The 134,246-nt window shown below is 48.3% G+C and overlaps 1 protein-coding gene, 1 long non-coding RNA gene and 2 pseudogenes across 7 annotated transcripts; 2 read left to right on the forward strand and 2 right to left on the reverse strand.

The window, feature by feature from the left end:
* Positions 1 to 24,465: 24,465 nt before the first annotated feature.
* LOC139363675 (uncharacterized) lies at positions 24,466 to 36,897 on the forward strand. Of its 3 annotated transcripts, none has more exons than XR_011624385.1 (3): positions 24,466 to 24,583; positions 34,440 to 34,571; positions 36,396 to 36,897. It is a non-coding gene; the product is annotated as an uncharacterized lncRNA (long non-coding RNA). The 3 variants fall into 3 exon arrangements; XR_011624384.1 differs by lacking the exon at positions 24,466 to 24,583 and adding an exon at positions 25,512 to 25,997; XR_011624386.1 differs by lacking the exon at positions 24,466 to 24,583 and adding an exon at positions 26,323 to 26,784.
* Positions 36,898 to 44,898: 8,001 nt separating this feature from the next.
* On the reverse strand, positions 44,899 to 44,937 carry LOC112429114 (U7 small nuclear RNA; annotated as a pseudogene).
* A 26,415-nt stretch (positions 44,938 to 71,352) lies between these two features.
* On the reverse strand, positions 71,353 to 118,001 carry LOC105494511 (ribosomal protein S6 kinase A1). Of its 4 annotated transcripts, none has more exons than XM_011762997.3 (22): positions 117,778 to 118,001; positions 110,817 to 110,861; positions 100,737 to 100,853; positions 100,449 to 100,530; positions 95,850 to 95,930; positions 95,604 to 95,683; positions 93,634 to 93,740; positions 92,880 to 92,917; positions 92,394 to 92,536; positions 91,908 to 91,978; positions 91,512 to 91,600; positions 90,420 to 90,484; positions 90,043 to 90,145; positions 87,935 to 88,065; positions 86,008 to 86,133; positions 85,724 to 85,813; positions 85,210 to 85,368; positions 75,173 to 75,334; positions 74,859 to 74,935; positions 74,502 to 74,619; positions 73,449 to 73,586; positions 71,353 to 72,300 (listed from the first exon to the last, which is right to left on the reverse strand). In XM_011762997.3, the coding sequence occupies exons 1-22, from the start codon at positions 117,838 to 117,840 to the stop codon at positions 72,178 to 72,180; spliced, it is 2,208 nt and encodes a 735-aa protein (XP_011761299.1). In that variant the 5' UTR covers positions 117,841 to 118,001; the 3' UTR covers positions 71,353 to 72,177. The 4 variants fall into 4 exon arrangements, with proteins under 4 accessions (XP_011761299.1, XP_011761300.1, XP_011761298.1 ...); XM_011762998.3 differs by lacking the exon at positions 117,778 to 118,001 and adding an exon at positions 104,603 to 105,000 and having other exon boundaries at positions 110,817 to 110,864; XM_011762996.3 differs by lacking the exons at positions 110,817 to 110,861; positions 117,778 to 118,001 and adding an exon at positions 101,683 to 101,891.
* Positions 118,002 to 127,077: 9,076 nt separating this feature from the next.
* Positions 127,078 to 127,981, forward strand: LOC105494510 (developmental pluripotency-associated protein 2 pseudogene; annotated as a pseudogene).
* Positions 127,982 to 134,246: the final 6,265 nt, after the last annotated feature.

A 134,246-nucleotide genomic window follows, 5' to 3' on the forward strand; every position in this document is an offset into this window, starting at 1 on the left:
AGAGAGAAGAGGAAGGGGCAATGTGACCACGGAGGCAGAAACTGGAGTGACATGCCCACAAGTCAAGGGATACTGATGGTCACCAAACCTGGAAGAGTCAAAGAACATATTGTCCCTTAGAGTCTTCAAGGGGAGCGCAACCCTGCTGATACCTTGCTTTTGGACTTCTGGCCTCCAGAACTGTGAGAGAACACATTTCTGTTGTTTTAAGTCACCAAGTTTGTGGTAAGTTGATATGGCAGCTGTAGGAAGCTAATTCAGTAGGAGAATATATTTTCTTTTAAGCAATACATGCTAAAATATTTAGCATATTAAGGAAAGTGTCATGATTTCTATAACTTGCAACTTACTTTTGAAAGGCTCATTAAATAATTTGAAAAGCTATATATGTATGTGTGTGGTTTTTGTTGTTATTGTTGTTTTTTGAGACAGAGTCTCACTCTGTCGCCCTGGAGTGCAATGGTGCGATCTCGGCTCACTCCAACCTCCGCCTCCTGGGTTAAGCGATTCTCCGGCCTCAGCCTCCCGAGTAGCTGAGATTACAGGCACCTGCCACCACACCTGGCTAATTTTTTGTATTTTTAGTAGAGACGGGGTTATACCATGTTGGCCAGACTGGTCTCGAGCTCCTGACCTCAGGCAATCCACCTGCCTCGGCCTCCCAAAGTACTGGGATTACAGGCTTGGGCCACTGAGCCACCATGCCCAGCCAGTATGTGTGTGTTTTAAATATACACATATTTTACCCTATTTGCTATATATGTACACACACATTGTTAACATTAATATTTTACTTAGGTAAGTGTTAACAATTGCTAAATTTAGGTAAAGCATATATGGCATGGTCATACTATTCTTTCCATTTTTATATAGAATTGAGATTGGTAAAATAAATACAAACATAAATAACAAGTTTGGAAAAAGGATGAAAGAGGAGACCAGACGTGGTGACTCATGTCTGTAATCCCAGCACTTTGGAAGGCAGAAGCAGGAGGATCACTTGAGTCCAGGAGTTCGAGATGAGTCTGGGCAACATGGCGAAACCCTGATGCCACAAAAACACAAAAAATTAGTCGAGCGTAATGGCACATGCCTGTAGTCCCAGCTACTTGTGGGACTGAGGCAGGAGGATCACTTGAGCCCTGGAGTTCGAGGCTTCAGTGAGCTGAGATCATACCACTGCACTCCATTCTGGGTGACAGAGAAAGACCTTGTATCAAAAAAAAAAAAGGGGGGGGGGAATTTTCTAGCTTAAAAATCATACATGGGCCAGGCGTAGTGGCTCATGCCTATAAATCCCAGCACTTCGGGAGACCAAGGCGGGTGGATCACGAGGTCAGGAGTACAAGAGCAGCCTGGCCAAGATGGTGAAACCCCATCTCTACTAAAAATACAAAAAAATCAGCCGGGCGTGGTGGCAGTTGCCTGTAATCCCAGCTACTTGGGAGGCTGAGGCAGGGAATTGCTTGAACCTGGGAGATAGAGGTTGCAGTGAGCCGAGACTGTGCCACTGCACTCCAGCCTGGGTGACAGAGCGAGACTCTGTCTAAAAAAAAAAAAGAAGAAAAAGAAAAGAAAAGTAAAAGAAAAAGCATATATGACTGGCCATACTGGGGCTGTCAGCTCTTAAAGGCAGCATCCATGTTATTTCATAGAGGGACAGTTATTTCACAAAGCTTCCTGAAAATCTCAAGAACAAGACAAAACCAGCAGGATCTGCAGCCTTAATCCATCCCTGACCCAACCCACAAGATGGAAAGGGTATGAAAAGTATCTCCTAGAAATAGTAAGTGATGAAAAAAATAAGTATCAATGCTTCTGAATGGTAGAACTAAACAGGGTACTTACTTACAAACTGGGGTACTTACAAACTGGGGTAGCAAGGAGAAGGAAGAGTGGCAAGTTTAAATAAAGCCAGAAAGAACACAGAAGATAAATTTATTTCTGGTCTTCCCTTTCTTCAGATTCATGATTATTTATATCACCAATAATTCCACCTGCACATATAGGTTCCTCTACATCTTGCCTTCATGGAGCTAAATACAAAGACCATTAACTTCAATGATGCTAATATGATTAAAATATTCTGGGCAGCCAAACAGTGTGGTGGGACTTACCATCCCAGCTACTCCAGGAGGCTGAGACTGGAGGATCCCTTGAGCCCAGGAGTTCAAGATCAGCTTGGGCAACATAGCTATGAAACCCCCATCTCAAAAAAGAAAAAACAAAACAACAACAACAAAAAAAACCCAAGCTGAAATTCTCTGGGGAGGAAACACAAATTCAATGTAATAGTTGTTTTTAAGGACCAGATGTGGGGGCTCATACCTATAATCTCAGCACTTTGGGAGGCCAAGGCAAGAGGATTGCTTGAGGCCAGGAGTTTGAGATTGGCCTGGGCAACATAGTGAGACCCTGTCCCTAACAGGAAACAAAAAAACAAAGTAAGTCCAGGCGCAGTGGCTCATGCCTGTAATCCCAGCACTTTGGGAGGCCGAAGCAGGCAGATCACAAGGTCAGGAGTTCGAGACCAGCCTGGCCAACATGATGAAATCCTGTCTCCACTAAAAATACAAAAATTAGCCAGACATGGTGGCAGGCGCCTGTAATCCCAGCTACTTGGGAGGCTGAGGCAGGAGAATCGCTTGAACCCCGGAGGCAGAGGTTGCAGTGAGCTCAGCCAGTGCCATTGTACTCCAGCCTGGGAAACAGAATGAGACTCTGTCTCAAAAAAAAACAAAAACAAAAAACAAAGTAATAGTGTTTTTAAAATAATTTAAATATAATAAGCAGTAATCAGACAAAACTAATTCAAAGCCATAGTTGAACTCTTTGCTTTCAAAGTTGAAAATGAAGTGAAAGCAATTTTTTGCAAGTAAATAGGTAAAATAAATACTGTGGAAATGAGGAAAACATGGACTAATCAGTTCAATTCTGTAATGATATGTGACCACATGGCATCTGTGCAAGTGGCAAATCACAAAATAAACCAACTAAAAAACAATCTTCAAACATATTTTTGGTTTTTAGCTGCAAAGATGCTGGTCTGCATTCATGTGCATTGCTAATTTAAGAAAGAGGGCCTGGACCAGGCACGGTGGCTCATACCTGCAATCCCAGCGCTTTGGGAGGCCGAGGCTGGCAGATCACCTGAGGTCAGGAGTTCGAGACCAGCCTGACCAACATGCAGAAACCCTGTCTCTACTAAAAACACACAAAAAAATTAGACAGGCATGGTGGCACATGCCTGTAATCCCAGCTGCTCGGGAGGCTAAGGCAGAAGAATTGCTTGAACCTGGGAGATGGAGGTTGTGGTGAGCCGAGATTGTGCCATTGCACCCCAGCATGGGCAACAAGAGCGAAACTCTGTCTCAAAAAAAAAAAAAAAAAAAAAAAGAAGTCCAGGAGCGGTGGCTCACACCTGTAATCTCACCACTTTGGGAGGTTGAGGCAGGCAGATAACTTGAGGCCACGAGTTTGAGACCAGCTTGGCCAACGTGGTAAAATCCTGTCTCTACTAAAAATGCAAAAATTAGCCGGGCGTGGTGGCACATGCCTGTAATCCCAACTACTTGGGAGGCTGAGGCATGAGAATCACTTGAACCCAGGAGGCAAAGGTTGCAGTGAGCCAATATCATGCCACTGTACTCCAGCCTGGGCAACTCACCGGGACTCTGCCTCAAAAATAAATAAAAATTAAAGTGTACAACCCCGTGGTTTTGAGTATATTCACACCACTATCTAATTCCAGAACATTCTTTCACCCCCAAAGGAAACCCTCTACTCATTAGCAGTCATGCCCTAAACCCTATTCCTTTAGCCTCTGGTGATCACTAATCTACTTTGTGCATATTTTATATAAAATAAATCACGCATTTGTGGCCTGTTGTGACTGGGTTCTTTCACTTAGCATAATGTTTTCAGTTCTATGTATGTTATAGCAGGTATCAGTATTTCACTCCTTTTTATTGCTGAATAATATTCCATTTTGTGGCTATGTCACATTTTGTTTATCCTTCAGTTGATGGACACTAGAATTGTTTCCACTTTTTGGCTATTATGAATTCGATGCTATGGAGAACTGAGCGACCAAGGCTGAGAGCGAGATGTCAGTGATTGCGGGTCCCTAGGGACAGTCCCAGTCAGGCTGCTTTAACTGCATGGAGATGGGCTTTGATAATGGGTTGCACAGTGGCCATGGTGGCCAGGGTGCTCCTCAGCACCTTTTGTCTCAGGATTGGGATGCAGGATCAGGACATGATGGGTGGCATTGGGAAAACCATGATGCAGAGTAGAGGCACCTTTGATACATTCATGACAATGGGGATGGGCTAACGATGCTAACCATGGTTGCCCATGATGTCTACATCTTCCCATCAATCCCAGTCTATGTACTGTAATAAAACAAAGTCTTTGAGTTAAAAAATGGACACGCAAAAAATATTGATGCCATGAACATTCATGTACAAGTTTTTGTGTGAACGTTAATTTATACAGAAATTTTCATTAGTGTACTAATCAAGGCATTAATACAGAAGTAGTTGAATGTGGTCAGCATCATGTAGTGGATTTTTGTTGGTTTCGATCGCCCAGCAGTCTTTCTCTTTCCTCCGATTAACAGGATCCATATTCTCTTATGTGTAACCACATAAGGAAGCTGACTCCACTCCTACATCCAGGGATAACTTGGCTTAAGCCCAGCACATGCTTATCCCCGTAGACATTGACTAGATCAGTGATGAACAGGTGACCTTAATTCAGGTCAATGAGATATAAAAAGACCTTTGCTGGAGCTTCTGGAAAGGATACTTTCTTGTTATTCTGAAGGAGTTTCCTTGAGAGATATTATCTTCCTATTAGAGGTGAAGAAAACACAGATAGCCCTCCTAGAAGCTGCTGTAACCATCCTGACATAACAAAAGAACAAATTTAGGCACCGGGCTCACTCCTGTAATCCCAGCACTTTGGGCGGCCGAGGCAGGTGGACCACCTGAGGTCAAGAGTTCGAAACCAGTCTGGCCAACATGGTGAAACCTTGTCTCTACTAAAAATACAAAAATTATCTGGGTGCGGTGGTGGGCGCCTGTAATCCCAGCTACTCAGGAGGCTGAGGCAGGAGAATTGCTTGAGCGCTGAAGGCGGAGGTTGCACAGAGCTGAGATTACGCCATTGCACTCCCGCCTTAGTGACAGAGCGAGACTCTGTCTACACACACACACACACACACACACACACACACACACTTAGGGATATCAAATATTTCAGAAGGAGAAATGGAAAGAAACTAGGTCTTTGGTAGCATCATTGAACCTTAACACTGAGGACAAAGCTTTGCCTGAATTTTCAGCTGATGACTAAATTAATTGTTTTTTGTTTTGTTTTTGTTTTTTGAGACAGAGTATCACTCTGTCGCCCAGGCTGGAGTGCAGTGGCGCGATCTTAGCTTACTGCAAGCTCCGCCTCCCAGGTTCATGCCATTCTCCTGCCTCAGCCTCCCAAGTAGCTAGGACTACAGGCACCTGCCACTGCGCCTGGCTAATTTTTTGTATTTTTAGTAAAGACAGGGTTTCACTGTGTTAGCCAGGATGGTCTCAATCTCCTAACCTCATGATCCACCCGACTTGGCCTCCCAAAGTGCTGGGATTACAGGAGTGAGCCACCACGCCCAGCCTCCCTTAATTGTTTAAGATAGTTCGAGATGATTTTTCTGTTGCTTGCAATAAAAATATTACACTACAATATTAACAGAAACTAATTTTTTTTTTCTTTGAGACAGAGTCTCACTCTGTCACACAGGCTAGAGTACAGTGGCATGATTATGACTCACTGCAGCCTCAACCTCCCGGGCTCAAGCAATCCTCCCACCTCAGCCTCCCTAGTAGGTGGGACCACAGGTGCATTCCACTATGCTCAGCTTATTTTTTAATTAAATTTTTTTCTTTTGTAGAGACAAGGTTGCCCCAGCTGGTCTCAAAATCCTGGGCTCAAGAGACTCTCCCACCTTGGCCTCCCAAAGTGCTGGGATTTCAGATGTGAGCCACCATGCCTGATCAGAAACCATTATTTTTATAGCACTTTATAATGTAATTCTGAGCTATGTGAATTCACTAGTAGACACATTGGATTCTGCCTCTGGGAGTCATGAAAGGATTCATTCCGGGCATGGTGGCTCACGCCTGTAATCCTAGCACTTTGGGAGGCTGAGGTAGGCGGGTCACCTGAGGTCAGCCTGGCCAACATGGTGAAACTCAGTCTCTTCTAAAAATACAAAAAAACTAGCTGAGCGTGGTTGTGGGCGCCTGTAATCCCAGCTACTCAGGAGGCTGAAGCAGGAGAATCGCGTGAACCTGGAAGGCCGAGGTTGCAGTGAACTGAGATGGCACCACTGTACTCCAGACTGAGCAACAGAGCAAGACTCCATCTCAAAATAAATAAATAAATAAATAAAATTCATGTGAAAAGTGACATTTGAATTGCAACTTGCCACTTAGAAAGTATCTACTAAGTATAGGCCAGGCACGGTGGCTCATGCCTGTAATCCCAGCACTTTGGGAGGCTGAGATGGGCAAATCATGAGGTCAGGACCAGCCTGACCAACACGGTAAAACCCCACCTCTACTAAAAATACAAAAATTAGCTGAGCATAGTGGTGTGCACCTGTCATCCCAGCTACTCAGGAGGCTGAGGCAGGAAAATCACTTGAACCCAGGAGGCAGAGGTTGCAGTGAGCAAAGATCCCACCACTGCACTCCAGCGTGAGCGACACAGCAAGACTCCATCTCGGAAAAAAAAAAAAAAAGTATTTACTAAGTACAATAAGCTAAACAAAATTAAACAGATTTCCTTCACTGAAGAACTTCTGAGGGCCTTTATTTACTAATATGAATTATGACTATTTCCAAGAGAGGGATGTAATATACAGTGTTTACTAAATTTACTTCACCCTGAACACCTAGCATTATCTCAAGGAATATGGTTGGCTAATGAAACACTGGTATGTAGAATGCTAACAGATGGCTAGAAGGGAAGAACAAGATCATCCTGGCCAATTTATTAAGAAGTTTTTATGGCGGGGATGCGGTGGCTCACGCTTGTAATCCCAGTACTTTGGGAGGCCAAAGTGGGCAGATCACGAGGTCAGGAATTCAAGACCAACCTGGCCAACACAGTGAAACCCCATCTCTACTAAAAATACAAAAACTAGTTGGGCATGGAGGCAGGTGCCTGTAATCCCAGCTATTCAGGAAGCTGAGGCAGGAGAATCGCTTGAACCTCGGAGGTAGAGGTTGCAGTGAGCCAAGATGGTGCCACTGCACTCCAGCCTGGGCAACAGAGCTAGACTCCGTCTCAAAAAAAAAAAAAAAAAGAAGTTTTTATGAACATTCAGGCATTCGAAACAATTTTTAACAGATTGGTAAATCCTGAACAAGTAGAATGGATCTAGGTGTTTTGTTGTGATTGTTAAAAATATTTATTAAGCCAGGCACAGTGGCTCATGTCTGTAATCCCAGCGCTTTGTAAGGCTGAGGTGAGTGGATCACTTGAGCTCATGAACTGGAGACCAGCCTTGGCAATATGGTAAAACCTAGTCTCTACAAAAAATACAAAAATTAGCTAGGCGTTGGTGGCTTGCACCTGTAGTGCCAGCTACTCAGGTGGAGAATTGAGCCCAGCAAGTGGAAGTTGCAGAAAGCTGAGATAGCACCACTGCACTCCAACCTGGATGACAGAGTGAGACCCTGTCTCAGAAAAAAAAAAAAAAAAATATATATATATATATATATGTATATACACACACACTCACATACACACACACATATGTAGCCTGTAGCCTGTAGCCTGTAATCCCAGCTACTTGGGAGGCTGAGGTGGGAGAATTTCCTAAGCCCAGGAATTCTAGATCAGCTTGGGCAACATAGCAAGACTCTGTCTCAAAAATACATATATGCAATTGTTGTCCATATCCAGTTGTGGATTCTAGGCAGCTTCTTGACTGAGTCAAGTTCATCAGCTAAGCTCTTCAGTCAAGAAGAAATCGAAAAGGGTAGTCATCAACAGTGAATCACTCTTTAAAGTTTATCAGTTAGGCTCTTTTTCTGGCATCCTAGAACAAATTCAACAAATAGAAGATAACTATTCATAAAGTAAGCTAAAGTGAACATTTAAAAAATGCATTGCCCACTATATTTATAGGGAACATCTGCAAAAATAGAGTCATGAGTAATGAGCAAAAGTAATGAGATTCCTTTATATTTGATAAGGGACTTTGTAATGCATTTGTCACATCTCAGCATCACCGTGTACTATGAATGCACCCTGAAATACTACATCTTTTCAGCTCTAGATATCTAACAGGAACAACTGATAGTTGGAGAGAACTCTGCAAGTTTGTAGGTGATAAAATTAGAGAAAAAAGAGTTGTTACTTCCTCAACACAAAATCACTGAGTCTCTAAAACCCACTTACGATTACTGATGATAGCTCCATTTACTCCAGATAAAGAGGTCTCTCTTAGGCTGGGCACGGTGGTTCACACCTGTAATCTCAGCACTTTGGGAGGCTGAGACAGGTGGATCACCTGAGATCAGGAGTTCAAGACCAGCCTGGCTAACTTGGTGAAACCCCGTCTTTACTAAAAATACAAAAAATAGCCAGGCGTGGTGGCAGGTGCCTGTAATCCCAGCTACTTGGGAGGCTACGGCAGGAGAATTGCTGGAACCCGGGAGGCAGAGGTTGCAGTGAGCTGAGATTGCGCAATTGCACTCCAGCCTGGTCGACAAGAAAGAAAAAGAGGTCTTTCTTGTCTACTTCTTCCAAACCAGGTCTATGAATAACAGGGTGATTAAAGCTTGAAAAGAAAATAGACCAGAGATACTCACATACATACCTATCATCTTTTGCTCTCCAAATAAAATTGTACAACTTTGCCATAAATAGCTTTCGACAAAGGCTTAGTTTACATATAAAAAGGTGAAAGGGCCGGGCGGTGGCTCATGCCTGTAATTCCAGCACTTTTGGAGGCTGAGGCAGGAGGATCACCTGAGGTCAGGAGATAGAGACCATCCTGGCTAACACAGTGAAACTAAAAATACAAAAAATTAGCTGGGCGTGGTGGCACATGCCCGTAATCCCAGGTACTGGAAAGGCTGAGGCAGGAGAATCACTTGAACCTGGGAGGTGGAGGTTGTGGTGAGCTGAGATTGCACCACTGCCCTCCAACCTGGGCGACAGAGCAAGACTCTGTCTCAAAAAAAAAAAAAAAAAAAAAAAAAGGTTATAGGAGGAAGAAAAAGATAAAGATTAACTAATAAAAGAAACTCAAAGACTATTTCTAGAAAAGCCACATGGCAGAAGGAGGAAAATCAAAAACACTGACGTTTCTCTTTAGAAGTAAAGCCTCCCCAAACCCCAAAATAATAATAAGAGTAACAATGATAGGCCGTATGAGGTGGCTCATGCCTGTAATCCCAGCACTTTGGGAGGCTGAGGTGGGCAAATCACCTGACGTAGGGAGTTCAAGACCAGCCTGGCCAACATGGTGAGACCCCATCTCTACTATAAATACAAAAATTAGCTGGGTGTGATGGTGCATGCCTGTAATCCCAGCTACTCGGGAGGCTGAGGCAGGACAATTGCTTGAACCCTGGAGGTGAAGGTTGCAGCGAGCCAAGATCACACCATTGCACTCCAGCCTGGGCGACAGAGTGAGACTTCGTCTCAAAAAAAATAATAATAATAATATTAAAAAATGAAAGAAGTAAAGCCTCCCTTGACTTCTTACATCTATCAATCAGTACTTATCCAAACTGTTACCAGAAATGGGTCCCAATTCAGACCCCAAGAGAGGGTTTTTGGAACTCTCGAAAGAAATAATTTGAGGTGAGTCCATAGAGTGACGTGAAAGTATTATTAAGAAAGTAAAGGAATAAAAGAATGGCTACTCCATCAGCAGATGAGTAGCATGGACTGCTTGACTGAGTATACTTACAGTTATTTCTTGATTATGTACTAAACAAGGGATGGATTATTCATTCATGAGTTTTTCAGGAAAGCAGTAGAGATTTCCCAGGAACTGAGGGTCCCTCCCCTTTTAGATCATATAGGGTAACCTCCGAGTGTTGCCATGGCATTTATAAACTGTCATCGCACTGGTGGGAGTGTCTTTTAGCATGCTAGTGAATTATGATTGGCGTATAATGAGCAGTGAGAACAACCAGAAGTCACCTTCATTGCCATCTTGGTTTCTGGGGTTTTGGGGGGATTTTGTTTGAGATAGGGTCTCACTCTGTTGCCCAGGCTGGAGTGCAGTAGCACAACCACAGTACAACCACAGTTCACTGCAGCCTCAACCTCAGGTGATTCTCTCACCTCAGCCTTTTGAGTAGCTGGAATTGTAGGCGGCTGCCACTACACTTGGTTAATATATATATACATATTTTAACTTCATGTAGAGATGGGGTTTCGCCATGTTGCCCAGGCTGGTCTCAAACTCTTGGGCTCAAGCAGTCCACCTGCTTCAGCCTCCCAAAGTGCTAGGATTACAGGCATGAGCCACTACGCCTGGCCACCATCTTGGTTTTTGTGGGGTTTGGCTGGCTTCTTTACCATGTCCTATTTTATCAGCAAGCTCTTTGTGACCTGTATCTTGTGCTGACCTCCTATCTCATCCTATGACTAAGAATGCCTAGCCTCCTGGGAATGCAGCCCAGTAGGTCTCAGCCTTATTTTACTCAGCCCCTATTCAAGATAAAGTCACTCTGGTTCAAACACCTCTGACATATTTCTCCCCTCCCTTTTACAAGGGGACTCTTAATCCTAAGGGTTTCAGAGGGACAAAAATCCATCTTCCGTAACTTCTTCAGGCTAAACAGGGACAAAGATATTCCTGCCTAACTACTAGGGTCTCTCGTATTTAGGGTAGAGAGGAGCTCAGTCAGGAAGCATCAGTATAGTAAGGACCATTCCTAACTATGAATTTCGACAAAAGATGATATCTGGAAGATTAATAAGGATTCAATTTAAGAAAACATTGAGGGGGAGGAGAGGTCGGAGGAAAAAAAAGGAAAAAGAAAACCTTGAGTAAGCTTATCCTGCATTCCTACACAAAGGGTGCAACAGCAATATATTCCACGACAGTAAAGTAAAATAAGTAAAATTATCCCAAGTAAACTAAATAAGAAGGCTTTCCATTAACTGGGCAATTGTTGGAACCAAGCTAATATGGAATCACTAGCTGATTCCAGTACGTGTCCAGAATTAGAATACTGATCCAGATTTTTACACTATCCATCCCTCTTGTTTCCTCTGAGCTGCAGTCAGAGATCACTGGTTGATTGGCAGGAATAACCAGGGTTGGTATAAGTTGCGGGAAAAAAAACCCTCAAAAACAACTGGTGAGACTAGACTTTAATAACAGGTGTACCATAGTTCGTAAAATGTAATTTTTCTCTCTTCAGTCTTCATTTTTATTAAAAACAAATCATGGCCGGGCGCGGTGGCTCAAGCCTGTAATCCCAGCACTTTGGGAGGCCGAGACGGGCGGATCACGAGGTCGGGAGATCGAGACCATCCTGGTTAACACGGTGAAAACCCGTCTCTACTAAAAAATACAAAAAACTAGCCGGGCGAGGTGGCGGGCGCCTGTAGTCCCAGCTACTCGGGAGGCTGAGGCAGGAGAATGGCGTGAACCCGGGAGGCGGAGCTTGCAGTGAGCTGAGATCCGGCCACTGCACTCCAGCCTGGGTGACAGAGCGAGACTCCGTCTCAAAAAAAAAAAAAAAAAAAAAAAAAAATCATGATAGGACTAATTTGTTTGCAAAATAAGCTCTAGTCTTATTATACTTGGCCTGATTATTTGCATAAAGCACAGCAAGAATAATAATTTCCCATATAGGCTCATTTGTAAATTGGCTTTGATGGAACTTTGTTCCATGAGAAATCTCAGGTAAGACTTTTTTTTTTTTTTTTTTTTTTTGAGACAGAGTTTCACTCTTGTTGCCCAGGCTGGAGTGCAATGGTGCAACCTCGGCTCACCGAAACCTCCACCTCCTGGGTTCAAGTGATTCTCCTGCCTCAGCCTTTCAAGTAGCTAGGATTACAGGCATGTGCCACCATGCCCGGCTAATTTTTTCGTATTTTTAGTAGAAACAGGGTTTCACCATGTTAGCCAGGATGGTCTCGATCTCCCGACCTCAGGTGATCCACCTGCCTCAGCCTCCCGAAGTGCTGGGATTACAGGCATGAGCCACCATGCCTGGCAAGATAAGACTTTTTAAAGCCTTAAGCTCAGCCATGGGTTTGTGCCATCAAATACCTATATGAGTAAGGTAAATTCCTCTCCTCTTGAGGTCCCAAGATAACTTGGGATTCCTAGGCCTGTCAGAAAGTGACATTCCTTACTTACCATAGGTCAGGAACCCTGTAACGCTGTACAGGGCCTGTGTAGACAAGGTATGAGAACACTGTTTTCCCATGGGTTTTTTTTTTTTTTTTTTTTTTTTTTTGAGACAGAGTCTTTCTCTGTTGCCCAGGCTGGAGTGCAGTGGCACGATCCTGGCTCACTGCAACCTTCGTGGCCCTGGTTCAAGCAAATCTCCTCCCTTAGTCTCCTTAGTAGCTGGGATTACAGGCATGCGCCACCACACTCGGCTAATTTTTGTATTTTTAGTAGAGGCGGAGTTTCACAATGTTGGCCAGCCTGGTCTTGAACTCCTGACTTCAAGTGATCTGCTCACCTCAGCCTCCCAAAGTGTTGGGATTACAGGCGTGAGCCACCATGCCCAGGCCCCAAAGGGTTTTTATTGGCTCTATAAGTCAACTTCAGTTCTTTAAAAGAGTCTGTTTGTACCTGAAAGCATGCCATTCCAGTCAAAGCCTTGATAAAATAACCAGTATCTCCAATTGTGTTCTGTTACAATAGACAGACTCTTTTTTTCTTTTTTTTTTTTGAGACAGAGTTTTGCTGTCACCCAGGCTGGAGTGCAGTGGCGCAATCTCAGCTCACTGCAACCTTCGCCTCCCAGGTTCAAGTGATTCTCCTGCCTCAGCCTCCAGAGTAGCTGGGATTACAGGCACCTGCCACCACACCCAGCTAATTTTTGTATTTTTAGTAGAGATGGGGTTTCACCATGTTCGCGAGGCTTGTCTCTAACTCCTGACCTCAGGTGATCCACCTGCGTCAGCCTCCCAAAGTGCTGGGATTACAGGCATGAGTCACCATGCCCAGCCAACAGACAGATTCTTATTGCACTTATGCAAATAACTATATTGCCATAAGTAAGAATACTCACAGTTTCCAAAGTTTGGAGAAACCAGGTAGAAAGGAAGATGCTCCAAATTTTATTTGTAGGAGTATACTTTAAAAACAATTCAGTTGACTGAGAATAAAAGAACTGTTTTTCTTCAGAAAAATAAGATCCAAGAAGAGAAAAAAACATACAAACCTTTTAATATATGCATAGTTGGGATATCTACTTTTACTTAAGGTGACTTTTAACCAAATCTCTTATTACCAGACTGTAGCTAGGCCAAACAGCCTATATTTCTGGCTTTTGAACTTTACTAAAGGTAACCTCCCAGGTGCTGAGAGAAGAAAAACTTCAAGATGGGAAATCAGAAGTTGTATATAGAGGTGAAGGAAATCAACAAGTGGCAAAGGTCACACAAATATCAACCAGAAAGTATTCATTCTCTAGGCTGAAAATTGAACCCAGGGTGCCATTGTGAAAAGCCAAAACCTTAGCTACTAAGCTACAGCATTAGGCAGTTTCCATTGCTCTTCCCAGACAGCCTAGAGCAGTCAATTTTGAGCTTGCAAAGGCTTTTAACTACTCAAAATAATTTTTAGAGCTAACCTATGACAAAATTCCTGTCCTCTGGATGGTGCAAACCAAGAGAAAGTACCACCACATGGTTACAAGGTCGAGCTCCCAAGGACATAAAACAAGACAAGAGGGAAATTTTATCCAGTTTTTGTTTCAGGGGACTCCAACAAAGTTTGTAACTGACCAGTTTGCCAGGCTGGCTTGAATAGCGGGCTTATGAGGTCCTAAGTCCATATTCTACTCTAAGGTACTCCTTTTTATGACAGAACAATACAGAAAGACAAATTCATAGCACAAAGCACACCAGATTTGCTATAGCTTAAGACTAGCCTCATGAATCCTTTTTTTCATTAATCAAAAACTTGCAGAGGAGACAATGATTTTTACTGTTCCCACAACCAGTTTGCACAGAGAAAGAGAGGCCAGAAGTCTGACTGGTAAGAAACTCTTACCCTTTTGCCAGCACGCCAAATTTCTGGGGTTCCCTTTTCCTTTTTTTATTTTTCTTTTGTGAGATGGAGTCTCGCTCTGTCGCCCAAGCTGGAGTGCAGTGGCACAGTATTGGCTCACTGCAACCTCCACCTCCTGGGTTCAAGCAATTCTCCTGCCTCAGCCTTCCAAATAGCTGGGATTACAGGTGCATACCACCATGCCCAGCTAATTTTTGTACTTTTGTAGAGACAGGGTTTCATCATGTTGACCAGGCTGGTCTTGAACTCCTGACCTCAACTTGAACCACCACTCCCGGCCAGGTTCCCTTTTCCTGAGTGGCCCTAGCAACCCTGCTTGCTGCACCATAGCCCTGGGGGCCTAGCCACAATACAAAGGAAAATCATCGCTGGGCACAGTGGCTCACACCTATAATGCCAGCACTTTGGGAGGCCAAGGCGGGCGGATCACGAGGTCAGGAGTTCCAGACCAGCCTGGCCAACCTAGCGAAACCCCGTCTGTACTAAAAATACAAAAATTAGCCGGGCATGGTGGCACATGCCTGTAGTCCCAGCTGCTCGGGAGGCTGAGGCAGGAGAATTGCTTGAATGCGGGAGGCGGAAGTTGTGGTGAGCTCATATCGCGCCACTGCACTGCAGCCTGGGCAACAGAGTGAGCCTCTGTCTCAAAAAAAAAAAAAAAAAAAAAGAAAGAAAGAAAGAAAGAAAATCATCGTTTTCCATTTCATGGAACCATAGGCAAAAGCCTCTCAATTTTGCAAGATGCCACTCAACTAGCTGCATGGCGGAACCAAATTAACATTTCCCATTCCAGCCAAAGCAAAATACTTGTCACAAAACATAGACATTAGCCATTCCCCTTAGTGGCCAATATGTAACTGGCAAGGCTCAAACTTGCCTCCAGTTGGGCCCTGTCATCTTTGATCCACTCAGTATGGGGTGGAATGACCTCCAACCAGGAATTTCAACATGTGGTCTCTGGGCAAGAAGGAAGAACGGACAGTTGCCCTGAGTACAGAAAAGATAGGAAAGGGAAAGGAGACAGAGAGATAGAGAAGCATTGCCTGCAGTGGGGTGGGGAAGGCTAGGAGCTAGGGAGGCCAGAGAAAGACCCACCCATTGCAACCACACTGAATCAAAAGCTCAGGTGGCTGCTTGTGAGTCAGGAAGGGATTTTTTTTTTTTTTCCTAGCAGTCCCATCAGCTCTCAAGTTTCTCCCTTTGGGGAGGAAAAAGGCTTCCCATATCCCGTGATTCTATACTTGCCTAATCCTGTCACCCACAGCCATCAGCAAAGATTGCAAGGCAGATTAATCCAAAAAGAATGGTGATTAACATCCCATAGTGCCAAATACACTTTTAACCAAGAGGGACTTTACTGAGGGAGGCCTCTAACCCCATAAACCTTTGTTGTTGTTGTTTTGTTTTTTTATAAATTGAGACGAGGTCTCATTATGTTGCCCAGGCTGGTCTCAAACTCCTGAGCTCAAGTGATTCTCCTGCCTCAGCCTCCCAAAGTTCTGCGATTACAGGTGTGAGCCACCACACCTAGCCTAACACCATAAATCTTAGGAAGGACTGTAACCTTCCTAAGTTGGGAGACTGAGGTGGGAGGATCACCTGAGCCCAGGAGGTCAAGGCTACAGTGAGCCATCATCACACTGCTACACTCTAGCCTGGGCAATAGGGTGAGATTGCATCATAAATAAATAAATAGAAAATCTAAGGTCCAGGTAGAATGTGGGTGCTGAGAGGCTGGGCGAAGTGGTTCACACCTGTAATCCTAGCACTTTGGGAGGCCAAGATGGGTGGATCACGAGGTCAGGAGTTCAAGACCAGCCTGGCCAAGATGGTGAAACCTTGTCTCTACTAAAAATACAAAAATAAGCCAGGTGTGGTGGCGGGCACCTGTAATCCCAGCTACTCGGGAGGCTGAGGCAGGAGAATTGCTTGAACCTGGGAGGTGGAGGTTGCAGTAAGCCAAGATTGCGCCATTGCACTCCAGCCTGGGCCTGGGTGACAGAGCAAGACTCTATCTCAAAAAAAAAAAAAAAAAAAAAAAAAAAAGGCTCCCAGGTGGTGAACACTAATGTAAGCCAAGATGGAAATTTGGAAGAATCTGAAGCCTAGCAATAATCTCACAGTGATTGTCAGGATAGAAGAACAGCCAAGGTAGGAAAAGAAAACTGAGAAGTTGGAGAATCAAGAGCAGGTGGCTCTTGAGCCGTCTTTAAGTGCTTCTACTAATGAAGTAAGAGAAGATAAAATATGCCACTACCTCATAATATGATTACTGCCATTAGGTTGAACCATATGAAATTGTTGATATTCAGGCCGGGTGCGGTGGCTCAAGCCTGTAATCCCAGCACTTTGGGAGGCCGAGACGGGCGGATCACGAGGTCAGGAGTTCGAGACCATCCTAGCTAACACGGTGAAACCCCGTCTCTACTAAAAAATACAAAAAACTAGCTGGGCGAGGTGGCGGGCGCCTGTAGTCCCGGCTACTCGGGAGGTTGAGGCAGGAGAATGGCATAAAAACCCGGGAGGCAGAGCTTGCAGTGAGCTGAGATCCGGCCACTGCACTCCAGCCTGGGCAACACAGCGAGACTCCGTCTCAAAAAAAAAAAAAAGAAATTGTTGATATTCGATTGCTATGAAAATGACAATTTCGTATGGTCCAACTTAATATTTTACATTATCTCATTTGGAGACAAGGAGTGCTCACACTGACAACAATTAGCAATTAGCCGATTTATGTGGAAAATGATAGATTTGATATCTTAATTTTTTGACAAAGCTGATATTACTCAGTTAACCACTAAAACTATTAAGTTCTATTATTGTGATTAGATTAAACCCTTTAAGAATATAATTTTGATGCAGCCATAAAAAAGAACACGATCCTGTCTTTTGCGGTAACATGGATGGAGGTGGAGGCTATTATCCTTAGCAAACTAATGCAGGAACAGAAAACCAGACACTGCATATTCTCACTTATTAGTGGGAGCTAAATGATGAGAACTTATGAACACAAAGAAGAACACAAGAAATACTGGGGTCTATTTGAGGATGGAGGGTGAAGGGTGGGAGGAGGGAGAGGAGCAGAAAAGATAGCCATTGGGTACTGGGTTTAAGCAGAAAAGATAACTGTTGGGTACCGGTTTCATCCTGGGTGATGAAATAATCTGTGAAACAAACCCCCATGATATAAGTTTACCTATGTAACTGATACTTACATGTATCCCCAAATCTAAAATAAAAGTTTTAAAAAAAGAATATAATTCTGATATGCTATATTCTTCCTTTTTTTCAGTATATTATGCCTTAGTTTTCTACCAATTAAGGAAACTGAGCCATAGAATCACAGAAATGAAAACCATGCAATTAACTTTTTTTTTTTTTTTTTTTTGAGACGGAGTCTCGCTCTGTCGCCCAGGCTGGAGTGCAGTGGCGCAATCTCGGCTCACTGCAAGCTCCGCCTCCCGGGTTCACGCCATTCTCCTGCCTCAGCCTCCCGAGTAGCTGGGACTACAGGCGCCCGCCCCTGCGCCCGGCTAATTTTTTCTATTTTTAGTAGAGACGGGGTTTCACCATGGTCTCGATCTCCTGACCTTGTGATCCGCCCACCTCGGCCTCCCAAAGTGCTGGGATTACAGGCGTGAGCCACCACGCCCGGCTGCAATTAACTTTTTATTATTTTATTTTATTTTTATTTATTTATTTTTTTATTTTTATTATTATTTTTTTTTGAGACGGAGTCTCGCTCTGTCACCCAGGCTGGAGTGCAGTGGCCAGATCTCAGCTCACTGCAAACTCCGCCTCCCGGGTTTATGTCATTCTCCTGCCTCAGCCTCCCGAGTAGCTGGGACTACAGGCGCCCACCACCTCGCCTGACTAGTTTTTTGTATTTTTAGTAGAGATGGGGTTTCACCGTGTTAGCCAGGATGGTCTTGATCTCCTGACCTCGTGATCCACCCGCCTCGGCCTCCCAAAGTGCTAGGATTACAGGCTTGAGCCACCGCGACTGGCCTATTTTATTTTATTTTATTTATTTTTTGAAATGGAGTCTCTCTGTGTCACCCAGGCTGGAATGCAGTGGCACGATCTCGGCTCACTGAAACCTCCGCCTCCCGGGTTCAAGCAATTCTCCTGCCTCAGCCTCCTGGGTAGCTGGGACTACAGGCACACGCCACCATGCCCAGCTAAATTTTGTAATTTTAGTAGAGATGGAGTTTCATCATGTTGGCCAGGCTGGTCTCGAACGCCTGACCTCAAGTGATCCACCTGCCTTGGCCTTCCAAAGTGCTGGGATTACAGATGTGAGCCACTGCATCCGGCCAATTATATTTAGAGTAGATAATATTTATGAGACCTTGAAATGCAGTGGCTTACAGAAAGAAGTTTAAACAATAATACATCATTCTATGGGAGAGGGAGTACAAATAATTCCATATAAAAGAAACAAACCATATGCAGGAAAAGGCTGGCAATAAGAAAGACATTGAGTCTACAAAAGGAAAAGGATATTCCAAACTCCACAGCTCAAAAACTTCAACCTGATCTTTGCCTAATCATGAAGGAACTGAAAGAAGCATTTAGTTACGTTACTTTGGTTCCCTAGTAAAAGGAACTAGCTCTAAGGAACTAAAAAGCTAAAAAAGAGAAGTAAAAAGGGGTGGCTCAACTTTTGCCATCCAAACAAACACCAAAGGATTCAGTTGGTGTTGTAAAAGGAGGACTGACTTCTGGAGATCTGGGTTTTGGCCCTAACTCTGCCACTAAATTGTTGTGTGACCTTCAGCAAATCTTCGTCTTTCAAAAACTGAATTTTCCCCTCTTCAAAATGAAGATGTGGAACACATGATCTAAAACAATATAATTTCCAACTTACAGAAAAATTTCAAAAACAGTACAAGAAACTCGCAGAAGTCCTTTATCCAAATTCATAAATAAATTACATTTTGCTCCATTTGCTTTATTATTCTCTCTTTACATACATAGTTATAAATATACGCACATTTTTTCCTGAAACATTTGAGATATATTCAAGACTCATTACCCCTGAGTGTATTTCTTTTTTTTTTTTTTGGGACGGAGTCTCGCTCTGTTGCCCCAGGCTGCAGTGCAGTGGCGCAATCTTGGCTCACTGCAAACTCCACCTCCCGGGTTCACGCCATTCTCCTGCCTCAGCCTCTCGAGTAGCTGGGACTACAGGTGCCCGCCACCGCGTCCGGCTAATTTTTTGTATTTTTAGTAGAGACAGGGTTTTACCATGTTAGCCAGGATGATCTCAATCTCCTGACCTCGTGATCCACCCGCCTCGGCCTCCCAAAGTGCTGGGATTACAGGTGTTAGCCACATCGCCTGGCGGAGTGTATTTCTTAAGAACAAGGTCATTGTCTTATGTTACCACAGTATAGATACAAAAATCAGGACATTTAACATTGATGCAATACTATTATCTAATTCATAGTCCATACTAAATTTTGTTAATTGTCCTAAAAATATTATTATTTTGATAGAGACAGAGTCTTGTTTTGTTGCCCAGCTGGAATGCAATGGCTCAATCATAGTTCACTGCAACTTCAAACTCCTGGGCTCAAGCAATCCTCTTGCCTCCCAAGTAGCTAGGACTACAGGCATGTGCCACCACATCAGGCTAATTTATCAAATTTTTTGTAGAGACTAGGTCTCACTATATTGCCTAGGCTGGTCTCCAATTCCTGGCCTCAAGAGAGCCTCCTGCCTTGGCCTCCCAAAGTGCTGGGGTTATAGGCATGAGCCCTAAAAATATAATCTAAGACTATTTTTTTTCCTGGTCTGGAATCAAATCCAAGATCACATAATGCCTTTAGCTGTCATGTCTCTTTTGTCTACCTTAATGTGTACTAGGTCCTGAGTCTTTTCTTTCTGTTTTCTGACCTCGACATTTGTGAACAGTACAGGCCAGTTATTCTATAAAAGGCCCTCAATTTGGGTGGGTCTGAAATTTTCCGTGATTAGATTCAGCTTGTGCATTTTAGGCAGGGTTACCATTGAAGCAATGTTTTGTCCTCAGTGCTTCTTATTAGGAGGGACATGGAAGTCAGTTGTTCCTAATATCAGTGATGTTAGGTTTCATGACTTGGTTAAAGCAGTGGTAATGAGGTTCCTCCACTATTTTCCCTTTGTAACTATTAAGTAACTTATGGACAGATACTTTCCTATGTAAATAACCTTCTCCTTATCAAACTGTCACCCACTAGTTTTAGCATCCACGCATAAGCTTCTCACCCCATCATTCTATTTATATTTACTAGTTGTCATCCTATTGTAAGGAAAACCTTGCCCTTTCCCTACATTTACATTATTATTCACCTAGAGGCTGATGATAAAAGAAATGTCTGAATTCCATTATGATAAAGCTGACAATTGCTATCAATTTTTCCATAGGTGTTGGTCTACAATGTGATTTTCCCTCAAGAAATTAAATAGTGCCACTGTTCTCCAGTTCAGTAATACATAAACCACAGCATTTTGACTCTAAAGTCCATGGGCCACTGTTGTAGGTTATTAATCTCAATACAGTAATATACAAGAGTTCTGAATATTAACCTTAGATTTAATAAGAGGTAACACATTTTCACATGTAATTTTTTCATTTTACTTAAGAAAGACAATGTTCTTGGGGTTCTTCCAATTTAAGTTCTGAATTTAAATATTAGAAATAAAATAGGATTGAAAACCTAGTTACATTATCTTATAGCACCAACCCCATAAGAGGCATCGGCTTGCAGACCAGGATGTAACAATGAGGTTGAAGTTGCATGGAACTCTGGACACAGAGGCAGGAGCTTGGCAGAAATATTTTAAAGGAGCCAAAAGAAACTAAAGCTTATAAGGTCACATTAAAAAGGTAAATTTGAAAAATGTAGTTTAAATGCAATGCTTTCTAAATTAGTCAAAAGGTACTTAGGTTTCAGTTACATGTTCAATCACTTGACTGTAAAGTGGTTTTCTTTATTTAATTTTTTTTTTTTTTAAATGGAGTCTCGCCCTGTTGCCCAGGCTGGAGTGCAGTGAATGGCGTGATCTCGGCTCCCTGCAACCTCCATCTCCCAGGTTCAAGCAATTCTCCTGCTTAAGCCTCCGAGTAGCTAGGATTACAGGCACGCCCCACCATGCACAGTCAATTTTTTGTATTTTTAGTAGAGATGGGGTTTCACCATGCTGGCCAGGCTGGTCTCGAACTCCTGACCTCGTGATCCTCCCGCCTCGGCCTCCCAAAGTACTGGGATTACAGGAATGAGCCACCCGGCCCTTTATTTAATTTTTTGTTTGTTTGTTTTTTGTTTTTGAGACTGAGTTTTGCTCTTGTTGCCCAGGCTGGAGTGCAATGGCGCGATCTCGGCTCACTGCAACCTCTGTCTCCCAAGTTCAAGCGATTCTCCTGTCTCAGCCTCCCGAGTAACTGGGATTACAGGTATGTGCCACGACACCCAGCTAATTTTGTATTTTTAATAGGGCTAACTTTGTATTTTTAGTAGAAACGGGATTTCTCCATGTTGGTCAGGCTGGTCTTGAACTCTTGACCTCAGGTGATCCACCTGCCTCAACCTCCAAAAGTGCTCGGATTACAGGCGTGAGCCACCATGCCTGGCCTCTTTATTTAATTTTTATAGAGACAGGGTCTCATGCTGTTGCCCAGAGTGGAGTGCAGTGGTGTGATCATAGCTCACTGCAGCCTCCAACTCCTAGGTGCAAGCAATTCCCATGCCTCAGCCTCCAAAGTAGCTAGGACTATAAGCGAGCACCACCACACCCAGCTGATTTTATTTATTTTTATTTTTTGTAGAGACAGGGTCTTGCTATGTTGCCCAGGCTAATCTCAAACTCCTGGGCTCAAGTGACCACCCCCCAACCTTGGCCTCCCCAAGTGAGATTACAGGCATGAACCACTGTGCCTGGTCTGTAAAGTGGTTTTCTTTGAGGGGTGAATGGATAAGAGCTTGAGGTCTGCCAGGCACTGTGGCTTGCGCCTATCATCCCAGCACTTTGAGAGGCCAAGGCGGGTGGATCACATGAGGTCAGGAGTTCGAGACCAGTCTGACTAACATTGTGAAAACCATCTGTACTAAAAATACAAAAAAATTAGGGGGGCGTGGCGGCAGGTGCCTGTACTCCCAGCTACTTGGGAGGCCAAGGCAGGAGAATGGCATGAACCCAGGAGGCAGAGTTTGCAGTGAGCTGAGATCACGCCACTGCACTCCAGCCTGGGTGATAGAGCAAGACTCTGCCTCAAAAAAAAAACAAAAAAAAAAACCAAAAAAATAATAATAAATACAAAAAATTGGCTGGGTGCAGTGGCTCACGCCTGTAATCCTAGCACTTCGGGAGGCCAAGGCGGGCAGACCACCTCAGGTCTGGAGTTTGAGACCAGCCTGACCAACATGGAGAATCCCTGTCTCTACTAAAAATACTAAATTAGCCAATAATAGTGGCGCATGCCTGTAGTCCCAGCTACTCAGGAGGCTGAGGCAGGAGAATCGCTTGAACATGGGAGGCAGAGGTTGCAGTGAGCCGAGATCGCGCCATTGCATTCCAGCCTAGGCAACAAGAGCGAAATTCCGTCTAAAAAAAAAAAAACAAAACAAAAAAAACAAACCCAAAAATTAGCTGGGCATGGTGGGAGGTGCCTGTAATCCCAGCTGAGGCAGGAGAATCGCTTGAACCCAGGAAGAGGTTACAGTGAGCCAAGATGGCGCAATTGCACTCCAGCCTGGGCAACAAGACCAAAACTCTGTCTCAAAAAAAAAAAAAAAGGTTTGGGCCTGTCAAACCTAAATCAAAGGGTTCTGCCCCCTTCCTACTTTAGGAGGTTTGAAATCCAGTGTAAACTAGATTTTACTACTGGTCTTCCTTAAAACCCCTCATCAAATCTATATATGTAGGCAAGTGCTTAAATGCAAGACAATTTCATCCTTCCTGAATTAAAAGCTATGTATTTGAACACATATGTAAAGCTAAACAGTACATAATTCCTAAGGCTTTACCATCTTTCTTTAGTATTTTAAATCTTAGCCAGGCATGGTGGCTCATGCCTATGATCCCAGCACTTTGAAAGGCTGAGGCAGGAGGATTGCTTGAGGCCAGGGGTTGGAGATCAGCCTGGGCAACATGGCAAACCTCCCTCCAGTCTCTACAAAAAAAATTTAAAAATTAGCTGGGCATGGGTTATGATTGAGCCATTGTTCTCCAGCCTGGACAACAAAGAGAGATCCTGTCCCTAAAAAATTAAAAAAGTTTGGAGAGCTGGCCGCCCTTACACTTACATTTCTCTTTCCTATTCATTCCTACCATCTTATTTTTTAACATCAGACTGTGTCATCATTCTTCATATTCCTATTGCATCACTGCCTACTCCTGTTTCTATTTGGACGATTCTTAGCTATTTACTGTTCCCACCTCTTCATCTCATATTCAGAACCTGAGAGCAGCACTTAAGGAGAGAAAAAAGCATTTTGGAAAACTCCAATTAATATATAACTTAAATGATAAAATAATGAAATACTAAGGCTGGGCACGGTAGCTTACGCCTGTAATCCCAGCACTTTGGGAGGGCAAGGTGGGCTGATCACCTGAGGAGTTTGAGACTAGCCTGACCAAAATGACGAAACCCCATTTCTACTAAAAATACAAAAATTAGCCGGGGGTGGTGATGTACACCTGTAATCCCAGCTACTTGGGGGGCTGAGGCAGGAGAATCGCTTGAACACGGGAGGTGGAGGTTGCAGTGAGCTGAGATCACGCCACTGCACTCCAGCCTGGGTGACAGAAGGAGACTCTATCTCAAAAAAATAAAATAATAATAATGAAATACTCTAGAAAAAAACCAAAGAATTTTTACCGATATGAGCCTGTGGTGGAGAGTTTTATCTCTACTAGACTGATTACTTTAAAAAAATTTTTTTATAAATAAAACCAACCATATTAACAAAAAAGAAAAGGCATCTTTTATTTTATTTATTTATTTATTTTTGAGATGGAGTCTTGCTCTGTCACCCAGGCTGGAGTGCAGCGGCGCGATCTTTGCTCACTGCAAGCTTCGCCTCCTGGGTTCACGCCATTCTCCTGCCTCAGCCTCCTGAGTAGCTGGGACTACAGGCGCTCGCCACCACGCCTGGCTAATTTTTTTCCTGTATTTTCAGTAGAGACGGGGTTTCACCGTATTAGCCAGGATGGTCTCGATCTTCTAACCTCGTGATCCGCCCGCCTCGGCCTCCCAAAGTGCTGGGATTACAGGCGTGAGCCGCCGCACGCGGCCAGGAAAAGGTATCTTTTAAAATCAAAATGGTAGTTTGGTTTTCTTGAGGGGGACATTTCATGAAAATGTTTTCAAACCCGAAGGAACAGTGTTGAGGTGGGACAGAGAATAGGGTAATTACAAAATCTAAGAATAAGCATTACACATCGTGTTTAAAAATGACTTTACGTTTAACAAATAACCTGTGTCACGTCTAAAACCCCATACGCCAGCTAAAACCTCTCACTGGCCCTTCTTCTAACGTAAGTCATCGGTACACAGTTGATAGGGGACGTAAATTATTTCTATGGGTTTTGCTAACGGAGCTGGTGGTGTTTGGTCAGAAAGCTTGAGGGTCCCAAGAGGAAAGGTTTAGGCACTGGTTTCTTAAATTAGAGAAAGTCGAGGGTTTATCCTTCCAGCGGCAGTTACGGCGCTGGATTTCGGGAACTCGAGGAGCCTTTAGGGGTCAGCCCGTTAGAGCCGTGGACCTTCATTTCCCCATCTGTAAAATGGGGCAGCCGGCTGCTGAGGAAGGCAGGAATACAGGATCATAACCCAAAGCCCCGCCAACGTGAGAGCAGCCATCCAGTAAGGGCAAGGAGGCGGCGGGGCGGAGAGAAGCGAGAACAAGGCAGTTTGCAGGAAGTGCTTCAGGGTTGGGAGGGGAGACTGAGGGCGGAGGCGGGAATGTGAAAGCTGAGCTCTAGCTGCGGAGTTTGTACCGAAGCTCAGGAAAGGCGGGGCGAAAAAACCGGGGTGAAGGGGTTAGTCAGTGGATGGGCAAGACGGGCCGCCTCTCCCGAAAAGAGAGAGCTGGATGCGGGGAAGGCTCTGAGGTGGCAGCTGAGGAACGTGGGGGGGAAGGGGGAGGCGAAGGCGCTCAGGAAAGGGGCGGGAAGCGCGCGCCCACCGCACGCATGCGCGCGCCCAGCACCTCTAGCCCGCAGACCCGTGCTTCTGACCGCGCGCTCAGCGCCGACGGTGCGGACGCTAGAACTGCAGCAGCGCGGCCCTCCTCGCCCCGCCGGGATCCGAGAGGCCTGCAGCGCGTCCCTCGAGGTGGCGGGCGGGCTCCTGTCTCCTCGGCAGGGATTTAGGAAGCCGGGGACGGGAACACGTTGTTCTCTTTTGCTCTTTTCGTTCCCCTCCCCCACGAAGACTAGGGCAGGAGGTCCTGGGCGTGTCGGAGTGAGTCCGCTCCGGGTTTTCCCGCCCACTTCAACTCCGTGAGCCCTTCGACCGCGCGGCGCTTCACTCCACCGGGCGCGCCCGAGCCCTCCGCCGGAACTCGTTCCGCCTCCCCCACACATCCTTCTCCAGGAAGGAAAGTGGGCGCTCAGACCTCACTACCTGAGATCCTTCTGGCTGGGCTGCCACCCCTTATCTTCTCGGGATTCCAACTCCGACAGCCCCTCGCAACTAGAATTCCCTTCTAACAAGGTCGCTCTGAGGGACTACTTGATGTCTCCGTGCGCTCGGTGGTGCGGCCGCGCTCTGAGCTCTTCCTGGAAACTCCCGCCTCGGGGAGCCAGGAGAGCCGGGCCGGGGGGAGGGGTACGGAGGGGACGCACACGCCCCCTGTCCCGGGGGAGGGCTCCGCGCCCCCGCCCTTCTCTGCGCGGATGGAAGGGAGGGCGCGAGCGGGGAAGGGGGTGGAGGGAGGGAGGGAGGGAGGGAGGGCGGGCGGGCGCGAGCGGGGGAGGGGAGGGAGTGGGGCGCGGAAACGGAGGGGGGGGCGGCTTCCCGCCCCATCCCCCGCCTGTAGAACAACGGGTTCCCGCTGCTGCCCCCTGCCGCCCACAGTGCTCTGCGCCCCTGCCGGGCTCCGAGAGGGGCGTCGGGGGCGCAGCAGCCGCCGGGGCCGTGGGAACCAGAACTGAGAGACACAAGAACTGACCGGTTTCCTGTCAGAAAACTTCCAGTTACTTTAGAGAAGCCCGTTGGGCCAACTCGTCTTAGCCTGCGTGGGCCACATTTCACTCGCTTAGTGACCTCCCTTCTACTTTAAAACAACGGGGAGTCATCTTGGGGGAAGCGATCGGTTGGTAAAACGAAGAGCAACACCATGCTGCTCTGCTCTGAGCCAAATGAAATTAAAGTACTGATTGTGGAGAATTTTTAAAGGGCTACCAACAGAAGGAACTCGGATTTTTCGAGTGACAGCTTTTCCCTCGTCTGTACACCAAGATTTAAGTCGGGAGAGTTTTTTACAGCAGTACATTCGCTTGTAAGCGTACTTGAGTTTGTGATTTTTAAAAACCTCATGAACTTTTCAAAAGAGAGGCGTTTGTTTCTGAATCCAACAGGAAAAACACGAATTCGAAAGAGCCTGAAAAAGTTCAATTAGAATAGCAGCCACATTTCAACATTTCCCAGATTTTGCAATATTAAACTGTGAGGGTTTGTGCCAAGTTTTAAGGCAAGAATTCTTACTGCCAAATTACAAATTTCTCAAAATGAGGGGTGATCAACCAAATTGCTGCCAGACCCCATAAACAGGCACTAACAGCACTGCTATAATTACACCTTATTATCTCCCTTGCAGCCTTATTTGATCCACTGCCGGATAAAATTTTCATCCCGGGTGTCACTAGCTGGCCTTTTTCTGAGGCTGAACAATCACACACTTCCCGTGGCTCAGATCGTCCAAGGAACCCAATAACCCGTCGTCCTCTATTCTGTAGTCCATCTCTTCCTCAAATGCAACTCAAATCAGATAGGATATTTCACCCCACCGTCCCTTGGGACTGAAAAATGAAAATGAAAACAAACTTATCAGAATCACAGGAAAATTGCTACTTTGAAGAAAAAGATTTAGGCCAAGAAACCAAATTTGTTGTTTAACTTGAGCCCCCTAAGGGGATTTAGCATAGTGGGCTGAATGCGGTTAAACCAGCTTAATCACTTTCTTTGTTATGGGCTCTTTGCATTTATTTAATGTGTTTTAACACGATTTGACACAACCTCAACTAATTTCTTCAGTGTTAGTGTAGCGTTTATATTGTAGGCCATACAACATAACCAAACATGTTTCTGTGGAACCCGTGACATTTTGTAGACTTCTGTACGATATGACCAAGACTTAAAAAGTGGGTTTTATTGAGGGGGTGGCAGGGAGTGGAAGGAGGTCTTGTTTTCATGTTTTTTATTTTAATCTGAAGATTTAAAAAGCACAAAATATTGGCCACGTAGACCACTTAACTCTTCTGTTAGATCAGGTAGGAGCCACAGCTACACATTTTTGTCTGAATTTTTTTTTTTCAATAGGAAGAAAAGGAAGAGATCATGCTGGATCTCATTTCCTGATAGATTATGATTCTTCTCGCATTTACTCTCCCTCTTAAGTAACAGTTCTACCCTGCTCTTAACCAGCCCCAGATTGAGAGGCATTCATTCACAAATGACTTTTGAAGCCTTTTTCTAAATGTCTACTTCCTTATAAAGCCAAAACCTCAATACCAACGCTTCAAGAATCCAGGATTGTAAAGATGCAGGCAGAAAACCCAAGTGCCTGAAAGAAATAATTTTTCTGTTCTACCTTTAAATTACCTTACATGCAGGAACGATAATAATAGCTGTGAGCCAGACATTGTTCTAAGCCCTTTATAAGAATTAACTCCTCAAATCGCTTGAGCCCAGGAGTTCGAGACTAGTCCGGGCAACACAGTGAGACCTTGTCTCAACTAAAAATAAAAAGTTGCCGGGTGCGGTGGCTCAGGCATGTAATCCCAGCACTTTGGGAGGCCGAGGCGGGTGGATCACGAGATCAGGAGATCGAGACCATCCTGGCTAACATGGTGAAACCCCATCTCCACCAAAAATACAAAAATTAGCTGGGCGTGGTGGTGGGCGCCTGTAGTCCCAGTTACTCGGGAGGCTGAGGCAGGAGAATGGCATGAACCCGAGATGTGGAGCTTGCGGTGAGCGGAGATCGCACCACTGCACTCCAGCCTAGGCAACAGCGAGATGCCGTCTCAAAAAATAATAATAAAATAAATAAAAAAGTTACCCAGGTGTGGTGGTGCGTGCCTGTGGTCCCAGCTTACTCAGGAGGTTGAGGCAGTAGAATTGCTTGAGCTGGAGAGGTCGAAGCTGCAGTGAGCCAAGTTGGGACCACTGCATTCCAGCCTGGGTGACAAAGGGAGACCGTATCTCAAAAAAATAAAATTAGGCAGAGTGTGGTGGCTCACGCCTGTAATCCCAGCACTTTGGGAGGCTGAGGCGGGTGGATCACCAGATGTCAGGAGTTCGAGACCAGCCTAGTCAACATGGTGAAACTCCATCTCTACTAAAAATCCAAAAGTTAGCTGGGCATGGTGGCGTGTGCCTGTAGTCCCAGCTACTCGGGAGGCTGAGGCAGGATAATCGCCTGAACCTGGGAGGTGGAGGTTGCAGTGAGCCGAGATCATGCCACTGCACTCCAGCCTGGGCGACAGTGAGACTCTGACTCAAAAAAAAAAAAAAATTAAATTAAATTAAAAATTGTATCAATTGGCCGGGCGCGGTGGCTCAAGCCTGTAATCCCAGCACTTTGGGAGGCCGAGACGGGTGGATCACGAGGTCAGGAGATCGAGACCATCCTGGCTAACAGGGTGAAACCCCGTCTCTACTAAAAAAAATACAAAAAACTAGCCAGGCAAGGTGGCGGGCGCCTGTAGTCCCAGCTACTCGGGAGGCCGAGGCATGAGAATTGCTTGAGTCTGGGAGGTAGAGGTTTCATTGAGCTGAGATGGTGCCACTGCACTCCAGCCTGGGTGACTGAGTGAGACTGTCTCAAAAAAGACAAAATGTTTCAGAACACGCCTACCTTACATCATAAAAAAGCAAGACAGTTTTTCTGACTTGGATTATCTGATGTTGGAAAGGTAGAAACCAGGAGGTGAAGTGGGATGAGAGAAGGCGATGGAAGGAAGCTGAGAGAAAATAAGTGTAACATATTTGCACATGGAGAGATCAGTACCACACTGCAAAGAACGAGGATCAAGGTCATGCGGAAGAGAACGGTGTGGGTGTGTTATGACAGAACTAGAAAGAGGAGCATAAACATGAAAATCAAGTACATGGCAAGGGGAGGTGGTGGCGAGTCAGGTTGGTGGTTTTCTTCAAATAAGTGATGGTATTAGAAGATGAGACCAAAAGAAAAAAAATTAATTCAAATTTTAGCCTGGATTAATAGAAATATAGCATCTGGAACATGGAAAGAGGCTCAATTTATTCTGTATTGGACCACACCTAAGCAATATGTTCTCTTTTAAAAGGATGTAAATAGAACAACCAACCAAGATGGTGAGGGAACTTCTTCACAAACCCCGGCTTATGAAGAAGACTTGAAAATTCATGACTGATCAAAGACCATCTTGAAACACCTAATAGACTATTACGTACAAAGAAATTAGACTTGTCTTGGAAGGCCCCAAGGCTCCAGAACTAAGAGATAGGAACTTCAGAAACATATATTTTAGCTCAGAATATGGAAGAAGTCATGTAAATATTAAATAGGCTGCCTTAGAATGTAATAAGCTGCACATCACTCAATGGAGGCATTCAAAATGTGAATTGTCACTGTCATATAATGTTTAAGGTGCCCTTTCATCCTTATTCTGTGCTTCACTTGTACACTGTAAAAAGGGGGAAAATAATATAACCTACCTCATTAGGTTGTTGAAAAGCACCTAGCACTCTCCAAAAGTCAGCTGATAACATTCTTGAAGTTCTAAGGTTCAATATTTCTAAATTTATCAGTGGGCAATTATCCTAAATTTATCAGTGGGCAATTGAAAATACTGTTTCAATATTATCAATTTATTATCAATTTTATCAATATTATCAGATATTATCAATATTATTCTGAATGGTGGCTTTGGTATCACTTCAGCATCCTTGGGATATTCTTGTGTACCTAAAACTTAGTAGTGTCCAGGGAGCAATATTGTGACTTCTACACCACCAGAATCTTAAAAATTGAATTGTGGGCCGGGCGCGGTGGCTCAAGCCTGTAATCCCAGCACTTTGGGAGGCTGAGGCGGGCGGATCACGAGGTCAGGAGATCGAGACCATCCTGGCTAACACAGTGAAACCCTATCTGTACTAAAAATACAAAAACACGAGCCGGGGGTGGTGGCGGGCGCCTGTAGTCCCAGATGCTTGGGAGGCTGAGGCAGGAGAATGGCGTGAGGCCGGGAGGCGGAGGTTGCGGTGAGCGAAGATCACGCCACTGCACTCCAGCCTGGGTGACAGAGCAAGACTCCGTCTCAAAAAAAAAAAAAAAAAAAAATTGTGGCCAGGTGCAGCAGCTCATGCCTGTAATCTCAGCACTTTGGGAGGCCGAGGTGGGCAGATCACTTGAGCCCAGGAGTTCGAGACAAGCCTGGCCAACATGACAAAACCCCATCTCTACTAAAAATACAAAAAAATTAGCTGGGTGTGGTGGTGGGCACCTGTAGTCCCAGCTACTCGGGAGGCTGAGGCACAGGAATCACTTGAACCTGGGAAGTGGATATTGCAGTGAGCGGAGATCAAGAAAGACTCTGTCTCAAAAAAAAAAATTGAATAATAACACCACACTTCAATTCCAGAGGCCAACAACATGTTAAAATAATATGGGCGGGGCACAGTGGGTCATGCCTGTAATCCCAGCACTTTGGGAGGCCAAGGTGGGTAGATCACGAGGTCAGGAGTTCGAGACCAGCCTGGCCAACATGGTTAAACCCTGCCTCTACTAAAAATACAAAAATTAGCCGGGCATGGTGACGTGTGCCTGTAGTCCCAGCCACTCGGTAGGCTGAGGCAGGAGAATTGCTTGAACCCAGGAGGCGAAGGTTGCAGTGAGCCAAGATCGCATCACAGCACTCCAGCTTGGGCGACGGAGTAAGACTTTGTCTCAAAAAAAAAAAAAAAAGATAATGAAAAAAGATAATGTGAAGTGACCAAGAATCGCTTGAACTGAGGAGGCAGAGGTTGCAGTAAGCCAAGGTTGTGCCACCATACTCCAGCCTGGACAACAGAGTGAGACTCTCTGTCTCTCTCAAAAAGAAAAAATATAACATTAAATAATCAGATAATGTGAAGTGAGTGGCTATAGGAAGGGTGAGGAAAATAATCAAATCTGGCAGACTGAGAGAACTCAAGCAGTGCAGCTTTGCGTGGATGGTTGAAAAGCAGTAGCAACTGAGGTCAGCCTCATACTTCACATACAAAAATCAGATGAGATGACTCATTTTGAGCAAAAAAAGTGTCATGAAGCCCATGAAACCAACTGGAAAAGCTGGGTACTGGGAGACAAAGACAAGCCAACCAGTGAGTGGTTACCTGTTCACCCTGGGAAACTGGTTCTGTAAAAACTGTTATTTTTATGGAAAATAAGGCTGACCTCAGCAGCATCTTTAGACAAAAAGAAGACACCCATGACTGTTAAAAGAAACAATGAAGTTGTCTTAACAATCAGAACCAAATTCTTGGTTCCTCCAATCCAAAAGGGAAAATTGGGAGGAGGCACTATGGCTCTGTAGTCAGACAAACCTGAGACTAGAATCCCACCTCTGCCTCTGCTAAGTGACTAGAGCAATTGGTTTTTACCACTCCAAGCCTCAGTTTTGTCATCTGTAAATGGAATAATAACACAAAGCACGTTGCAAGGATTATTTGATACTTTATTTTTATTTTTTTGAGACAGAGTCTCGCTCTGTCTCCCAGGCTGGAGTGTAGTAGCCTGATCTCGGCTCACTACAACCTCCGCCTCCTGGGTTCAAGTGATTCTCCTGCCTCAGCCTCCCAAGTAGCTAGGACTACAGGCGTCTGCCACCACTCCCGGCTAATTTTTGTTTTTTTTTTTTAGTAGAGACGGGGTTTTGTCATATTGGCCATAGCTGGTCTCGAACTCCTGACCTTGTAGTCTGCCCGCCTTGGCCTCCCAAAGTGCTGGGATTACAGGTGTGAGCCACTGCGCCCGACTTGATACTTTAAATGTAAAGCATACTTAGTACAGTTCCTGACGTGTAGAGCCCAAGGTTATCAGAATAAAGTTTTATTGGGAGGAAAGGGGAAGAAAATGTGACCATGTTAGTGTTTGTGATATAGACTCTGCCATATGGAGATAGTGACATTATACAAAGGAAATGCCGTCCTCCTATCTTAGGTGATCACTAAAGGGCCTAACTAAAGCTTAGAATTTCCATAACTTGTGGGAGAAAGTCAGCTGAAATGGAATGGCAAGTGTCCTTGCTTCAAATGCAAGGTAAATGATTTCCCTTCTTTCTCCTTTGGTTCTGTTTATCTCTTCATGCTTTAATCATTTTGACACCAAGCTGTACAAAAGTAATTTGAAATTAACATGTCTGACACTTGGTAGCTAGCAGAACCTGATTCTGAACCCTGCCCCCTCTCCAGGGCAGCCAGAAGTCATCTTTCATTGGTTACTGGTCCTGCAGCAGCTGATGAAGGGCCCAGGAAAAAACATCCAACAATTAATTTGCTAATTTAGTTTTCTGTTTAATCTGAAACCAGAAAATCCTCAATCACCCAGAAGCTTGGCTTTCTGGCTTGAGCATTGACTTCTGAAACTTCTTGTTTAGTGAGCAAAGAAATAGAAGAGAAAAGGAAAAAGCCTAACTACTTAGGTACATATCATTACCCCCGTGCCCGTGTATCTTCAAAATGTTTTTCTGTAGGATCATAGTTCACGATTTCTTTTTCTTCTTCTTTTTCTTTCTTTTTTTTTTTTTTTTGGTTAGAGACGGGGTCTATGTTTCCTAGGCTGGAGTGCGGTGGCTCAGTCACAACTCACTGCAGCCTCAATCTCCCAGGCTCAGACAGTCCTCCCACTTCAGCCCCTTGAGTAGCTGGGACCACAGGTGCGCACCACAATGCCGGGCTAATTTAAAAATTATTTGTAGGCTGCATGCGGTGACTCATGCCTGTAATCCCAGCACTTTGGGAGGCCGAGGCAGGCGGATCACCTGAGATGGGGAGTTCAAGATCAGCCTGACCAACATGGAGAAACCTCGTGTCTACTAAAAATACAAAATTAGCCAGGCATGGTGGCGCATGCCTATAATCCCAGCTACTTGGGAGGCTAAGGCAGGAGAATTGCTTGAACCCGGGAGGCGGAAGTTGCGGTGAGCTGAGATTGCGTCATTGCACTCCAGCCTGGGCAACAAGGGTGAAACTCTGTCTCAAAAATAGTAATAAATAAAAAATTAAATTATTTGTAGAGATGGGGTCTCCCTGTTGCCTAGGCTGGTCTTGAACTCGTAGACTCAAGTGAGTCTCTTGCCTTGGCCTCCCAAAGTGCTGAGATTACAGGTGTAAGCCACTGTGCCCAGCCTTTTTTGGGGGGATCAGGGGTGATCGGGGGGCGTGAGGTACAGGGTCTTGCTCTATTGCCCAAGCTGGTCTCAAAGACTTGGCCTCAAGTGATCCTCCTGCCTTGGTCTCCCAAAGTGCTGGGATTACAGGGGTGAGGTACTGTGCCCAGCCCCACGAGTTATTTTACCAGGAGAATTGGAAGCAATGCCTTCATATTCAGTGTAGGTAAGTGCTTTGTGAGCTATGGGGAATTTCCAGACCAATATATGTTTAAGATTTAGAAAACTACCTTAGGGTTTCGGGCAGACCCAGATGAGTTTCTAACATTTGAAGTATTGCTCTAAGTTGTGAAGCAGCTTTTTCACTTCCCTGGAAACTTTTCCACTGATTTCAGTCGGAAGGGGCAAAGGAGATTTGTATCAGAGATTGAAGAGGTTTGTATTTGAGACTTGGTCCAGAAGACAGACAACAGTTATCCTATGACAGGTCCCTCTGATAAGTTTTCCCTTACTGCCTTACTGGAGAGTACCTCAATTAAGAGGAAAAGGGGGGTAGACCTTTTTTTTTTTTTTTTTTAAGAGATGGGGTCTTACTCTGTCACTCTGTCACCCACGCTGGAGTGCAGTGTCACAATCTCAGCCCACTGCAACCTTCGCCTCCCGGGTTCAAGTGATTCTCCTGCCTCAGCTTCCCAAGTAGCTGGGACTACAGGTATGTGCTACTACGTCCAGCTAATTTTTGTATTTTTAGTAGAGATGGGGTTTCACTGTATGTTGGCCAGACTGGTCTCGAACTCCTGACCTCAGGTGATCCACCCTCCTCAGCCTCTCAAAGTGCTGGGATTACAGGTGTGAGCCACCGTGCTTGGCCTGCTTAACTCTTTCTTTCTTTCCCTTTCTTTTCTTTCCTTCCTTTCTTTCCTTTCTTTCTTTTTCTTTCTTTCTTTTTGTTGCGATGGAGTCTCATTCTGTCACCCAGGCTGGTGTGCAGTGGCACGATCTCGGTTCACTGCAACCTCCACCTCCCGGGTTCAAGCGATTCTCCTGCCTCAGCCTCTTGAGTAGCTGGGATTACAGGCATGCACCACCACACCTGGCTAATTTTTATACTTTTAGTAGAGATGGGGTTTTGCCATGTTGACCAGGCTGGTCTTGAACTCCTGACCTCGAGTGATCCACCCAACTCGGCCTCCCAAAGTGCTGGGATTATAGGTGTGAGCCACTGCGCCTGGCCGGCCCACTTAACTCTTAAGTGTGTACCAAAACCCATGCCCTTTCTACCACTCAGAATGTATTTTACTAGGTTGGTGATTTGATTTTCCTATGTTCCCATCTCAGTCACGTTAAGCTTTTTTGCCTGACTTCCAAGACCTTGTATATTCTGTCCCAACCCTACTTATCAATCACTATTTCTAACTCTTCATCAAAGTATATATTCTAATTTGGCAAAACTCAGTGTCCTGAGAACATGCCCCTATGTTCCTGCCTCCGAACCTTTGTTCATTTCCCTACTGATTTCCCTCCACATGCTTCTCTCTCCTTTATTCAAATCCTATCTGAACATTGAGGCCCACCAGAGTCTTATTTCCTCAACTCAGTCTTCCCCACCACTAATTTCTCCCTTCCTGTCTACACATCAGTAGCATTATGTAATGTACCAAATTGTTGACCACTCTAGTGAAAATCATGTTCAGTTATTTCATATCTCAGGTCTAACTTTCCAAATAAACTATATAAAGTCCCTAGAGTCAGGTATTTTTTGGGTATCCCTCGCAGTGATTCCTCACTGGCCATTCATGATAATCACTGGATGCTTATTTAAAAAATAAATGATCAGGTTGTATCCTCCCAGAGATTTTGTTTTGTTAGAACTAAGATGGGCTAAGGAATCTGTATTTTTTGCATGCACTCAGGTACCTAACTAATCCCCTGAAAGGAGTTGGGGAATCACTGCTCATAGCACTTGCCATAGAAGACACTCAACTTGAGTACAAACATTTGGGTGTAAACTACATATACAGTATATATTTATTTATACTACATGGTGACCTCATAGGTGGGCACTCTATAAGTAAGTCCACACTTTAGGGCACAAATTGGAAAGCAGATAATCTGGTTCACTCTCTGTGGCACCGGTTTGGTCTGTTGGAAATGAAAACAGAATCTCCTCTACGTCTGTGATCTCTTGGTAATTACAATTGCAGAGTAGAAGAGGTCGATAGAATTGTAGCTGATTAAAAACAGTTTCCTATTCTCAATCAATTGCAGTCTATAGCATTTGTTTGTGGAGTGATATTTAGGGTGAAGGAGACTTTGGTGTGGGGAAAAAGCTGGTCAAATTCTGCCCCAGGCGTTACAAAATTAGTAAAATGAATCTTCTTGCCCACTCCTCACCTCATATCCTAAATCCAGCTCAAGTGTTAAATGAAGAAGGATTAAGCTGTGATTCCCCTCCTGGGGTACTTGTGTTATAGAGGGAATCCTCTGAAAGTGAGAAGAGAGGATTATCTTAATGACCCCCAATCTTACTTGACAGGCAGACTGCCCAGAGCCCGAGATTTGGGAGCGCATTCTCTTACAAGATGACCCCCTGGACACCACTCTGCTTCTTCCTGTAGTTTACAATTCTAAGTAAAATAAACAGTGACTTTAAAAGTTTCCATTATTCTCAGAGCTGAGCAATTTAGATGTGGACATGCTGGTCTGCTATGGGTATTGTTAGAAGAAACATTTGGGTTGCAAAGTCCCATCACTGTTTTGCTGAAATGCCATATTGTGGATTTTCCATATTCTCACACTATTAGATTCAAAGAGAAAACTCATGAGTGTTCTTTATATTCCTTCAGCAAATATTGAATGCCTATTATGTCTCAAGTATTGTCCTATATGCTAGGGGTAAAACAATGAACAAAATTCATGGAGGTTACATTATGGGAGAGGTGGCGAAGGGGTGATGAGAGAGATATAGAAACAAAATAATGATATATGTTAAATGATAAGTGCTGTGGAGAAAAAATAAGCAGAGAATGGGAAATGAGTGTTGGGGGAAGGTTTAAATTTTAAACTGAATGGGCAGGGAAGATCTCACTGAGAAGGTGACACTACAGTAAAGACTTGAAGAAGGTGAGGAAGCAAACAAGCTATGCACATATCTGGGAAAACAAAATTCCTAACTTTATTTGGAATTCCTAACTTTATTTGTTATTTCCTAACAAATAAAATTCATTGTGACTTTCAGATGAAAGATTCTAATTTCTGTTAATTACTTCAACTAAAAAAACAGTCACAAGAAAAATTAGACATTGAATTTTTTTTTTGAAGCAGGATCTCACTCTGTTGCCCAGGCTGGAGTGCAGTGGCGTGATCACAGCTTGTTGCAGCCTCACCAGCTTAAGCGATCCTCCCACCTTGGCTTCTCAAAGTGCTGGGATTACAGGCTTGGGCCACCATGTCCAGCTATTTGTTTTTTAAAAATGAAAAAGTTTCTCTAATGCGGTTGTTAGAATGACAACGTGAAATATGCACGACTAGGCTGGGCGCGGTAGCTCACACCTGTAATCCCAGCACTTTGGGAGGCCGAAGCAGGTAGATCACGAGGTCAGGAGATCGAGACCATCCTGGCTAACATGGCGAAACCCCATCTCTACTAAAAATACATAAAAAAATTAGCCGGACGTGGTGGCGGGTGCCTGTAGTCCCAGCTACTCAGGAGGCTGAGGCAGGAGGATGGCGTGAACCCGGGAGGCAGAGCTTGCAGTAAGCCCAGATCACGCCACTGCACTCCAGCCTGGGCAACAGAGCAAGACTGTGTCTCAAAAAAAAAAAAAAAAAAAAAAAAAAGAAATATGCACGACCGGTATTATGCTCAGTTTATACACGAGGATGCTATATCTCAGAGAGATTTTCTTGCCTCAGATCACACAGCTGAAAAAGGTGGTTGAGCCAAGTGTTAAAACTCAGGTTTTTTTTACTTCAAATCCCATGTCTCTTCTATCATAGTTGCCTTTTCAGTTGCCAAATTAGGAAAACAACTACACCACAGTATTTACTTACAGAATTTAAGCCACCTCTAGATGCCCTGTGAAACCACATCTGCCTTATATAAAAAAGAAATATCAACAGTGTATTGGAAAAGCTAGTTGTAAAGTTAAAACCAAAATGACAGACAGGTGGCACCAGTTTCTAAGGCATATGTCTTAAAGGCTGGAAGTCTAACACACCAGAAATATTAACCCTTTTTACCACTGGGCTCTGGTACAAGGAATGCTTTCCACCTTGGGCAGAGTAGATGTTGAGAAGCAGTACAATGTTCCATTTGTCAATGCCTGAACCAGAGGCAAAAGGAGATATAGATAAAGAACTGGTGCTTTTTTCTTTCTTAAATTTGGTGCTTTTTTTTTTTAGACGGAGATTCGCTCTTATCACCCAAGCTGGAGTGCAATGGCAGGATCTCGGCTCACTGCAACCTCTGCCTCCTGGGTTCAAGTGATTCTCCTGCCTCAGTCTCCCAAGTAGATGGGATTACAGGCGTGCAACACCACGCCCGGCTAATTTTTGTATTTTTAGTAGAGATGGAGTTTCACCATGTTGGCCAGGCTGGTCTCAAACTCCTGACCTCTGTTGATCCGCCTGCCTCGGCCTCCCAAAATGCTGGGATTTCAGGCGTGAGCCACAGTGCCTAGCCAGTGATAGTTCTTAAGATGGAAAGTTATGGCTGGGCATGGTGCCTCACGCCTGTAATGCCAGCACTTTGAGAGGCTGTGGAGGGTGGATCACCTGAGGTTAGGAGTACGAGACCAGGCTGACCAACATGGTGAAACCCTGTCTCTACTAAAAATGCAAAAATTAGCTGGGCGTGGTGGAACACACCGGTAATCCCACCTATTGGGGAGGCTGAGGCAGGAGAATCGCCTGAACCTGGGAGGCGGAGGTTGCAGTGAGCCAAGATCCCACCATTATACTCCAGCCTGGGCAACATGAGTGAAATTCCCTCTAGGAAAAAAAAAAAAAAAAAAAAAAGATGGGAAGTTACCAAATTCTGGCTGGGTGCAGTGGCTCATGCCTGTAATCCCAGCACTTTGCAGGGCCAAGGTGGGAGGATTGCTTGAGCCCAGGAATTCAACTGGGCAACATAAGGAGACCCCCCCAGTCTCTACAATATATATATGTGTGTGTGTATATATATATGTGTGTGTGTATGTGTGTGTGTGTGTGTATATATATATATATATTTTTTTTTTTTTTGAGAAGTGTCTCGCTCTGTCTCTCAGGCTGGACTTCTGTGGCATGATCTCGGCTCAGTACAGTGTCCATCTCTTGGGTTCAAGCGATTCTCCCGCCTTATCCCCCAGAGTAGCTGAAACTATTGGCGCCAGCCGCCATGCCCAGCTAATTTTTTGTATTTTAAGTAGAGGTGGGGTTTCACCATGTTGGCCAGGTTGGTCTCAAACTCCTGGCTTTCCTCGTCCTCCCAAAGTGCTGGGGTTATAGGCGTGAACCACTGTGCCCAGCCTACAATTTTTTTTTAAATTAGTTGAGTGTGGTGGCATGTGCCTATAGTCCCAGCAATTCAGGAGGCTGAGGTGGGAGGATTGCTTGAACCTGGTAAGTCAAGGCTACAGTGAGCTGTGACATGATCTCTGATCTCACTTCTGCACTTCAGCCTTAGTGACGGAGCAAGACCCTGTCAAAAAAAAAAAAAAAAAAAAAAAGAGAGAGGGGAGGAGAGGGGAGGGGAGGGGTTGGGTTGGGTTACCAGGTTCTATTTGTTACCAGCCAAACACAAAAAGAAGCTCAATGTGACTGATAGGTTGGAGAGGTAGGTGAGGCCACTCCATACAGGGCTTTCTTGGACCTCAGAGGAGTTTGTATTTTATTCTAAATACAGTGGGAAGCCATTAGAGAATAAGTTAATAAGGAGAGAATTGAGAAGATCCTAGAGCCACAATATTTCAAAAGGTTCTTACTGATGAAGAAACTGATGCTCAGAGAGGTTCAGTGACTTGCCCAAGATTACACAACCCAGAAACCGTAGAATTGAGATTTAGTCTGTCACAGCTTCTGATTCAAGGACTCTGTTCTTTCCACTATTATCTAATAGTTGCTTGGGCCAAAAGCTTCACAATATTCTTGACTCTTCTCTATTTCTCTTATATTCCTCATCATATCCATCAGCAAATCCTGCCACCTCTACCTCCAAAATATGACCACTTGTCACCACCTGCACTGCTACCACCACCCTGACCCAAGCCACCATTATTTCTTGCTTTGATTCCTGCAATTGCCTCCTAACTGGTCTCCCTGCTTCAGCTCTTGCGCCCCCACCTTCTATTTTCTACACAGCAGCCATAATAATCCTTTAAAAACATAAATCTTATTTACAACTTATGTACCCATAAATTTTTTTAGAGGCTGAGTGTGGTGGCCTGTACCTGTAACCCCAGTGTTTTGGGAGGCCAAGGCAGGAGGATCACTTGAGGCCAGGAGTTTGAGACCAGCCTGGGCAACATAGTGAAACCCAATATCTTCAAAAAAAATTAAAAATTAGCTGGGCATAGTGGTTCACACCTGTAGTCCTAGCTACTTAGGAGGCTGAGGCAGGAGGATCACTTGAGCCTAGGAGTTCAAGGCTGCAGTGAGCTATGACTGCGTCATTACACTCCAGCCTGGGTGACCCCGTTGTAAAAAATTAAATAATTTTATGTCATATCATAAAACATAAGTATCTCCCCTACTAAAAACCCTCCAGTGACTTCTCATCTCACTCAGAATAAAAAACAGAGGTCGAGCACAATGGCTCACACCTGTAATCCCAGCACTTTGGGAGGCCAAGGCGGGCAGATCACTTGAGCCCAGGAGTTCACGGCCAGCCTGGCCAACATGGTGAAACCCTGTCTATACTAAAAATATGAAAGTTAGCTGGGTGTGGTGGTGCACACCTGTAATCCCAGCTACTCGGGAGGCTGAGGCAGGAGAATTGCTTGAACCTGGGAGGCGGAGGTTGTAATGAGCCGAGACTGTGCCACTGCACTCTAGCCAGCCTGGGCAAAAGAGCGAGAGTCTGTCTAAAACAAAACAAAACAAAACAAAATAAACAACGACCCTACAATGATTTACAAGGCCTTACAAGTCTGCCCCCTCCACTCCCACTTTCCTGACCTCTCTTACATCTTTCTCTTGGCTTCTTCTATTTAGCTACACTGGTCTCCTTCAACAAGGAAACTCCTGTGTCAGGACCTGTGCATTTGCTCTGCCTTCTGCTTGGCAGCTCCTCCCCCTCATGTTTGTATGGCTTGTTCTCCCTCTTCTTTTATGTCTCAGCTCAAATCACCTCATCAGTGAGTTTTTTCTCTCTACCTTTTGTAAACTAAAAAATTGTGGTTTGGGTCTGCCCAAACCATAATTTCTATCTCCCTTAACACTGCTTTATGATTCTCAATACCCTCCTTATCATTTAATACACTATAGGTTTACTTATCTATTATTTTGATCCTTCCCATTAGAATGTAAGTTGCATGAGAATAAGAACTTTATTTTATTTTCTGTTCTTAGGACAATGTTTGCAGCTCCAATAACACTGCCTGGCACATAGTAGGTGAATAGAGGCAGTTGACTAAAGAATAGGACCGATGTTTTCAATTACTGAATTAACAGAAAGACAAAGTCATTCTTCTGAGGATGGGAAAGCATGTTGTATACTAGGAAGTGGTATACAAAGTTTATTTATTCCAGTTGGTTCTTGGTTTCTAAGCCTTAAGATCCTCTTTGAAGACCTTTACTAAATAGGGTAGACTCGAATGATCTTGGATGCAGTGCTGACTCTTGGTAGGCCACCAAATACATAACTGGGTGTCAGGAAATGCAGTCTTGCCATCTTTCTCAGGCTCATTGGCAAAGCTAGCAAGGACCACTTGCTCTTTTCTTAGGCATCCTTGCATGCCTTTGGCTTTTTAGAGTTTTTTATTCTGGGGAATGGGAGTGATGGTTGATGCCCTGTCTGTAGTTGGGATTCTGTACAGGGGAAGTCATTCAATTAAATCAAGCAGTATTGAATTCCTAATTGACACAAATGAGACAGACAGACAGCTGGAGTAGTGGGGGAGGGACAGAGAGCAGGTGCCCTGAATAATGGACAAAGAAGAGAGGCAGAATATAAATTGAAGCTAATGATGAAGAAGCTCACTGTGACTCTAGATTTTGTGCCACAAGAAAAGTAAACTTTGACACAGCTTATTTTACACAGAGCGGAAAGGATCCAGTGGTCTCTTTGCCAAGGATGAGGCAACAGGTTCCAAATCTTGTGCCATTTTGGCTGCCCTGAAAAAAGTTTGCCTCTTTTCAGGTACCGTCATTTGTGAGAATCACTCTTAGTAAAGTCCTCATTCTGTGTTTTTTCCAAAACAAACTTATCAGGTAGTGTTTGAATGAAAGAAACTGCTTTGAAAATTCTGTTTGTCAAACAAAGGGATTCTTAACACATAAGTTAGGAAGGTGAAGGGAAGGATGTTTCTAGATCTTCAAATGCCAGATATCGGGGGCATTCCTGCAGAGAAGGCATGTATCTTGTCAACTCCAGAATTTTCTCTGAGAATGTTGGGGGCTTTTTTCCTCTCAGTCCCCTCTTGATCAGAGCTTTGACTCCCCAGCTCAGACAGTTCTTCTCTGTAGCCATGGGAATTGCTCCCATAATTAGCAGTTCTCCTGCCTGGAACACAGACAAGTAAACGTTCAAACCTGGCAGCCGATCCTGGGAAGGAGAGCTGATTAAATCTTTCCTGTTGAGAGGCACCTTTTTGATTTGAATGTGACACCTACATCCCCCACCTCAGGTTTGTCTAGGGGAGGCAGTTTCGTCCATATCTTCATAACTGAAGATCCTGGTATTTTAAAGACACATTTAATCTTAAAAGGAGCCCACTGGTTTTCCAAGTTAAGTAACTTAGGGAAAAGCCTAGGCTTTTTTCCTCTCTCCTGGCCCCTTCTCCACTAAACACCACCCTGTGTTTGGTATGATGAAAGCTCCTGCTACACAGGTATCATCAAATGCCAGAGACCTTGAGAAATAAAAGGAGTTCAGAACACCACTAAGTAGACATAAGTATTAACTACAAATGGAGGAGTGAAAGACCAGGCAAACTATTTCTTTAGAAGTTTTAGTAAGATGGGCTGGAACCATCAAGCCCCAAAGTGAATACTCGGTGATATTCCGTTCCAGGAAAGCTTTCTACAGGCGGAGGTGTATTCTTATCTGGATGTAGCTAGGATTATGTACTACCATTCAAACACTTTTGGGAGAGACAATATCCATTTTCTTATTGACATCGAGGCAGCCTTTTAAGTTTATCCAGATTTATTTTGGTTAGTGCAATAAAAAGCAAGGTTGGAGAATTATGTTTAACAAAAAGAAAGTCATTGTATGCTTAAAGTTTCCCACTGAAAGCTGCTTTTAAAGCAGTTTGCTGCTCCTCAGCTCCGGTCACCTCAGCAATACTTGCATTCAGTCAGATTGGCGTGAACAAAGCAAATTTGCTTCACACACAACAGCCCTAAACCTCCACTCTCAGGACAGAAGTCTTCCTTAGCAATGTTTTCTATATGGCTCTGGTTAAGGGCCATTCACTTACCTCTAACCTCTTTCTTCTGGGAGACAAAGGCACCTTTGGGCTGAAGTGACACAGGAGAGTTAGAATCAGATTTGTTATCGACATTGCAGCCTTCAATTTCAGTAAGAGGCTAAATATGTCTATTCCAACTACAGGAAGGCAACCTTTATAACCCCTGGAGCACTTGGCCAATTGTGCACCTGCAAATATACCATACAGGACATTTCAGGTTCCTAGGCACTTTGAAAACCGATACTTAAACAGTCTGAAGGGATCCTATCGCCCACCTCAAATAATAGAATAATAGCTGCTTTGGAATCTGTTATTGGCACCAGAAAAAGAAAGAGTTCTCTGAAGTCATTCTAAAGCCATTTTTATTGTGCATTTTCAAACAAAGAACCTCACCAAAAGAACTTCTGTTACAAAATCAGGGTAGAAAGTCAAACTCATCTCATCTAAGAGTCAATTATCCTGGCAATTTTGTGAGGGGATGGGAAATGAGTGTTAGAGGAGAGGATTGTGGGGAGGGGGTGGGATTGGCTTTTAAAATCCCCTAGGTGAGAAGGGTGTTCCCACTGACTCTAAACCCTAACAATTGCAACAGAAGGGCCTCTGTGACTTTCTGCTGTAAACTTTTTATGATTATTAACTGAGGAAACCTAGAATATGTGGAATTTTAACAGTTGGCTTTCAACCTCCGTTTGCTCCTTTCTCAGAAACTTGGTTTTGCACAGTGTAATAATCTAAGGCTCAGAATTTATGTTAGTTACCTTGATGTTCCTGGCTGAAAAGCTACCTTCTTACATATCTTACTTCCAATAAAGAGGCAGATACCCTATGTGCTGTTTATCTCAGGAAAGAAATACATGTGGGAAAAGAAGCAATTTTCTTCTCATTGCAATTAAATTAAATCATAACCACCTGTTGTGGGATTATCCTGCCATCTGCTGTTCAAAAGAGAAACAACAGCAGAGAACTGGACAGAGGAAGCAAAATGTTGGAAAGCTCAGCTCCCAGACGTCCATCAGTTGATTATGGGTATTGGTATAGTTAAAATTTTCAGCGTTACACCTCTTTTAGAATTTGCCTCTCAGGGTCGGGCGCGGTGGCTCACGCCTGTAATCCCAGCACTTTGGGAGGCCGAGACGGGCGGATCACGAGGTCAGGAGATCCAGACCATCCTGGCTAACAAGGTGAAACCCTGTCTCTACTTAAAAAAATACCAAAAATCAGCCGGGCGTGGTGGCGGGCTCCTGTAGTCCCAGCTACTCGGGAGGCTGAGGCAGGAGAATGGCGTTAACCCGGGAGGCGGAGCTTGCAGTGAGCGGACATCCGGCCACTGCACCTCTAGCCTGGGCGGCAGAGCGCGACTCCGTCTCAAAAATAAATAAATAAATAAATAAATTTGCCTATCACGTTTTCCAGTGTTCACTGAAATTTGTCTCTTAGACAAATTCTAAAAGAGCTGTAACACTGGCCGGGCGCGGTGGCTCAAGCCTGTAATCCCAGCACTTTGGGAGGCCGAGACGGGCGGATCACGAGGTCAGGAGATCGAGACCATCCTGGCTGACACGGTGAAACCCCGTCTCTACTAAAAAATACAAAAATCTAGCTGGGCGAGGTGGCGGGCGCCTGTAGTCCCAGCTGCTCGGAAGGCTGAGGCAGGAGAAATGGCGTAAACCCGGGAGGCGGAGCTTGCAGTGAGCTGAGATCCGGCCACTGCAGTCCAGCCTGGGCAACAGAGCAAGACTCCGTCTCAAAAAAAAAAAAAAAAAAAAAAAGAGCTGTAACACTGAAGATGGTTCTCTTCTCTGGAAAACCTTCCGACGGGAAGAACAAAAATCTTCCTTTTTTTTAAATTTTTTTTTTTTTTGAGATGGAGTCTCACTCTGTCGCCCAGGCTGGAGTGCAGTGGGCGGATCTCGGCTCACTGCAAGCTCCGCCTCCCGGGTTTACGCCATTCTCCTGCCTCAGCCTCCCGAGTAGCTGGGACTACAGGCGCCCGCCACCTCGCCCGGCTAGTTTTTTTTTTTTTATTTTTTAGTAAAGACGGACCCCCGTGTTAGCCAGGATGGTCTCGATCTCCTGACCTCGTGATCCGCCCATCTCGGCCTCCCAAAGTGCTGGGATTACAGGCTTGAGCCACCGCACCCGGCCTAAAAAAATTTTTTTAAGTATCTCTCTTTTCTTTTTTCTTTTATTTTGTTCTTTTCTTTTTATCTTTTCTTTTCTTTCTTTTTTTTTTTTTTTTTTTTTTTTTTTTTGAGACGGAGTCTCGCTCTGTCGCCCAGGCTGGAGTGCAGTGGCGCGATCTCGGCTCACTGCAAGCTCCGCCTCCCGGGTTCCCGCCATTCTCCTGCCTCAGCCTCCTGAGTAGCTGGGACTACAGGCGCCCGCCACCGCGCCCGGCTAATTTTTTTTTTTGTATTTTTAGTAGAGACGGGGTTTCACTGTGGTCTCGATCTCCTGACCTTGTGATCCGCCCGCCTCGGCCTCCCAAAGTGCTGGGATTACAGGCTTGAGCCACCGCGCCCGGCCTCTTTTCTTTCTTTTTTTTGAGATGGAGTGTCACTCTGTTGCCCAGGCTGGAGTGAGGTGGCGTGATCTTGGCTCACTACAACCCCCACCTACTGGGTTCAAGTGATTCTCCCGCCTCAGCCTCCCGAGTATCTGGGATTACAGGTGCGTGCCACCACGCCAGGCTAATTTTTGTATTATTACTATTTATTAATAATAGCTATTATTTTAGTAGAGAAGGGATTTCACGATGTTGGCCAGGCTGGTCTCAAACTCGTGACCTCAGGTGATCCACCTGCCTCGGCCTCTGAGTGCTGGAGATTACAGGCATGTAATAGTGCTGGGATTACAGGCATAAACCACCGAGCCCAGCCTCACTTTCTATTTATTTATTTTTTTTGAGACAGGGTTTGCTCTGTTGCCCAAGTTGGAGTACAGTGGCATGATTATGGCTCACTGCAGCCTCTAACTCCTGGGCTCAAGTGTTCCTCCCACCTCAGCCTCCCAAGTAGCTGGTACCACAGATGTGCACCACCCCACCCAGCTAATTTTTATTTTTATTAAAAAAAATTTTGTTGAGACAGAGTTCACCCTGTTGTCCAAGCTGGAGCGCAGTGGTGCGTTCATGGTTCACTGCAGCCTCGACCTCCCAGACTCAAGTGATCCTCCCACCTCAGCCTCCCAAGTAGCTAGGGCTACACCACTATGCTCAGCTAATTTTGTATTTTTTGTAGAGATAGTATCTCCCTGTCTCTACAGGAGAGGCTGGTCTCGATCTCCTGAGCTCAAGTGATACTTCTGCCTCGGCCTCCCAAACTGCTGGGATTACAGGTATGAACCACTGTGCCTGGGCTGATTTATTTTTTTATTTTAAAATTATTATTATTATTTTTTGAGACTCGCTCTGTTGCCCAGGCTGGAGTGCAATGGCACAATCTTGGCTCACTGCAACCTCTGCCTCCCGGATTTAAGCAATTCTCCTACCTCAGCCTCCCAAGTAGCTGGGATTACAGACACGTGCCACCATGCCTGGTTAATTTTTTGTATTTTTAGTAGAGACGAGTTTTCACCATGTTAACCAGGCTGGTCTTGAATTCCTGACCTCAGGTGATCTGCCTGCCTCAGCCTCCCAAAGTGCGAGGATTATAGGCATGAGGCACCGCTCCCAGCCCTGATTTATTATTAATATTTTATTTTGTCTACAGGTTTTCCCCAATCTTTTTGTTTGTTTTGTTTTGTTTGAGATAGAGTCTCACTCTGTCATCCAGGCAGCAGTGCAGTGGTGCAATCTTGGCTCACTGCAACCTCCGCCCCCCAGGTTCAAGTGATTATCCTGCCTCAACAAGCACGCGCCACCACGTCTGACTGATTTTTTGTATTTTTAGTAGAGATGGGGTTTTGACATGTTGGCCAGGCTGGCCTCGAACTCCTCACCTCAGGTAATCCACCCACTTCGGTCTCCCAAAGTGCTGGGATTACAAGCGTTAGCCACTGGGCCCGGCTGGTTCTCCCCAGTCTCACCCATATCCCTGGTTTCTTCCTTGAGATTAATAGAGAAAATATGAAACTTTAATTTTCCCTCACTCTTGGCAAAATAATAATAATAATATTTATAATCCTATTAAAAGGCACATTCTCCACTCAGTAATCTATGTCATATGAGTGCTTCCCCTGGGCTCTTCATTGTCTACCGCTCTAATTGTCTCTGATCTGGTCTTCCTTTCTCCAGAGCATTGTTCACATCACTGCCAGTCAGAGTAATCATTTTCCAATACAAAATTGGTCAAGCCATTCCCCAGCTCAGAATCCTTCAATGGCTCTCACTTTCTTTTCTTTTTTTTTTTTTTAGTCTCACTCTTGTCGCCCAGGCTGGAGTGCAATGGCGCAATCCTCCGCCTCCCCAGTTCAAGCAATTCTCCTGCCTCAGCCTCCTGAGTAGCTGAGATTACAGGCACCTGCCACCATGCCCAGCTAATTCTTGTATTTTTAGTAGAGGTGGAGTTTCACCATGTTGGCCAGGCTGGTCTCGAATTAAAGTGCTGGGATTACAGCCATGAGCCACTGCACCTGGCCAGGTCTCACTTTCTTATAGGATTAAGTTCAAGATCCTAGTCCTGACATTCAAGGCCTCTGGGTTGAATTTAAATTTCCTGATTTATCAGTCTACTTTATACCTCTTTGATTTTGCTTGTGCTGTTTTCCTTACCAGAAACGCCCTTTCTGGCCACATATACCTGACAAACCATGCCCATCTTTTGGGTAGCTGGATGTCAGCTCCTCTGGGAATCTCTGCTGATTCTCTGCCCCTTGGTAGAACTGGTCATATCCTCTTTTGTGCCACTGGCTCCCCTTCCCCAACATACTTTAAAGACATCACTTATCCCAAGGTCATATAATTTTCTATTTCCTTATCTGTCTCCCTCACTAGAATAAAAAGCTCCTTAATAGCTTATGAATTTCCTACTAGATTGTGAATCTCAGCACCTAGAACTGTGCCTGGTTTATAGTAAATGCTTAGTAAACGTCTGTGGAATAAATCATGTAGAATTTATTTAGCATTTTAACTTTTTTGTTGTTTCTTTGTTTATTTAAATTTAATTAATATACTTATTTTTGAGACAAAGTCTCACTCTGTCACCCAAGCTGGAGTGCAGGGGCACAATCATAGCTCACTACAGCCTTGACCTCACGGACTCAGATAATTCTCCCACCTCAGCCTCCTGAGTAGCTAGAACTACAGGCACCCACCACCACACGCGGCTAATTTTTATATTTTTGGTAGAGATGGGGTTTTGCCATATTGCCCAGGCTGTTCTGGAATGCTTGAGATCAAGCAATTCGCCCTCCTCGGCCTCCCAAAGTACTGGGATTACAGGCATGAGCCACCATGTCCAGCCTAGCATTTTAACTTTCAAAGGGCTTTCTCTGTACTGTTCCATTTGATCTTTTTTGATCATATGAGGAAGTAAGGGCAGGTATTAATTACTGTGACCGCTTTATGGATGAAGAAAGGGAAACAGCAGACAGCTGGTAAGTGGCAAAGCAAGAATTTGAGCCCAGTTTTTCTCAGAAGCGAAAACCACGACCCTGTATACTGTCATCTGCCCAGATCCTCTCAGATCTCCTACCAGTTCCTCCTGACCCTCCTTTGGCTTCTGTTTGTTTTTGCTCCCAGTAACCAGCTCCTGAGACACTTCAAAAGAGGAAGATCCTCAAGTTACTAGAATGGTTTTTGTTCCTTCCCTATTCCCTGGTCTCTAGCAAATGACTGATTAGATGCGGGAGTCTGAAAGACTGGCATTCTTGCCGCTGGGTAGAATTTATACTCTTGAGCTGTCTCGGGGATTAATAGGGATTAAACTACTCTCTCGAGGACTTTGCTTGAAATCTCACCTTTGCTTGGCTTTTTGCTTTTTCCCTTCCCAGCTCAACTTCTCCTGTGCCCTACTGACTTCTCCTTGGAGTATTTCCTTAAGACTCTGTCTCTACCCCACCCCCGCCAGAAAGAAAGAAAGAAAGAAAGAAAAGGTTGGGCATGATGGCTCATGCCTGTAATCCCAGCACTTTGAGAGGCCAAGGTGAGGATCGCTTGAGCCCAGAAGTTCAAGACCAGCCTGGGCAACACAGTGAGATTTCATCTCTACAGAAATTAAGAAAATTAGCTGGGCGTGGTGGCACATGCCTACAGTCCCAGCTACTCGGGAAGCTGAGGCAGGAGGATCAATTGACCTGGGAGTCAAGGCTGGCTACAGAGTCATGATGTCATGATTGTGCTACTGCACTCCAGCCTGGGTGACAGAGTGAGACTTTGTCTCTAAACAATCAAACAAACAAACATCTCTTACTGAGAAATTCTGTCTCAGGGTCTGCTTCCAAGGTTCCCCAGGCCTCCAACTAAGCGTGTCCTTAGTTCCTACTATATGTCAGAACTTGTCAGGTGCTTTTTACAAAAGCTAGTTTATTTACACAAACTCTCTAAGAGTAAAGTACATATATTTAATTGTCTTTTGAGGGTAAGACTGTGTAAAAAAAAAAAAAAAAACCATTTCATTAAAACAGTGTCTTTTTTTCTCCTACTATGAAATTATCTTTCATTAACTATACATCATTCTAATGACCATGTGATCTTTGGCAAGTTTCCTCACCTCTAGACCCCAATATTCTTACCTTTAAAGTGAGGAAATAAGATAATGAGAATGCCTATCATAATAGGATAGGTTAATGGAAAACAGAATAGCGCCAAACATGTGTTAACTTAATAAATGTTAGCCATTGTTATTATTTTAGTACTTCTACTGCTACTTGTAAACAGGTTATGCTCCAAAGGCTGTGAGTCCTTTTGTTCATATGTGCGTTGTAGTGCTCAACCAGAGACTCAGGATAGTCAAAACACTAAGTTACTTGCATAAGTCCCGTATGTAACATACCAAGAAGGGGCTGGATGCTCAGATATCAAATTGTTATTTCCAAGTGGGTAGATCAGAAATATAATTGAATTGTCTTCACAAGCCACAAGAGTAAATTTCTATTCCCTCTTGTGGTGACTCTGAGAATTACCATCACCGCTTTCATCAGAGACCTAATAGTACCAAATTTGCAAGGAGACCACTGAGAAACTACACTCAATTCAGAGGCTCCCAAGTTGGAGTTCCAAATCCCTACATGTCAGAGAAGGTGCTAATGAATATTTTCAAAATTTCAAAAAATAGAGCAAAAATCATTCAATTACTTATGAAAAAGAAGAAAAATATTTTCACACATATTAACTCTTTTAATCCTAACAGCCCTGTGAGGTAGGTACCATATAATCATTCCCATTTTACAGATGGAGAAGTTGATTCCCAGAGACTTTGAAAAATTTGCCCAAGGAAATGAATAAGGTTTGAACACAGGCAGTCTGGCTTTAGGGCGTATATACTTAACTACCCAGCTGTATGTTTGCAGTAATATAAGCTCCATTTCCCCAGTGCTTTCTGTGTGCCAGGCTCCACGCTAAGCTAACACCATACATCCTCACAACTAAGCTGCACTTTGGAGATGAAAAAGCTCAGACTCAAAGGGGCATGAGGGTCCGGGAGTGATGGCTCATGCCTGTAATCCCAGCACTTTGGGAGGCCAAGACAAGCAGATCACTTTGAGGTCAGGAGTTCAAGACCAGCCTGCCCAACGTGGTGAAATCCCATGTCTACTAAAAATATAAAAATTAGCTGGACGTAGTGGCAGCTGCCTGTAATCCCAGCTACTCAGAAGGTAGAGGCAGTAGAATCACTTGAGCCTGGGAGGCAGAGGTTGTAGTAAGCCGAGATAGCACTACTGCAGTCCAATATGACGACAGAGCAAGACTCAGTCTCAACAAAAAAACAAAACATAACCCAAAACAGGCCAGGCGCAGTGGCTCACGCCTGTAATTCCCAACACTTTGGGAGACTGAAGCGGGCGGATCACCTGAGGTTGGGAATTCAAGACCAGCCTGACCAACATGGAGAAATCCTGTCTCTACTAAAAATACAAAAATTAGCCGGGTGTGGTGGCGCATGCCTGTAATGCCAGCTACTCAGGAGGCTAAGACAGGAGAATCATTTGAACCAGGGAGGTGGAGGTTGCAGTGAGCCGAGATCGTGCCATTGTACTCCAGCCTGGGCAACAAGAGCGAAACTCCGTCTCAAAACAAAACCAAAAACAAAAAAACACAAACTCCCCCCCCGCAAAAAAAAAAAAAAAAAAAAAAAAAAAAAGGGAGCATGAGGAAGCCTTTGGGGATGACGAATACACTCATACTCATACAACTTTATTGTAAAGATAGTTTTCACAGGTGTATGCAAATGTCAAAACTCATCAAATTGTACCCTTTGCAGTTTATTGTATGTCAATTCAGTAAAGCTGCTTAAAGAAACAACATGGATATATCACATAATTTGCCGTTAGATTGGCAAAAACTAGAAATCTGAGTAATGCTAAGTGTCAGCCAAAATGAGGTATATAGGGACCCTGATGGGAGTATAGATTAGTGCAGCCATTCTGGAGAGCAATCAGCCAGCATATAGTCAAATTAATTATGACAGTAGTTTCTGTGCCAATTATTCTGCTCCTAGGTTGATATTTTAAAAAGATAGCTGGTCCAACTGCAGTGGTGTTTGCAACTAATTGATCACAATCAGTTGCAGATTTATTTGTTCCTTCTTTACTCCCACTGCTCCACTTAGCTAGCCTTATTAAAAAAAAAAAAAAAAGAAGAGCTGGGCGTGGTGGTTCATGCCTGTAATCCCAGCACTTGGGGAAGCCAAGGCGGGTGGATCACTTGAGGTCGGAAGTTTGAGACAAGCCTGGCCAACACGGGGAAACCCCCTCTCTACTAAAAATACAAAAAATTAGCCAGGCATAGTGGCGCATGCTTGGAATCCCAGCTACTGTGGTGGTTGAGGCAGGAGAATCGCTTGAACCTCAGGGGTCAGAGATTGCAGTGAACTGAGATCGTGCCATTGCACTCCAGCCTGGGCAATGAGTGAAATTTCATCTCAAAAAAATAAAATAAAATAAAATAAAATAAAAAGAAGAAGAATCTCATCATAATGAAACTGCACAAAATCAAGGGGGAGAGAGAAAATTTTTTTAAAAAATAAAAGAGCCAGGTGCAGTGGCGCACCCTGTTGTCCCAGCTACATGGGAGGCTGAGGCAGGAGGAGGGCTTGAGTCCAAGAATTCTGGGCCATAGTGTGCTATGTCCATCAGGTGTCTGTTTGCACTAAGTTCTGCAATATGGTGACCTCCTGGGAGCTGGGGGACCACCAGGTTGCCCAAGGAGTGGTGAACTAGCCCAAGTTGGAAACTGAGCAGGTCGAAACTCCTGTGCTGATCAGTAGTGGAATTGTGCCTGTGAATAGCCACTGCACGCCAGCCTGGATAACACAGTGAGACCCTGTCTCTTTAAAAAAAAGAAAAGCAGGGGGCACGGGCATGATGGCTCATGCCTGTAATCCCAGCACTTTGGGAGGCCAAGGTGAGAGAATCGCTTGAGCCTAGGAGTTCAAGACCAGCCTGAGCACTATAGGGGGAGACCCATCTCTATCCCCCCAAAAAAAAGATGCAAGAGAGGAAGGCTTAAGCTACCCAGTTTCAAGACTTAGTTATAAGCACTGTAAAGCATGGTAATCAAAACTGTGCTATTAGAAAGATCTATAGATCAATATAACAGAATAGAGAGTTCAGGAACAGACTCACATGTAAGTTGGTTTTCAACAAATGTGTTAAGAAAGGATAGTCTTTTCTAAAAATGATGCAGAAACAATTAGATATCCATAAAGAAAAAACAATTTCAATGCTTTTATCATACTCATACAGTATATACCATAAAAATTAAATTGAAATGAATCATAGACCTAATCATAAAAGCTAAAACTTTTGCAAGAAAATAAGAGAAAAATCTTTGAGACCTTTTGGTAGAAAAAGCTTTCTTAGAACAAAAAAGAAAATTGAATTAACCTTAAAACAAAAACTTGGGCCAGGCGTGGTGGCTCAAGCCTGTAATCCCAGCACTTTGGGAGGCCAAGGCGGGTGGATCACAAGGTCAGGAGTTCGAAACCAGCCTGGCCAACATGGTGAAACCCCGTCTCTACTAAAAACACAAAAATGAGCCACGCGTGGTGGTGCGTGCCTGTAATCCCAGCTACTCGGGAGGCTGAGGCAGAAAAATCGCTTGAACCCGGGTGGAGGTTGCAGTGAGCCAAGATAGAGCCACTGTACTCCAGCCTGGGCAACAAAGCAAGACCCTGTTTCAAAAAAGAAGAAGGAAGAGGAGGACGAGGAGGAGGCAGAGGAGGAGAAGAAGAAGAGAGGAAGAGGAAGAGGGAGGAAGAGGAATAAGAAGAAGAAAAGAAGGAGAAGAAGAAGAGAAAGAAGAAAGTTTGGGTAATTTGCTCAAAGTCACACAGCCAGTGGGTGGTGAAGCTGAGGTTTCAAACCTGGGTTTGTCTGGATCTGGATCTGTCTGATTTCACAGCCCAATTTAGGATAGCCCAATTTAATTGTGAGAAGGGGATTCCTTTTTATCTGTAGTCTTTATTTATATTTATATCTAATCTCATCTCTATAAACCACATAAGAACAATAAATTATTTTTAATGCATCCTCTAATACCTAGTATATGCTTTTCACATAATTGGTGACCAATGTTTGCTTGAATAACACATGTGCAGTGCTTACAGGTATAGGAATTCCTTTCAGGCCTTTAAAACAATCTTTTGAGATGATATAATCATTAAAAACTTAAAGCTAAAAAACAAACGAAACTAAAGCTCAGAGCTGTTCAGTGACTGTAAGATGACAAGATCACACTGTAAAAACAATGTATGAACACAGGTTTTCTAATGTGAAGTACAGTGCTGGTTGGATGACCTTGGATAGTAGGTAATTTAACCTCATACTCATTAGTAAAATGAGTATATTCAAAGCCTTCACTCTGTAAGTAAATAGAGGCAATAATACTTATAAAGCGTTTATTACAGTGCTTGGCACCTGATAAGCACTCAACAAATGTAAACTATTGATTAAGGGATTAAAGTTTTTTTAATTTAAGTTGATTCCATTTGATTTATCTGATATTCCATTTTATTCATGTATAAAAGGAAATAATAATATCTACTTAGCTAGGTTGTTTTGATGATTAAATGAGCCAAAGCATTTAAAGCTTCTAGTAAACTGCTTAGCATAAGGTAAACGGGAGGAAGGAACAGAGAGTGCCTTTTGACAAATAGCAAACCAAAGTCATAAATTTTCCTCCAAAAAATTACATGCCAGGTGAGTGCTCAAGAAACGTTTGTTGAATGACAAATGAGCAGATGCCATCATTGCAATATGTGGTATAATAAATAAACTGATTTTATTTTTCTTTTTTTTTTTTTTGAGACGGAGTCTCGCTCTGCTGCCCAGGCTGGAGTGCAGTGGCCGGATCTCAGCTCACTGCAAGCTCCGCCTCCCGGGTTTACGCCATTCTCCGGCCTCAGCCTCCCGAGTAGCTGGGACTACAGGCACCCGCCACCACGCCCGGCTAGTTTTTTTTGTATTTTTAGTAGAGACGGGGTTTCACTGTGTTAGCCAGGATGGTCTCGATCTCCTGACCTCGTGATCCGCCCGTCTCGGCCTCCCAAAGTGCTGGGATTACAGGCTTGAGCCACCGCGCCCGGCCTATTTTTCTTTTTTTGAGACAGAGTCTCACTCTGTAGTCCAAGCTGGAGTGCAGTGGCGTGATCTTGGCTCACTGCAACCTGCGCCTCCCAGGTTCAAGCAATTCTCCTGCCTCAGCCACTAGAGTAGCTGGGATTACAGGCACACACCACCATGCCCAGCTATTTTTTGTATTTTTAGTAGAGACGGAGTTTTGCCATGTTGGCCAGGCTGGTCTTAAGCTCTTGGCTAGGTGTGATCTGCCCGCCTCAGCCTTCCAAAGTATTGGGATTACAGGCGTGAGCCGCTGTGTCTGGCCCTACTAAGTAAATTTCATTGTTCTTTCCTTCTTTTTTTTTTGAAACAGGATCTCTCTCTGCTGCCCATGCTGGAGTGTGGTGGTAGGATTTTGGCTCACTGCAGCCTCAACCTCCCAGGCTCAAGCAATCCTCCCACCTCAGCTTTCCAATTAACTGGGACTACAGGCAGATGCCACCATGCCCAGTTAACTTTTTAAGTGTTTATAGAGATGGGGTTTTGCCATGTTGCCCAGGCTGGTCTCAAACTCCTGGGCTAAAGCACTCCACCCACCTTAGCAAAGTGCTGGGATTACAGGTGTAAGCCACCATGCCCAGCTAATTTTAGCTTTCTAAAACATGTTGCGGGCTACGTGCAGTGGCTCATGCCTGTAATCCCAGCACTTTGGGAGGCTGAGGCGGGCAGATCACATGAGGTCAGGAGTTTGAGACCAGCCTGACCAACGTGAAGAAACCCTATCTCTACCAAAAATACAAAATTAGCCAGGCGTGGTGGCGCATGCCTGTAATCCCAGCTACTCAGGAGGCTGAGGCAGGAGAATCGCTTGAACTCAGGAGGCGGAGGTTGCAGTGAGTTGAGATCATGCCACTGCACTGCAGCCTAGGGGATAAGGCAAGACTCTGTCTCCAAAAAAATTAAATAAATAAATAAAACATGTTGCACATCAGGTGTGGTGGCTCACGCCTGTAATCCCGGTGCTTTGTGAGGCTGAGGTAGGAGGACTGATTGGCTCCAGGAGATTGAGGCAGAGGTAAACCATTATTGTGCCACTGCACTCCAACCTTGGTGACAGAGTGAGACCCTGTTTCAAAAAAATAATAATAATAAAAATTTTTAAAAAAGAAGAAAAGAAGAAATAACCTGAGTAGCTATCTATCTCAGGAATGAAATGATGGTTTAACATTTTAAATCTATGTAATTCACCTCATTAACCAACTAAAAAACAAAGCAAAACTTACGGTCACCTCAATACGTAAAGAAAAAAGCATTTGAGAAAATTCATGTAAAAATTCTCAGCAAAGTAGGAAGAGAAGGAAACTTCTTTAGCCTGATAAAGAGTATTTAGAATAATACAGATAACATCATATTTAATGATGAAAGATTGAATGCGTTCCTCCTAATATCAAGAAGGTAAGGATGTTTTGTTTACTATTGTACTAACAATTCTAGCCAGTGCAATAAGGCAAGAAAAAAGAAATAAAAGGCATATAGATTTGAAAGGAGCCAGGCATGGTGGCTCACACCTGTAATCCCAGCACTTTGGGAGGCCGAGGCGGGCGGATCACGAGGTCAGGAGATCGAGACCATCCTGGCTAACACAGTGAAACCCCGTCTCTACTAAAAAATACAAAAAACTAGCCAGGCAAGGTGGTGAGTGCCTGTAGTCCCAGCTACTTGGGAGGCTGAGGCAGGAGAATGGCATGAACCTGGGAGGCGGAGCTTGCAGTGAGCTGAGATCCGGCCACTGCACTCCAGCCTGGGCGACAGAGCGAGACTCCATCTCAAAAAATAAATAAATAAAATAAAATAAAATAAATAAATAAGTAATGAATTTTTAAAAATGCAATTAAAAAAAAAAGATGTGAAAGAAATGGGTAAAACTATATTTATTTGCAAAGAACAAGATTATCTTGGCCGGGCACAGTGGCTCATGCCTGTAATCCCAGCACTTTGGGAGGCTGAGGCGGGTGGATCATCTGAGGTCAGGAGTTCAAGACCAGCCCAACCAATATAGTGAAACCCCATCTGTACTAAAATTACAAAATTAGTGGGCATGGTGGCATGTGCCTGTAGTCCCAGCTACTCTGGAAGCTGAGGCAGGAGAATCACTTGAACCCAGGAGGCAGTGGTTGCAGTGAGCTGAGATTGCGCCACTGCACTCCAGCCTGGGCGACAGTGAGACCCCATCTCAAAAAAGAAAAAAAAAAAAGATTATCTCTGTAGAAAATGCTAAGGAACCTAAAAATAGCTATTAAAACTAAGTAAGCTGGGTGCAGTGGCTCACACCTGTAATCCCAGCACTTTGGGAGGCCGAGGGGGGCAGATCATGAGGTCAGGAGTTCGAGATCAGCCTGGCCAACATGGTGAAACCCCGTCTCTACTAAAAATACAAAAATTAGCCAGGTGTGGTGGTGCATGCCTGTAATCTCAGCTACTCAGGAGGCTGAGACAGGAGAATCGCTTGAACCTGGGAGGCAGAGGTTGCAGTGAGCCGAGATTCTCAAGCACTGCACTCCAGACTGGTGACAGAGCAAGACTCTGTCTCAAAAAAAAAAAAAAAAAAAAAACGAAGTTGGCCAGACATGGTGGCTCATGCCTGTAATCCCAGCACTTTGGGAGGCCAAGGCAGGTGGATCACTGGAGGTCAGGAGTTCAAGACCAGCCTGGCCAACATGGTGAAAATCCTGTCTCTACTGAAAATTTAAAAAATTAGCCAGGTGTGGTGGCACACGCCTGTAATCCCAGCTACTCAGGGGGCTGAGGCAGGAGAATCACTTGAACCCAGGAGGCAGAGGTTGCGGTGAGCTTAGATGGTGCCACTGCACTCCAACCTGGGAGACTCCATCTCAAAAAAAAAAAAAAAATCAATTATAATACTATACACTAGCAACACAAAATTGGAAACTAAAATTTAAAAAAAAATGCCATTGACAATATTATATTTAAAATATCAAATACTTCAGGACAAATTTAATAAAAGATATATAAATCCTGTACACTAAAGTCTATAAAACATTGCTGAGAAAAATTAAATCTAAATAGATATTTCATGAATTGGAAGAGTCAGTATTTTGTTAAGATGTAGATTCTCCTCAAGTTAAGCAATAGATCTCATGCAATCCTATTAGAAAACTTTGCAGATCTTTAAAATTTTCAGGCTAGGCCGGGCGTGGTGGCTCACACCTGTAATCACAGCACTTTGGGAGGCCGAGGTGGGCAGATCACAAGGTCAGGAGATCGAGACTATCCTGGCTAACATGGTGAAACCCCATCTCTACTAAAAATACAAAAACTTAGCTGGGCATGGTGGTGGGCGCCTGTAGTCCCAGCTACTCCGGAGACTGAGGCAGGAGAATGGTATAAATGAATCCGGGAGGTGGAGCTTGCAGTGAGCCTAGATCACACCACTGCACTCCAGCCTGGGCGACAGAGTGAGACTCCATCTCAAAAAAATTAAAAAAAAAAAAAAAATTCCAGGCTAACCATCACCTGGGTCTTAAATTACAGAGACAGTAAAGTAGTAAGAATTAGGAGCAGGAAGTTCCAGGTGAGGCTGACCTAGATTTAATCCCATCTCTGTCTCTTACTACCTGTGTCCTTGAGTAAGTTATTTAACCTCTCCTCTTGTAGGTTTCTAACCTTTTTTTTTTTTTTTTCGAGACTCAGTCGTCTAGGCTGGAGTGCAGTGGCATGATCTCAGTTCACTGCAGCTTCGAACTCCCAGGCCTAAGCAGTCCTCTCGGCTCAGCTTCCCAAGTAACTAGGACCACAGGCATGTGATACTATGCCCAGCTAAGTAAAACAAATTTTTTTGTAGTGACAAAGTCTCACTATGTTGCCCAGGCTGTTCTCAAACTACTGGGCTCAAGTGATCCTCCTGCCTTGGCCTCCCAAATTGCTGGGATTACAGGCATGAGCCACCATGTGTGGCCAACAACACAACTTTTTATTTTTATTTATTTATTGTATTATTATTATTATTATTTGAGACGGAGTCTTGCTCTGTCACCCAGGCTGGAGTGCAGTGGTGTGATCTAGGCTCACTGCAACCTTCACCTCCCAGGTTCAAGCGATTCTTCTGCCTCAGCCTTTCAAGTAGCTGGGATTGCAGGCAACTGCCACTGCGCCTGGCTAATTTTTGTATTTTCAGTAGAGATGGGATTTCACCATGTTGGCCAGGCTGGTCTCAAACTCCTGACCTCAGGTAGTCCACCCACCTCGGCCTCCCAAAGTGCTGGGATTACAGGCATGAGCCACCACCATGCACAGCCAACACAATTTTTTTGTTTTGTTTTGTTTTTTGAGATGGAATTTTGCTCTTTTTGCCCTGGCTGGAATGCAATGGTGCGAGCTTGACTCACTACAACTGCCACCTCCCAGGTTCAAGTGATTCTCCTGCCTCAGCCTCTCAAGTAGCTGGGATTACAGGTGTGTAACACCACACCCAGCTAATTTTGTTTTTTTTTTTTTTTTTAATAGAGACTGGGTTTCACCATGTTGGCCAGGCTGGTCTCGAACTCCTGACTGCAGGTGATCTGCCCGCCTTGGCCTCCCAAAGTGCTGGGATTACAGGCATGAGCCACTGGGCCTGGCCCCAGCACAATTTTTTAAATGGCTCAAAAATTTTGAATAGATGAAGAAGTATACAGGAATATTCAATAAGCACACCAAAAGATGCTTAATGTCATTAGTCATTAGAGATATGCAAATTAAATCCTCAAAGATAAATCACTTCATACCCACTTGAATGACTAAAGTTAAAAAAATTAATAATATCACAGGGTGTGGCCGGGCGGGCGGATCACGAGGTCAGGAGTTTGAGACCAGCCTGGCTAATATGGTGAAACCCCGTCTCTACTCAAAACACAAAAATTAGCTGGGCATGGTGGTGCATGCCTGTAATCCCAGCTATCTGGGAGACTGAGGCAGAAGAATCGCTTGAACCTGGGAGGTGGCGGTTGCAGTGAGCCAAGATTGTGCCACTGCACTCCAGCCTGGGTGACAGAGCAAGACTCTGTCTCAAAAAAAAAAACACAAAAAAAAACTCACCAGCATGTTGGCTCACACTTGTAATCCCAGCACTCTGGGAGGCTGAGGCAGGTGGATCACCTGAGGTCAGCAGTTCAAGACCAGCCTGGCCAACATGGTGAAACCCCATCTTTACTGAAAATACAAAACAATTAGCAGGGTGTGGTGGTGCACACCTGTAATCCCAGCTACTCAGGAGGCTGGGGCAGGATAATTGCTTGACCCTGAGAGGCGGAGGTTGCAGTGAGCCAAGATCGCGCCAGTGCACTCCAGCCTGAGCAACAAGATCAAAAGCTCTGTCTCAAAAAAAAAAAAAAGATTAATAATACCAAAGGCTGGCAAGGGGTTTGAAGCAACAGGAACTGTCATACATTCCTGGTGGGAGTGTAAAATGGCACAACTGCTTTGGAAAACAATTTAGTAATTTTTTTTTTTTCTTTTCGAGACAGGGTCTCACTCTGTCAGCCAGGCTGGAGTGCAGTGGCGTGATCATGGCTCACTGCAGTCTCCACCTCCTGGGGTCAAGCAATCCTCCCACCTCAGCCCCCTGAGTAGTAGGGACTACAGGTTCGTCACCATGCCCAGCTAATTTTTTTTTTTTTTTTTTTTTTTTTTGGTAGAGATGAGGTTTTACCATGTTGCCAAGGCTGGTCTCAACTCCTGAACTCAAGCAATCCGTCCACCTTGGCCTCCCAAAGTGCTGGGATTATAGGCGTGAGCCACCATACCCAGCCTAGTAACTTTTTATATAATTAAACATTCACCTATCCTGTGACACGGCAATACTGCTTCTATTTACCCGAGAGAAATATAAACATGTGTCCACACAAAGACTCGTACATAAATGTTTATATTAGCCCAAAACTGGGGGATAAAAAGAATGTCCATCAACAGGGCCGGGCGCGGTGGCTCAAGCCTGTAATCCCAGCACTTTGGGAGGCCGAGACGGGCGGATCATGAGGTCAGGAGATCGAGACCATCCTGGCTAATATGGTGAAACCCCGTCTCTACTAAAAATACAAAAAACTAGCCGGGCGAAGTGGCGGGTGCCTGTAGTCCCAGCTACTCGGGAGGCTGAGGCAGGAGAATGGCGTAAACCCGAGAGGAGGAGCTTGCAGTGAGCTGAGATCCGGCCACTGCACTCCAGCCTGGGTGACAGAGCAAGACTCCATCTCAAAAAAAAAAAAAAAAAAAAAGAATGTCCATCAACAGATGAATGAATTAAACTGTGGCATTTTCATTCAATAGAATACCATTTCAGCAACAACAGAGAATGAGCTATTGACATACAACAAGATTGATGAATCTTCACAGATGTTATGTTGAATGGAAAAAGTCAGACACAAAAAGTATACACTGGGCGATTCAATTTTTATTGAGTTCTAGAACAGGCAAAACTAACTTATGATGACAAAAATCAGAACAGTGATTGCCTCTGGCACCGAAGGAATTGAGAGGGGACACAAGGAATTCTCTGCATAATGAAAACTTTCTATACCTTGAGAGTGGTGTGGGTTTCATACGTGTATGAGTTTGTCCAAACTCATTCAATTGTACTTTTAAAATCTATGCATTTTATTATTTTTATTATTTTTTATTTTTAAATTTACTTATTTATTATTATTATTTTTTGAGACAGAGTTTTGCTCTTGTTGCCCAGGCTGGAGTGCAATGGCACAATCTTGGCTCACCACAACCTCCACCTCCGGGTTCAAGCGATTCTCCTGCCTCAGCCTCCTAAGTAACTGGGATTACAGGCATGCACCACCACGCCCGGTTAATTTTGTATTTTCAGTAGAGACGGGGTTTCTCCATGTTGGTCAGGCTGACCCTCAGGTGATCTGCCCACCTCGGCCTCCCAAAGTGCTGGGATTACAGGCGTGAGCCACCGCGCCCAGCCAATCTATGCATTTTATTGTATATAAATTAAACCTCAGTGTTGTTGCTATAAATACACATGTGGAGTTCCCTCATGGTCTGTCAGTCTGCAGTTAGCAAGATAACCCCTTCTCCCTGAATCATGGGTGATTAACAACCCCAGTTAATCTACAGGCAGCTCATCAGTACCCCCAGGAGGTGAGCTAGTAGTTCAGACTCATCTCCCTGGCAGAGGCCCTCATTGTGACCCCAACCAGTGACCATTCCCAGGCCTTATAGAATGCTGATCTTGTTGGTCTCAGCCAACCAGAAGGATCTTGACCCCTGGGAAGGCCCCTCTATCAAGACACAAAGTGGCCAACTTTGCAGTCAGAGACTTGGGGGTCCAATTCCAGCATCAGGCTTCCTTTAGCACTGTGTGACCTTGGCTAAATCATTTAACCTCTCTGAAGTTCAATGCTCCAGAAAGTCAAGAAGCCAATTGCTCTCATTTTAGTATCTTCTATGTCTGGAACATAAGTTTTTAATTTTTGTGTTTTTTAAATTTTTTATATATATATATATATGTGTGTGTGTGTGTGTGTGTATGCCTAGTTTCTCTCTATCACCCAGGCTGGAATGCAGTGATGCAATCATGGCTCACTGCAGCCTCAACTTCCCTGGCTCCAGGGATCCTCCCACCTCAGCTTTTCTCAGCTTTCCAAATAGCTGGGACCACAGTCACACCCCACCATGCCTGACTAATTTTTTTGTATTTTTGGTATAAAGGGGGTTTCACCATGTTGCCGAGGCTGGTCTCAAACTCCTGGGCTCAAGCCATACACCTGCCTCGGCCTCCCAAAGTGTTGGGGTTATAGGTCTGAGCTACTGCCCAGCCTGGAATGTTAAGCCTACTGAAAGAACTATTGCACAGTGCTGCGGCAGGACTGCTGTTCTACATGCTTGAAAAGTAAAAGTGTTAGTTATCTGCTCCCCTGGGTAAAATGTTTCTTAACATTTAGGAGATCTTGAATTCCTTTGAGAATCTGATGACAAACCCTGTACCCTCTCCTCCCAGGAAGATATACAGGTCGTTTTACATATATCCCCATGCCTGGGATGCCATGGACCCTGAATTAAGATCCCTTGGTTCTGGAGCATCTCATTAGGCCTGAAGGTTCTATCAAGCATTCTGGCAACTCAGCCATCATTTTTTCTGGATCTGATCCCTGCCAGAGCCTTTATTCTCATTATTTCTTTGTATCTCCTCCATAACTCTCTGATGATGGTCTGCAGATGAGGGAAATAAGACTTAGGCCAAGTGACTTGCCCAAGATCACATAGTTAGTGATGTCTGCTGTTGAGATTTGACCTCATTTGTGTCTTCTGATCCCAACCCCCACTCACAGAAGTCTACAAAGGACCCAGTAGCTGAAATGCTTCCTAATGACTACAGGAATGACTTTGCCCAAGTCCAGGTCTGGTAAGAAGATTCTGCAACAGATGGGTGACCCCAGGCCCATCCTAAGTGTAGGCCTCATGCCCAGCTCTGACATGTGTCATCACCCCTCGGTTTCTCAACTCAGCCCACAGTGGGCGGGGGTGGTGGGGAGCAGACGAAGGGAAGAGAAACAGAGGAAATTATAAAAAGAAGTCTCAGACTGAGTCATAAACATGAGTTATAACTCAGAGAGAGATTCTGGAAAGAGAGAAAAGGTCATCATGAAAGGGCTCCCTCTTTTCATGGGGCAAGGATGCTTAAATGAGCTGACCTGTCCGGGTTCTGGATATGATTTCTTCTACTTAAAACGGTGGGAAGGCAGGGCGCATTGGCTCAGACCTGTAATCGCAGCACTTTGGGAGGCCGAGGCAGGAGGATTACTTGAGCCCAGGAGTTCAAGACCAGTCCAGGCAACATGGCGAGAACCCATCTCTACAAAAAAATAAAATAAAAAAATAAAACAAAAATTAGCCAGTCATGTTGGTCCATGCCTGTGGTCTAAGCTACTGAGGAGGCTGAAGTGGGAGGATTGCTTGAACCTGGGAGGTTGAGGTTACAGTGAGCCATGATCATACCACTGCACTCCAGCCTGGGTGACAAGGCAGAATAAGACTCTGCCTCTAAAAAATAAATAAAGGAATAATATGAGTAAATCAAGGTAGAGAGATTAAATGGCTTGCCCAAGGTCCACAAGCAAGTGGTCAAAGTTGAATTGTAAGCCAGGACTGTTTGTCCCTCAAGAAAAGTTAAATAACAAAACCAGGACAGTCTAACCCCAGGTCTGTACTTAACCACACTACTCTAGCCTGCTTCCCACGTCCTCGTGTTGTTTGCTTATAACTGAGCAGCTCTGTACACACTTCACACGCTCTCCCCTTTATTTTATTATTTTATTTTTAAATTTTGAGACTTCAGAGTCTCACTCTGTCACCCAGGCTGGAGTGCAGTGGCGCGATCTTGGCTGACTGCTGTCTCCGCCTCTCAGGTTCAAGCGATTCTTGTCTCAGCCTCACGAATAGCTCGGATTACAGGCACTTGCCACCTCGCCTGGCTAATTTGTCTGTGTGTGTGTGTTTAGTATAGATGGGGTTTCACCATGTTAGCCAGGCTGGTCTCGAACTCCTGGCCTCCAATGATCCGCCGGCTTCAGCCTCCCAAAGTGCTGGGATTACAGGCATGAGGCACCATGCCCAGCCAACACCCCCTTCTTTAATGCTCACTATCGCCCTGTTGGACAATTGAAAAGTAAGAATAGTGAAGCAACTTGCCCAAGGTCACAGAGCAGGTCAGCATTAGGGCTGGGGTATGACCTCAGGTCTGTCTAGCTCTGCCTGTTCCCATTACCCACTGCTGCCTTCACAGGTGAGTGGGGCAGGAGCTGAGGTGGGAGGGAAAAGGTGGGGGCCACTGCAAAGGCCCTGGAGGATGATGGCCCATGAGGGCCTCCTGCTCACTTCTCTGGGTCTTTCCCTCTCCTTGGCTTAGCCTTAGTACCACTCCTTTGCCTGACACCTGTAGCTACCTCCACTGGGGGTGGGGTGCTCATGTAGATCTCTCTCCTGCTTCTGTTGAATCATTTCTCCCTTGGGTCCCCAGGAGTTAGTGGGAACCCCCCACAAGAAGTGGAAGCTACTCAGAAGTCGTCAGTTCAAAGTGGAGGAACTTTCCAACTGTGTGGGGGACTGCCTTGTGATGTGGTGGATTCTCCATCGCTGGTGGTATTCGAACAGAAAGTGGAAACCCTCTGTGGGAGATTCCTATAGTGGGTGGGGGTTGAGTCTAGGCCTTTAGAGCCCTTCTGACTGTGAGATTTTATGAGTCACTGTGGGAAGAGATTTAGCCTGTGCACCAGGGTTGAATAGTAGGACACATATGAGCTTGGAGCCAGATACGCCTCAGTTCAAAACCTGGCTGAGCCACTTCCTTGCTTGGGGATTGTGGGCAAGTGTCCTCCCTTAGCCTCAGTTTCCTTGTCATAAAATGGAAATTGTAGGCTGGGTGCAGTGGCTCACGCCTGTAATCCCAGCACTTTGGGAGGCCGAGGCAGGTGGATCACGAGATCAGGAGTCCAAGACCAGCCTGGCCAACATAGTGAAACCCCGTCTCTACTAAAAATACAAAAATTAGCTGGGTATGGTGGTACGCACCTATAGTCCCAGCTACTTGGGAGACTGAGGCAGGAGAATCATTTGAACCTGGGAGGCAGAGGTTGCAGTGACTCGAGACTGTCCCATTGTACTCCAGCCTGAGTGACCAAGTGAGACTCCATCTCAAAAAATAAATAACTAAATAAATAAATAATGGAAATTGTAATGCCTCCCTCATTAGATTGCTTTGCGTATTAGGGATGATGTGTATACTCTGCCTGGTTAAAGAAGGAACTCAAGACCTTGTGCCTACCATGGCCAATGAACAAATGACTAATCACTGATGGGTGTGTTCTTTGTGGCCTTTCATTACAGGGTGAGTGAGTGAATTAAATCCATGTGTTAACCAAGGTGCTAACTGGTTTAATTATTTAACATATGTAGGAAACCAGCCTTTTCTTTATGGGGGCCTGAAGTAATCATGGAAAACATGATACATAAGTGGGTAAAATGCAAAAAATGCTCAGGGATTTTGATGTCTGCACCAACAACTGAGAATCTGAGTCCCCTACCCAAAGGGGACATGTGAGATCATCTAAACAGTCCCCTAAGGGAAGAGGAATCTCCTGTAAGACCTCAACACGTCATTAGTGCTCTGCGTGTGCAGCACAGGTGGTGGGAACTCTCTACCTTCTGAGAATGTCTGTAGGAAACTCCCCAAATTCCCCATCTTGTTTTCTACACCTTGCCAGCTGGGAAATAGAACTTTCCAACTGTGTCCTCTAATTGACACCAGAACCCAATGTTATGGGAACTTTATGATCACCTGGCTGGCTGAGGGGAAGGGTCATCACCAGACAGATCTGTGGAATGTGGAACTAGGTCTTGGGCATTTTCAGAAGCAGAGAGGCTGGACAGCACACCAGTGAAGTGTGAGTTTCAGAAACACAGATTTCTATTTGAGTCCTGCTCTGCCTCTTAGCTGGGTACTCGAGCAAGTCATTTAATTTCCGATCCTCAGTTTTCTTGTGTGTGAAATTATCACATCTCCCTCATAATGAGGATCAAATGAAATAAAGCAAGGAAAGCACTTGGTGCCCAGCACTCCATCATGAGCATTTGATTGATAGATGGGAGCCACTATTTTATGGGAGGGGACATTCTGAAGGGTGAGTGCTCAGGGGTTGTTATCTGGGCATTAAAGGGAAGGGTGGCCAGCCTGGGCAACATAGCGAGACCCTGTTTCTAAAAAAGAAAATAAATTAGCTGGCTATGGTGGCACACACCTGTAGTCCCAGCTTGTTAGGCTGAGGTGGGAGGATCACTGGAACCCGTGAAGCAGAGGTTGCAGCAAGCTTGGGTGACAGAACAAGACTCTCAAAAAAAAGGAAGAGTGACTGTGGAACTTGGGGACATGAGGATTGATCATTTGTTTTCCCAAGCTGGGTTATTGCTATTAGTGTTTTTTTTTTTTTTTTTTTCTTATTTAAAATATTTATTCCTAGGGAGCATAGATTCAAGTTGCCCTGAATATACACTCCCATTAGTTGGTTTAAAAACATTTTTACTTTTTTTTTCTTTAAATAGAAACAGGGTCTTGGGTCTCACTACATTGCCCAGAATGGTCACGAACTCCTGGCCTCAAATGATACTCCTGCTTTGGCCTCCCAAAGTGCTGCAACTATAAGCGTGATCCACCATGCCCAGCCTATTAGTGGGTTTTGTCCAGGCAGTCAGCACTCAGAGAGGAAAGTTCCTACTGGAGGTGCTGGTGGCTGGGAACTGCGTTTCTGGAGTCCAGTGAGTTCTTGGGGGACTGTCCCGACCTGTGAAAACTATCATAAGCCTAATTGCAAAGCTTTTTACCTTCCTAAACACATTGATACTCACACACTCATTTGATCTTCGGGTAAGGCTGTGAGGTGGGCAGGAATTATCCCCATTTAGCAAGTGCAGAAACTGAAGCCCACAGAGGTGAAGTATTAGGGTTTTGGGGTTTGGCTGCTGAGAAACCTAGGGACTCCCACGCCACCCACCCATCCACCACCATTTCCTGGTTCTTGAATCTTCCCTCAGGTGCCGGGGGCAAGACACTAACTGCTCAATGCCTCAGAGCACCAGCTTCCCTTCCACCCCAGATGCCTTTCCAGGTTCCAGCTCTGTGCTTCCCCCAGCACCATCAAGTCCACTCTCGTTCACTCACTCATTCAACAAACACTAGCTGAGGACCAAAAAACTGTGCGCCAGGTGCACAGGATATGGAATGAACAAAGCACAGCCCACACCCTCAGGTTCACAGACTAGTGGGGAGAAAACACATCATCAGCTGTTTCCAAAAGTGTAGTATACACAGAAATGGGGCACGGAGTGGGGTCTGGGGACCCCAAAGGAAGGTCACCACAGTTTGGGGTGTCCTAGTTGGCTCCCTGGAGGTGTCATTTGAATTTTCCTAAAGGATGAGAAATTAGTGGGGCACATGTGGCAGCAGAATCCAGCGGAGGCAGAAGCATGGCAGGTTTGGGTCTTGTGAGCAGTTTGGGGACAAGTTACAGAGCTGACACTGGGGTCTTGGTGGGGCCAGATCACACAGGACACTGAATTCAAGCAAGGATGCCTCAGCTTTATCTTGTAAACAGTGAGGAGTCACTTCAGGGCAGATGCTGGGTCAGATTTGTGATTGTAAATGGAGGATGTTGGGGACACAAAAGTCTGGATTTAGTAGGCTACTGAAAGAACAAAAATATGAGAAGGGCAGGGAGGATGGAGAGGAGGGGATGGATCCTCCAAATATTTAGGAAACAGAATTGATGGTGCAAGGATGCAGAAGTTGGGGGGAAGGAGGCAGGGTGATGCTCAGGATTCCAGCTGGGTGATGGGGTCCAGGGGAGACAACCCTGGGTGATGGGTGGGACAGGAAATGTTGGTTCCAAGATAAGGAAACCAAGTCTCCAATAAGTGAAACACACAGGACGTGGGTTGGGGCTAAGTACCACGTAAGTGTCACTGGTTGCACAGGAGGACTTCTGAGCCCATAGGGCCCCAACAGCACCCTCTTTGCTCCTGTGGGGAGGCTGCCAGGCTTCGAATCTGTACACTTAAGCCAGCTCCAAAACTTAGCTGCTGTTATCAGAATCTCCTTCCATCATAACAGGACTTATTCACCTCTAAGGCCCTGGCTTTCTAAAATCTGTAAAGTGGGGAGGCTAGAAGTAATGGAAACCAAGGCCTGGTTCATAAGGCTTGGAATCTTGCCAGTCTGGGGGTGGGGGGGTCCTCTGGTTGTCATCCCTGAGTCTCCCTTGCTGGTGCTCCAGGGCTCAGCACAGGCATCCCCTGACCCCCTCGTCTTTGCTCAGTCCCTAGAACAGCACTTCTCAAGCTTTAATATGCATAGAAATCACATGTAGACTTTGTTATAACATAGATTTCTATTAACCAGGTCTGGGGACGGGCCTGAGATTCAGAGCTTCTACTCAGCTCCCAGATGATGCTGATGCTGCTGGTCCATGGACCACACTCTGAGAAGCCCCGTCTCTTGGCTTTGCAAACTTTCTCCAAGCTAATGACTCCCAAATTTATCTTTCCAGTCCAGATCTCTCCCTAGAACTTCAACTTCTAATTTTCCATTTGAATTTTTTTTTTTTTTTTTTTGAGACAGAGTTTTACTCTTGTTGCCCAGGCTGGAGTGCAATGGTGCAATCTCAGCTCACCGCAACCTCGGCCTCCTGGGTTCAAGTGATTCTCCTGCCTCAGCCTCCCAAGTAGGCATGCGCCACCACGCTTGGCTAATTTTGTATTTTTTTTTATTTAGTAGAGACGGGGTTTCTCCACGTTGGTCAGGCTGGTCTCGAACTCTCGACCTCAGGTTATCCACCTGCCTCAGCCTCCCAAAGTGCTGGGATTACAGGCATGAGCCACCATGCCCTGCCATTTGGATATTTAAAAGTTACTTTCCACAGAGCTCTAAAAATTTTCCTCAAATCTACTCCTCTCCAATGCTTCCCCCAAAACTCTCCCCTAAAATCTAGAAAATATCCTTGAATCTCCTGTTTCTCTTATCCTCTGCATGCAAACTGCCAGCAAGTGCTATCTACTTTACCTCCAGAGCATATCTTGACCCCATCCACTCCATCCCCATCTCCACTCCACCACCCTAGTCCAAGCCACCTCATCTCTTGCCTGGGCTACTGCAGTAGCCACCAACCTGGTCACCCTGCTTCCCTCCTGCCTCCCCACCTCACTGCAAATTATCTACAGAGCAGCTGGAATGATCTTTTATTTTTTTGAGACAGTCTCGCTCTGTTGCCTGTGGTGTGATGGCGGTTCACTGCAACCTCTGCCTCCCAGGTTCAAGCAATTCTCATGCCACAGCCTTGTGAGTTGCTGGGACTACAGGCGTGCACCACCACCCCCAGCTAATTTTTGTATTTTTAGTAGGGAGAGTTTCGCCATGCTAGCCAGGCTGGTCTTGAGCTCCTGACCTCAAGTGATCTGCCTGCCTCGGCCTCCCAAAGTGGTGGGATAACAGGTGTGAACCACCGCATCTGGCCCAGAGGGATCTTTTAAAAATGTGAATCAAATCATGATCAAATCATGTCACTTTCCTGCCTAAATTATTTTAGGAGCTTGCACCTCACTCAGAATTAAACACACACTTAATCCTGGCCTACAATGCCTAGCACAACTAGTTTCTGCCTCCTCTCCCGCCTCGTCTTGGGCGAACGCCTGGCTCTGGGGGTCACAGCTACATCAGCCTCCTCTCATCCCTGAGCACACCAAGCCTGTTTCCCCCTCATGGACTTTGTCCTGCCTGCCCTCTGCCTCCCAGTCTTGGCTGACCCCTTCTCACCATTCAGATCTCAGCTCCTGGGTTACCTCCCCAGAATGGCCTTCCCTGACCACCCAATTTCTCACCCAAGTTTAATTCCGCACATGTCTTCTCAGTAGCTGACCTTGGCTTGTTAAGTGTCCATCTCCCCTACTGGGAGGTAAGACCCCTGGACACAATGGCCTTGTTCTATACCTGGTTCATCAGCATCCAGTACAGGGCCAGAACGGGTGCTCAGAAAATACTGCATGAGAAAATGTCATTCCCCAACTTGAGCCTGTTTCCCCATCTATAAAACAGGGATACACTTTGGGAGGCTGAGATGGGCGGATCACGAGGTCAGGAGATCGAGACCATCCTGGCTAACATGGTGAAACCCCGTCTCTACTAAAAGAAACAAAAAACTAGCCGGGCGAGGTGGCGGGCGCCTGTAGTCCCAGCTACTCGGGAGGCTGAGGCAGGAGAATGGCGTAAACTCAGGAGGCGGAGCTTGCAGTGAGCTGAGATCCGGCCACTGCACTCCAGCCTGGGCGATAGCGAGACTCCGTCTCAAAAAAAAAAAAAAAAAAACCGGGATAATACAGAGCATCTACCTCACAGGGTCAAGATTAAATGAGATATTCATGTGAGGCCCAGGCACAGTGCCTGGCACTTGGTCACCAGTGGCTAGTAATACTGTTATCAATACCATAATGGAATCCCCTGGCAGGGACGCGTGGGCCAGACCAGCAGGATTCCCACACACTCCCCAGATGACCTGGTTCCAAGCAGCTGGGCTAATTGGCCCTGGCCCATTTTCTGTCACTGCCAATGTCTTCAACATCCAATAGCAGAGAGAGGGTAAATTCAGGGATGAACAGTGGAGGAGAGCATGCTTCAACTCAACAGTTTATTAGAAAGGCCATGGACAGATGAACCCTGAGTAACCAGCAGAGGAAGAAGTGAAAAAAGCCCCCGTCCCTCATGGCCCACCCACTGGCCTCCCGTGAACTCTGTCCTGTTGCCAACCCCAAAAGAAGTCAGCCAAAAAGTGCTTTCCACATCCTCTCTCTGGGGCTGCCCAGCCTGACCACAGGGGATCCACTGGTGGGGCTGAGGTGGATGCTGGTGCCTGAAGCTGGAAGCCAGCAGGGCATGAGTCCACTCCTGTAGCAGGAAGTGGTTCTAGAACTCCCAGCAGAACAGAACGGAAAAGGAGCTGACTGGGGATAGAATGAATTCTAATAACCAGCCAGAGGCTCTGAGAGAGGTGACACTGGACTGTCTCCGAGGTGTGTGCAGATGGCTACAGATGGCCAATCATGGGGGTCCCCAGGGTGGGATCCCAAAGCTGCTCTAAAGAGTCTCAGAGAGCCTCAGTGTGACTCAGTTCCCCTCCTTGGGCCGCAATGGCTGTTTCTGCTCCCAGAAAGACAAATGGATCTTGTAAAAATCCATGGTGGTTGATGCCATTTTTTCCATAAAAAAAGAGTTTGTACAGTGAATCGCTTTCCACCAGCAGAGCCTGAGCCGAGAAGAGTCCATCCTGGGGAAGGAGAAGGCACTTCTCACACCCTCACTAGGGGTGTTCTGGGCTGGCGGCTTCCCCGGCCCCTCGGGTTCCAGCTCCCTCTGGCCCTGTGGCTCCGGCCTGCTCCCTCTGGGAAGCATGCTGCCTCCGTCAAGCTAGCACTGCCCTGCGGCCTGAATGCCCTGGTGCCTCACAGGGTGGTGGATGGCAACTTCCTCACTCGCCGCTGGGCCAGGATGGATGACTCGATGGGCTTCAGCTGGGGGGTGGGCTTGGAGCTGTTGAGTGCCGAGTATGTGGCAGCCATGGCTCCCTGAAAGAGAAGCGGGGAGGTCAGTTCATAATGGTGGGAGATGTAGTGGGGAGGGGATGCATGCCCCAAGGGTAGGCCAGCCCCGCTCAGTGTTCCACAGCCCACTGTGTTTTGTTTTGTTTTATTTTTGTTTTTAGACAGGCAAGGTTGGAGTGCAGTGGCACGATCTTGGCTCATCGCAACTTCCGCCTCCTGGGTTCAAGCGATTCTCCTGCCTCAGCCTCCCAAGTAGCTGGGATTACAGGTACCCGCTACCACGCCCAGCTAATTTTTGTATTTTTAGTAGAGACAGCGTTTCACCATGTTGGCCAGGCTGGTCTTGAACTCCTGACTTCAGGTGATCCACCTGCCTCAGCCTCCCAAAGTGCTGGGATGTTACAGGCACCTGCCACTGCACCAGGCTAATTTTTGTATTTTTAGTAGAGATGGGGTTTCACCATCTTGGCCAGGCTGGTCTTCAACTCCTGACTTCAAGTGATCCACCCTCCTTGGCCTCCCAAAATGCTGGGATTATAGGCGTGAGCCACCGCACCCAGCCCCATAGCCCACTGTTTTGTTTTTTGTTTGTTTGTTTTTTGAGATGGAGTCACTTTGTCACCCAGACTGGAGCACAGTGGCACAATCTTGGCTCACTACAACCTCCGCCCCCTGGGTTCAAGTGATTCTCCTGCCTCAGCCTCCTGAATGGCTGGGATTACAGGAGCCTGCCACCACGCCTGGCTAATTTTTGTATTTTTAGTAGAGATGGCATTTCACCATCTTGGTCAGGCTGGTCTTGAACTCCTGACCTCGTGATCCACCCTCCTCGGCCTCCCAAAGTGCTGGGATTACAGGCGTGAGCCACCGCGCCCAGCCTAGCCCACTGTTAATCCAGCCTCAGTGGTCCTTTATGGTCATGGGTCCAACCCCCTTAAGACTGGAGGGTTCAGAGGTCAGCAGCTGTGTCTTCCAGAGGACTGGGGGCCGTGAATGCACCGTGACACTGTAGTGTGTTAAGCTCCCTGACAGCAGGGCTGTGTCTTCTTCTCCTATGTTCCACCTCATGGTGCTCCGTACAGACATGGAATTGCCTGGCTCTGCCACAAGTCCCTGACCGTGCCACCTTGGGCTGACCCCCTAGATGCCCAGCAGCCCAAGGGTGGCCATACCTTCACAAGCTGTAGGTCCTGGTGGGACAGCTGGCTTTGGGGAAGCTTGTCTTTCTGGGTGACCCATGGATGCTGCAGAACCTGCTTAGCTGTGAGGCGCTGGTGGGGATCCACGTGTAGCATCTTGGACACCAGGTCCTGGGGACACAGTGGGCAAGGGGGTGGTGGGAGGGCTGCAGGGGAGCAGGCCCCTAATGGGACACAGGAGGGCAACCATCTTCTGCTAGCTCCCGCCTGAACCCTTGCAGCAGCCCCTGGGATCCATTCTCCGCTCTGCTCCAGGGCTCCCCGCACATAGCCAAGGTTCCTGTCTCCGGGCCTTCGCTGCTCTAGGCCCTTTGTCCTGGAACACCCTTCCATTTCTCCTTTGCCTTCAAAAAGCCATGTGGGAAGGTGGGAAAAGCCTCAGGTTTGGGCTCAGATAGATCAGGTTCAAAACCTGCCTTTTGCACTCATCAAGTGAGTGCCTTGGGCAAGTTTCTTAAACTCTCTGAGCCTCAGTTTCCCTGCTGAGAAATAGAAATAACCGCTCCCTGCCTCGCAGGTTGATGTGAGGTGGCCGTACAGAGAGGGTTCAACGCTGTCTGGCATACAGGTTCCCAATAACCAAACACTGTTGCTAATACTGAAAGCTCACACGCTACTTCCTCCAAGGAGGCTCTGTGTGGCATGGCCAATTGCTCTGCTCTGTGTCTCCACGGTCCACACCCTTGGCCAAGAGGGTCCGCCTATCTGTGCCTCCAGGCATCTCTGCTCCTTGTGTGCAAACTAGGTAGTATCCCTCACTACACTAGGCTTCCACAAGGCCCGGACCGATGATGCAGCCCTGGGCCCAGAATGAGAAGGGCCAATGAATGATCACCAAGTTACCCCAACAAGGTGCGGGGATGGTGGTGGTCTGCCTGGGAATCTTCCACTTGGAGAAATACAGCAACAGGGATTTGTGGAACATCCACTTGGAGAAATGAGGCTGTTCATGAACTGCTGAAAAGCCCTGGGATGGGACCCTGCCTCCCTCCTCCAGATAAGCCCACACACGTGGTACAGACTCACTTTGGCTGTTTCTGAAACTGTGTTCCAGTTTCCCCCACTGAGGGTAAACTTCCCACTGCCGATCCGGGTTAGGATTTCCTCTGGTGTGTCACTGGGACCGTTGGCAAATGGAGTGTACCTGCAGAAAAGCCCCCACGGACTGGGTACAGACTCTGGCCTCCATCCTGGAGCTGGGGGAGACTGTCTCCCCCTCAGATGGGGTACTCCCAAGGTAGAGCTCCCAGAGGCAGGAGCACGTCTCTATTTCCAGACCATCCTGAGTCAGAGCTGGCTGAGCCATTCCTATCAGACAAGCACCGCCCAGCCCAAACGCTAGGGCTACAGGAGTGGGGAAGGGTCCAGGCCAGGGGCACTCACCCCGCCAGCATGGTGTAGAGCAGAATGCCCAGGCTCCAGATGTCACAGCCTTCATCATAACCCTGGCGCTTCAGCACCTGGCAACAGGGCAGGGGAGGTGGTCAGTCTGGGGGGCAGTAGAAAGTCACCACAGATGTTTCCTGCTACTCCCCTCAAGGGCAGGACAAGGGTCCCAGGCACAGGCTAGATCTCCCCTTGCCAGCTGGGTCAAGGTCACAGAGACTCGAGTCCTGGCCAATGTGGGGCCTCTAGGAGGGGGCACAAGGCCTCCAGTTCCCCCTCACTCTTACAGCTGAGGAGGCCGCGCCACTCACCTCCGGCGCCACGAAGTTGGCTGTGTAGCAAGGTGTCATGAGGAGCCCATTCTCAGCCCGCAGCTGTTTGGCAAAACCAAAGTCACAGATGCGCAGGCACTCGGGATTCCCGGACTCGTCCACATACAGGATGTTGCTGGGCTTCAGGTCCCTGTGCACAACCTAGGGGCAGGGGCTGGGGTCAGTTCTCAGTGTGGGGAGGTGGCCAATGGCCCAGGTCAGCTGCCAGGGATGAGAAAGTTACCCAGACAGGACGAGTGCACAGACCTGGCATCCAAGAGAAGGGGAAGGGGCTGAAATGAGGGTCTTTTTTTTTTTTTTTTTTTTTTTTTTGAGACGGAGTCTCGCTATGTCGCCCAGGGTGGAGTGCAGTGGCCGGATCTCAGCTCACTGCAAGCTCCGCCTCCCGGGTTTTTACGCCATTCTCCTGCCTCAGCCTCCCAAGTAGCCGGGACTACAGGCGCCCACCACCTCACCCGGCTAGTTTTTTGTATTTTTTAGTAGAGACGGGGTTTCACCGTGTTAGCCAGGATGGTCTCGAACTCCTGACCTCGTGATCCGCCCGTCTCGGCCTCCCAAAGTGCTGGGATTACAGGCTTGAGCCACCGCGCCCGGCCTGAAATGAGGGTCTTATTGCTGCTGCTACTGACTCTGTGTAGGTGTCCACAGGTAGCTCTAAGTTAACCTGTCCAAAACTGAACTCCCAGTTCTCCCCTAAAACCTACTCATCACATTATCTTACCTTGTGGCAACTCCATCCTTCCTACTACTTAGGTCAAAATCTTAAAAGTCTTTTTTTTTTTTTTTTTTTTTTTTTTTGAGATAGTCTCCCTCTATCGCGCAGGCTGGAGTGCAGTGGCAAGATCCCAGCTCACCGCAGCCTCTGCCTCCCAAGCTCAAGCAATTCTCCTGCCTCAGCCTCTCAAGTAGCTGGGATTACAGGCACCCACTGCCATACCTGGCTGATTTTTGTATTTTTAGTAGAGATGGGGTTTCACCACGTTGGCCAGGCTGGTCTCAAACTACTGACCTCAAGTGATCTGCCCGCCTCAGCCTCCCAAAGTGCTAGGATTACAGGTGTGAGCCACCATGCCCGGCCCTAATTTCCTTATCTTTAGAATCTAAGAATACACTGCTTTACTTTTATCTGTAGCATTTCCCTACTTAACATAATATTTAATTTGCTTTCTGAGTCTGCCCACTGGAATGTAAGCTCCATGAGTGTTTTGCTCACTGCTGTATCCCAGCACTCAAACTAGCTCCTAGTACATGTTAAGTATTCAATAAATATCTGTTGAATGAATGGATGAATGACACTGCTGAGGCCATAAGCAAACAGCTATCTTCTGGGGCCATTTGCTCATCTGTAACTTGACGGGGCTAAACCACCCCACAGTTCATTCTTCTCCTCCTCCCACTCTGTAAGGCTTTGTTTTGTTTTGTTTTGTTATGTTTTGTTGTGAGACAGGGTCTGTGTTGCCCAGGCTGGAGTACAGCAGCATGATTCATGGCTCACTGCAGCCTCAACCTCTGAGCTCAAGTGATCCTCCCACCTCAACCTCCCGAGTAGCTGGGACTAGAGGCGTGTGCCACCACACTCAGCTAATTTTTTTTTTTTTTTTTTTTTTGAGACGGAGTCTGGCTCTGTCACCCAGGCTGGAGTGCAGTGGCGCGATCTCGGCTCACTGCAAGCTCCGCCTCCCGGGTTTACGCCATTCTCCTGTCTCAGCCTCCCGAGTAGCTGGGACTACAGGCGCCCGCCACCTCGCCCGGCTAGTTTTTTGTATTTTTTTAGTAGAGACGGGGTTTCACCGTGTTAGCCAAGATGGTCTCGATCTCCTGACCTCGTGATCCGCCCGTCTTGGCCTCCCAAAGTGCTGGGATTACAGGCTTGAGCCACCGCGCCCGGCCTAAGCTAATTTTTAAAACACTTTTTGCAGAGACAGGGTCTCGCTATGTTGCCCAGGCTGTTCTTGAACACCTGGGCTCAAGTGATCCTCCTGCCTGGGCCTCTCAAAGTGCTGGGATTACGGGTGTGAGTAACTGTGCCTGGCCTGTACAGTTCCATTCATAGTCAATCCTCTATCAATTACCAATACTTCTCAGATCTCTAACCCTAGTCCAGAACTTTCCTGAGTCTTGGCTCATAAATCCAGCTGCCTATCACATGGCAACCACTGGATGTTCCACAGAGCCTCAAACTCAAACACATCCCACACTAAACTCCTCATGTTCTCATCTTCCTGCTCCTCCTCCCCTAAGCTAATGCCCAGAAACCTCCCTGGGCATTGTCAAAAAACCGTTGAAGGCTCCCTACCTGCAACATAAAGTCCAAAGTCCCTACCCTAACATGGGAGGCACAGCCATCATCTGTACCAGCCTCACTGTCCACTGCATCCCTCAGGTCCCCTGAGTTCAGGCCACCAGGGGCTCCTTCGGTAACGATCATAACCCCTACGTCTGTGGAATGCCCGTTCACCTTCAGCACCCAGTGCACGGCCTAGCACAGAGCAAATGCTAAGTGAATTTTGTGCAATGAATGAACAAATCACACCTCTGAAACACAGAGACAGACACCTTGAAGGTTAGATTAGTAGAGTTTTGCAGGCTAGTTGGTTTTATTCAGATAGTCCTTTCATAGTCTCAGTTGATCCCCAAGCCCTCCAGCAGTGCCTGTGGAGCCCATGGAGAAGGTAGATATGGCCCAGTACAGTCCACCTCCATAGGGAGAAGAGTGCCAGGTAGATGAGGGGGAAAGGGCCACACTGATAGGGTGGCCCCAGCAACGCACTGTATCCAAGCCTCGGAGAAAGTCTTATGGGCTCTCTCCTTCAAACACGATCATATGGCCCACAGCACAAGGCCAGGCCCCCAGGAATGTGGACTCTTCCTAGAGGTCAGGGATGCTCAGCTTGGCTGAGGACACCAACTACGCAAGTAAACTCCCAGTTTACAAAGAACGTTACCAGTCATGATCTCACTGGAGCCACCCACTGCACCTCGGTGGGTGGACAGGAATTACTAGCTCCATTTTATAGAGGAGAAAACCAAGGCTCTGAGAGGACAATTTTCTTTTTCTTTTTGAGATGGAGTCTCGCCAGCGGCATAATCTTGACTCACTGCAACCTCCATCTCCTGGGTTCAAGCAATTCTCGTGTCTCAGCTTCCCAGGTAGCTGGAATTACAGGTGTGCACCACCATGCCTGGCTAATTTTTGTATTATAGAGACAGGGTTTCACCCCGTTGGTTAGGCTGGTTTTAAACTCTGGCCTCAAGTGATCTTCCCACCGTGGCCTCCTAAAGTGCTGGGATTACAGGTGTGAGCTACTACATCCGGCCTGAGAGGACAACTGACTTGCATGTAAGTTAGAGGCAGAGGCAAGACCAGAACCCAGTTCTGACCTTAATTCCATAGTCTTTCCAGTTTAGTGTGGCACACATGACACTACTGGGACACAGGGATATGGAAGTTGACCTTTCTTTTAATTTTTTTGAGATGGAGTTTAGCTTTTGTTGCCCAGGCTGGAGTGCAATGGCGTGATCTCAGCTCAGTGTAACCTCTGCCTCCCAGGCTCAAGCAATTCTCCTGCCTCAGCCTCCCGAGGAGCTGGGATTACAGGCATCTGCTACCATGCCCAGCTAATTCTTTGTATTTTTAGTAGAGACGGGGTTTCATCTTGTTGGCCAGGCTGGTCTCGAACTCCTGACCTCAGGCAATCCACCTACCTCAGCCTCCCAAAGTGCTGGGATTACAGGTTTGAGCCACCACGCCCGGCTCAAGTTGTTGATCTTTTTTCCTACCCTAATACAACATAGAGAAACTACAAATTCCTATAGGAAACTGTCTCACCACTGCCTGTGGTAGAATAGTAGGGATGGTGAGTAGGGGAGGGGAAGTACAGCTTAAAAAAGCCCCACAGGTGATTCTGATACCTGACCCTCGGGAGTGTATGTGGCAGGAGGAAAAGTATAGTCTCACATCTCACTGCACAGAAAATCAACGGGTTGGGCAAGTAATGAGTGAAGCCAGGCAGAGCGGGAACCTCCAAGCAGTTCGCAGAGGGCAGTGGCTACCTGGCTCCAGCTGACAGTCGCTACACAGCAACTCGGACCCAGTGTTTTTAGAAGCAGCCAAATTACCAAAGCCTTACTAAACCACACCTCAAATCAAAAAACACTCCTTATCTTGCAGGCCAAACAAAATATATGTGTAGGCTGAATGCAGGCACTGGAGCAATAGGCCATGACCTCCAGGAGAGTTGGTATTCCAGTCACAGGAAGGAGTCGGGCAGGCCAGGGTGTGAATCCTGGCTTTACCATCCACTCATGGCTGTGTGGTTTTGGGCACGACATTTAACATCTTTAGCCCTCAGTTTCCTCACTTGTAAAATGGGGCTGATAATAGTATTCAACCCCAGGCTTATAGGGAAAGACAGGAATATTTAGCAAGGGGCTTGGGAAATGACAGACATCACAGTAACTCCAGAACTGCCTTGGACTGAACCCCTCTACCATGCTGGATGTTAAGACAGAGTGACTGCTTGTGAAGAAGCACTAGAGACCGGGCCGGGTACCGTGGCTCACGCCTGTAATCCCAGCACTTTGGGAGGCCGAGGCAGCAGATCACGAGGTTGGGAGTTTAAGACCAGCCTGACAACATGGAGAAACCCCATCTCTACCAAAAAATACAAAAGCTAGCCGGGTGTGGTGGCACGCCCCCATAGTCCCCAGCTAGTCAGGAGGCCGAGGCAGGACAATCACCTGAACCTGGGAGGTGGAGGTTGCAGTGAGCCGAGACCGTGCCATTGCATTCCAACCTGGGCAACAGAGCGAGACTCATCTCAAAAACAAACAAACAAAACCTAGAGACCAGATGCTGTTCAAAGCAGCATAGGCTCTGGGCTGGGTGCAGTGGCTCACACCTGTAATCTCAGCAGTTCGGGAGGCTGAGGTGGGAGAATCGCTTGAGCCCAGGAGTTTGAGGCCAACCTGGGCAACATGGTGAGACCCCATCTCTACAAAAAAAAATTTAAAAATTAGCCAGGTGTGGTGGCACACCTGTAGTCCCAAATATGCGGGCTGCAGGTTGCTGAGGAGGGAGGATCACTTGAGCCTGGGAGGTCAAGGCTGTAGTAAGCCATGATCACGCCACTGTACTCCAGCTGGGGTGACAGAGTGAGACCCTGTCTCAAAAAACAAAACAAAACAAAACAAACAAAAAAAACCAAGAGTCAATATGTAAAGTGCACAGAACCCTGCCTGACCCGTGGAAAGTGGCACGTGGCATTAGCTACCACCAGCAGCAGTGGCAGCAACATCTTCAGGAGCAGCGTGAGAAGATACGCATTTAGGCACCTGTGACCGGCCAAACAGGAGGCGAAGTTGTTCTAAGTGAATCATCTGGTTAAAGGGAGAAACCCTCTCTATTATAGAGTCCACAACCTTATAGAAACAACATAGAGGGAGACTGGCGACTTACAAAGACTCCATGTATTAAATTATGAACTCCTGCCACGTAAGATGCAAAGGAAAGACAACCAATTTTTAAAAATGGACAAAAGACTTGAAGAGGCATTTCATAAAAGAGGTTGTCCGAATGGCAATAAACATTTGAAGAGGTCCTCAACTTCATTAATCATCAGAAAAATGCAAATTAAAACTACAATGAGCTGGGTACGGTGGTTCACCGTCTACAATCCCAGCACCTTGGGAGTCCCAGGCGGGTGGATCACGAGGTCAGGAGATCGAGACCATCCTGGCTAACATGGTGAAACCCCATCTCTACTAAAAATACAAAAAATTAGCCGGGCATGGTGGCGGGCGCCTGTAGCTCCACCTATTCGGGAGGCTGAGGCAGGAGAATGGCGTGCCGTGAAGCCGGGAGGCGGAGCTTTTAGTGAGCTGAGATCACGCCACTGTACTCCAGCCTGGGCGAGCGAGACTCTGTCTCAAAACAAACAAACAAACAAACAAACAAAATTAGCTGGTTGTGGTGGCAGGCACCTATAATCCCAGCTACTTGGGAGGCTGAGACAGGAGAATTGCTTGAACCTGGGAGGCAGAGGTTGCAGGAGAATTGCTTGAACCTGGGAGGCAGAGGTTGCAGTGAGCCAAGACCATGCCATTGCACTCCAGCCTGGGCAAGAAGAGCAAAAATAAATAAATAAATAAAAATAAAAAATAAAATAAAATAAAAAACGGGCAAAATGAACCTATTAGCATTTAGCTTAGGATGGTTATCCTCAGGTGGGGGCCTCTAAGGGAACGGAAATGCTTTGTTTATTGAGCTGGGTACTGGTTACACAGGTGTATTCACTTTTTGAAAATTTATTGACTTGTCCGTCATGATTTGTGCACTTCTCAGTGTTTACGCAATGCTTCAATACAAAGACAATATTCAAACAAACAGGGGTCCCGGTGGACCCTGCTCCCTGGTCATCCCCTTCCCATCCCTCAGCTCCTGTGGGATTCCCAGCTTACAGACCGCAGCTACTGCTGTCAACAAAGCAACCCAGAGCATCCCCTCCAAATATGTCAACAAGAAGAGCTTCCCATTCCTCATCACCTGCCCCGGTATTAGCAAAGAGCCAGAAACTTTGGAGACACACACACTCCCAGCTTCGGGAAGGAGACAACTTCCTCCAACAACATCCTCACCAAGTGGTTATCTATACTTGGAGCTTTGCACATCCCTGGCAGAAGGGGCTCACTGTCTCTGGAGGCAGCTCCCCTCTTCAGAAAGTTCTTCCTTACTTTGAGCTTCAGGTGACCCATGGGTACACTGGCTTGCCTGTCTTCTAAACCTTCTTAAGTTTAATGGGTACTCACTTAAGAACAAAACAGAAAAAGGAAACACGCTCTCTGACTTGACATGTTTAAATATTAGTCTATTGCACTGGCATTTCAAAAACCAAAGCCACTTCAAACATGACCATTAAAAGCACAGGGGGTAACCAAATTGGAGCTTTGGTTAAGAGCTGAAATTCTTTTTTACGGAATTTCCCCTAAAACATTAGACATAATCAGGCATCGCCACTTTCGCAACCCTAATGAAATACTAGACTCAGGCAAGATTCTGAAAGGATGAAACCATTCAATGAGGATCTTTACAATAAGGAGATGGGACGGTTACCACCTGCCATGGTTAAAGGCGGGCAGCGTGACACTGTGCTCGTGGATGTGATGCACTGAAGTGTACCTCCATAGATTGGATGACCTCGGCCTTCTTTTATTTTTATTTTTATTTTTTATTTGAGACAAGGTTTTGCTCTGTCATCCAGACTGGAGTGCAGTGGTGTGATTTCAGCTCACTGCAACCTCTGCCTCCCAGGTTCAAGCGATTCTCGTGCCTCAGTCACCAGAGTAACTGGGATTACAGGCATGTGCCACCAGGCCCAGCTAATTTCCATATTTTTGGTAGGGATGGGGTTTCACCATATTGGCCAGAGTGGTCTTAAACTCCTGGCCTCAAGTGATCTGCCCACCTTGGCCTCCCAAAGCGCTGGGATTACAGGCAGGAGCCACCATGCTCGGCCCAACCTTACCATCTGGACCTCATTCCCACCCCCCCAAAAAAGCCGAAGCTAATAATGATGTTAGAGCAACTTGCAGTTTACAGGAAATATAAACAATGGAGAAATAATGTAAATGATCCAGAAGGCAGCCGACAGACAAATTCAGAACACGAGCCATTCCACAGAACTCATATTCAACATGTCGGTGGCATAAAAACGGGAGGTCTCACTGTGGAGGCGACATGGGTGTACACATTTAACAAAATTCATCAAAATGTACCCTTGAAATCTACTGTATGCAAATTTTCCTCCAGTTTGAAAAAAAGAAAAGAGGCTGGGTAAGGTGGCTTACGCCTGTAATCCCAGCACTTTGAGAGGCCAAGGTGGGCAAATCACTTGAGCTCAGGAGTTCAAGACCAGCCTGGGCAACAAAGCAAAACCCCATCTCTACAAAAAATACAAAGTTAGCCAGGTGTGGTGGTGCGTGCCTGTGGTCCCCGCTATTTGGGAGGCTGAAGTGGGAGGATCGCTTGAGCCCAAGGAGGTCAAGGCTGCAGTGAACTGTGATTGTGTCACTGCATTCCAGCCTAGGCAACAGAGTGAGACCCTGTCTCAAAAAAAAAGGGGAGAGATTTACCAACTGAATGAAATGTGTGGAACTTACAGGTATTCTAATTTCAATAAACCAGTCAAAAAAGACATTTTTGAAAGGACAATAGGGAGCCAGGCGCGGTGGCTCACACCTGTAATCCCAGCACTTTGGGAGGCCGAGGTGGGCGGACCACCTGAGGTCAGGAGTTTGAGACCAGCCTGGCCAACATGGTGAAACCCCGTTTCTACTAAAAATACAAAAAATTAGCCAGGCATTCTGACAGGCATCTGTAATCCTAACTACTCGGGAGGCTGAGGCAGGAGAGTCACTTGAACCTGGGAGGCAGATATTGCAGTGAACCAAGATCATGCCATTGCATTTCAGCCTGGGTGACAAGAGCGAGACTTCATCTCCAACAATTAAAAACAAAAACAAAAACAAAAAAAAAACAGGACAATAGGGGAAATGTGTCTATGGACTGGGTACTATGTGAAAACAAGTTAATAACCTCATACACCAAGACCTGGACTCAGTCAGGTGGATTCAGAGCCTGCATTCTTTTTTTTTTTTTTTTCTCGAGAGATCGCTCTATCGCCCAGGCTGGAGTGCAGTGGCGCGATCTTGGCTCACTGCAAGCTCCGCCTCCCGGGTTCACGCCATTCTCCTGCCTCAGTCTCCCGAGTAGCTGGGACCACAGGCGCCCGCCACCACGCCCGGCTTTTTTGTATTTTTAGTAGAGACGGGGTTTCACCGTGTTAGTCAGGATGGTCTTGATCTCCTGACCTCGTGATCCGCCCGCCTCGGCCTCCCAAAGTGCTGAGATTACAGGCGTGAGCCACCGCGCCTGGCCCAGAGCCTACATTCTTAACCCCCATGTTGTCTGATCAGATGTACCCTAAAACATCACCTCATGCAGAGAGAAAGTAATGCTACTGTTTTGGGCTTTAATCCACTGTAATGAACTTTCCTACCTCACCATCATCTAGTGCTCACCTGCCTTGTGCGGTAATAAAGGCCAAACTCTGCCAGTTGGACCTACACCTCTTCTGTAGTTCCCTGCTACGTTTCCAGCAGAATTTCCTCCTGCATCCATTTCCTCTGCCTTAGCAACTGAACCCATAGTCGAATTCACCTCCCTGAAGCCTTGCACCTCCCCCATGGTGACCCTGCTGCTTCCTAACTCAAAACCCACTCCCCACCTAAATTCTTCAGTCTGAAATTCTTCCATTCTTCCCTGGCTATGTAATCTTGAGCAAATGAACTTTCATCTCTGAGCTCTGGTCTTCTTACCTGTGAAGTGGGACCAGTAACAGCATCTATCTCAGAGTGTTGTGAAAACCAATTGAGATAATGTAAGGAAACTTTATCTTATTTATGTATTTATTTATTTATTAGATGGAGTTTCGCTCTATTGCCCAGGCTGGAGTGCGATGGTGTGATCTTGGCTCACTGCAACCTCCACCTCCCAGGTTCAAGTCATTCTCCTGCCTCAGCCTCCCAAGTAGCTGAGATTACAGGCGCCCGCCACCAAACCCTGCTAATTTTTTTGTATTTTAGTAGAGACCGGGTTTCACCATGTTGGCCAGGCTGGTGTCAAACTCCTGACCTCAAGTGATCCACCTGCGTTGGCCTCCCAAGGTGCTGGGATTACAGGCATGAGCCACTGCGCCTGGCCTGGAAACTTCATCTTATGCTAAACCTTACCATGGTGACTGGCACACAGTAGATACTGAATAACTTTCCATACCTTCCCTTTCACGATTGACCACATCTCTCCCTCCCTCCTTTACACGCATCCCCCGACCCAGCCTAGTCTTCCCTCAATTTGGCTAGCTGGAGGTTGCCATTCCTGGGCCAGCATGTGGTTCATGTGCTCTGCTGATGGTATGACCCTTGGCATCCCCCTACCGCCTCCCTGAATCCAGACTCACCCCCTGTGAGTGCAGATACTCCACAGTTTTGCCGATGGTGTGCAGGACGAAGCTGGCCTCCCGCTCTGAGAAGAACTTCTGCCGCAGGATCTTGTCCAGCAGCTCGCCACCCCGCATCAGCTCTGTCACCAGGTACACGTGTTTGCCATCATCGTACACCTGCCGAAGACCTCACCATCAGGCTCTTCTCCCCAGTGTCAGGCCTGGGCCCCCTGGTCAGCAGTGCCCCAGAGCAGGGAAGAATGACATGAGCCTTAGGCAGGTATTCTGCTTGCTCTTCAGTGGCCCCGCCTTCCCCAAAAGGAGGATGCTGACACTGGTCCCCTGATAGGCAAGAACGTCCTCAGAAAATGCCTGAGTCTGAAGGAGGGCCCTTGGGGGATGGGCAGACTGGAGGGACCAAGGGACCTCTTTCCCCTCCACATGACCACCGGAAAGAGGATGAGAAGTCAAAGGAATGGCAACCCTGAGACAAATCCTAGAGAGTCAAGTTCCTGGTCCCCACCCCACTCACATCTTTCAGAGTAATGATGTTGGGGTGCTGGCCGTACCGCAGAAGAATCTCAATCTCTTCTGAAGGATCCCGCTTGCTCTTATCAATGACCTGAAGAAAGTGGGTGCATGTGGCAGTGTCAGGGTGACAGGCTCCAGGGTCCTTCCTTGCCATGGAGCAGGCCTGGAGGTCTCGGCCACACAATCTTTCATACATCTGCAGAGCTCAGGCACCACCCCTCCCCACCAGACGGGGACCTGCCCCCGGCCCGGCAGCCTTGGCTGAGACGTGGTCAGGAGGCCCACCTTGACAGCATACTCCATGTTGGTGGCCTTGTGGACACAGCGCTTGCACACAGAGTAGGAGCCCACACCAATCGTCTCCTTTACCACGTAGCCGTCGCTAAAAACCAGGTTCTTCCCATGGAGTTGCTGTAGGAGACCAAAAATTGTGGCTGACCCCTGGCTCCAGAGTGCTAAGGGTCATCTCCCAGCATTCAAGGTCTTGGCTCAGTAGAGACAGCACCGGGGAAGGGCCAGGAGACTTGGCGTAGAGTGTTGGCCATGTGACTGCAGGTGAGAGCCTGCCCCTCTCTGGGCCTCAGTTTTCTACTCTATATGTTGGGCATACTCGCTGGCTCCCAGCCTGCCTGGACTGCAGCCTGTGGTCAGAGGGCAGCGCAGGGAGTGGGCAAGAGGGTCACAACACACATGGAGAGGACTTTAGTTCTGAAAAGCCTGGGCAGGCCTGGGAGGGACGCAGGAGCCCTGAGCTGAGTTCCAGCTGTGCCACTAAGTATGGCTTTGAGTGACTTGCCTCCCCTTTCTGGGGTGTCACAGCTCAACTCAGGGGGTGTCTCAAGGTTCTGGGACATTAGCCATAGCAATGCTGAATGGTGCTTAGTGTGTGCTGCGTGCCAGGCAGTATTCTAAGCACTTTCATCAGGTGACTACATGCCCCGCGGCCAGCCCTGGCTTGCGCCTGCGGTCCTTGCATCCAGTCTGATTTAATATTTGTCCTGGATAAAGATGTCCCAGTTTGGAAAATAAATTACATAGTCACCTTAACTTTATTTTTTATTTATTTATTTTTTGAGATAGAGTCTTGCGCTGTTGCTAGGCTGGAGTGCAGTGGTGCATTCTCGGCTCACTGCAACCTCTGCCTCCCGGGTTCAAGCAATTCTCGTGTCTCAGCCTCCCAAGTAGCTGGGACTATAGGCACATGCCAACACGCCCATCAGATTTTTGTAGTTTTAGAGATGGGGTTTCACCATGTTGGCCAGACGGGTCTGTTTAAATTCCTGCCTCAAGCAATCCACCCTCCTCGACCTCCCAAAGTGCTGGGATTACAGGCATGAGCCACCGTGCCCAGCCCACTTTAACTTTACATGTATTAACTCTAATAATCCTCATAATAGCTCTATGGAGGAAGATTCTATCATTTCCCCATTTACAGATAAGGAAACTGAGGCACCAGGAAGGGAAGTATCTCATCTAAAGTCCATTATCTGGTCGGGTGCTCATGTCTGTAATCTCAGCACTTTGGGAGGCTGAGGTGGGTGGATCACTTGAGGTCAGGAGTTTGACACCTAGCCAACATGGTAAAATCCCGTCTCTACTAAAAATACAACAACAAAATTAGCTGGGTGTGGTGGTGTACATCTGTAGTCCCAGCTATTCGGGAGGCTGAGGCAGGAGAACTGCTTGAACCTGGGAGGTGGAGGCTGCAGTGAGCTGAGATTGTGCCACTGCACTCCAGCCTGGGCAACAGAGCAAGACTAAGTCTCAAAAACAAACAAAAAAAAAACCCAACGTCCATTATCTTGTGAATCTGGAACCCATGCAATGAGCTCCACAGTCTACATTCTTGCCTCTCAACCTGAAACTTTCATGAGGCAGTGGAAGTGTACAAATGGGGAACAAGTGTGAAGAGATACAAGTTCTTTGCTACCCTTATGCCAGAGACACGACAGTCACTCTGCACCACCACCCTGGGCACCCCCTGGCATGTACCCAGACCCTGCTCTGTGCTGGGAAATGTATAGCCATATCATCATCCAATTATCAGGGCCACAGTGTGAGGTAGGCCTTACTGTCCCTGTTTTATGTTGGAGACCCTACGGGTCCCACAGTGGCACGAGGGTATGAACCCGGTTCTGTCCAACTCAGAGCCTGTATTCACAGCCATTCTTTAGAAAAGGATAACGGAGCAGCAGCCCCCTGCCCCCCTCACCTGTACCACCGAGTGCAGGGGTGCCTGCGGGGCGCGAGGCTTGCCGTCGTCCTCCATCAGGCCAGTGGCCACGAAGCTGAAGCCCCGGAACAGCTGATGGGCCCCAGCGCTAGGGGGGATGCCTGGGGAATCTGTAGGGGCAGGAGGGGAATGTGAGGGTACCTGAGGAGGTCCCCTCGACCCTGAGGCAGCCCAGCAAAGGGGGAGCACAGGGCCTCAGACCTGCCTCAGGGGCTGGCCATGGCAGGAGCCTGCAGAGGGCCTGTCCATCCCAGGCCTTAGCCCGACTGCTCATATGTGTTTAGACCAGTCCAGTCCTGATGCATGAGGAACATTAAAGACTCTCACATCCACTTCCATCCCAGGCCAAGACAGTTCGTCCCTTCCTGGATGCTCCCTCCCCAGCTTCTCCATCTTACATCAGCCCCTTCAGGTCCATCCCTGCACAGTAGCCAAAGGGAAGGTTCCAACCACAAATCTGCCACCCTGCCCGCACCTTTCAAAGGTGCCCCTCTGCCTTCAGGAGTAAGCCCAGCTTCTGAGTCTGGCAATGGAGGGCCTTGTGATCCTCCTCTTCTCTCTCCACACCACAGCTGAGCCACGTTGGACTTCCCAGATCCTTAAAGGGGTCTCTGAGCCCTTGCACACACTGTTCCCTTTAACTAGATAATCCATTGCTTGCCTATCCTTCAGGACTCAGCTCACTCGCTCCCTCCTCTGAGAAGCCTTGCCTCATGCTGCTTCTCTGGCCCCTGACTCCTACAAAGCTGCACCTGTCACACTGCCCAGCAGACTGCTTAGAGAACTGCTGTCCCTGTCATCAGAGGTGTGCAAGTACAGTGAGAAAAGCACCCCATCGTGGATCATTTGAGGTTAGGAGTTCCAGACCAGCTTGGCCAACATGGTGAAACCCCGTCTCTACTAAAAATACAAAAATTGGCCGGGCGCAGTGGCTCAAGCCTGTAATCCCAGCACTTTGGGAGGCCGAGACGGGCAGATCACGAGGTCAGGAGATCGAGACCATCCTGGCTAACACGGTGAAACCCCGTCTCTACTAAAAAAAAAATACAAAAAACTACCCGGGCGAGGTGGCGGGCGCCTGTAGTCCCAGCTACCAGGGAGGCTGAGGCAGGAGAATGGCGTAAACCCAGGAGGTGGAGCTTGCAGTGAGCCGAGATCCGGCCACTGCACTTCAGCCTGGGCAGCAGAGTGAGACTGCGTCTCAAAAACAAACAAACAAACAAACAAACAAAAATTAGCCAGGCGTGCTGGCACATGCCTGTAATCCCAGCTACTGAGGAGGCTGAGGCAGGGGAATCGCTTGAACCCAGGAGGTGGAGGTTGCAGTGAGCCGATATGGCGCCACTGCACTCCAGCCTGGGCAACGGAGCGAGACTCCATCTCGAAAAGAAACAAAAGAAAAGGAAAAAGAAAAGAAAAGAAAAGAAAAAAAAAGAAAAGTACTCCCTCTCCTAAAACATGCCCTTATAGGAGGCCTCCCAGAACATTCCACCCCACACCCACTGTCAATATCTGGCCAAAAAGTTAGGATTCACCCAGCTCCTTCCCAGAAGCTCCTTCACTGGCTCTTTGCAGCAACCCCAGGAAATGAGTGGGTTTGTGGCTGTGCCCTTGTTCCAGGTAAGTACACGGAGGCCCGGTAGTCAGGGCAGCCAAAGCTGATTCCCATGCCTGTCCCTGATCTATGGGCACTGTCACCTCTGCTCAGCCACCACACAGTGTGGCTGGGTCAGATTCCTTCTCCCTGACGTGATGGTAAGCCTGATGTGTTTGGTCTTCCCAGTGGGCTGGAAGGTGCCCCTGGCAGGGGTCCCGACTTTTCTACTGTGGCCTTCAACACCCACACACCCCGACTCCTACTCTCTCACCAGACACAAAGAGACCCACAGAACCCCAGAGTGAGTGAGTCAGGCAGAGTGAGACAGGGCGAAAGTCAGAGTCCCACGGAGCCAGAAACTCACCCGCCTGCCCATCCACACACCTCGGCCTGTCAGTGTCCCTGACTATCTCTGCCCCGCAAGCTGCCACCGACTCCTGGCTTCTCTCCTGTACCAGCCCAAGACAGACAAAACAGATAAGAGACGCACCATTGGGTGTGCGGGACGTGAACTCAGTGTCAAAGTAGAAGGTGTCATCAGGCTGAGCCACCGCTGGCTTGAAGGGTGGCTTGATCTCACGACGGTATAGCTTCTGCACAGTGGGATGGGCACCCTGGTCACCACAGCACCCTCAACAGCCCACCAGGAGCCCCATGCAGGAGGAGGTGCTGGGCTTGGAACATAGTCCATGTTGCCCAGCAGACAACAGCATAATTGCTTGCCCTCAGGAGGCCAGCCCTTGTCTTCAAGGGCAAGCTATGACCCTCTGCTCCTGCGTCTGGGGCCCTTGTTAGCAGAGGCTCCCCTCCCACCACCCTTCCTGTGGCCAAGATGGCCGGAGCCCTGGCGTGGGTGGACACACTCACATTCCAGTCAATGGTGGAGTAGAAGACATGCCGCTTGATTTCCTCTGCCCCATCAGGGCCAGAGCCTGAAAGAGCCCAAATGAAGGGTCTGAGCCTGGGTGGCGCAACCCCCAGACACCACCCTGCCCACCAAGCAGCCTCACAGGGCTCTGGGACCAGCTGCTGGAGCAGAGGGGAAAATGGGCTCACTCTGCCTCAAATCTACCCAGCCATCACCCTAAGGCCTGTCACCTACTCAGCATTTTCCACTTTCTGGAGCTTCTGATGAAGAAGTTCCAATGTACTAGTGGGAGGAGGAAGGCCCAGAGACTTTAGGCAACTTCTCCAAGGCCACACAGTCAGAACAGAAGCTGAGCTTGCTCTGAGACCTACAGAGAGCCCCACCTCATTCCAACGCAAGCCTCATCTCTGTTCCTCTTATCCTATTGACATTTTCAACCATAGAACAGGTTGTCACTCCATTCAACCCCAGGGGCCTGGACTGGACCTTACACAGCTGGTCATGGACCAGATGAACCCAGGAGCCAGGGAAGCCAGCACACACTGGACACCTACTACATGCCGGCATGTTCACGCAACCTCATTTCATCAACAGAGCCCTGAAGCAAGCTTGGGATCATCATCTCCCATTGAGACGAGGAACCTGGGTGTAGAGAGGTGAAGTCACCTGCCCGGGGTTACTTAGTTCATAAGTGGCCTCATTCGTTTAACAAATATTTATACAGGGACTGTTTCGTGCCAGGCAGTGGGGACCTGACACAGAGCCGGGATTGGGACCTGTGCCTTCTGACTCCTGAGCTCATGCTCTTTCTCTTGTGCCAGCAGCCTTGGCGGAGAAGCTGTGTAGGGGCCTCTGTCCTTGTCCCCAGAGGGAGTAGGGATGACTCAGTTCCTGCCTTCCCCCTACACACAGGTCAGCTCCCCCCTCCACAACACCACACATGGAGCCAGAAGGCAGGGTGGCCCGCAGCATTGTCTGCCCACACAAAGCACAACGGCCCCTTTCAGCCCAGATGTGGCCCTGTGGCCTAGGCTGCAGCTGTACCCGACTCCCCATCGCCACATCCCCTCCCCTGAGCTGGGGCTGCTTACCGAGCCGGTTGGCAGGATTCCGCTTGAACAGGGCCCGCAAGAGGCTCTGGGCTTCGGTGCTCAGAAACTGGGGCATGCCTAGCTTCGCCCTGAAACAGCCCCCGGGACTCATCAAGGCCGAGCCCTGCCCCAGAGGCCCCATCTCCCCCGGCCCCTGTCCAGGTTTAGTTCCCAGCTCGGTCTAGACAAGCCATCCACTAATTCACTTCCCAAAGACTTCAGGGTTCCCACCCACAGGCCCCTATGGATGAAAAAGGAAGGTATAATGTTTAACCCAGAGGAGAGTCTCATTAGAAGGGGAATCTGAGGCAGGGACAGGGTAATAATATTCTGACCCCCAAACTGGGGCTGGGGCTTGGAGGAGTCCATTGTTATCAGGGCAGGGCTGGGGCTTACTTCAGAATCAATGTCATGGTTTCCTTCCGGTCCTTCCCCTGGAAGGGCAGGGAGCCCGTCAGCATCTCAAACTGCAGAGGACAAGGGTCTATTCAGGCTCTGATCCCTGTCTCCCCCACACACCTCCCGCCTCCTCCCATCCAGGCCCCTCTGCCCTAGTCGCAGGATTCTTGCTGATACATCCAAGTCTTCCTGGTGCAAGAATTACGTCCGTCCCTCTTGCCTCTGCCAACCCAGACCACCAGGCGCAGCAGTGGGGGCGCGAGGCTGGGGAGAAGGCCAGCACTGGGTTAGGTGTGTCTCAGGTGGGGTCAAGCCTGGGATCCTTCCAAGGAAGAAAACCACAGCTGAATATAGAGTGAGGCCAGCTTGGCTGTGAGAGGAGACGGGGAGAGCCCTAGAGATGATCAACCCCCTCACTGTACAGATGGGGAGACTGAGGCCAGAGGCTTGGGCTGGATCCTTTACCCCTGTCTGGGCACTCACCATCAACACCCCATAGGACCACCAATCCGCACTGTGGGAGTGGCCCTGGCGGTTGACGACCTCGGGGGCCATGTACTCCACTGTCCCGCAGAAGGAGTAGGCCTTCTTCTCGTGGTCAATGGCCTCCTTGCTCAGGCCAAAGTCTACAGCAAGGAGGGCAGGAGGACACACCTCAGGAACCCTGCCTTCCTTGCTGCCACCCTTTGCACACCCAACCCCCGTGCCCAGAGGCCAGAAGCCATCAGCCCCATGACACGCAGGAGGAAGTTAAGGCCCAGAGAGGTCAGGTGACCTGCCCTACGTTACACAATGAGGGGCTGGGATTCCAACTGAGGGTGTTCCAAGTCTGAGGCCTGAGTTTTTGAACACTTCCAAGTAACAGGCACAGCTTCTCAGGAAGAATGAGGCCCCAGCACTCAGCGAGACCTATTAGGACCTTGCCCTGCCCTCCCCTGGGGCTCAAGGGGGCAGGCGGCCTCCACTCACCAGTGAGTTTGATGTGGCCCTCCTCATCCAGAAGGATGCTGTAATAGAGGAATAGGGGTCAGGGCTCCTCAGCTGTGGCCGTGGGGGTGGTGGTGTCACCACAGGGCTGTGGGAGTTGGGCTCAGCCCAGAGGAGGTGCTCCACGCAGTTATCTCTGATGACAGGGTGGGCGTTGCAGGGTGGTAGCAGTGCCATGCAGGGATGTTGCCTATCTTTTTTGCTAATCCTTGAAGCAACTGTGTGAGGCAGGTACTATTAGGGCCCCATTTTGCTAATGGGGAAACTAAGGCTTAGGGCAGTTAAGTAGCTCTACAGTCATCAAGCTAGTAGGTCTAGCTAGTAGGTGGAGACAGGATTTGAATACAAGGCTACCAAACGCTAAACCCAGATCTTATTCCAACTCACCACCTGCCCCTGGCTCCTTAGTTATCATTTGAGGGTAGTTAGATATTAGGGAAAATTCTACAGGGCTGTATCAAGGAAAGACCTCTAAAGGTAGCATCTCCAATGTCACACTAGATTAGAAAAAAAAGATGGGCAACATTACCTGCATGGAAGGTACCTGGCCCTTGGGAACGGTAGCATTAGTGACTGGGCAGCTGGCACTACCACCCACCCCACTCACCCATTCCTCAGATTGCCCAAGACAGGAGGACGTTCCTGGAGAAAGCCATGCCCACCCACTTCAGGATGGCCCTGTCCTAGAAGAGGCCTCCCCTGGGGAGGCAGGGGTGGGGCTGGAGGCTTCACTCACTTCTCAGGCTTGAGGTCTCTGTAAATGATACCCAGGCTGTGCAGGTGATCCAGGCCCAGAGCTAGCTCGGCCAGGTAAAACTTCACATCCTCCTCCGTGAACATCACCTGCAAAACACAGGAGGGTCTTCAGCAGGCCCTCCTCTTCCTTAAGAGCTGGGGCACTGGGCAGTCAGCAGCTTCCTGGTCCTGAAGGGCCACCCTGGGAGGACCCTTGGAGACGCCAGGCCATATAGCCTTCTTGTCATACAAAGTATGAAATGACTAATACGCAAACCACTCATTGTGGCATCGTTCGGAAATAGAAGGGGTTGGAAACAGGCCCAGGGTCCAAGAGTAGAAGGCTGGAATCAGTTGTATCCCCTGCATAATGGAGTGCTTTGCAGCTATAAACTAGAACATGGAGTTTCTCCATGTTCTGAGATGGAGTGAGCTCCAAGATGTACTATCTTGAAAAAAGCAAGGTACAGAACAGTGTATACAGAATAGTACTTTTTACATAAGGAAGTGGGGGTAGGAATGAACATATATCAGATTTGTTTGCAAAAGAAACATGGGAAAGTTAAACAAGAAAGCAATAATAACGTTTATGGGTGGGGATAGAGGGGGCTGGGGCGGGAGTAAGACTTCTTCGTGAATATTTTTCTTTTGAATCATGTAAATGTATTTCCTATTCAAACATTAAAATAACAATTTAAGCCAAGCACGGTGGCTCATGCCTATAATCCCAGCCAGCACTTTGGGAGGCTGAGGCAGGCGGATCACCTGAGGTCAGGAGTTCGAGACCAGCCTGGCCAACATGGAGAAACCCCATCTCTACTAAAAATACAAAAATTAACCAGGCATGGTGGCATGAACCTGTCATCCCAGCTACTCGGGAAAATAACAATTTAAGCCGGGTGCCGTGGCTCACACCTATAATCCCAGCCAGCACTTTGGGAGGCTGAGGCAGGCAGATCACCTGAGGTCAGGAGTTCAAGGCCAGCCTGGCCAACATGGCGAAACCCCATCTCCACTAAAAATACAAAAATTAACCAGGCATGGTGGCATGCACCTGTCATCCCAGCTACTCGGGAGGCTGAGGCGGGAGAATCGCTTGAATCCGGGAGGCGGAGGTTGCAGTGAGCTGAGACCCTGCCATTGCACTCCAGCTTGGGTGACAAGAGCAAAATTCCATCTCAAAAAAAAAAAAAAAAAAAAAAAAAAAAAAATTACAATTAAAAAAAACAAAAAAGGCTAGATTCTCTTTAAAGTCTGAATTGTATGAATGACCCCATTTTCTAGCTCAAATCTTTTTTTTTTATTTTTTGAGACGGAGTCTCGCTCTGTCACCAGGCTGGAGTGCAGTGGCACGATCTTGGTTCACTGTAACCTCTGCCTCCCGGGTTCAAGCGATTCTTGTGCCTCTGCTTCCTGAGTAGCTGGGATTACAGGCACACTCCACCATACCCAGCTAATTTTTGTATTTTTAGTAGAGACGGGGTTTCACCATGTTGGCCAGGATGGTCTCGATCTCCTAACCTCCTGATCCGCCCGCCTCGGCCTCCCAAAGTGCTGGGATTACAGGTGTGAGCCACTGCGCCCAGCCTCAAATCCTTTTATATTGGTTCAAAATCCTGTTGGATGACATATGGGAGATGACTGCTGAAGTGTCTGGCTCTCTGGGTGACTTTGGGCTTCTCCCCTATCTTCACACCTCTGCTCAGAGCAGCCCTGGAAGAATGCAGGTGCGGAGGTGAGAGGAACCCTTAGCTCCCCAGAGTTTCCTTGGGAGAAACTCTCAGAGACCTTGCCAGCGTATGGCCTCCATCCGAGGGTGAATGGTATTTCCCGGGCCAGGGGCTGCTAGGCAGGCCTGGGTGGTTCCAGATTCAAGCCATCTGAACACATTCTGTACAGGGCCCTGGGATGTGAGACCTTGTTGTCCCCCAGCTCCATGCCGGGGCCCTCTGGCAGTAGATGTCAGCTCACCTCTTTTGAGAGCCGTGTGAAGAGGTCCCCACCACGCAGGAAGTCCAGAATGAGATACAGCTTGCCCTCGGTCTGGAAGGCTGGGGAGAGGGAGAAAGGCAATGGTAGAGTCACCCGGGCCTTACGACCTGCCCCTTCAGCCCTGGCTCCCTTGGCCTACCAGGCAGGCGGTGGGAGAGTGTACAGACCACAGGCAAGGGTGAAAGATGGGTAGGGGAGGAGCTCAGATAGGGCCTGCAGCTTTACCATAGTGCAGCTTCACCACGAATGGGTGGTTTACATCAGCCAGGATGTCTCTCTCCATCTTGGTCCGGACACGGTCACGTACTGGCCAGACGAGAAAGGAAGTCACCAGTAGTCTAGACACTCAACACAGTCACTCCCAAGCCCCCGCTAAGGGATCTCTTTTCCACTTGTTCCTCCAGGCCTGAGCTCCCAAGGCCCCCTCACCCAGGGCTTTGGGGACACTCAATCCTCAGGTTTCTTCCTTCCCAGTCTGTTTCTGGCTCCTTGGCTGGCTCCTTGCTCCCACCCCTCACAGCAGTGCCCACAGCTGGGGCCTTGGCACCCTGCCCTTCTCTCTGGTCCCTTCTCCCACCACGCCCCATCAAGGCCTGTTAACCAGCCAGTCTGAGCAACCTGCTCCCCAGGTGCTCTGTTTTGTCACATCCTCAGACTTTGCCTCTGCACCTCCCCCTGGCACGCCTTCACCAGCCCTGCTTTCCACCTGGCATAAAAATTCCCAAATTCCAGTCAGGGCTGGTAAGAACGGCTACCTGGGGAGCTAGAGAGGCAGATTCCCTGGGCCTAAAATCCCGATCCATGGGTCTAGGCGGGCACCCTTCATATATGTTTTTTTTTTTTTTTTAAAGAATAAAAGTAGGCCGGGCGCGGTGGCTCAAGCCTGTAATCCTTGCACTTTGGGAGGCCGAGACGGGCGGATCACGAGGTCAGGAGATCGAGACCATCCTGGCTAACCCGGTGAAACCCCGTCTCTACTAAAAAATACAAAAAACTAGCCGGGCGAGGTGGCGGGCGCCTGTAGTCCCAGCTACTCGGGAGGCTGAGGCAGGAGAATGGCGTAAACTCGGGAGGCGGAGCTTTCAGTGAGCTGAGATCCGGCCACTGCACTCCAGCCTGGGCGACAGAGCGAGACTCTGTCTCAAAAAAAAAAAAAAGAATAAAAGTTGTCGGGCAGTTCTGACTCTCAGCAGGTTCTTTGGCTCAGCTTAGGCCTCACCTCCTCTAGGAAGCACTCCCTAATTTGCCAAGCTGAGTTAGGGCCTTCTGGATTCCTACAGTGCTTCTCCTTCAGAGCACTCTTCTCTTTTTCAGGTTGCCTTCTAAATTTATTGAAGCCCACCAAGTATCATGTTTTATTGATTTTTCTTTTTTTTTTTTTTTGAGACAGAGTCTTGCTCTCGCTCTGTCACCCAGGCTGGAGTGCAGTGGCCGGATCTCAGCTCACTGCAAGCTCCACCTCCCGGGTTTACGCCATTCTCCTGCCTCAGCCTCCCGAGTAGCTGGGACTACAGGCGCCCGCCACCTCGCCCGGCTAGTTTTTTGTATTTTTTTTTTTTTAGTAGAGACGGGGTTTCACCACGTTAGTCAGGATGGTCTCGATCTCTTGACCTCGTGATCCGCCCATCTCGGCCTCCCAAAGTGCTGGGATTACAGGCTTGAGCCACCATGCCCGGCCTATTGATTTTTCTAGTGTGATTAGAACAGGCTTTTGGGCCGGGGGTGGCTCATGCCTGTAATCCCAGCACTTTGGGAGGCCAAGGCAGGTGGATCACTTGAGGTCAGGAGTTCAAGACTAGTCTGGCCAACACGGTGAAACCCTGTCTGCATTAAAAATACAAATTTTTCACGCCTGTAATCCCAGCACTTTGGGAGGCCGAGGCGGGCGGATCACAAGGTCAGGAGATCGAGACCATCCTGGCTAACACAGTGAAACCCCGTCTCTACTAAAAATACAAAAAAAATTAGCCGGGCGTGGTGGCGGCACCTGTAGTCCCAGCTACTAGGGAGGCTGAGGCAGGAGAATGGCTTGAACCCGGGAGGCGGAGGTTGCAGTGAGCCGAGATTGCGCCACTGCACTCTAGCCTGGGCGACACAGTGAGATTCCATCTCAAAAAAAAAAAAAAAAAAAAAAAAACAAATTTTAGGGCCAGGTGTGGTGGCTCACGCCTGTAATCCCAGCACTTTGGGAGGCCAAGGCAGGCAGATCATGAGGTCAGGAGGTCGAGACCATCCTGGCCAACGTGGTGAAACCCTGTCTCTAGTAAAAAATACAAAAAAGTAGCCAGCCTGGTGGCATGTGCCGAGACTCTGTCTTGGGAAAGAAAAAAAAAAAAATAGGCTTTTGGACTTGGCTGCTTAGGTTCATTTTGGGCACTGTGTTTCAACTTAAGTTTATTACAATATTGATTATCCCTTGACTGAGACCTCTCATGTGGCCTTTGTTTTTTTGTTTGTTTTTTATGAGACAGGGTCTCACTCTGTCACTCAAGCTGGAGTGCAGTGGTGTGATCTTGGCTCACTGCAACCTCTGCCTCCCAGATTCAAGTAATTCTTGTGCCTCAGCCTCCCGAGTAGCTGGGATTACAGGCGCACCACACCCGGCTCATTTTTTTTTGTATTTTTAGTAGAGGCAGGGTTTCACCATGTTGGCCAGGCTGGTCTTGAACTCCTGACCTCAAATGATCCACCCACCTTGGCCTCCCAAAGTGCTGGGATTGCAGGCGTGAGCCACCACACCCGGCCTTGACTTCTATTAAAAGGAGAGGTGGAAGGCTAAGGAATGCTTACTAAGACCAGACAAAATGTCTGAGCAATACACACAGTGCAAAACTAAAGGCTTTTTTGGTCCATGTACTGGATCGGCAGTTTCCTCTCCAGCCTCATAGTCCCAAAGCCTTCACTAGTCCATCCATCTAGTATGAATTCTATTCAATCGTCACTGCCATTCTAGAATTGATGCTCACAGTTGCTAATCTTAGGAGATCTGGCCAATGTGCTCCTCCTGCACGTCTTTCCAGAGTCTTGTTCGGGACACAATCCTCGGCCCTTGCTACAAGTAGAAGCTGCAGCTGCCTTCCAACACGCCTTCTGTGTCAGCACACAGGGCTACAGAGCTGGTTCCCTTCAGAGCACTTTTCACATCAGTGGGCCCCTTCCTCTATTTTAATTTTTGTATTTTCCTCACTAGACACGACAGGGACCACACCAGAGTTAACTATTTTGGTCACCTTACATTTTCTTTTTCCTTTGTTGTTTTTTTTTTTTTTTTTTTTTTTGAGATGGAGTTTTGCTCTCATCGCCTAGGCTGGAGTATGGTGCCGCGATCTTTACTCGCTGCAACCTCCACCTCCTGGGTTCAAGCGATTCTTGTGCCTCAACCTCCTGAGTAGCTGGGACTACAGGTGCAAACCAGCAAACCCAGCTAATTTTTGTATTTTAGTAGAGATGGGGTTTTCCCATGTTGGCCAGACTGGTCTCGAACTCCTGACCTCAAGTGATCCACTCGCCTCAGCCTTCCAAAGTGCTAGGATTACAGGTATGAGCCATGGCGCCCAGCCTACCTTACATTTTCAAACCACCTCTGTACTTTAGGTCAGGCAAACAGTTTCTCCTTCCCAGGGTCTCTTCCTCGACCATTTTTGGTCTGGAGAAATCCACTCGTCCTTCAAGGCTTACCGCTCCTTAGGTGTCCCCTTGGCCTCTGGTCCCACCCTCTGCAAGGCTGCACCACCACTCCCAGCTCCCCAGCCCGTCGGATATCCACGCACACCAGTCTCAGCACCGGCTGCACCGCACTGTCGGGTATGCTTAGCCTCTCCGGCCCAGCCTGCAAGCCCTTCACAGCAGGAACCCAGGCTTTTCAACTTTCTCCTCCCTCTGAAGCTGCCACCATACCTCCTGGGGGATGACTCCCACCCCCACCAGGCTGGCCTTAGGAGACCAAAGCCACCCATAACATCCTTAAGGCTGACGCCTCCTACTGCCCCCACGACCTCCCCAGCTAGGACTTGGCTCTGACTGGGATTACAGGGGCGCACCACCACACCCAGCTCATTTCTTTGTACTTTTAGTAGAGACAGGGTATCAACATGTTGGCCAGGTCTTGAACTCCTGACCTCAAATGATCCACCCGCCTTGGACTCCCACAGTGCTGGGATTACAGGTGTGAGCCCCCGCGCCCGGCTGTGACTTTTATTTAAAGGGAGACTTGGTCAAGGAAGGGCACCTGGCTGCGACTCCACCAGGTCAGTGGTCACACGGGCTCCCAGGCCACGGGGTCAGTGTTCAACCCAAAACCCACTACCAACCATCCTCATATCCTTTGTAAGTCCCCAGAACTCTAATCTTGGCCCAGGGTTCCCTTCTGAACCTCTCTGCCATCCAGCTTTGTGGCCCTGCCTGGACTCACCCTCTCTCGCCTGGCCCAGCTGCCTCCCTGGGCTCCCTGCCTCTTCACTCACACCCTTCTCTCAGGCCCCTGAGTTAGGGGCCACAGAGGTCTCCCTCAGACTCTGCTAGCATCAACAGTCAGAACGCCTCTGCTTAACCAGCTAAGTAGCTGAGGGCCCTGCCCTCTGACAAACATATTACATTTACCCTGTTACCACCTTCCAGACCTTCACAGCCAGTCATTGGCACTTGGCTTAGGGGGAGGGGGACTGGGTGGGGAGAGATGGCTGAGAAATAGGCCTGTTTCTCCACCTTTGAACTAGGTGCTCCTGAAGACAGAGCCGTCTCCCTTGCCAGACCCAAGGCCCCTGAAGTCTGGGCTGCCTCCCTCAGCCCAGCCTGGGTTCTGCACAGGGAGGTGTCCCTACTCACCTTTCAGCGTCGCCTTCTTCAGCACCTTCATAGCATACAGGTGCCCACTGTCAGGCCGGGTGACTTTCCGTACCAGGAAGACCTGAGAAGGCAGAGAGGGAAGCAAGGGCAGAAGATGGGAGAGGTCTGCGCCCAGGCTGACCTCCATCTTCTCTGAGCCCCAAGCTGGTCTTTTTGTTCTCCCTGGGTACCAAGGTGACCTCTGATCCTTTGGGCCCCTAGGTGACCATTGACCCCCACCTCTAACATGACGAGGGTTGCCTTCACAGCCACGGGCTCATGACTCACTTTGCCAAACGATCCCTGGCCCAGAACCTTGAGGAGCTCGAAATGGGATGGATCAGCCTTCTCAGAGCCAGCCTTGACGTGGTGCGTGATGGAGATCTCCTTGAGGACGCCCTCATCCTGATGGAGGGACAGAGCTGGTGGGCATGGTGGGCCCCATCCGGGCAGCAGGAGTTCCCCTACCCAAGGCCATTCCCACCAGACCTCAGCAGATGAGACCTAAAGGCCCAACAGACGACTTCCCTGAAGGGCCAGCCTCCAAGGTCATTGATTTCAAAAGGGCCTCAAAGGCTGGGGAGGTCAAACAGAAGAGGCACCACTCCTATTGCTCCCGATGCTCTGGCCTGATTAGGCCCAAAGGGATGCCCAGGCATGGCCAGGCTGAGTCAACCTCAGGCTCTGGTTGAGACCCAGAGACCTGCCCCAGGTCTGCCTGTGGGGCTTCCCTCCCCCTGCTGCTTTAGGGTTGCCACAATAGGAAGTAGGTTTGTTCTCATATGGGGAGGTAGAGCTGGGCCTTCGTTCCTGGTCAGGATGGGATGAGGGGATCCCTCTGGTCAGTAGGACAGGGCTGATGTGCACAAAGACCCAAGAGTCACCCAAACTCCCCCATCAACTTGGTAAGTGCTGGCCTGGGGCAGGTCAGAATTAAGGCCAGAGACTGCATGGCTCATCTTCCCAAACTTCCTTCATACAAACCTACTAGAAGCCCCTTGCCACATCCTAGCCATTCCAGGACTCTACCCTCCCTCTAATCTGCTGCCATTGCCTTGAAGCCCTGAAGTACCTCCTCACTTACCCAGGAAGCAAGTCTGGGCAGGGTCCAGTCACCCCGCAGGGCCAGGCCTGGGCCAGGACAGCCCAAAGCCAGATTACGCTAAGCTGGCTTCCCAGGCACCTGCTGCGAGGGACACAGCCAGGCCAGGACCAGACATCTGGGTACACTCACCGAGTCCCGCTGGGGGCCAGAGCCAGGGCCAGGGACAGGCAGAGAGGTCTGGCTGATCCTGGGCCGCTGCTTCCTGGGCAGCCAGGGGAGCAGGGCCCAGAGCCGCAGACGGGGCGGCTTGGGATCCTGCTCCATCCGCCCAGCAGGGCCACGGCACCATGGCAGGAGCAGGCAGAGTCCGGGGCTGCCGCGGTGGTGGCCGGGACCAAGGCGGATGTGCAGGGTGAGGGCGGGGGCTGGGCCCGGCCCAAGGGAGCCAATCACTCAGGGCCTGTGGTTTCCCAGCACCAGGCCTACACCCTCACCACGTTCCCTTCCTCTCTCTCCCCCACTCCTCAGTGCCTGAGGGCTGCCCTCTGGCCATTCCCCCATCCTCCCTGTGGGTCTGCAAAGGGAAAGCCCTCTGCCAGTGCAGCTGCTGAGCAGACAGGTACCCAACAGCAGAGAGGTACCCAACAGCAAACAGGTAACCAACAGGCAAAGACAGGTGCCTCATATGTGGAGGCAGATGAAGAGAGACACTCAACAGGCAGAAGCAGGCACCCAACAGGTGGAAACAGATGAGAATGGCATCCATCATGTCTGTAATCCTAGCACTCTGGGAGGCCGAGGCAGGCGGATCATGAGGTCAGGAGATTGAGACCATCCTGGCTAACACAATGAAACCCCGTCTCTACTAAAAATACAAAAAATTAGCTGGGTGTGGTGGCGGGCGCCTGTGGTCCCAGCTACTCGGGAGGCTGAGGCAGGAGAATGGTGTGAACTCGGGAGGTGGAGCTTGCAGTGAGCCGAGATCACGCCACTGCACTCCAGCCTGGGCAACAGAGCGAGACTCTGTCTCAAAAAAAAAAAAGAAGAATGGCATCCAACAGGCAGGAGCAGGAGAGAACACATACCCAACAGGCAGGGATGGATAAGGACACACACCCAACAGGCAGAGGCAGGAGAGAACACATACCCAACAGGCAGGGATGGATAAGGACACGCACCCAACAGGCAGAGGCAGGAGGAATTCATATCCAATAGAAAACAGATGGAGATGTGTACCCAATAAGGGGAAGCAGGAGGGGACTCATATCTAACAGACAGAGGTGGACAGAGACTCATCCCCAATGTGTGTAGGCAGATAAGGATACAAACCCAACAGGCAGAGACAGATGGGGCACAAGCCCAACAGGCAGAGACAGAAGGGGACATGTACCCAATAGGTAAAGACAGATGAGGACATGAACCCAACAGGCAAAGGCAGAAGGAACACATCTCCAATAGGCAGGGACAGAAGAGAATTCCAACCCAACAGGCAATGACAGAAGGGGACATAAACCCAACAGGCAGGCTGGGCACGGTGGCTCACGCCTGTAATCCCAGCACTTTGGGAGGCCAAGGCAGGTGGATCACGAGGTCAGGAGATCGAGATCATCCTGGCCTACATGGTGAAACCCTGTCTCTACTAAAAATACAAAAATTAGCTAGGCGTGGTGGCAGGCGCCTGTAGTCTCAGCTACTTGGGAGGATGAGGCTGGAGAATGGCGTGAACCCGGGAGGCAGAGGTTGCAGTGAGCCAAGATCGCGTCAGTGCACTCCAGCCTGGGCAACAGAGCGAGACTGCCTTGGGAAAAAAAAAAACAAACCTCAACAGGCAATGACAGAGGGGGACATGTATCCAACAGGCAGAGACAGATGGTGACACGAACCCAACAGGCAATGACAGAAGGGGACATAAACCCAACAGGCAGAGACAGAAGGGGACAGGTATCCAATAGGCAGAGACAGATGAAGACATAAACCCAACAGGCAGAGACAGAAGGGGACATGAACAACAGGCACCTAACATGTGACATGTGCCCAACAGGTGAAGTCAGGCACTTATCAAGTGGCGAGAGAGATTGGAACCCAACCACAGACACAGGAAGGCAGCAAAGAGAGACAGCAGGAGAGCCAACGAGCCCCAAGCAGACTGACAATACCTAGGGCAGATAGGTCTGACACCTGGCAGATACACAGGCAGGCAGCAGGGCAGGGATCCCCAGGAAGGGGTTAAGGGCGGAGCTGTGGGTTCTTGCTGCTGTACCTGGGGTGGGGAAAGAGATGAGGGGATACAATCTGCAAACTCTCACCATTCAGGAGAGGACTCTGGTGTTTCTTACAGACCCACCTCTGAGGTTTTCCATTTCCCTAGGATTTTCCTCCTATGCCAGGACCTGAGGAGGGCCCAGATAGTGGCTGAGAGGACTATCTCCTGAGTGCAATCTGATGTCTTTGACTCTGATCATATCCTAAAAACTGGTATCCTCATTCCAGGAACAGGGAACTGAGGCTCAGAAGACAGTGACTCACCGAGGCTCAAAGCAAACAGTGGCAGAGCTAGCTTGGACCCAGGTGCCTCCCTGCTTACTGCCTGGCCTGGGGTCAGCAGGCATCAAATGCCAGGAAAGGGTGGACAGGTAAATCAGCCAGAGCCACGTCCTGCCCACCCGTCTACCCAAACCCCCTTCTCCTTCAGTACTAGAGTCCACCTGGGACCTCCCACTATAGGTCCTGGCCCTCGGAGACACAATCTTGTCTTCAGGGGAAGATACCTAACCCTCCCTGACAGATGGAGGAGTGGGTGGAACAGCCCCACAAAAACACCAGAGAGCCGCAGTCAAATCAGACCCGAGTGTAACCTCCTGGCAGGACAGGCAGAAAGCCTGGCTCAAAGAGGGACTGAGGGGGGGCCAAGGACACACAGCAATACCTGCACACCCCACCCTGAGATCTGAGCCTCTACCTCATCTGTCTGCCTCTGACTGAGAGCACTCCCTGGGGACAGAAGCAGGAAATCACCCAGAAACCCCAGGGGACAGAGCCACCCCCAAACCCATTCCTTGCCCAGTCACGGTGACAGACACTGCTGGAGGCAGGCGACTCTTCTGCTCACCTTTCTGGGACAGGGAACCAAGTCTCTCTCAACTCTGGGGAAATCTGCCGGGGTCTGCATGGTGGGACTCAGGCCGGTGGCCAGAGGGCCCCGTTACTCTTCTTACTTCTGCTTTTTTTTAGCCTTCCTGGCCCAGAAGGCAGGGTCTCTGGCCCCCCTCCTTCTCACTTCCCCCTCTGCAGGGAGGAGGGGCAGAAGATGGGTCAGGCTCCTCTGCAGAAGAGGGGACACTGCAGACCCCAAGCCCATGACCCCAGGGAAGGCCCAGGGGCACACTTCTCCCTATGTCCTCTGACTCTAAGGAGGACAGACAAGAGCAGAGACAGAAGTCACAAGGCGATAAGGCGGTGACACAGTGGGCATATCAGCACCCGCAAACATCCACGTGAGGGGGGGACCTGAAAGAATGTGGGGCAAAAGTCAGCAAAGGCCACTGTCTGACTGTCCAGCCCAAAGCTTAGATACTGTGTCCCACCCCCCATAGCACCCTTCCCATGGCTAGGCCCACCCACAATGGCAGCCCAGAAAGCAGGCACCAGTGGCCCCGGTCCTGCCCTGCTCAGCTGCCCCGAAGATGGTTGCCAGTCCCAAGCCCCAGGATGGGTAAGGTGGGCAGAAAGCCCAACCAAGGACCTCACAGAGGTCTGAGAGGAGGAGCAGGCAGCTATGGGGCAGGGGTTGGCCAGGCCCAGCCCCTTTCTACGTGGTCTCACTTCATCACTCACACCAGTACAGCACAGGAACACACACACACACACACACACACACACACACTCAGGCCAGTGATCGGAAACGCTGTCCACAGACAACCCCTATGCAGAAACACACGCCCCCACGCACACACAGACTTCCCTTCCCTGTCCTTGCAGAGTCTGCGGGTGGATGGCTGCTGGGAGATTGCGAAAGATGCCTCCCTCAGCCAAGCCTCTCATTGCTCTCCACCTTCCTCAGACCAGTTTGGAGGCTGGGGCAGCTCTCGGAGCCCCAAAGCTCACCCTCCCTACCAACCCCTGGTCCCTCAGATGCAAAGAAAGAAGGTAGAGACGTAGCTACTTTGTGGGAGGACAGTCTCCAGACACAGACTGAGATAAACCAAGGGGCCCAGTCCACACTAGCCTCTGTGGCCAGCAGGGTACCAGAAGGGGCAACAGGAAGGAAACAGTCTCAGAACTGCCTTTGCTGAAGGCTGTGTGGGCCCTGAGGCCTCTGGTGGCGGGCGGGGGGAGGACAGCCACCAGCCCACATCCCTTGGTCCCTGCCCCATCCCCCCCCCCCCAGCATAGGGACTTCCTCTTTATTTACTTCCTCCTACAGGGCAGCTGGAAGAGAAGCCCAGAGCCCCCGGGCCTGATTCCTGGTCTCCAGGGTCCCTACCCTACCAGCTGTAGCCAAGCCCACCTGCCAATCCTGTCCCTAACGGACACCAACAGCCCCTTCCCCAGCTGGCAGCATTTGCAGGGCCCTCCCAGGCACTACCCCCTCCCTCAGGTGGGACAGATGTCCTCAGACACATCTCCCAGCATGCCACCAGGCAGGTGAGGAGGGGTCCACAGCTCCCTGGCAGCCTTGAAGGGGAGCTGGCCTCCAACACTAGGTCAGGCCTGGCATGGAGAGATGATGATAAGTGTGCCTCCTACTGATGGAGCAGTTACCCAGGCTGGAGTGCCGTGGTGAGATCTCAGCTCACTGCAACCTCCGTCTCCTGGGCTCAAAGTGATTCTCATGCCTCAGCCTCCCGAGTAGCTGGGACTACAGGCACACTCCACAATGCCTGGCTAATTTTTTGTACTTTAGTAGAGACAGGGTTTCATGTTGCCCAGGGTGGTCTCGAACTCCTAAGCTCAGGCAATCTGCCTGCCTTGGCCTCCCAAAGTGTTGGGATTACAGGCATGAGCCACTGTGTCCAGCATTTTTTTTTTTTTTTTTTTTTGAGACAGAGTCTCACTCTGTTGCCCAGGCTGGAGTGCAGTGGCGTAATCATGGTTCACTGCAGCCTCTCAGGCTCCCACCTTAGCCTCTGGAGTAAGCTGGGAGGACAAGTGCGCACCACCACATCTGGTTAATTTTTGAAAAATATTTTGTAGAGGGCCAGGCGCAGTGGCTTATGCCTGTAATCCCAGCACTTTGGGGGACTGAGGCAGGCGGATCAACTGAGGTCAGGAGTTCGAGACCAGCCTGACCAACATGGAGAAACCCCATCTCTACTAAAAATACAAAATTAGCCAGGTATGGTGGCACATGCCTGTAATCCCAGCTACTGGGGAGGCTGAGGCAGGAGAATCGCTTGAACCTGGAAGGCAGAGGTTGCAGTGAGCCCAGATCGTGCCATTGCACTCCAGCCTGGGCAACAAAAGCAAAACTCCGTCTCAAAAAAAAAAATAAATTTTTTTTGTAGAGGATGGGTCTCCCTGTATTGCCCAGGCTTGTGTTGAACTCCTGGCTGGGCATAGTGGCGTGCGCGTGTAGTCCCAGATACTCTGGTAGCTAAGGTAGGAGGATCACTTGAGCCTAGGAGGTCAAGGCTACAGTGAGCTGTAGTTGTACTACTGCACTCCAGCCTGGGCAACACAGGGAGGCCCTGCCTCAAAACAAAAACAAAACCAAAAAACCACAACTATCCTGAGACAGCCATAACCAAGGTGCTGTGGGTGCCCAAAGGTGGTGACTATCTGCCAATGGGTGAAGTCAAGAAAGACCTTCCAGAGGGGCAGCCCAGCTGGGTCCTGAGGATGAACAAGTGTTGGCCAGGCAGAAAGGAGGAAAAAAAAAGACACTTCAGGTAGAGAAAGACCTGTGTGAGCAAGGGGCTTAAGGTCAGGGGGGCAGGCAGGGTGGGATGTCAGGAAGAGCTGGCCACTCACTAGCTGAGTGCTCCCGGCAAATCTGTTTCCCTGTATGAACCTTGGTTTCCTCCTCTGTAAAATGAAGGTTGGAACAATATGCTCCACTATCAGATTGTTTCTAGAAGCAAAAGGGGCCACAGAGACAAGGGGATGTTGGAAACAAAACTTCTCCCAGGTTTACTTAGTCTTACTGCTGTGGGGTCTCCCCTGGGCAGGCTGAAAGGACAGAGCCCAGACACAGGGCCCCAGGTACTAGGACAGTGGCTGGCCTTCTCTGGCCAGGCCCAGGGAAGTTCCTCCCAACACCTGAGGCTGCCCAAGCCTCCCTGAAGTCCACAGTCACATCCTGCCTAAGCTCTGGCCAGGGGAGCAGGAGGGATTCGGGAGGGATCAGGGTTTCATAAACAGGAAGAGAGGAGGGGAGGGGAGACGCTCAGCTCTCAAAATAGACCTGCAGGCGCTTCAAAGGGGTCCAGCTCCGGAGATAGCTGGGGGAGGGGGCCTGGGATGCCCAGTCCACTCCCAGGAAGGGAGGGAGGACAAATGGAGCTCTGGTGTGCCTGAGGGTACCAGATGCATCTAGGTGCTGAGGGGATCCACAGAGTTCTCACCCTGATGGCTAGCCACAGTATTGCTGCGAAAACCCAAATCCCAAATCCCGCTTTCTGCCTGAAATGAATAAAATAAACAAGCATTAAACAGCAACATTGTGCCACAAGCCCTGTTAGATACTTTAATTTATATGCACCACATTCTCTTTTGCAGGTGGCCCTGAGAAATAGGCTTTATTCTCCTTTTATTTTTCAGGAGAGAACCCGAGCCTCAGCAGGGCAAGTGACTTGCCCAAGGTTACAAGGCAAATAAAAAATAGGTGCAGGATTCTGAACTCAGAATCCCTGACTCCCTTCCCTGCCTCTTTGCCACCTGGAAGACCCAATTCTTTCTCTAGCTGCCCAAATCCTGCCTTTCGAGCCCCAACCAAATGCCATTTCCGCAGGGAACATGGCCTGTGCCCTACAGCCCACCCCAACTCTTCTTCCTCGGCCATGCACAGCAATGACCATGTCTCTGGTTCACACTCAGCCCCGAACTCAGATGCCATCAGCTGGGTTCCCGGGGACATGCTCATCTCATCATGCTATGGAGAGAAATGTGGGCACCTGGAAGGTGGTGGTATACGTCTCTGTCCAACATGGGGCCTGGCACAGAGCGGAGGTTCTATGTGCCCACAGCTGCGCTCTCCCCCCATCATAGCGCCTAAACCACACGGCTTTCCTGTCTCCACCCTCTGCCCAAAGATTGGGAGCTCCCGGAGGGTGGGGGATGTTGACTTCATTTTAGGCCCTCCTGTGTACAACAGGGTGCACAGAATGTTTCATTAGGATAAAGTGTCCCATTGCCAGCTCATTTCACCGCACAAAGAGATGAGGTCCGGACCACAGTTTGAGCGCCCCCTGGTGTATTAAGCCCAGAAGTGGGCATTAGGGACACTGGTGGCTGGGGCAACAGATGGATGAGCAGGTGCCCAGGACTGGTCCCACTTGGGATCACAGAAAGTCAATGCTCCTCCTCTTCAGCACTCAGGGTTCTCTGGACTATGAGGAATGACCTTGAAGCCAAACAAGACTTGTCTTCATTGCCCACCAGCTGTGATGTTGAACCTCAATTTTCTCATCTGTAAAATGGGGATAGTAACAGTCTACCTCCAAGGATGTAGTGAGAACTAAATGCAAAGTGCCTGGTATGATGCTAGGCATAGGTTAAACTCTTTCTCTTCCTTAAGTGGCATTCGAGACTCCCTGTCCCAACCATCTCCAGCCCTGTCTCTCTTCCCACTCCACGATCTTCTGCTCTAGAGCAAGAGTCATAGGCTTGGGAGCAAAAGATTACCTGCCTGGGCAAGCTCCTACCGTCTCCCAGTCAGCCCCTCCAGTTCTTGAGGTGAGAAGCTGTACTCAGCACAGGTCCCTAAATGCTGCAAGCTCCTCTGCAACCCCCAGAACCTCAGCCCTGAGATCTGAACACCCTGTTTCTTCACTGGGAACCTACAGCTTCTTCATTTTGTTACTAGGCAACAAGAGGTAGCTACTTTGTGGGAGGAGATTCTGCAGACATGGGCTGAGATAAACCAAGGGGCCCAGTCCACACTATTTACTGGCCTCTGCTGGTCCAAGGTTGCCACAGCAACCCACAGAGAAGAGGGTGGGAGCCTGCTTCCCTCACCTGCCCTACCCTACCCAGCTCAGTCACCTCATCTTAGGAAGCTAAGTCAAGGTAAACATCAGGACTAATTCTGAATCCATCTCAAAGGTCAAGCTTATGGCAGGTCTGGTGCTCAAGACAACCTAGGTCTGGAAGGTGGGGCCACTGGCAGGAAGCTGAGCTGAGCAATATACAAGGACATTTTCGGTGCTGGCACCAAAGCTGCCATGTGCCAGGCAGTTACTACCTCATCGTCCTTCACATTGCTCCTGTGAGATAGGCACTATTTCCCCAACTTACAGCTCAGGAAACTGAGACTCAGAAGGGAGAAGAGCTTCTGGTTAAATGGTGGGGATGGAGCCAGGACCGGAACCCAGATTTGCTCTAACACCAGAGTCCATGCTCTGTCCCTGCCTAGGCAGCTTCCAAAGACCCTCCATGGCCAGCATCTCCTGTGACCTCACGGCCACCCTGTGAAGGGGATGTGGTCTTTTCCAATATAGAGATGAGAAAGCCAAGGCCCAGAGTGTACAAGGAACCTCCCCAAGGTCACACACTGTCACCTAGTCCCTGGTGCTTTTGGCAACACACAAAACCTGCAACAGGGGGTAGGGAGCTACAGGAAGGGGCCCAGGGGAAGCAGAGATAGCAGTGGTGAGGGAATGAGCCCCAGACTGGAAGTGGAAGCCCTAAGAAATGCCATGAGTGCCACATGCCAGGCAATGGGCCTGGTTAGCCTTGAGAAGCCACCAGCACCCCCTTTTCAGCTCACGTGCCCAGATGCTCACTTCTAGGCTTTTGACAAGCACAGCTCTACCAAAAGGAGCAGCACAGCTGGCCTGAGCCCCTCCCATCACTCCTTAGAGCCAGCATGAATTCCATGAGTAAATAAACCACAGGCACATCCTGGCCTGGGTAACAGGTAACCAGAGCCCTGACCTGGATTCTGCTCCTGACCCTTTCTGGGCCACAGTTGCCTCACCTACAAAATAGGAAGGTTGGAACAAGTGATTTCTATGCCCAAGGTTGCCACAAGGATTCGGTGGGCCCTGAGAAGGACAGCTGAGCTGGGCAAAGGGGCTAGAGGCTGGGGCCCTCAACCTCCTCCAAGGCCATGCAAACAGGACCCTCCACAGCCCCTCGCCCAGGGTGCTGGCCCTGGTCCTCACCTTGGATGGCTGAAGTCCAGCTTCTTCCCCTGAAGTCTGTCCATTCTGGAAAAGAGAAAGGAGATTGGGGGAGCACTGTCAGAACTTACACGCTTGGGAGAAAGACTCCATGGGGCACCCCCACCCTTAGCTGTTCCCAATAGCCATGGAGGCCATGGTGGTGGGGCAGGAGTCCTGGGTGGGTCCGTCCACCTCCACTTTCACGGTGAGGGCACAGAGACCAAGGATTGTGGCAATGGCCCCTCATGACTCAGGCAGAACATTCCCAGGGGCCAGCATTCTCACCCTCATGCTGTCTGCCTGGCAAACACTTCATCTCTGAAGACTTAGTTCAAATGTCACCTCCTCCCAGGGAGAAAGGAAGGGTCATGTGTGGCTTCCAGCTCTACCAGATACAAACTTTGTACAAACTAGTCAACTGTGAGAGGACTCAGTTTCCCCATCTGTAACATGGGGTGGGGTAGTTACACTGACTTACCAGAGTTGCTGCAAGGGTAGAAGGAGACAAAGTCTGGGAAAGTGTGCAACCCAGAGATGATGGCTACTATCCTTGCCCTGCCCCACTCTAGGACCCCTCCCCTGACCTTGCCAGGCAGAATGACTGCTGCCTCCACTTCAGCCTTCATTGTAGCACTTGTCACACTGCAGAGACTATTTACACACAGGCCTGCCCTTCCTAATAGACGGGGAGTCCCGGGAGGGCAGACATGAGGGCTTGGTGCTAACAGCTGCTCTCTTCCAAGCCTCTGCCACATGGCAGGCAGTGGGCTCAGTGCCTCGCACCTGTGGCATCGTTTTCTTTTTTTTTTTTTTTTTTTAGACACAGTTTTGCTCTGTTGCTCAGGTTGGTGTGCAGTGGTGCAATCTCAGCTCACTGCAACCTCTGCCTCCAGGTTCAAGTGATCCTCCTGCCTCAGCCTCCCAAGTAGCTGGGATTACAGGCATGTGCCACCATGCCTGGCTTTAAAAATACAATTTTTGTTTTTTTTTTTAGTAAAGATGGGGTTTCACCATGTTGTCCAGGCTGGTCTCAAACTCCTGACCTCAGGTGATCCGCCCGTCTCAGCCTCCCAAAGTGCTGGGATTACAGGCATGAGCCACTGCGCCTGGGTCCTGTGGCACCATTTAATCCTCACGACAGCCCTGGGAAGGAGGCCCTGGCCCCATTTGGCAGAGAAGGAAACTGAGGCTCTGAAGGTACCTAGTGATGATGCCTATGGTCACACAACTCGTGAGTGGGGATTAAAAATCTGGTCCCAAATCCAGGAGGTGCTCAAAAAAGGTCAGCTGAATGACAGCCCAGAGCCCAGAGCCCCTCTCTGGTCAGTCTTGCCTTTTCCAGCCCCCAGACTTCACTCTCAGGTGGTTATTAAATACGCTGGGGTGTGTCAAACCCAGCCCATCTGTTTCCTGTGTGATGTGAGGTGAGTAACCTACCCTATCTAGGTATTTGGAAGCTTGAAGAAATCGCCCCACCCCTCCTGGAACAGGGAGAGTGTGGTGAGGCAGACAGGAGGTTCCCAACGGCTAGGAAGGCCCGCTCTAGAACAGCTCTGGATCTGGACTTTGGAGCCAGGAGCTGGTTCCATGGGGCAGCTGTAGCCCTGCTTGGCAGTAGCAGGCACAGCTGTGCTCTACCCATTACATAATCTCCCTGCCCCTGGAAGAGCTCCCCATTGCCACTCCCAGGACATCCTGCCCCCTGAGCCCCTTTAATGCCCCTAATCTCTCCCCAGGGGCCAAATGTTCTAGAGGCCCCTCCACACATACATCCATACACACACTGTCATCTCTCAGCAGCCTGGGGAGAAGGGATGGGTTGGCCAGGGCCCAGGGGCTGGGCTGGGGTAGGGATGCTTTTGTAGACTGAGCCCCACTTCACCCGGCATTCTAAACTCTTGACATAATTCCTGCAGATGATCAGAACAGCCTACCCACCAGCTCCCTGCCCCATGGCCTTCCCCACTCCAAACCTTCATTATTCCTAAAATTAAGTGCAACTACTGCACTCAACTCACTCAGTCAAGATTTGCTGAGAATCTGCTATGTACCAGGCCCCAAACCCCTCCATGGCCTCCACGGACTGTAGATTCAAGTCCCAGCTCCTTAGCATAGAATTGGAGGCCATCATCTTCAACTGCCCAGCACAATCACTAGGAATGTAGGTTTTTCAACCTGACCTTATGGGTTCAAATTCTGGCTTCTACCACCTGCGTGACCCCTAGAAGGTTAGTTCATTTATGGGGGCTTCAGTTTCCCCATCTGTGAAATGAGGATCAAAGTAACATACTTCATTGGTGGCTACAAGAAGTAAATGAAATAATGCCTATAAATATATATACCTGGCATGTAACTGGCCTACAAACAACAGCCATTCTTATCATTGGGCCATATTTTTGAGCTAAACTCAACAACTGGAGACCCTGAAAACAATCTATTTTATATCCCCAGCATTTGTGTGGTGGCTGCCTCTACCAAGAAAGTCTTTCCTGCCTTGTCACTTTGGCAAACTCCTGGTCTTTTATCAGGACTGAATTCAAATGTCACCCCTGTCCACACAACCTCATGTTCTTTCCTCCCTCCTCTCTACCCCCATAGCACCAAGCACGCTGCAGGTTAACTCAGGAAGGGGCCATGGCTTGTCCATCATCAACTCCTTGGCACCCAGCCAGAGTCCAGCATGTGGTTTATCCAATGAAAGTTCAACCCAGCAAAGAGAGCAAGGAGGCCAGAGCAGGTCCTATTACTCCTATTTTTCAGATAAGGCTCAGAGAGTCAAGGGACTCACCCGAGGTCCCTCAGCAGGCAGGTGGGAGACACGTGACCATAACCCAAAGTCATGTGTCTGCAAGTCTACTGAGGGAGGGGACGAAGGGGTAGGTGTACCCAGAGGTATGGGCTTCTTGAGCAGTGGCCTGGATGATTTAGGGATCCCCCCAAGGCAGTCTGGCTGCCTCCACTCCCTATATCTCTGGCTTGGGTGTCATTCTTACGAAACACCAAACCTGTAAGAGTAGGGAAACAGGCAGCCCTAGGGAACAGACTGGTAGGGGGGTCAGGGGAGTTGCGGGGTGCCAGCTTCCCACTCAGAGCCCGGGTCCTGGGTCATCTGCCCCTCTGGCCTGACTGCTGCATAGGATCCTTGAAAGAACACAGCTATGCAGCCACAAAGATACAGCCACTAATCCTAGCTCTGCCAGCCACTTATTCTGTCCTTGGGTCTGTCATATCACTTTTTATTTTTATTTCATTTTTAGAGACAGTTTTGCTCTTTTGCCCAGGCTGGAGTGCAGTGGTGCAATCTCAGCTCACTGCAACCTCCACCCCCTCGGATTCAAGCAATTCTCCTGCCTCAGCCTCCCAAGTAGCTGGGATTATAGGCCGCACCACCACGCATGGCTAATTTTTGTATTTTTAGTAGAGGCAGGGTTTTGCCATGTTGGCCCAGCTGGTCTCAAACTCCTGACCTCAGGTGATCCACCTGCCTCAGACTCCCAAAGTGCTAGAATTACAGGCGTGAGCTACCACGCGTGGCCTCATATCACTTTTTAAAGTCTCAGTTTCGGCTGTGCGCACTGGCTTATGCCTGCAATTCCAGCACTTTGGGAGGCTGAGGCAGGCGGATCACGAGGTCAGGAGATGGAGACCATCCTGGCCAACATGGTGAAACCCTGACTCTACTAAAAATACAAAAATTAGCTGGGTGTGGTGATGCGGGCCTGTAGTCCCAGGTACTCAGGAGGCTGAGGCAGGAGAATCGCTTGAACCCGGGAGGTGGAGGTTGCAGTGAACCGAGATCGCACCACTGCACTCCAGCCTGGCAACGGAGCAAGACTCTACCTCAAAAAAAAATAAAATAAATAAAGTCTCAGTTTCCTTATCTGTATCATGAGGGCAGGTGTGCCTTGCTGACATCTGCACTTTGTTGTTTGAAATAGTACTTATCACCTAAGTGCTAAATAAATGGCTGAATGGGGACAATGGTGCTGACCTTGCAGAGTACTGAATGAAGGACCTTGTCTTAGGAGTCCTTTGGCCTCTTAGAGGTTGGAGACCCACCCTCCGTCCTCTTCCTCAGAGAGCACTGCTCATGAGGGCAGATGCCCAGGGCCCCAGACCACTGCCCCCAGTTCCAAGATGTCAGAAGTGGGTTCCAACCGGCATCCTTCCTTCCCACCCAAGCAGCTCTGTCTTGGAAAGAGGGGCCCAGGGCAGCGTCTGGAGAAGCTGGGCAGCAGATGGAGAAGGACAGCACGTGCCCCACAGGCAGGAAGCAGCCCCAGGAGCTGGGTTCTGAGCCCAGCATTGGCAGCCCTGCTCACTGCTGGAGGCTGGGGGCCAGGTGCCAGGGCTGGCTGGCACTGCCAGCCCTCGGCAAAGACTGGACAAGGGCCCTGCAGGATAAGGAGAGTCTGCCAACATCCGGAGCCTCTCTTGGAGCACCTTCCCCCTGGGCTAGTGTGGCTCCAGCCCTTCCCCATCCCTGAGCCTCTCTCCCACTTGGTGAAAGAGAGAGAGATCTTGGTTGCAATCCTGGCTCTGATATTAACGCATAAGCCTGAGTTCAGTTGTCCCATCTGAAAATGGGGGTAATAATCCCTACCTTGAGAAGCTGTTGTGAGAATTAAAGTGGGGTGACATTCGTAAGGCAGAATGAGTGGCACATAGTAAAGCTCTGTACGTGGCAGAACTGGGCCCGGGGACAAGGCTACTACTGCTTTCAACAAAGCTAAGCGAAGCTCAGGCAAAATCCTCACCCACACTTCCCATAGATTACTCCACCTGGGCTGCACCCTGGGCCAGGCCCTGCCTCCCAGCGGCCCATTTTCAGCGGCACTGTGGGAGGGCAGAGCAGTCCAGATCCTAGGTCCCTATGAAAAGCCCCCCACCAGCCCCTCACCTGCCTCCTTCCTGGCTAGGAGCTGCCAGCAGCGGTGGTGCCTGTACCTGCAGGTCAGGCGGCTGTATCGCTTACAAGTCACCTGGGCTAAGAACAGCGAGGCCCTGTTCTCCAGTGAGAACAGCCCAACCTGCACCGTGGCTGCCCTGTGGCTCCTGTTACCCAAACAATAACACCCAGTCGCCTGGCACCTCCAGGAGTGGGGGAGGGGGGACCAGACAACAGTACCCAACACTCTGCACCCTCTCAGGCCCAGGAAGTGGAGGCTAGAACCTAGCACTTGCCACTGGAGAAGCAGAGGCCCAGACAGGCTGAGGACTGACTGAGGATCACACAGCGTTTCTGGAGCGAAACTCCTGAGGAAATCGCGTCCCCCTGTCCCACGAATCCCAGGAAGTCCGCTGGTCTTCGCCTCTCACAGACCTCAGGTGTTACAGAACTCAAAACTGAGATAGTTTCCCAGTTAAATCTGGCCCCTTGGGAAGCTGGCCCCTGCCTCAGGATTCCCTAAAGAGGAGCAGGAAGTGGTGCCCCAGACCGAGGATCGAGCTCCTGGGTGTCCACCCTCCCTATCAGCATAGTCTCTCCCCAGCCTTTCCCAGCCCTACCTTCCCCTTTGGAGGCCTGGTCCCGGGGCGTGCCTGGGCAAAGGAATGCACCTCTGAGCACCACCCCCAGGACCTTGTGCCCCAGTCCTAGTAGGGGGTGGCAGTACAGGGGCTGCAGAGGGCAGTGTTCCTCACCTCAGAGGGTGAGTCAGCGAGAGGACCTCTGAGCAGCCTAGCAGTGCCTGTAAAATCCCCATGGCAGGAATCCCAGAGCAATTTACTCCAAATTGCGCCTTCAGGTTGGTTACCTAATCCTGCCGCGCCCACCCTCCAATAGCCAGTGTCGGCCATCCCTTTAAAGGGGCAGCACACCCTGGGGGCTGGGGACCCTGGGTGCTCACCCTGATCTTAGGCTGTGGTCCTGAGAGGCAGGACACTTGGTGGCTGCCCTAGGTAAGAGAGGGCAGAGGAGGGGACTGAGGCAGGGTCTCCAGGCCCAAACTGGAAGAAAGTCATCTCAGATCCTGGGCTCAAATGAGGCCTCCAATCCCTCCCTGCATACCCGCAACAATCACCTGGGAAGGACAGTATCACCTGCTTCCTTCCCAGCAAGAGGTTAAGGAGGAAGTTTTCCACCAGCTCGTTCGGGAGCTTGACCTTGACCCTGGGGTCAAAAGGCACAGGAAGAGGTGGCCTTCTGCACGCTTAGGGACTGGAGCTACAGAGTCCTCAAGGGAGGACAGGAGCTGCTTCTGGGAGAGAAGGAGCTGAGTTGTCTGGGGAATCTGGGCTGGCAGAAGCCAAACTCCCCAAGGGCCCAGCCCTTCCTACCGGAAGGGGCATAAGAAGGGAGGCAGGCACCAAGGTCCCCCAACGCCCTGCCAGGAATCATCTTCACAAGGTCTAAGGGCTCTTCCCCACTCTCTTCTCCACAGCCCAGGGTAGGGAACACAGGTGTCCTCTGGCCCTAGCCTCAGGGCAAAGAAAATCAGGAGTTCCAGTCCCAGAAGGGTGGTGCCATCCCACACTCCACAACCGCCAGGGGTCAAGAGGGGAAATCCTTCTAGGCTCAGCGGCGATGAAGCCAGATGCAGGGCTCTTGGCGGAAGGCCCTGGGAGAAGTGGGGGGTCCCATAACCCCTGTCTCTGATAGAATCCCAGACATCTGGCACTGAAGATCTCCCCGTCTGCACTAATGGAGGAAGCTCCGACAGCTCTGGACAGATGCCGGGACGGGTCCTAGATGTGGGGTGAAGGCGGCCAGATCTCAGCGCCCCACAGGATCCCCTCTCCTGGCTATGGCGGGGAGGTAGTCGGCGCTTGGCGGAACTGTCCCTCGCACACGAACACCCGGGGCATAGGGGGGTGGAGCCGGACAGTGGGCAAGAGATCGGAGGGCACTCGCGCCCTCGCGGGCGCCTGCCGGGCTACAGCGGCTCTTCGGGCCGCCCCGCCCCTGTGAGGATCCGGGCTCGCCGGCCGCGGGCGCCCGTCCCCCGCCCAGCTCACTCACCTCCGGGTCCAGCGGCACTAGCTCCATGAGCGGCCAGGGCTCCTTGAGCTGGGCGAGCGGCATCGCGCCGCCGCCGGGCCACCCGCGCTCCTCCGGCGGCCCCGGCTGCGCCGCCTCCCGGGTCCAGGGGTCCCTGGCTCTGCGACCCGAACCGCTGCGCCCCCCCCGAGCCCCTCGCGCTCCGGCTGGGCCGTCCGCAGCCGCCGCCGCGGCACTAGCACTTCGGCTCCCTCCGTCACCCGGCGCCGCCGCGCCCATTGGCTACCTGCGCGGGGGCGGAGCCGGAGAAGCCCCGCCCCAGCCCCCGCGGCGCGGCATTCCCAGCGCGGACCCCCGCCCCCGCCGCGCCCCGAGGGCCGGCCCGGTCCCCGCCGCAAGCCCCCGGCGCGCGCTTGGCTCAGCCCGAGAGGCCCTGCTGGCTTCTTCCCTCCCAGCGGTGTTCCCCTGGACACACCACACCAGGGCCACCGTTCTCCCCCGCTCAGCTCATTTGGAATCCCAGCCCAGATGTTCCTTCTCCTTCCAAGGGGAGGGAAGCACCCTGTCCCCACCCCCCGCACACACATTCACACTGGGTTCCTGGGCCTGATCTGGGCTGAGGCTTGGAAGGAGCCTGGGACCTGCTCCCCTTAGGCCCTCAACTCACCAGGCCCTAGAGATCCCCTGTCCTCTACTAATTTCTACCCCGCACCGAAGCTAACACTGTGATCTCCGGGCGATCTCAGTGCCCCAGGCCCAGATAGGCATCAGCAGTTGTTACCACAATCAGGACCCACAGCGCCACCATAGAGTGATTGATTGTTTGATCGACTGATTTTACATAATGTATATAAATATTACATCCATAAATATATATATACATATATAGGTATGTATGTGTGTATATAGTGAGAGAGAGAGAGACATGAAGTTTCGCTGTTACCTGGGCTGGTCTCTGACTCCTGGGCTCAAGCGATCCTCCTGCCTCGGCCTCCCAAAGTGCTGGGATTACAGGAGTGAGCTACTGCGCCCCGCCAAGAGTGATTTCTTAATATGCGTTTTTGCAATCTGTGCTCTGCCCTTTGAAGGGAGTCCTTTCAGGCCAGGTCTCCCTGGAGTCACCTGCAGCCCCAGCTCTGGACTGGTTTAGGTTTGCGACTCTCTGAGGAGGGACCAGGCTCCCAGGATGAACTGTGGCTTGGTGGGACTCAGAGTGAAAGGCCAGGAAACTGGTTCCCCCAGAGAGATTCAGCCTGCACCTGAAGAGCCTTAGGGGTCTGGGTGTGGTGAGATGTATTCACGTGTGAGGAGTGAACTTGCTGGAGGGACAAGCTTGCTGGTTTAGCAGGCAGGAAGACTGGTCAGTTATCTGCAAAGCTGTTGTAAGGCAGGGGGATGGGAAGGAATGTTTATCAAAAGCTTCCTGCGAGCCATGTGATTTCCTTGAGTGATTACCACCACCTAGTTTACAAATCATGAAACAGGCTCAGAAAGATGAAGTGACGGCCGGGCGTGGTGGCTCACGCCTGTAATCCCAGCACTTTGGGAGGCCGAGGTGGGCGGATCACAAGGTCAGGAGATCGAGACCATGGTGAAACCCCGTCTCTACTAAAAATAGAAAAAATTAGCCGGGCGCAGGGGCGGGCGCCTGTAGTCCCAGCTACTCGGGAGGCTGAGGCAGGAGAATGGCGTGAACCCGGGAGGTGGAGCTTGCAGTGAGCCGAGATTGCACCACTGCACTCCAGCCTGGACGACAGAGCGAGACTCCGTCTCAAAAAAAAAAAAAAAAAAAAAAAAAAAAAAAAGAAAGATGAAGTGACTTACCCAAGGTCACACAAGAAGTTGAGAACAGACTAAGGCTTAAAAAAATCAGTGTCACACCTGTAATCCGAGCACTTTGGGAGGCCGAGACGGGCGGATCACGAGGTCAGGAGATCGAAACCATCCTGGCTAACATGGTGAAACCCTGTCTCTACTAAAAATACAAAAAATTAGTCAGGCGTGGTGGCGGGCACCTATAGTCCCAGCTACTCGGGAGGCTTAGGCAGGAGAATGGCGTGGACCCAGGAGGCGGAGCTTGCAGTGAACCGAGATAGTGCCACTGCACTCCAGCCTGGGCAACAGAGGGAGACTCCATCTCAAAAAAAAAAAAAATCAAAGTGGATGAGGATTTCTCCAGAATCCACACGCTCCCCCTTTTCCATGGTTTTCCCAGGGTAGGACCTCCGCTGTTGAACTGAATTTTGAGTGGAAAGGACTTTGGAACCCAACAAATCTGGGTTTGACTTCCAGCTCTGCTACCTTCTTAACATTGGGAAACTCATTTTACGGCTCTAAACCTCAATTTCTCCATCTGTAAAACGGGAATTATAATCTCAATCTTTCAGGTATATAGGACAAGATTCATTTTAATTCAATAAATTATTTACATCTATATATTTTTTATTTGTTTTTTAGAGACAGGGTCTCACTCTGTTGCCCAGGCTACAGTGCAGTGGTAAGATCATAGCTCACTGCAGCCTTGAACTTCTGGGCTCAAGTGATCCTCCTATCTCCCACAAGTAGCTAGCATTTCAGGTGTGTGCCACCATGCCCAGCTAATTTTTTTTTATTTTCTTTTGAGATAGAGTCTCGCTCTGTCACCCAAGCTAGAGTGCAGTGGCTCAATCTCAGCTCACTGCAACCTCCACCTCCCAGGTTCAAGCAATTCTCCTGCCTCAGCCTGCCGAGTAGCTGGGACTACAGGTGCATGCCACCACGCTCAGCTAACATTTTGTATTTTCAGTAGAGACGGGGTTTCACTGTATTAGCTGGGATGGTCTCAATCTCCTGACTTCATGGTCCTCCCGCCTTGGCCTCCCAAAGTGCTGGGATTACAAGCGTGAGCCACTGCAGCAGGCCCCCAGCTAATTTTCTATATGTTTTGTTTTTGTAGAGATGGAATCTCACTATCTTGCCCAGGCTGGTCTTAAACTCCTGGCCTCAAGCGATCCTCCAGCCTCCCAAAATGCTGGAATTACAGCCACCACACCTGGTTTATTTATGGCTATATATTACACACTAGGCCCTCTTTCTGAGCATGTATTGTAAGCCAAGCCTTCTTTTTATTATTATTATTTTGAGATGGAGTCTCACTCTGTCGCCCAGGCTGTAGTGCAGTGCAGTGGCCTGATCTTGGCTCACTGTAACCTCTGCCTCCCGGGTTCAAACAATTCTCCTGCCTCAGCCTCCCAAGTAGCAGGGACTACAGGCATGTGCCACCACACCTGGATAATTTTTGTATAGGCGTGTGCCACCACACCTGGCTAATTTTATGTATATATTTTTTAGTAGAGACAAGGTTTCACCATGTTTGCCAGTATGGTCTCGATCTCCTGACCTCGTGATCTGCTCGCCTCGGCCTCCCAAAGTGCTGGGATTACAGGCATGAGCCACTGCGCCCGACCTATTATTATTATTTTTAAAGATGGAGTCTCGCTATGTTGCCCAGGCTGGAGTGCAGTGGCTATTCATAGAGGCAACCATAGCACACTACAGCCTTGAACTCCTGACCTCAAGCAATCCTTTTGCCTCAGCACACCAGGGGGCATGGCTCAGGCTTTCTACTAGAGGCTGAGAATATAGCAATGAATAAATCAAAGTCCTTAGTTGGGTGCCTGTAATCCTAGCTACTCAGGAGGCTGAGGTAGAATGATCCATCGAGCTCAGGAATTCGAGACTCTAGTGAGCTATGATCACACTATTTCATTCCAGCCTGGGCAACAGAGTGAGACCCCATTGCTGAAAAATAAATAATAAAATACATAATAAATAAAGTATTTGCCGGTATGGAGTTTACATTCATTGTGGTGTAACTAAATAAATAATGACAGCTAACATTAACATAGCACTTACTATGGACCAGGCACTGTTCTACACATTTTTTACCTGCATAAACTAAGGTAATCCTTGTAATCTTATGGGTTATGTGCTATTATTCTCTCCAGTGTACAGATGAGGAAACTGAGGGCAGAGAAAGTAAGCATCCCATTACTTGGGTCCCTCCAAGGCCACAGGACTATGGCCAGGCACGGTGGCTCACGCCTGTAATCCCAGCCCTTTGGAAGGCCAAGGCGGGTGGATCACCTGAGGTCAGGAGTTCGAGACCAGCCTGGCCAAACGGTGAAATCCTGTCTCTACTAAAAATACAAAAAAAAAAAAAAAAAAAGCTCGACGTGGTGGCAGGTGCCTGTAATCCTAGCAACTGAGGAGGCTGATGCAGGAGAATCGCTTGAACCTGGGAGGTGGAGGTTTTAGTGAGTTGAGATTGTGCCATTGTACTCCAGCCTTGGTGACAAGAGGGAAACTCCATCTAAAAAAAAAAAAAAACAAAAAAGCCACAGGACTGAAAAATGGCAGAGCGGAGAGACAACCTGACAGTCTGGCTCCAGAGTGTGTTATTTATTTATTTATTAGACAGAGTTTCACTCTTGTTGCCCAGGCTGGAGTGCAATGGTATGATCTCAGCCCACTGCAGCCTTTACGTCCCGGGTTCAAGCCATTCTCCTGCCTCAGCCTCTCGAGTAGCTGGGATTACAGGTGCCTGCCACCACGTCCAGCTAATTTTTTTGTATTTTCAATAGAGATGGGGTTTCACCATGGTGACCAGGCTGGTCTTGAGCTTCTGACCTCAGGTGATCTGCCCCCATCGACCTCCCAAAATGCTGGGATTACAGGCCTGAGCCACCATGCCCAGCCCAGAGTGTGTTCTTTTGTTCACATAGTCTCCACCTCCCTAATGAGAAAAGGTGACAAAACAGACAGCAGCCTGGACCAGAGATGGAAGCCATTATTCACATCAGTGTGGGGATCATCCAGTTCAGTTACCTGGAAGCAGTTTGTGATGCCCCAGCTCTTGCTGCTCCCAGTTTGAGCTGTTATACTTGAACATATTTTGACTAAAAGTTTATGTGTTGTTTGTCTGAAATTCAAATTTAACTGGGCATCATGTATTTTGATTTGCTAGATCCAGTAATCGTACTCAGGAGTTGAAACAGATCGCACACAGATGCCAGATACCTGACTTGCAGTCAGCCACATTTAAGTTAGGAAGAGAGACACTGAGACCCACAGAAGGAGGGTGAGGGGCTGGGCCAGAGAGGTGGGGTGGATGGCAGGAATAGAGGAAGTGAGGGAAAGCAGGAGTGGTTCTACCTTCAGCTTTCCCCCATCCTGGGCCCCTGACCCTCTTTCTTCTCCCTCTCAAAGTAATCTCCCTGTCAAGTGCATCCTCTCACTTAAGGACTGATTGGTTGTGCTTTCAACCTTTTATGAATAAGCTTCACTTCCTGTGTCCCCTCTCCCACGAGTGGGTCATGCTGGTAAGAAGGGAGCCCAAAGGACATCTGGGCTCTACCTGGAGAGCTTCTCCAGGTCATCTTGCCCATCTCTGGGGTAGGCATAGCACTCACTCATCAGAGAGCTGTGCAGAACAAACCGTAATCCACAAGTGCTGATGCTGCTGCAGTTTCAGTGCACACTTTGTTCCACCTCTCTCGCGGCTGCAGCCACACTGGCTTTCCTTCAGTTCTGCCACAGGGCTTTTGCACATGTCACTCCTTGTACTTGAAACAGTATTCTGTGTTCTTCAAGCCAGCTCAGCTCTACATCACTTCCTCCAGGACATTTTCCCTCACCTCCATAGTACTCATGCCCATAGCAATCAATACTTTACAGTGCTTCTCAAAGTTGTACTTTCTTACATGTGTTTATGTGACTATTTGATTAACATCTGGCTTTTTTTTTTTTTTTTTGAGACAGAGTTTCGCCCTTGTCCCCCAGGCTGGAGTGCAATGGCGCGATCTCGGCTCACTGCCTCCTGAGTTCAAGCGATTCTCCTGCCTCAGCCTCCCGAGTAGCTGGGACTACAGGCATGTGCCACCACGCCTGGCTAAATTTTTGTATTTTTAGTAGAGACAGGGTTTCACCATGTTAGCCGGGATGGTCTTGATCTCCTGACCTTGTGATCTGCCCGCCTTGGCCTCCCAAAGTGCTGGGATTACAGGCGTTAGCCTCCACACCCGGCCGAGGTTTTTCTATAATGTTCAAGAGCAGAGGTTCTGGAAGGGACCTGCCCTGGGGAAAGGGTCTGTCATCATTATTCTTTCTTGGCCTCTCAGTAAAGGGGGTTCCTGGCTAATGTGTCTTTAACAGGTGGAACAGGGTGAGGAGAATAATCATAATGATAGTTACCTTTAATGAGCTGTTACAAAGTGCCAGAACAGAGCTGAGACTTTAAATAATAATAATCACAAGTGGGGTGCAGTGGCTCATGCCGGTAATTCCAGCACTTTGGGAGGCTGAGCCAAGAGGATTGCCTGAGACCAGGAGTTTGAGGCCAGCCTAGGCAACATAGCAAGATCCCATCTCTACTAAAAATAAAAATATTAGCCAGGCATGGTGGCACGCACTCGTAGTCCTAGCTACTTGGAGGCTGAGGCCAGAGGATAGCTTGAGCCCAGGAGTTTGAGGTTGCAATGAGCTATGATTGAGCCACTGCACTGCAGCCTGGGCAAAAGAGCAAGATCCTGCCTCAAAAAACTTAAAAAAAAAAATAGTAACAAACTTTGAGTGCTTATTGAGAGAGCACTATGTAGCCTGCCTGGAGCTGAGTGTTTTACAAGTAAGAGATCATCTAATCACCCCAACGATACAATGTCATGAGACAAAAATTATTGTCATCGGCTGGGCAGGGTGGCTCACGCCTGTAATCCCAGCACTTTGGGAGGCCGAGGTAGGCAGACCACGAGGTCAGGAGATCGAGACCATCCTGGCTAACACGGTGAAACCCTGTCTCTACTAAAAATACAAAAAATTAGCCGGGCGTGGTGGTGGACGCCTGTACTCCCAGCTACTCGGGAGGCTGAGGCAGGAGAATGGCATGAACCCAGGAGGTGGAGCTTGCAATGAGCCGAGATTGCACCACTGTACTCCAGCCTGGGCGACAGAGCGAGATTCAGTTTAAAAAAAAAAAAAATTATTGTCCCCATTCGTCCCCATTTTCCAGATGAGAAAACTGAGGCTTAGAGAGGAACAGGATTGCCCATGGTCAGACAGCCAGTAAGTATTGCAGCTGGGCTGGGAACTCACTTCTCTCAGACCTGAAAGCCAGTGCTCTTGATCACTTCACTATGCTAAGTTCAGAAGGGGGTCCAGGAGAGCTCAGTGTGCACACAGTGGGTGGCAGTGATGGAGCCAGGGGGCAGAGTCTCTTGTCTGTCTCATCCCTCATCTGAGGGATGGGAATGGTGTCAGGTGTCATCTTTCTGCTTGAAATCCTCCTGTGCCTCCCCCATCACAGTTCAAACAAAATCCGAAGTCTTGGCCAAGTCTGAGAAGGCCCCCAGGCCCCAGCCCACTCCCTCGGTCACCCTCTCCTACCACTCTGTCCCTAGTTTGCTGCCCTCCTGCCACCAGGTATCTTTGCGGATCACTGGACATGCCCGGTATGCTCCCATCAGGCTCTGCTCCTGCTGTGCCCTCCACCTGGAACGTTCTTTCTCCAGTTCTCAGGGTTCACTCTCTTACTTCATTCACACCTCTGCTCAAATGTCACCTCCTGGAGAGGACTTTGCTTTTCTTATCTAAAATAGTTCCCCTTGGCCAGGCACGGTGGCTCACGCATGTAATCCCAGCACTTTGGGAGGCTGAGGTGGGCGGATCACTTGAGGTCAGAAGTTTGAGACCAGTCTGGCCAACACCGTGAAACCCCGTCTCTACTAAAAATACAAAAATCAGCCGGTCGTGTTGGCGCGCACGCCTGTTATCCCAGCTTCCTGGGAGGCTGAGGCAGAAGAATCACTTGAACCTAGGAGGCGGAGTTTGCAGTGAGCCAAGATTGCGCCATTGCACTGCAGCCTGAGTGACAGAGCGAGACTGTCTGAAAAAAAAAAAAAAGCTCTCCATCAGCGATATAACCTATGTTATCTTTTTATTTTTCATGGCAAACCTCTTTACTAGCAGTCCTGTTATATATTTACCTGTTTGTTTCTCCCACTAGAACAAAGCTCCATGAGGCAGCACTTGTCTATTTACTGCTGTTTCTCTGGATACATATGATATACTGTAGGCCCTCAAAATGTACTTGTGAATGGAGCCACACCAACCCTGGCTCTAATCCCAGTCTGGCTACCTCCTAGCTGTGTGACTTTGAGTATTTCAGTTAACCCCTCTGAGCCTCAGTTTGTGCCTTGGAAAACTAGAGGTGGTTATGAGTATTAAGTGAGATCAGGCAATAAAATACCTGTGTAGCACCTGGCACACGATAGGTGCTCCATAGAAATGGTAGGTGACAGCCAGGCGTGGTGGCTCATGCCTATAATCCCAGCACTTTGGGAGGCCGAGGCGGGTGGATCACGAGGTCAGGAGATTGAGACCATCCTGGCTAACATGGTGAAACCCCGTCTCTACTAAAAATACAAAAAATTAGCCAGGTGTGGTGGCGGGCGCCTGTAGTCCCAGCTACTTGGGAGGCTGAGGCAGGAGAATGGTGTGAACCCGGGAGGCGGAGCTTGCGGTGAGCCAAGATCTCACCACTGCACTCCAACCTGGGCAACAGAGTGAGACTCTGTCTCAAAAAAAATAAATAAAAGAAAAAGAAAAAAAGAAATGGTAGGTGACAATCATAGACTTCCTTCTTTTCTCCAAATTCTTCCCCCTGCAAAGAAGTGGGAGAGCCAGAGACTGGGGCCTGGGGTTCACTGAGTGGGTTCTGCACTTGTGTGCAGTGAAGGCATGAGGCCTCATCCTAGAGGAACTCCCCTGACTGTGATCAGGGACTGGTAGACAATGAAGCCAAAGAGGGAGTGGTTTCAAGCCTGGCCAACATGGTGAAACCCATCTCTACTAAAAATACAAAAATTAGCCGGGCGTGGTGGCACACGCCTGTAGTTCCAGCCACTCGGGAGGCTGAGCAGGAGAATCACTTGAACCCATGAGGTGGAGGTTGCAGTGAGCCGAGATTGTGCCATTGCACTCCAGCCTGGGCCACAGAGTGAGACTGCGTTGCCAAAAAAAAAAAAAGAGGGAGTGGTAGTCCTCCCACTACCCCCTCCCAAGTAGGTGGGATTACAGGCACACGCCACAACGCCTGCCTAATTTTTGTATTTTTTGGTAGAGACAGGGGTCTCGCCATGTTTCCCAGGCTGATCTCGAACTCCTGGACTCAAGTGATCTGCCTGCCTGGGCCTCCCAGAGTGCTGGGATTACAGGCATGAGCCATCTTGCCCGGCCTAATTTTTGAAACAACATATCACCGAATGGGCAAGACGGGTGTTGCTGAAAATGTCAGACTCAAATTTGGATAGCAGCAAGAAGAATTTCTTTGAGGGGGAAGTAGATGATGAGGAAAGTGTGATTTTGACATTGGTGCCAGTTAAAGATGATCCAAATATGGAACAAATGGAACCAAGTGTTTCTTCAACTTCTGGTGTCAAACTGGAGAAGCCTATGAAATACAATCAAGGTCATCTACTTCAAACACATGAACAATTTACAGCTCCACAAAAAGCTAGATGCAAAATACCGGCTCTTCCCTTGCCAACCATTTTGCCTCCCATTAATAAGGTGTGTTGGGACTCTTTGCGGGACTGGTGTCGACAACTCAGTCTGAGTACCAATGGCAAGAAAATCGAAGTTTATCTGAGGGTCCGTAGGCATGCTTGCCCTGAACAACAGCAAGATATACCTGAAGTGTCACAAAGGACCAGATTACAGCGATGTTCGAGGAAACGCAAGGCAGTGACCAAGACAGCAAGGCTTCAGAAAACCTATGAGATGAATGAGAGAGCAGAAGAGACTAATACAGTTGAAGTGATAACTTCAGCGAGGGAGCCATGTTGGCATCACGGGCAAGAATTGCTGCAAGGTCTGTTCAGCCTAAGGCTGTGAATTCATGTTCCATTCCTGTTTCTCTTGAGGCCTTTTTGATGCAAGCCTCTGGAGTCAGGTGGTGTGTGGTCCATGGCAGACTTCTCTCGGCAGACACAAAGGGTTGGGTGCGCCTGCAGTTTCATGCAGGTCAGGCCTGGGTGCCTACCACTCACAGGAGGATGATTTCTCTCTTCTTGTCACCTGTCTGCATTTTCCCATCCCCCCCACCCCAGGCATAGAAGATAATATGTTATGCCCCGACTGCGCTAAGAGGAATAAGAAGATGATGAAAAGATGAATGACAATAGAGAAGTAGCAGCAACCTGTTTGAATGCAATGTACTAGAGAAGGAGGGGTGTACTTTCAGACTACGTAACCTATTATGAAGGAATGGAAGAGACAATTTGAATGAATCCTTGTGATCTACAAAACAAGCATCATAGTGATTAGGACTCCACAGTGAAGATGGTTGACTAGTGACACAGCCCCATCTAAAAAGCCCCTTTCTATAAGTCTGAAAACCCTTTAAAATAAAGTCACTGCAATTGGCAAAAAAAAAAAAAAGGGAGTGGTCAGAGAGGAAGAGGAGGAACAGAAACATGCAGGTGGGATAGTCCAGGACTGCAGAGGGTGAAGGAGAGCAAGGCGGAGAATTAGGCAGTGAGCTCCTCCACAGAGCAGTACCATTGTCCTGGAGCCCGGGGGTGAGGCTGAATTTGGTTGCTGGCATCAGAGAGGACAGGAGGTGACAGCAGAGGTGATATAGTAGCAGGAAGAGTTGGGGAGGGAATTGAAGTTAAAAGGGGCAGAAAAGGGAGCAGCTGATCACCAACAAATAGTTACTGAGCACCAGCTACATGCCAGGCACTGTTCTAGGCACTGGGAATACAGCAGAGGAGAAGACGGTCTCTGCCCTCTAGGCTAGAGGCGCACAAACTGTGGCCCACATGATAAATCTGGCCTACTGTGTTTGTATGCTCGCAAGTTAAGAATGGTTTTTAGATTTTTAAATCATTTTAAAAGTCAAAAGAAGAATATTTCATGACATGTGAAAGTTATATGAAATTCATACTGTAGTATCCATAAATAAAGTTTTATTGGAACACAGCCACGCTCCGTTTACGTATCGTCTATGGCTGCTTTCTCACTACAACAGCAGAGTTGAGTACTTGCAACAGAGACCATATGGCCTGAAAAGCCTAAAATATTTACTAGCTGGCTCTTTCGGAAAAAAGTTTGTTCAGGGGGTGAGGTAGGTTAGGGGAGGGACAGCATTAAGAGAAAAACCTAATGTAGATGACGGTTGATGGGTGCAGGAAACCACCATGGCATGTGTATACCTGTGTAACAGACCTACATGTTCTGCACATGTATCACAGAATGTAAAGTATAAAATAAAAAAACAACAAAAAAAAGAGGTACCAGAGGCCGGGTGTAGTGGCTCACGCCTGTAATCCCAGCACTTTGGGAGGCTGAGGCAGGCGGATCAGCTGGGCAAAAAGAGGTAAAGTCTGTCTAAAAATAAATAAAAAGAAATTAAAAAAAAAAAAAAGGAGGCACCAGAGAGCTGCCTTGCCTTTCTGCCGTGTGAGGACACATAGAAAGTGCTCTGGATGAGGAACTGGTCATCACTAGACACCAAATCTTCTGGGGCCTTGATCCTGGACTTCCTAGCCTCCAGAACTGGGAGAAATAAATTTCAGTCTTTGATAAATTACCCACTGTAAAGTATTTTGTTGTAGCAGCCTCGATGGACTAAGACAGTGCCCTAATAAGAAGAGGCACCAGATAGCTTACTCCCTGTCTCTCAAGCTCACAAAGAAGAGGTCATGTGGTCATGTGAGCACACAGCAAGATGGTGGCTGATGACAAGTCAAGGGAAGAGTCCTCAGAATGAAATCTACCTTGGTAGCACCTTGATCTTGGATTTCCCAACCTCTAGAACTGTGAGAAATAAATTTCTGCTATTTGAGCTCCCCCCAAAAAAAGACTCCCGCTCTAGAAAGTTACATTCTCTGGCTAGACACGGTGGCTAATGCCTGTAATTCCAGCAGTTTGGGAGATTGAGGCAGGCTTGCTTGAGCCCAGGAGTTTGAGGCCAGCCTGGGCAACACAGTGAAACCCCGTCTCTACAAAAATGCCTGGTGCCATGTGCCTGTAGTCCTGGCTAATCAGAAGGCTGAGGCAGGAGGATAGTTTGAACCTGGGATGTTAAGGCTGCACTGAGCAATGATTATGGCACTGCACTCCAGCCTGGGAGACAGAATGAGGCCCTGTCTCAAAAAAAAAAAAAAAAAAAGTTACATTTTCTTTAGGGAAGACAGTTAAACAAATAGGTAAGCTCTTTTCCGGGTGCTTCCCAGGACAAGAGCCAGTGGGCTTCAGTGTTTCTTTGTACCCTACTCCTTGGCCACCTTCCACTGGAAGAGAACTTCTCTATCCAGTCAGGCTCTGATCCAGCAGCAGAGCAGGCCAGGTCATGGTGATCAGTCCTCTGCCTCCTGGCCAAGAGGATCTAGCCTTTTCCTGGAAGGAAAAAATCTAATTCAGTGATTGCAGTCTAGCACCCACCAGATCCCCTTCCCCTCTCCCAGATCCTGGATCCAGTGACCTCAGAAGAACATAATCAACTTTGTTGTCAAGGCCTGCCATCTGTGTACACCTTCCACCTGGGTTGTGCCTCCCTCTTTCTAAACACTCTTCTCCCCCACTGCTTCATGGAGCCCTCACAGGGGTAAGGCATGGGCAGGGACTGTTACTTCCATTTCCAGATGAGAAAACAGGCTTAAAGAGATGAACTGACTTACCCAGGGTCATTGGCTGGAAATAGCTTGTGGAGCCAAAATTAGAAAGAGTGGATTTAGAGGTAGTCTTTGTCTCTTTTTATAAAAGAAAGAATTAATAAAAGAAAGTTGGCCAGGTGCAGTGGTTCATGCCTGTAATCCCAGCACTTTGCAAGACTGAAGCAGATGGATCATTTGAGGTCAGGAGTTTGAGACCAGCCTGGCCAACATGGCGAGACCCCGTCTCTACTAAAACTACAAAAATTAGCCGGGCATCAAGGTCCACGCCTATAATCCCAGCTACTTGGGAGACTGAGGCAGGATAATCACTTGAAACCGGGAAATAAAAATTCACGCCACTGCACTCCAGCCTGGGTGACAGAGCAACACTCCACCTCAAAAAAAAAAAAAAAAGGACTGGGCGCAGTGGCTCATGCCTGTAATCCAGCACTTTGGGAGGCTGAGGTGGGTGGATCACAAAGTCAGGAGTTCGAGACCATGCCTGGCCAATATGGTGAAACCCTGTCTCTACTAAAGATTAGCGGGGAGTGGTGGTGCACGCCTGCAATCCCAGCTACTCAGAAGGCTGGGGCAGGAAAGTGGCTTGAACCCAGGAGGCAGAGGTTGCAGTGAGCTGAGATCGTGCCATTGCACTCCAGTCTGGGTGACAGGGCGAGACTCCATCTCAAAAAAAAAAAAAGTAGTGGAATGTTGTCAGCTTTGGAAGGGGCCTTTGTCTTGGCCAAAGATGGGAAACTGGTAGCCTGAGGCAGAGGTGAATCAGGTAAGGGTGGTGGCGGAGCCTGCCATGTGGAAGAAATAAGGCATGCTTTGTCTGTAGAGAATTTTAAAACATTAGTGAGGCCAGGTGCCATGGCTCACGCCTGTACTCCCAACACTTTGGGAGGCTGAGACAGGCGGATTGCTTGAGCCCAGGAGTTCAAGACCAACCTGGGCAACATGGCGAAACCCCATCTCTACAAAAAAAGTTAAAAAAAAAAAAAAGATAAAATAGAAACATCAATGAAACTGGGTAGGTCTGCTTTTTACTATCACCATGGCTTGGCAATTCTAAATAATGTTGGTGATAAAATCATCCTTCCTAAAGAGATCCCTCTGTTGGTCAAAGTACTAATTGTTGTGATTGCTGTGAGGTTTTTGTTTTTTGTTCTTTTTTTTTTAAGAGACAGAGTTTCCCTCTGTCAGCCAGGCTGAAGGGCAGTGGCACAATCACAGCTCGCTGCAGCCTCGAATTCCTGGGCTCAAGGGGTCCTCCCACCTCGGCCTCCCAAAGCAGAGGGACTACTGTAAATTTTAGGAATATATGTAAGCTGCAGATTCATATGTTTTTATTATCTAACGTTTAATAAGTAATATATTCTACATGGAAGCTAATTTGGATAACTCTGAGTTATACGCTTGGCCCCCAGCACACAGGGAGTCAGCTACAAAATACCTTTAGTTTGAGAGTCCCCAGTGGGTCGAAAATCATGGGAGCTCACTTTGGGAGTAGTTCATGTCTCCACATCCTTGCATTTAAACAACAAATTTGAAATCAACAGTGATAGCACAGTAACTGTAAAAACAAGGGAAGAGCCGGGCGCAGTGGCTCACGCCTGTAATCCCAGCACTTTGGGAGGCCAAGGTGGGTGGATCACGAAGCCGAGAGATTGAGACCATCCTGACTAACACAGTGAAACCCCATCTTTACTGAAAATACAAAAAATTAGCCAGGCGTGGTGGTGGGTGCCTGTAGTCCCAGCTACTCGGGAGGCTGAGGCAGGAGAATGGCATGAACGTGGGAGGTGGAGCTTGCAGTGAGCCAAGATGGTGCCAGTGCACCCCAGCCTGGGCTACAGAGCAAGACGCCGTCTCAAACAAAAAAAAAAAAGCAAGGGGAAAAAATTTGAATTGCTTCAATTCTGTCATTCTTTGTGCAAATTATTCTCTGCACCCAGCCAAGTGCACACTTTTGGAGGTATTTCTTCTTGTGTGTACGTATGTTCCCTTTTGTGGGAAAAAAAAAATTCCATAAATATAATTAAAAACTATTAGTCCATTACTTTTTTCCCTTTTGTGCTTAAAAAATTTTTTTAATCTATTTATTTATTTATTTATTTTGAGACCAAGTTATGACACTGGCTAATTTTTGTATTTTTGGTAGAGATGGGGTTTCACCATGTTGCCCAGGCTGGTCTCAGAAACTCCTGGGCTCAAGTGATTCACCCACCTCAGTCTCCCAAAGTTCTGGGATTACAGGTGTGAGCCACTGTGCCCGCCTTCCCCAACATTTGATTTTTCTTTTTTTTTTTCGAGATAGGGTCTCGCCCTGTCACCCAGGCTGGAGTGCAGTGGTGTGATTATAGCTTACTGCAGCCTTGACTTCCCTGGCTCTGGTAATCCTCCCGCTTCAGCCTCTCGGGTAGCTGGGACTACAAATGCCCACCACCATGCCTAGCTAATTTTTTTTTTTTTTTTGAGATGGAGTTTTACTCTTGTTGCCCAGGCTGGAGTGCAGTGACACAATCTCAGCTCACTGTAACCTCCACCTCCCAGGTTCAAGCGATTCTCCTGCCTCAGCCTCCCAAGTAGCTGGGATTACAGGCATGCACCACCATGCCCAGTTAATTTTTGTATTTTTAGAAGAGACGGGGTTTCACCATGTTGGCCAGGCTGGTCTCGAACTCCTGACCTCAGGTGATTCACCCGCTTTGGCCTGTCAAAGTGCTAGGATTGCGGGCGTAAGCCACTGTGCCCAGCCAATCTTTGCAATTTTTGTAGAGACAGGGTTTTGCCATGTTGCCCAGGCTGGTCTTGAACTCCTGGGCTCAAGCCATCCACCTGCCTCAGCCTCCCCAACTGCTAGGATTACAGGTATGAGCCACCATGCATAGCCCCCTACTTTTCCATTTTGAATTGTAATTTTTATTTCATTTTCTTTTTTTTTTTTTTTTTTGATACGGAGTCTTGCTCTGTCACCCGGGCTGGAGTGCAGGGGCCTGATCTCAGCTCACTGCAAGCTCCGTCTCCCGGGTTTACACCATTCTCCTGCCTCAGTCTCCGGAGTAGCTGGGACTACAGGCGCCCGCCACCGCGCCCGGCTAGTTTTTTGTATTTTTAGTAGAGACGGGGTTTCACCGTGTTAGCCAAGATGGTCTCAATCTCCTGACCTCGTGATCCGCCCGTCTCGGCCTCCCAAAGTGCTGGGATTACAGGCTTGAGCCACTGCGCCTGGCTTTTTATTTCATTTTCAAGACATTTTTATTAGTTTGAGTATATATATGTAGTTAAATAAAATGAATTTTTTGGCCAGGCATGGTGGCCCACACCTGTAATCCCAGCACTTTGGGAGGCTGAGGCAGGTGGGTCACGAGGTCAGGAGATCGAGATCATCCTGGCTAACATGGTGAAACCCCATCTCTATTAAAAATACAAAAAAATTAGCTGGGCATGGTGGAGGGCACCTGTAGTCCCAGCTACTCGGGAGGCTGAGGCAGGAGAATGGCATGAACCTGGGAGGCAGAGCCTTCTGTAAGCCAAGATCGTGCCACTGCACTCCATCCCAGGCAACAGAGCAAGACTCCATCTCAAAAAAAAATAAAAATAAAAAATAAAATTTTTGCTATGTTTACTTTCTGGCCATGATTATTTGTTTTATTTCATAATTGTTACTGATAAAAATTCTGACATATGGAGGTTAAAATATGATTCTCTCTGTGTGTCAAATACACTATGTGTACCATTGACCTGAAGACAGAATAGGACCCACAGTGGCTTACATCATTATGTTATCCATCA

The sequence above is a fragment of the Macaca nemestrina genome, chromosome 1, assembly GCF_043159975.1.
Source record: "Macaca nemestrina isolate mMacNem1 chromosome 1, mMacNem.hap1, whole genome shotgun sequence".
In the NCBI taxonomy this organism is placed as follows: domain Eukaryota; kingdom Metazoa; phylum Chordata; class Mammalia; order Primates; family Cercopithecidae; genus Macaca; species Macaca nemestrina.

Coding starts and splice junctions, on each gene's coding strand:
- LOC105494511 (XM_011762996.3), bottom strand. CDS start 101,817: ATGGAGCAGGATCCCAAGCCGCCCCGTCTGCGGCTCTGGGCCCTGCTC. Junction 92,537..92,879: donor GGGCCACATCAAACTCACTG/GTGAGTGGAGGC, acceptor TCCTTGCTGTAG/ACTTTGGCCTGAGCAAGGAG. Junction 73,587..74,501: donor CAGTTTCAGAAACAGCCAAA/GTGAGTCTGTAC, acceptor CTGTGTCCCCAG/GACCTGGTGTCCAAGATGCT.